The following is a 144,179-nucleotide window of genomic DNA, read 5'->3' as shown; positions in this document are numbered from 1 at the left end:
TCATTGAGACATATAAGATGTTGAATGGGATGGATAGGATAGAGGTGGAGAGACTCTTCCCACTCAGAAAGGACAGTAGGACTGGGGGGCACAGCCTCAAGATAAAGGGGGGGGGGCAGTTTAGAACGGAGTTGAGGAGGAACTTCTTCACTCAAAGGGTGGTGAATCTCTGGAATTCTATGCCCGTTGAGGTGGTGGAGGCTGCCTCGCTAAATATTTTTAAGATGCGGGTTGATGGGTTTTTGATAAGCGAGGGGATTAAGGGTTATGGGGAGAGGGCGGGAATGTGGAACTGAGCCACGACAGATCAGCCATGATCTTATTGAATGGCGGGGCAGGCTCGAAGGGCTAGATGGCCTACTTCTGCTCCTATTTCTTATGTCCTTATGTTCTTATGTTCAAATCATTTCATATGTGCTTGCCTTTTTTAATCTCCGCATTCCTCAGTTGGGCTGCAGTTACTTTGCTGATGTGTCATCTTCTCTCCCCAAGGTTTAATGCCAAAAATTGGACAAAAAGCCAAAATCTTGAGAGAGTAGCATGCTGCTTAATTGATATTCTTTAATATGCCATTTCTTTTGAAAAAGAAGCAATATCATTCCAACTTTACAAAATATTTTTCAATCTTGTTCAACTTGAATCTCGTTCACAAAAATAAATGGGTTAGTTGTGGAAGGCAAGTTGTTTTAAAATTGAACATCTCAATATGATGCTATTGTTTATTATGTCTCAGATTATTAATTTCATAAAGTAAAATATTGCAGAAAATACAGCAGGACAGTAAAAAAACCTTTTATCTGAATACACAATGGAATATATGGACTGAAACGCCTATTCCTACTTCTATTTCTTATGAATTGGCTAGACACAAAGATACTGTGCCAACATAAACTAGGTGCTACACGCAGATTAAGGCACCAACCGTCCTTTCCTTGAAATATATCAACCATTTTCATGTGTTGGCACAAGTGATACCTTGGATGTGCAGCCAATCTCTGGCTGGAAAACCTCATGTTGGATTTGCCGATAAACAGCTCTGAGCTCTATGCTGGCGCTGTCATTCTTTAGGATTTATTATTGTGGTTACATTTAAAAAGGTACTTGGGTATTTTGTACAGATCTGTCAAAGCAAATCAATGGGATATGCTATCAAATGTCAGTACTTGAGCTGACAAGGAGGAATAGACTGAACAAGTGATTGAGTTAGCCACTTTGGATTATAATAGTAACGTCATTCTCCATCAAATTAATCTTTGAGAAAGGAAAAGAAAGAAAGATCATATTACTCAGAAAGACTGCAGTTTACAGGCTCCCAACAGAGAGTCATTAGTCTTTTAACCCTGCTGGAAATTCAGTACTGGTCAAACTCAACCTTCCTGGACAGTGCTGAATTCTAACTATTATTAAATAATCATTTCTTTAGCTTTTATTAATCTTCTCACACTCTGTTTATTTTCTCCTATCCACCAGCCACTGTAAACCTGTTCCTGTTCAATTATGTTGCTCACAGTCATAATGATTGTGAACTTATTGAGTGCAGACTGCCTTCTGAGTGTTGCTTTTGTTTGTTAATTATTAATGACCGTTCCTTCCTCTGTTAAAATGAAATGGTTAATGATTAAATAGTGTGTATTTCAATTGCAAAATAGCATGAACCTAATATGGTTTGGTTTTAATAAAACACAAAATCTTCAGCCCCGCAGCTCAAATTCCATCAGTGTTTTGAAAGTCTGTGTAAGGAAAAGAGTTAAGCTGCTCAGTTCTTCAAAGAACTATATACAAGTATCAGATTTCGTTTCAAATTTCTGGCTATTTATGGTACAATAATATGAGGTTGTTGAAAGCTATGGGAGGAGTTGAGTGCTGGTACAGCCAACTGGCAGAAAGCAAATGAAGCTGTTTAAAACAAAGGCACTGTGTATGCTCACAGAGCCCCTGCTGTTAGGCACTCTGTTCACTCCCCTGGGGTTGAACTAACTCATGGCAGTGCCTTTGTCATGTGTTTCCTATCATCCATATAAGCAAACCAAATAATTTTTGCTCAGTTATTTTATTCCCAATTTATGCAGCAGCCATATACCAGGCCTCAGTTTGCTCCCTGCCTCAGCAACATTAGCTCACCCACCTGGGGAAAAGCTGGTAGCTTCCAAACTGGAGGAGAGGATAGATAACCACAATTTCTCTTGTCCATCTCCAAAAAGTCAATCCCAGAGCAACAAGAGCAGGCTACCACCCAATCTCATACTTACAAGCAAAGATCAAGTTCATTATTCAGCCAGATTCACTGACCTTTCCATAAAGTAAACCAACAATTTAGATTTATAAAGTAAACCAACAATTTATAAAGGATTTATAAAGGAACTTTACCATCGCAAAACATCCAAAGAGCTTCACAGAAGCATTATGAAACAAAACATGGCATTGAACCACATAAGAAGTAATTCGGGAAATGACTAAAATCTTGGTTAAGAAGGAAAGTAAGGTAGAGCATCCAAGAGCTGTAGGGAGGGAATTCCAGAGGTTAGGTTCCTAACAACTGGAAGTACAGTCACCAATGATAGAATTAGTTAAAGCGGAAATATTCCAGATAACAGAATTAGAGGAACGCAGGTATTTTATAGGGTTGTATTGCTGGAAGGGATGACAGAGACAGGGAAGGGTGAGACCATAGAGGGACTTAAAAGTAAGAATTAGAGTTTTAAAATCAAAATGTTGCTGAACTAGCTGCCAGTGTGCACAAGGATGATAGGTGAACAGAACTTGCTGCGAGTTAGTTTACAAGAGGCAAGGCTTTGAATGGCCTCACATTTACAGGAAGTAGAATGTGGAGGCCAGGCTCAAGTCTAACTTTATAAATACAGATGATCTGGAGGTTTGACAATTCATCTAAATCTCACTCTGATCTCATTTAGAGGGGTGATAGTTGCTTTGGGAAGGCTTTGTTGGCTTGAAATTAAAGTTGTAGTATTTTCTGTTTCCAGCATTGAATTGTCACCATCTAATTTGTTCAAATGTATAGTGGGAGGTTTGCCTTGAGGGATGAGGAAGAGACTCCTTTTGCTCCCCTGATCATGCTTTCCTGCATTTGTGTAAGGTATAACCTTGATTAATCATCATCTCTCTGAACAATGACGCCCTTTCTTTTAAGGTCCCTGATCCAAACCTTGTTACCTTTCTGTAAGTGGGGCAGGTTTCTAGAATGGTAGCTCCAGTTATAGGTGGAAGCTTCCCTCCATCTGTAGGGCTGCTCATGATCTTAAACCTTCCTAACCATCAACCCTGAGGTTAATTTCTTTGACAGCATTGGGAGTTGTTATAACCGATTCCCCAGGACAGGTCCCCCAAATTTGTTATCCCTGATAGATCCCTCAATTTGTTAAATTCCAGATGGGATACCCCCAAATTGTTAGGCCCCCAGGTGAGCGGGGGTGAACTGGCTCCCTTTCTTAATTCAACACCTTTGGTTGATTGCAACAAGATTACAAAAGAGGATCCCTATTCATACCTTTTCCCAGGCAAAAGAGGGTCCCTATTCATACCTTTTCCCAGGCAAAACATATTTATGTTTTAAAAGGAGCAACTTGAACCAAGCTTTTTGAGTTAAAGAAAGAATGAGTTTATTAGCTCCTAAATGCAAGAATGTACTAAAAACACAAGCACATTCATTAGGAATGAGAAGGGAGTCCAAAAACAAGTAAAAGAAAGATTTACAAATCAGTCTTTGACTTTTCCACGAGGAGTAGATAATGGGAAATTGTTGCCATTTGAGATTAATAATTCCAGTAGCGCTGATTTCAGCAGATGAATAGATGGTTTTGTGATTCCAGGATCCTGCAGTTTAGCCGAAAAGTTGTCCTGCTTCCTTTTCAGCTGTTGTAACTTGTCTTGCTTCAGCGATCGGTGAAAGAGCAAGACTGGTATTTTTATCGGTGAGAGCAGCAGGGGTGACTGTATCTGTATGTTTTGTTTCTGTATCACACACTTTGACACATCCCACACTAATCCACACTCACCATATTTTCCAGTTAGCTTTTATCCCCATCTCTTGTGTATTCCTGGAAATCAAAAATTCACAAACCAATGTAGGACATTATTTCTATAATATCATTCCTGCTGAGATGGTTTTCAGTTTCCATTATCACCACAGGAGATGTCAGCTTACATTGGAATGGCTTTTTTTTCAAATGTCTATCAGAGAGAGTATGAACATTCTATTGTCTCTCTCTTAATATCACCTACACTAGAATAATTCACGCAGTGACTGAATTTACATTCAGAGAATTTACATCCACAGCCACCTTTGGCTTGTATGCCAATTTTTAAAAACAGATGTCTTATTTAAAAGTTCAATATGTCCATACGGAATTCGAGATTTTCTCCATCATTGTGACAGAATTGAGTGCAAAGTGTTCTGTCCATCAGGAGCTCTGATGGGACCAATCTACATTGCAGTAGAGCAGATCTCTGTGCTAAAAGCACCATTGGGAAGTATTAGTTTTATTTCCAAAGGGATTTAATACTGTGGATGTCTCTTTCTGCCTCACTGTTTGATTATGGATATCTTCGGGAACTGGTAAAGTGTGGAAAGTCACTACTGATGGAAAACTGAGTGAAACATGTATTTGTGAATTGCCAGCCATTACCAGACACAAGCTGAGTTTGGAATGCCATGTCTCACAACACTTACTTCAAGAACCTAACACTCAGTTGTGTGGCTGTTATGTGTTATTGCTTCACTTCGATCCATCAGGAGAAATAATCAACCACAATGAGGAAGGACTTGCCATTAAACATGAATAAATCCATTCCCAATCATTCCCACAGTCTGGTAGGGAACTGTATAGGAATTAGAAGCTCCCTCTGGATGATGCGCACATCTTGTAGTTTGAGATCATTTCTTCAATTGCCCTTGACATTTTTAGCTGCCACTCTGCAGACTAGGCCAGCTCCCTGCACTTTGTAATTCTCAAGTTGACTTGATAGATGTGTTGGAGCATCTCTGGGTGAAGGGAGACAGGAATGGCTCTGTGTTACATACCAGCAGATCATCTATTATGGTGAAGATTTTCTGATATTCAAAACAAATTTTCATGACATTGCCACCTGGTCTCTGCTGTGGTCACCACAGTGACACAAGTGTTTATGATCCATTTCAATAATGACTTTTGGGTCAATAATAGAGAATTTCTCACAAGTCCACTTGACTGTGAGGGCTTTTCAATAACAGCATTGTGTGTCTGTGTCTGAAAGTCCACTAGATGAATAATACACTGGTCAGTGAGACCCATTCAGTTGGTCCTGGAACTAAACTGTCCCTAGACCTGTGAATGAGGTAACTGCTGCTATAGTATTGGGCAGGAATGAGTCATATCAGGTGAGAACAGCATTTTGATTTGATTTTGATTTGATTTGATATATTGTTGTCATATATATTAGTAAACATTGAAAAGTATTGTTTCTTGCGCACCAAACAGACAAAGCATACCATACATAGAGAAGGAAAGAAGAGAATGCAGAATGCCATGTTACAGTCATAGTTAGGGTGCTGAGAAAGACACTTAATACAAGGTAAGCCCATTCAAAAGTCTAATGGCAGCAGCCACTTTTGTGTCTTTTTCCCAATGGAAGAAGGTGAAAGAGAGAATGTCCAGGGTGCATGGGGTCCTGAATTATGCTGGCTGCTTTACCAAGGCAGGAGAAAGTGTGGACAGAATCAGTGGGTGCAAGGCTGGTTTGAGAGATGGACTGGCCTTCATTCACAACCGGCTGTAGTTTTTTGAGGTCTTGGACAGAGCAGGAGCCATACCAAGCTGTGATACAACCAGAAACAATGCTTTTTATGGTGCATCTGTAAACGTTGATGAGAGTCGTAGCAGACATACCAAATTTTCTTAGTCTTCTGAGAAAGTGGAGAAAGGATTTGGTGGGCTTTCTTAACAATGGTGTCGGCATGGAGGGACCAGGACAAGTTGTTAACGATCTGGACACTTTGAAGCACTCAATTATTTCTACTTTGCCCCTTTGATGTAGACAGGGGCAGATCCTCCACTACGCTTCCTGAAGTCAATGACTATCTCTTTCATTTTGTTGCCATTGAGGAAGAGATTATTGTCATCACACCAGTTCACCAGATTCTCTATCTTTTTCCTGTACTCTGTCTCGCCATTGTGTGAGATCCAACCCACTACAGTGATATCATCAGCAAATTTGAAAATCAGATTGGAGGGGAATTTGGCCACGTAGTCATAGATGTGTAAGGAGTACAGTAAGTACAATGCACTAAAACCTGGTGTTGTCAGACTTTTTGCTTTGTGGGGCACCAGTGTTGAGGATGATCGTGGAGGAGGTGTTGTTACCTATCCTTACTGATTGTGGTCTGTGGGTTAGGAAGTTCAGTATCCAGTCGCAGAGGGAGGAGCCGAGACATAGGCCATGGGATTTGAAGATGCATTTCATAGGAATGATAGTGTTGAAGGCTAAGCCTGTAGTTGGTAAATAGGAGCTTGACATAGGTGAATTTGTTATTTAGGTTTTCCAGGGTTTCCTTGATGTGACTGAATGCTTGCTCTTCATGTGCATTCCAGCACCATGCCTGGCTCTTTTTGAGAAGATGCTGCAGGGGCTCTGTTAGTTGTGCCATGTTAAGCCGAAAGTTCACCGAGTGGAATTCACTATGCTGAAGGATCTTTGGTGGTCTGGAATCGAAGATGAGGTTGGGAATTCACTACTTATCTTCACTTTGTATAGGTCTGCCATGCTGCCTTTGCTGCTTGCAATATGTCCTAAGAACCAAATAGAGTCTAGAGAACTCACATTTCTCATTCAGCCTCAGCTCTGCTTACTGCAAGTGTTCTAAGACAGCGGTGAGCTCCTGTTGTGTTCCTCGACTACGACGCTATGGGCCACTAGGGTGACAGGTGACACCCTCCCGGCCTTCTAAGATGGCTGACACTGTGCATTGAAAAATATTGAGCGCCAAGGTAATGCCAAAGAGCAAGCAGTTGAAACAGAATTTGCCAAATGTGGTAATAAATGTAGAATGTATTCTGGACTTCTCATCTGGTGGAATTTACCAGAAGCAACTGTTAGCATCAAACTTCAAAAACATTGTGCTCTTGTATAGTTTGGTCAAGTTGTTGTCCACCAAGAACATTGGGTCGATGTTCTTCACCATTGCCTTGTTGAGTTGCATCAGTTCAATACAAATGTGAATGTACTCATTTGGCTTTGGAACAAGGATCAAAACTGAATACCATTCTATTAGCATTCTTCAGGGGAGATGACTATCTCCTTTGTTTTGCTGATTTTGAGGGAGAGATTATTGTCATCACGCCAGTTCACCAGCTTCTCTAACTCTTTCCTGTACTCAGTCTCATCACTGTTTGAAATCCAACCCACTATGGTGGTATCTACAGCAAACTTGAAAATCAAGTTGGAGGGGAATTTGGCCGTAGTTTGCTAATATGTATGTTGTTTTATTCTGGCCATAAACTGAACTCAGTCTACCTTTAAAGGCCAGCTTTGAAATGTTGGCTTTGTGGGTCTTTGCCTTAATCAAACAGCTCTGAGGCAGTTATAAAAATACTGCACTATGAAATGTAGTATTTAGCACTTACTTGGTAATGTGGCACGGCCTTAGAAAGTGCAATTCAATTAAAATTACTTGTTATAAAACTTTGCGTGTTGATCTGGTTTCCTGTCTGATTCAGAAAATCAGATTGGAAAATTCTTCGCCTCCCCAGCAGAGGTCCTTAGAAACAAAAGCCATGGTTGTACAGAATGTTTGAAAAGAAATGGAGCAGCTCTCTGCTTCTCTGTTCTGTTGTTTTCAATCCCACAGGCTACAAAGGCAAGAAATATTTACAAACAGCTCATGATTACACAAATGAAAAAACAGAAAAATCAATTATGCAGCATAATAAAGTAGGTGCTTAAGGAAGTAAGGTCAGAGATTAGAAGAAACGTCTTTATGCAAAGAGATGTTAAAAGCATAGAATGTTACCACAGGGTAGAAGCTAAGGGCTAAAGATTGAGTTCGGCCTGTTAGTGGGTGCAGAGGTCAAACCCACTAGGAGAGTTGAGGCTGCAGCTCTCAAACTTTGTGCTGCCTGCTCATCTCAGTGGTTGTGGTGGGCAGCCCAGTGCTGAACACCAGGCTCTACACCAAGATGGCAACCCTGGTGGGATCTACATGGCTAGTATGACCTACAGCCAGCCAGCACTTCTTAAAAGCAACACGTCCCTATTAAAGGGAAGGTGCATTCATGCCAAAGCAGCTGGCCGCTCTGTGTCAATTCTTAGAGAGAGGGCCGCAAATGGAGTAATAATCACGAGAGAGGGTTCCCAGATTTCTCATACAGGACTGGAGGCTTTAGCCCAGGGCATTGTAAAACCCGTCCTCACTGGTCTAAAGGTTCTTGTCATTACTTTAATATCAATGGCACACAACAACTTGGATACCGTTTCACTAAACATGATACATACAATGTGATAAATCTCTAAGCAATAGTACATAGTTATAGTGACACCCATTGCTTTAGAATCCTGTCAGCCAGGGTCCAAATCAGGTGGCCAGTCATCCGAGCAATCTTCAGGTGCAACTTCAGAATGGCTGATCACGCCATTCTACCAACAGCAGCAATGTCCTTGAGGTATATTTCCCTCTACACCCTCCTAACCCTGGCCCTTGGTATGTAAGGCACCATCTTGAATTGGGTTGTCTGATTAGGTGACTAATCCCATGCTGGCCATCCAGAACCACCCCCACATGGCCATATTCAGTCTCAGCAAGGTCAGGGGTGGGGGACGGGTAGATGCGGGTTGGTGTCTCCAGGCATATGGGTATTATTACTGTATCTTGGGGCAGGAAGAAGGTCATTCACACATTCCTCTGTGGCCATTGACTAGTTCAGTTTCTATAGACAAAGGGTGGGATTTCCCAGCCCTTCCCACCAGCAGGATCTTCCAATCCCACCAAAGGTGGACCCCATGGTGAGTTCCTCAGCAGCAGGACAGGCGAGCCAGGCAAAATGTCTTTGAACATCTGTGGGACTGGATGATCCCGCTAGCAGCCTATGGCAAGCCACCTCCCCCACCAGGAAACATACCATGGCAATTCCATCCAAAATGTCTGTGGCAAACCATGACTTCAGGGTCCTGCCTATCTGCGTGTCTGTTTTAGTTAAAACTATTCCAGCAGTAATGTCTTCAGTCAGAATTCGCCCCTTGCAACTCCATTCTCTTAATCATCGTGCGACAAACTCTCAAACTCACAGGATTCCATCACAAACAGCTTACATTCATTCACATGAAAGAAATAAAAGCAAATGTGATTAGAAGTGATTAATACAAGGATAAATAATGCATCAGCTTACAAGGTCAAGAGGTGATCTTTCCATAGGGAACCAGGAGTTAAAGTTAAAGTTTATTTACTTGTCACAAGTAAGGTTTACATTAATGCTGCAATGAACTTACTGTAAAATTCCCTCAAGGTAAACCCTCTGAGGTGATTGGGAGCAGATAGCCATGGAGAGTCTGTCCCTGGCTGCTCTCAGCCATGATGTGGAGATGCCGGCATTGGGCTGGGATAAACACAGTAAGAAGTCTCATAGCACCAGGTTAAAGTCCAACAGATTGATTTGACAGCAAACACCACGCACAGCTTCCACATACTTGCTGTTATACTTGCAGGATTATCACCCAAACACATTACAACACAATCACTGAAATGTTATTTCTCTCTCGCAGGACAAAGCTCCACATAACTGCAAGAATAAGCAGAGAAGCAGATAGACAGGAACGCCCGATTCTCCTGAGCCTTTGGAGGACAGACGGCAGAGTCTTACAGACCCATCGTGGTTGGGTAGGCCGGTAAAATGTGGCCAGAAGTTTAACACTTCATTTACTTGGGCAGAAATGGAAGATTCTGCTGGCAGGAGGGGCTGGAAAATTCCCCTATAATGGCCACGAATCTCTCATTGCGACGCACAGCTTTTCTGTTGGGTCGGGGTGGAGACACGCATCTGCGGCCTTGTTCCAGGATTTACACAGGTCCTGATTGAATCTCCCACCCTTCCAGGAGTACTTCATTCCGGCAGGGTTCAGACTAGCTCCCCATATTTGGGGAACTAGTGGAGACCCCATTGGATTGAAGGGGGGTCAATCGGAGCCCACTGAGGGTTGGACGATGGGTGGTGGTGCCCCTGGGCATGGACACCCTGGCAGTGCCAGACTGTGCCCCCTAGCACTGCCCAAGAGGCAAAGTGCCCCTGTCCAATGGGTACCTTGGCACTGCCCAGTGGACATTGGGCAGTGCCAAGGGGGTGAGGCCTATTGTGGGCAAGGCTTACAGACGATTGGTGGGTGGGGGGGCGGGGTCCTGCTGCCACTTTGCAGACAGGATCAGTCTGGGATGGAGGGAGGGCAGCAATAGGGGTGGGAGCGAGGGGGGTCTGCCAGGTTGAGGGGGGTTGGGAGGATCGCCACTGCTGGGGGGTGAGGCCTGGACATCAGGATGCCCTGGGACAGTGGGGAGGGTAGAATCAAGGCTGGAAATTGTTGTGGGGGCCGTGGATGGACCGTGTGAGTTGCTGGAGGGGCAGCATTGCAGAGGTCCCGAGCAGGCCAGCAATTGAGCAAACAGGACGTTGCAAAGAGCATGCAAAGAGCTCCAGACTGTCAGACTCCAGCGTGAATAGGCCCACCCTCTGGATTTTTAATGAGATTCCCAACTGGGACCTCTTCAGAGCATGGAGATTCAGGTGAGAAGCTGAACTGACAGAACAGTTGGGATTTAGAACAGTTTTCCCACCAATCCAGCACTTTTGGGAGAACTGTGGCCAACATTCCACACTATAGTTCTGACAGCCAATGTAGCCATTGCATCTAGCATCACCAAGATCATCAAGATGATAGTATGCTCCTGCACCTCCTTAAATCTCAACTCACCTTCACCCACTTTCTGTTATGAATACAAGTTACAGATTGCATGGCTGTGGACCTGCCTAAACCCTGCTTCCCTCATTCCCAACCTTCCCCTTCTGCACTTTTGTTTACAGATACCCAAATACTGGAACCAGGCCAGGCATTGCAGTCTCTTTGTGAAGAGCACAGGTACAGCAGATGTCTGATGAAGCAACATTGCCCCTTGACTTGATATTTGCAACCACCAACTCAGATATTGGGTTTAGCACATATTGAGTCACTGAGCACGAATGGGCTACACGCAAGTTAGCAGTGAGGGATAGCATGTGGGCCACCACAGTGGAGGCACAAGCAATTATGAGCAAGTTCTGCTGCACAGAACACGGAGGAGAATTTCAATGGGCTGGAATATAGGTGAACACTACTACAATGAACACAGGGATTCTGGGTCTGTTGCCATGTCTGCCAGAGAACCTGTCATCATTGACAAGGAGCAAGGAGGAGTCCATCTCCAACTTGGCACAGAGCATTATGGATGGAGATACCAGTGTTCACAAGGTATGCAGGCTCTCACAGAGTCCAGCCGCAGTTCAGCAATCCAAGCTCCAGCAGGTTACTAGGAATGCTGAAGAGCTACTTTGAGGGAGTGACTCCATGAAGTACAAACCCATCATCTCTGACAGCTAAGTTCCTTTTCCTGGAGCATAGGGTCTCTGACACCTCACTGATACAGGAAGGTGAACCTGCTCCAGCCTTGAAGGCTCCACTGGCATAGACATTGAAGAGCACAGTGACATTCACAACCCACTGGCTATGACTTCTTGATCCTGTGTTTGTTTTACCTTTGTGGAGCTGCAGCTCCAATTGCAGAAGGTGGCACAACTCATTGGTGAATTCCACAGCAAATGTAGCCCTCTCACTCACCAGTTCTGGCTGAAGTGGAGGCAGCAGTATTGCTACCTGAAGAATTTAGACTCCTTTCTCCCTCTGCAAACAGCTTGTTCTTTCTGCCGCCTGTGCTCCATTTCTCTGTTGTACTGGAACCCAAGAGGAACCACTTCTACATATTTCATAAACGAAAACAGGTCTTCGGCTGACAGGCTTTTAAACTCCCCTGATTTCCAGGGCAAAGTCCAACATCACTTCTTTCTGAATCCCAAATCTATTCCAAACTCTTCCAGTAACACTGTACACAGGGGGTCCGTAGATTGAGTACTGAGACAGACAGGCACAAAAAATTTTAATTGCTAGCACCATCCCTCTCCTGGGTCTTTCGCTCAGAGACAGAATCAGGTCAGAAGGGCTATCCATCTACAGCAGTGGTTAGATAATTGAGATAAACCCAATTGTCAGAGACTGACTGGTAAGACCAGCTACCTGAGGTAACCTTCCAAACGTAGACTGGAAGGACCAGCACTCCAGGAAAGCCATGACACCCTCTCTGTCCCAGGTGCTGCTGCAAGGAAAGATCCAGCTGAATCCTTCCCCCAACACCATAAGCACACCCCACCCTACTAATCGGTGGCTTGGCTGATGTGGACATTTTGTAATTAAAAACTTTTAATAGTTGCAGAGAGGGAGGCATTCTCTCTCTCTCTCTGACCTGACCAGTAGGTATCTTCTCCTTCTATGCTGGAGAGCCTCTGATTGACGCTCTAGTTTCAAGAGCTGTCCTGCCTTCTGGACACAGTCAATTTGAGGAAAATCACTGCCTGGTGACTGCTTCCCATACATTAATCATATACCCCATTTGACTCTGAAATTGGGATCCCAACACAAAAGGGAAAATCGTGCCCAGTATTTCTACTCACTTTGCAGCAATTCTATCAAGATCCCTTTAAATAGATCCATTGGGTGACATAGCTTGTGCAGATGATGTGGTTGGATGTGGTCCAACTGGCAATTCACAAACTTCAGGGGCGAAATTCACCAATATTGTTCATTCCTGCCCTGCTCAGTAGCGAAAACAGAGAATTGGTGCTCAGCCAAAACTCCATTCACAGCAGCGGCACTGGAGAATCCCAGCCACAGATGAGATTGAAGGTTGCTGACACAGAGTTATGCAATACCAGCATCCAGGGGCACCACAGAGCTGAAATCTGCACCTCAAGAATTTTGTACATTTTAAAGTAAATTAGATAAATATTTGAAACAGAGAAAGACACGGAGCTGTGGGCAAGAGCAAAGGTATAATATTAGTTTAACATTTTTTTGGCAAGGAACTAACATTGACAATGGGCTGAACGGACTCCATTGGTGCCTTAAATTATATGTTTTCTGGTGGACAGTGTGTTCTGTCATGGATGACTGATAATGGGGTTCTTGTAATTCCCATCCGAGGCACCATGATGGAACCAAAGTGAAGTAAGAGAAAATACGATGCTGAGAAAGGGAAACCTTCATTTGTTGTGAGTTTGTTGTTACAATCTCAGGCTGGATCCCCCAAACTTTGGTATGAATGCAGACTTGGCCCCCAAATTTTGGTACAATCCCAGACCAGACATCCAAATTTTCATACCATCCTGGATAAATTTTGTTACAATCTGGTTAACGACCAGTAACCTTGTTTTTATTAAAGTAGATGAAATTTGAAATCCCAGTTACTCACTATGAGAACAAAATCACAAGATTCCATGATTTTAAACAGAATGAATTTTACTATACGAAAATCAATAATGCAAATAATTATTCCTCTCTCTTATACTCTAACATACAGAATTAACGAGGTAAACATTAATAAACAAGCAGACTGTGGTTGACACACCACAAGCTGCACATTAAATGGAAAACACCAAAAAGATAGGTTCACAAATTTCTCAGAAACCCACCCAGACCACAGTGAATCAAAGAATTCTTTAAAAACTCTGGGGTTGATCTTACTGGCTCGTCACACCAGTCAATCAGTATGGTGAGCTAATAAGATCATGAGAGAGGCAAAAAATCGGACTAATTTAAATATCTTAAGTTTATTTAAATATTATTAGTGAGCCCAGGACACAATTGTTCAGGCTTACTTGCTCAATAGCCTCGTTGGTGCAGGTCCTCACCAGTGAGGATTATGTGTGGTCTCCAGCAACAGGGAGCAGACATGATGGCTTTGCCAAGGGGACCGGAGGCCATTGAAGTCCCTCGAGCTGTCGGGAGCAGGGGCAGGCAGTGCCCCTGGCACCATGACGCTGCCCACAAGGCACAGGGCAGTACCAAAGGATGGGGCCTAAAGGGAGGGACATAGCCTAAGGGGAGGGGCATGGCATGAAGGAGGTAGGGCCTGAATGGGAGACAGGGCGAGGGGAGATGCATACTTTGTATCGGGTATTGCCAGGGTGGTGACTGGCCAGGGTGGGTGAACAGAGGAGGCAACCAGCTGGGTAGGGGGAACAGAGCAGCAATTGGCCAGTGGGGATTTTGGTTGGGGGCGACAATCAAGGGGACGATCAGGAGGGTGAGGATGGGATATCCAGGAGTGCTGAAGGAGTGACAGATTTCCAGTGCACTATGTACACTTGTACATAATGCACTGGGAGATCAGGACACATATGCAATAGTTCCCTTAGGAGTCTTCAGCCGGCTTCCCAGTGGGAACAGACTCCATCCACTCCCCCTACTGGCAAGAATCGCATTTGGGATTTTTTCTTCCCAAGTGATGTAAGATAGCATATGGAAGCTTGTCCAGAAAATGGATGCAATTCTCTCCCATTATCATGCTTAATCGGCATTTAGATTTTTTTTGGTAAGATCATTCCCCCCCTCTGCCTTCTTCATGTGGGATTTCAGCTCCTCTTCCTCAAAGAGCCAGTCTGGATCCCCAGCCAACAGCAGCCCTATGCTTCCCAAGTTCCACGGGTATAACCTTAACTATTCCAAATTTCTCTCAGATCCGCTCATGGATCCAGCTTTCTTGGTCTCATTTTATAATCGCCTACCTCGATTGTGCCCCCCATATGTTGGTCAAGCTACACTCCAGCATCTAAACACAGAAATGGTCCCAGCTTCTTAGCCACTTTGCTGCCAGCAACTCCTTCTGTGCTTCACTGAGCCACAGCTCTTAGAAACATAGAGCTACCATTGACTCTTGTGAATTCTCTCAGCCCCAGCTTCCTCAGCAGCACAGCCAACAGCAGCACATTAGCTGCATGGGGACAATTCCCCCTTTGTTCTCTCCCCACTCATTGACCATTGAACTGACCTGTCCTGTTAATATTTCCCGATGCAGTTCCTCTGCGCATCCCTCTCTGAGACTGGATCAGAGGGTTCAACCCTTCCTGTAACATTAAATGTTACAATTTTCAATTAATGGAGGCTCCTTCTCCGCAAATGCAAAATGATCATGGTTCCACACCTAAAGAATACAGAGAGAAATAGATTTCATTCATTGGGAAAGGCAAACGTCATCAGAGTGAAGGCTTCTTTACAATGCTAGTGCTTTACAATAAGTTCTTATCGTCATAAACTTCTTTAAAAAAAAAGCTCATTACACTTCATTTATATAAGTACACCTATGGTATTTACAGAGTTAAGGATTCTCTGGAAACTGGAGTTGTGACCCCTCCAGCAGTGATGACAGAGCCATTGAGGCTGCTATTGCTGCCAGCAGCTCTCTTTAGCCATAATGTAGCCAGAAATTGCTACATGAATCTGCTGAGAGGCCGCCACAGTTTAACTGGTAATTTCCCCAATCAGCAGGAAACCATGTTGATGCTGATAAAATCCCGGGGCCAGAATCTAGTCTCCACAGTGGTGGGCTTTTCACGGTGGATGCACAAGCCATTCAAACGTTTATTAACTTCTGGTCCTACTGGAATGATCATGATCAAAATGAATGCGGAGCAGGCTCAAAGGGCCAAATGGCCTACTCCTGCTTCTAGTTTCTATGTTCCTATGAGCCAGTAAGACCACACCCATAGTGAAAGAGAAGATATTTGAGACAGTGTGTGGGCTAACTATTGATAAAGAGAAGGTATTAGAAATATTGGCTGTTAAATCACTAGGATCAGGTGAGATGAATTTGAGATTAATGGGGCAGGAAGGTTGGGAATTGTGGAGGCATTGGCCATAATTTTCCAATCCTCCTTATATGTGCCAGAGAACTGGAGAATTGTTCAAAAAAGCGTGTAAGGATAAACTTAGCAACTACAGGCAATCAATTTTATCTCAGGGGTGGGAAAGGTTTTAGAAATGATAATTTGGTACAAATTTAACAGTGACTTGGACAATTGTGGATTAATTGAGGAAGGACAACATGGTTTTGTTAAAGGCAAATCTTGTTTAATTTGCTTGATGATGAGATAACAGACAGGGTTGATGAAAGGTTGATGTGGAGTGGATGACTTCCAAAGGCATTTGATAAAGTGCCACATAATAGGCTTGTTAGCAAAGACAATGTCCATGCAATAGAACGGATACTGCTGTCATGAATACAAAGTTGGCTGATTGACAAGAAACCAGCAGTAGAGGTGAACAGTTGTTTCTCATACTGGAGAAAAGTATATAGTGGGGTTCTCCTAGGCTTCAGTACCAGGACCACTGCTTTTCTAGAGCTATGTTAATGGGTTTGGGTTTACAATGCACAATTTCAATATTTGCTGGTGATATCAAACTTTTAAGTTTTGTAAACTGTAAAGAGGAAAGTGATAAACTTCAAGAGACACAGGCTGATGGAATCGATGGACACATGGCAGATGAAATTTAATGCAAAAAAATGTGGTGATACATTTTGGAAAGAAGAATTAGGAGAGGCAATATCAAATACAGTTATACCCCATTTAGTATTCCTTATGTGTTCCTAAAAAACAGCATGTTAAATAGAAATGTGCAAACTGAAAACCACTTTCCCATTAGAAAGCATGCAATGGAAGTGGGTTACATTCCTGACCTGTAATTTTTAGATTTAAAAAAATTATTTTCATATATCCATTTATTGTGTCCAAAACTAGACAGTGAACAGTATTCCAATTGAGGCTAATCAAGGTCTTTCAGAAGGATAAACAACTTCCCAATCAATGAAGGCTTCCATTTGAATACTTTACCTAAGATCCTTTAGGCTCTTCTGACAAGACAGTGGATGTAGCAAGGATGTGGTGTATGCAGAGTAATAAATAGACCAGAAAAAATTGTCGTTATCTGTGTGAGAGGGCTGGATAAGATTCTTCCTGTATGTTTTCTTTGATTTCTATTTGCTTTGGCCTGCTTTCACAGCCGAGATCAGCCAATCACCTAATGGAGGAAGCTGCAGAAATCCCTCACCATGAAGCATGCAGGGCCTTCAAAATCCTACGGCACTGCCTAATTCTAAAACTGTTAAGCAATTTAATATTGACAGAAATCATCAGCACTTAAATAAGGTAAGGTTCAATTTGTTCTTCATCTGACAAGAAGGTCAACTATCTTGCATCACTTTAAAGTGATGAAGTAGCCCCAGAAGTAAACTATGTGATGCACAATCTTGTCATGAAAAAAAATCTTTCAACCAACACACACATACCATTATTCATACAGGTGAGCAGAAATATGGACACGTGAATGGAAAGACAAAAACCAGTGAATAGAGACAGCTTATAAGTGATTGCATTGAGGCCCCAGCACCCATATAAAAATAATGATAAAGATAGATAGGATGGATAGTTCAGACAGACAGATGGACATGGTTAGATTAGCAATGGTGTATTCAGACATCTGTTTCAGATTGAGATAGTCGTCATTCAGACACAGCTCAGCAGCAAATTCCTTCAGTCCTCACTAAAAAAATATTTTAGTAACTTTCTCTTGAGCACAAATTCCTGGCAGAGCTCTTTGGTCAGAATGACTGGAAGCAGAATTGAAATAAACTTCCATCAAATTAAGTTAAACTAAGTGCACTTTCCATTTCAATATCTCCTGGTTGTAATGGAATTAAATCACTGCTTTTGCTTTGGAAACTTATTAATATGGATGTCATTGATTTCATCACATTATCAATTGAGTAGACAGTTTTATTCTTCAGTGAGGCTCATTGAGTTACTATGCCATGATAGCACTGTGAATCTGTAGTCCCACATCCTAGCTTCATACTTCATGTGTTAACCAGATGTTTGTTCTTGATTTTTTTTCTTAACTAAAAATAAGCATGGGCTTATTAACAGCAAATATTCTGGTGCTTTTTGAAGGTTATTTTAGGCAACTAAATAATTTCAATGCACACAACCTTGGGTTAAAACTGAGTAAGTAGACTATGTGACAGGTAAGGCCCAGATTCAATATCTGACCTGTGCTGAGCTTGTTGATCTCGGCCAAGGTGAGAGTGAGGGCAGTACCCTTAATTCATGTATCTCTGTGTGAAAGGAAAATCCATCCAGTTTTCCAGCACCAATGACTGGTCCAAAGTGGAACACTATTTTTTAACCTCAACAGAAGTGAACGGAGTCTGAAACAACCCGCCCTTTCAGGTTCCCATTTCCCTCCAAATAAAAATCTGGTGAATGTCCTGTTGGTCTGGAAATCGCTGGCAGCCTACAAATGAAGCCTTGAGCTCCAGTGATTCAAATGTTGTTATTGATGTGCTGGGAGAGCGATAGCAGAGGAACAAGGCATCTGTCAGCACGTGTGGGGATCCATGAAGAATGGATCTTCCATAAGTGGCTTTTTAACTCTTTTTGAACGCGTGAGCGCATGACCAACCCGAAATTGTGTCAAATTGCACAGCTGATAACATGTCAGGGGCGCATTCCTTGTCATCGCATTCATGCACATAACAGTTCGCTAAGGTGTGCGAGAGTTGTAAGCGCGCCTCATAAAAATAAGCAGGCAATTAAACCCATTAAGGAGCCAATTCTCCGCGATTTTAAGTGACTTTTCCATTTTTGCGGCTGGCGGACAAGCTATTTAGTCAGGCAGCCTTCATTCACATTTTCACTATAAGCTCCGTCCAGGGCAGCATAAAATGCCTCCGGTTAAATAATATCAAGGAAAATGATGGAGGGATGAGGTGCTATGTGGTCTCCCTGAGTCAGATGCTTGAATTTGCAGTATTGACAGTTTGCAACATCTTTATTTCTAAGGCACCTCCGCTCCAGAGAGAGCTCCAAGCAGCTCCGAAGAAGGCCTGCCACCTCCTCCCCCAGCCCAGCAGCACTGCGCCTTTCTCAGTCTCTCTGCCAATTTATGGCCAGCTAATGTGAATCACAGTCAGAAACACCGATCCACTTCCAGGCCTGCCCGACAACTGCAAGACTCAGAGCAATAATTTAAAAGTGAAGTTTATTTATTAATCACAAATAAGGCTTACATTAACACTGCAATGAAGTTACTGTGAAATTCCTCTAGTCACTATAGTCCAGCACCTGTTCAGGTACACAGAGGGAGAATTTAGCATGGCCAGTGCATCTAACCAGCACATCTTTCAGACTGTGGAAATCAGACATGGGGAGAACATGCAAACTCCACACAGACAATAACTCTAAGCCAGGAATTGAACCCGAATCTCAAGAGTTGTGAAGCAGCAGTGCTAACCATTGTGGTGCTGTGCTTTTCCAGCTTGTTAGGCTTAGTGGGTGAGATGCATGAGTCAATGTCAATGTTTAAAAAGACATTGCAAACATGGAATTTGCCGCATTTGTGATTTTTGAGCAGGATAGAATGGAGTGCACTTTTCAAAGGCTGCAGCTTAGTTAAGTGAAGCCGCCCTGGATGTAATGCCAACGGCTCAAAGAACAGGAGGAAGGATTCTGCAATAACAACATTTTTAAGCATTGAGGCCAATTTCTGGGTCTGGAGCTTGTTCTGATCAGCAATACAGAAGAAAGAAGGACTTTTGGGGGGCAGCTAATTAAGCTGCCTTCACATTTCTCATCTCATTAAGGATGGCAGCCAGCACAGGGCCATGAGATAGCCAATGGGAGAACTGCAGGAATGTCTAAAAGCAGCTTCTTTAGAGAGTTAAACATTGGCGGGGAGGGAGGGAGGCAAAGGAGGGGGAGGACGGTGGGAAGGGGAGAGGGAGGGATAAGGACAGAGAGGGGCGGGGAAGGGAGGGAAGGGAGGGGGAGGGGATGGGGAGGCTGGGGAGGGTGAAAGGGGGGAGACAGGAGGTGGAGGATGGGGGAGGAGGGAAGAGGGAGGAGGGAAGATGGAAGGGGAAGGGGAAAGGGAAGGGGAGGGGAGGGGGAAGGGAGAGAGGGGAGGGCCAGGGAGGGAAGGGCAGGGGAGGGAGAGGACGTGGGGCAGGGGAGGGGGAAGGGGGAGGAGGGAAGGGGAGGGAGAGGGAGCAGGGGACGAGGGGGACTGGGCGGGGACGGTGGGGGGGGCAAGGGGGAAGGGGGCAGTGGGGCAAAGGGGAAGGGGACGGGGGTGGCAAGGGGGAGGGGGTGGGAGGGTCATCCTTAGAATGGAAGCATTCGTGAAAAGCTCCAAAATCAGTCAACAACAAGTCCCAGAGTTGTGAGGGAGCTCAGCGTGGAGAGTGCCCCCCCCCTCACAAGAATGCCCATGGACACAAGCGGATCTCTTTGAGCTTGTGGCTCACTGCAACTGATATTTCTGATGGTCCTTAAACCTCACTCAAAGTGATCAGAAGCATTGTCAGGTTCCCAAAACAATGGTGAGGCTTGGAAAATTCCATTTATATCAGAAAATGACCTCTGGGTGTGGTCTTAATTCTGGTGGTTGCCTACCTGTGTCTCACAAGCAGGTTGCAGATTTCAGTGGCAGTCCCTTGGAAGCCTGTTTGGAGGCTGGAGCATTCCAAAAGAGCTTTCCATCTCTTTCCCATCCTCCTTGCCTTCCCACTTGCTTCTTTGGGACTGGCACAATTCTCTCAACTGTTTCCTATTCACTAGGTGGGGAGGGACTGCCCACAAGCAAAGGAGGCAAACAAGGAGGTCCTCAGCAAGAGTGTGCTGCATTCTCTTGGATTCATTGCCAAAATACTCAGCAGGACAGGAGAGGTGAAGTCGACAGTCAGTTATATCCTGGTGTACCTACCACACCAACCCCAGTCCAGGTCTCAGGACACTCCAAGCTCTGCTCAGCTGGATGGTAATGCTGTACGTTGGTGGTTGTCAATGGACAGGTTACTTCCACATCAGCAGCAGAGAATGCACACAGTATTGGCTGGCGTTCTGGCCACACTGTAAGTATTTCCAGAGAAATTGTAGGTGGGTGCTGCAACATGAATGGCATGTTCTCACAGGCCTGTATAATCATGTCTTCATCCATGAAAACAGTGACCACTTGTTGAAGCATCAAATGTATCAATCAAAAGAGGACTTGCAGGCCCTCACCAATGGCTTACACAGTGTTAATGCCAACTTAAATAGTCTAGGCTTGGCTCTTCATTGTTCCACTGATCTGAAGCAAAGTGCTGTCCAGCTCATTGCCAGCCAGGAAGTAGACATGGATCATGAGAAGAATGTTAGTGAAAGGGGATATGGAAATGAGAACTCAGTGTGCTTCAACTTTCCACCCATCCTCCCCTAGTCCAGATCCCACATGCTGCTTCTTGTCTCAGTGGCCAAGTATGTGCATACAGATAATCTGTTTTGGTGGGATCCCTCAGAACTAGAGTAAGGGTATGAGCAGCTTGCCCCTCCCTCTGCTACAACTATAGGGGCTGCACCATGTTGGAGTGCTACAAAGAGGAGGAGCAAAGAATGTAGTTGCATAACATAATGCACATGGATGCATTGCGCAATGCCATATTTTCCATTAGAACTACATAAATATTATTTATATTGACTGCTTTCCTCATCCATTCTTGGTTGCTGCCTGGCAAAGGGCATGCTCACATGTGCTGAATGTTAAGGCAAGAATTTTTGCTGAACAATAGGAGGCTGTAAAGGGATGTTTGATTGCTTGCAGGATTGCATTGTGTTGTATTATGAATCTCACAGTAATAATGGTACTGGGAATTCCCACTGGTACTGATGCCTTGGCTTCCTTTTGCTTTACAGCATCATCAGGAGAGGTTTCATGATCAGTACTTTTATCCTCCTGCATGTCTAAGCCTCTCTGCTGTACAACATGCAGCACACCATGGCCATACTGAACGTCCTGGCTGGTACATACTCCAGATCTGTCAAGGCAGCTGGAGTGAAACTTTAGCATGCTAATTGATTGCTTAATGATATATTTGGTTGTGAGTTGACGTTCATTATAATGATCCTGGGCTTCATTGATTGTGTTCCTCATAGGCACAACCAGCCCAATTTAAATAGATGTCCCTTTCTCCAAGTATCCAGCCAGTAAACCTGATTCAACGTACAAACACAGCAGAGATTGTGGATGTATCATTTGTGAGTAGGGATATAAGACACAGCACATTCAGTAACAAACAGAACTGCTACATGTACTGTCAAAACATGGGTTCTTTTGAATCTCTCTTCACTCCTTTTGGAGCATATGTGTGTCTGGTAGCCTTAAGTGAACAAAATGCACAATGCAATTTTCCATATATGACAGCGGACTGCTGCAGGATGAAAGTATCCTGGAAATCTAGTGCAACCTTGCTTTAATTTTTTTATGTAATTGCACACTGAGAACAAGTTGATGAAGTGGAAGCACAATGTCCTTTATAGAAGGAAACCTACTAATTTTACCTAGTCTGGCCTACGTGTGACTCCAGACCCACAGCAATTTGGTTGACTCTTCAATTTTTCTGTTCCTACTGGTCTGATGTTTATAGAATCACTGTAGTGCAGAAAGTACCATTTGACCCATAAAGTCTGCACCAACTCTTTCTCAAAGTATTTTGCCCAAGCCCTTTCCACCATACATTAACCATGGCTCATCCATCGAGACAATACATCTTGGGACAATGATGGGCAATTTAGAGTGGCAATCCACCTAACCTGCACATCATAAGAATGTGGGAGGAAAGCAGTGTGGCTGGAGGATATCCATGCAGAAATGGAGAGAATGCAAACTTCACACAGACAGAGACTCAATCCAGCAATTGAAACCAGATGCCCAGCACTATGAGGGAGCAGCGCTAAACAATGGCCATTGTGCTGCCCTGTTGATGTTCCTGTTCCTGCTGGCGCTGACGTTGCTGCTGGTGCTGATGTACCTGCTGGTGGTGATGTTGCTGCTGGTGCTGATGTTGCTGCTGGTGGTGATGTTGCTGCTGGTGCTGATGTTGCTGCTGGTGCTGATGTTGCTGCTGGTGCTGACGTTGCTGCTGGTGCTGATGTTGCTGCTGGTGGTGACGTTGCTGCTGGTGCTGATGTTCCTGCTGGTGCTGATGATGCTGCTGGTGCTGATGCTCCTGCTGGTGCTGATGTTGCTGCTGGTGCTGACGTTGCTGCTGGTGCTGATGTTGCTGCTGGTGCTGACGTTGCTGCTGGTGGTGACGTTGCTGCTGGTGCTGACGTTGCTGCTGGTGCTGACGTTGCTGCTTGTGCTGATGTTGCTGCTGGTGCTGATGTTGCTGCTTGTGCTGATGTTGCTGCTGGTGCTGATGTTGCTGCTGGTGGTGATGTTGCTGCTGGTGCTGATGTTGCTGCTGGTGCTGACATTGCTGCTGGTGCTGATGTTCCTACTGGTGCTGATGTTGCTGCTGGTGCTGATGTTGCTGCTGGTGCTGATGTTGCTACTGATGCTGATGTTGCTGCTGGTGCTGACGTTGCTGCTGGTGCTGATGTTCCTGCTGGTGCTGATGTTGCTGCTGGTGCTGATGTTCCTGCTGGTGCTGATGTTGCTACTGATGCTGATATTGCTGCTGGTGCTGATGTTGCTGCTCGTGCTCATGTTGCTACTGATGCTGACGTTGCTGCTGGTGCTGATGTTCCTGCTGGTGGTGATGTTGCTGCTGGTGCTGATGTTGCTGCTGGTGCTGACGTTGCTGCTGGTGCTGACATTGCTGCTGGTGCTGATGTTCCTGCTGGTGCTGACGTTGCTGCTGGTGCTGATGTTGCTGCTGGTGCTGATGATCCTGCTGGTGCTGATGATCCTGCTGGTGCTGACATTGCTGCTGGTGCTGATGTTGCTGCTGGTGCTGATGTTGCTGCTGGTGCTGACGTTGCTGCTGGTGCTGATGTTCCTGCTGGTGGTGACGTTGCTGCTGGTGCTGATGTTGCTGCTGGTGCTGATGTTGCTGCTTGTGCTGATGTTGCTGCTGGTGCTGACGTTGCTGCTGGTGCTGATGTTGTTGCTTGTGCTGATGTTGCTGCTGGTGCTGATGTTGCTGCTGGTGCTGATGTTGCTGCTGGTGCTGACGTTGCTGCTTGTGCTGACGTTGCTGCTGGTGCTGATGTTGCTGCTTGTGCTGATGTTGCTGCTGGTGCTGACGTTGCTGCTTGTGCTGATGTTGCTGCTGGTGCTGATGTTCCTGCTGGTGCTGATGTTGCTGCTGGTGCTGATGTTGCTGCTGGTGCTGACGTTGCTGCTGGTGCTGATGTTCCTGCTGGTGGTGACGTTGCTGCTGGTGCTGATGTTGCTGCTGGTGCTGATGTTGCTGCTTGCGCTGATGTTGCTGCTGGTGCTGACGTTGCTGATGTTGCTGCTTGTGCTGATGTTGCTGCTTGTGCTGATGTTGCTGCTGGTGCTGACGTTGCTGCTGGTGCTGACGTTGCTGCTGGTGCTGATGTTGCTGCTTGTGCTGATGTTGCTGCTGGTGCTGACGTTGCTGCTGGTGCTGATGTTCCTGCTGGTGGTGATGTTGCTGCTGGTGCTGATGTTGCTGCTGGTGCTGATGTTCCTACTGGTGCTGATGTTCCTGCTGGTGCTGATGTTGCTGCTGGTGCTGATGTTGCTGCTGGTGCTGACGTTGCAGCTGGTGCTGACGTTGCAGCTGGTGCTGATGTTCCTGCTGGTGCTGATGTTGCTGCTGGTGCTCATGTTCCTGCTGGTGCTGATGTTGCTACTGATGCTGATATTGCTGCTGATGCTGACGTTGCTGCTGGTGCTGATGTTCCTGCTGGTGGTGATGTTGCTGCTGGTGCTGATGTTGCTGCTGGTGCTGATGTTGCTGCTGGTGGTGACGTTGCTGCTGGTGCTGACGTTGCTGCTGGTGCTGATGTTGCTGCTGGTGCTGACGTTGCAGCTGGTGCTGACGTTGCTGCTGGTGCTGACGTTGCTGCTGGTGCTGACGTTGCTGCTGGTGCTGACATTGCTGCTGGTGCTGATGTTGCTGCTGGTGCTGACGTTGCTGCTGGTGCTGATGTTGCTGCTGGTGCTGACGTTGCTGCTGGTGCTGATGTTCCTGCTGGTGGTGACGTTGCTGCTTGTGCTGATGTTGCTGCTGGTGCTGACGTTGCTGCTGGTGCTGATGTTGATGCTGGTGCTGATGTTCCTGCTGGTGCTGATGTTGCTGCTGGTGCTGATGTTGCTGCTGGTGCTGACGTTGCAGCTGGTGCTGACGTTGCTGCTGGTGCTGACGTTGCTGCTGGTGCTGACATTGCTGCTGGTGCTGATGTTGCTGCTGGTGCTGACGTTGCTGCTGGTGCTGATGTTGCTGCTGGTGCTGACGTTGCTGCTGGTGCTGATGTTGCTGCTGGTGCTGACGTTGCAGCTGGTGCTGACGTTGCTGCTGGTGCTGACGTTGCTGCTGGTGCTGACATTGCTGCTGGTGCTGATGTTGCTGCTGGTGCTGACGTTGCTGCTGGTGCTGATGTTGCTGCTGGTGCTGACGTTGCTGCTGGTGCTGATGTTCCTGCTGGTGGTGACGTTGCTGCTTGTGCTGATGTTGCTGCTGGTGCTGACGTTGCTGCTGGTGCTGATGTTGATGCTGGTGCTGATGTTCCTGCTGGTGCTGATGTTGCTGCTGGTGCTGATGTTGCTGCTGGTGCTGATGTTGCTACTGATGCTGATGTTCCTGCTGGTGCTGATGATCCTGCTGGTGCCGATGGTGCTACTGGTGCTGATGATCCTGCTGGTGCTGATGTTCCTGCTGGTGCCGATGGTGCTACTGGTGCTGATGATCCTGCTGGTGCTGATGTTCCTGCTGGTGCCGATGGTGCTACTGGTGCTGATGTCACTGCTGGTGTTGATGTTGCTACTGGTGCTGACGTTGCTGCTGGTGCTGACGTTGCTGCTGGTGCTGATGTTGCTGCTGGTGCTGATGTTGCTGCTGGTGCTGATGTTTCTGCTGGTGCTGATGTTAGTGCTGGTGCTGATGTTCCTACTGGTGCTGATGTTAGTGCTGCTGCTGATGTTCCTGCTGGCGCTGATGTTGCTACTGATGCTGATGTTGCTGCTGGTGCTGATGTTGCTGCTGGTGCTGATGATCCTGCTGGTGATGATGCTCCTGCTGGTGCTGATGATCCTGCTGGTGATGATGCTCCTGCTGGTGCTGGTGTTGCTGCTGGTGCTTATGTTCCTGCTGGTGTGATGCTGCTGATGCTGATGTTGCTGCTGTTGGATTTGCCTTGGTGGAATATTTACTAGGGTGGTTGGGCAGGGTTTAAACTAAAATGGCCGTGGGATGGGAAGCTATGCAATGAATCAGAGGAGTGGGCATCAAAGACAAAATCCAAAGATAGAGTGGGCAATAATAAAAGGCGTAGCCAGAGAAACAAAGGGCCAGATACAAACAGGGCGTCAGTGCCAAATAGACAGAACAATAGACAGACTCATCTTCAAAAGATGAGTCTGAAGTCTTTGTGTCTTAATGCATGGAGCATTTGCAATGAAGTGGATTAATTAGTTGTGCCAATAGATGTAAACGGGTATAATTTAGTCAGGATTACGGAGAAATGGCTGCGAGGTGACCAGGGAACTGAACATCCAAGGCTATTCAGTATTTAGGGAGGACAGATAAAAAGATAAGGTGATGGAATTGCATTGCTGGTTAGAGAGGCAATTAACACCATTCTGAGGAAGCATATTAGCTCCAGCACTCTGGAATCTACATGGGTAGAGCTAAGAAGCACCAAGGGCAAAAAACATTTGGCCCCCAAACTGTGGCGGTGATGCTATTAATGACTTTCAACAGGAAATTAGAGCTGCATGTGATAAAGGAATATCTGTAATTACAGTATACTTAAGGAAACGGTCTAAGAAATACTGAATGCATTGGTGGTCATCTTCCAAAATTCTATAGACTCTGAAACAGTTCCTACAGTTTAGAGGGAAACTAATATAACCCCACTATTTAAAAAGGAAGGTGGAGAGAAAACAGAATTATGAACCAGTAAGTCTGACATCAAGAATGGGGAAAATGATAGAATCCATTATCAACGAATTTGTAGCAAAACACTTAGAAAATAGTCACATGATTGGACAGAGTCAGCATGAATTTACGAAAGGGAAATCATGCTTGACAGATCTACTGGAATTCTTTGAGGGTGTAACTAGTAGAGTTGATGAGGGGGAGACGGTGAATGTGGTTTATTTGGACATTCAGAAGGCTTTCGGCAAAGTCCCACATAAGAGATTAGTGTGTAAAATTAAAGCACATGGGATTGCGGTAGTGTATTAAGATGGATAGAAAACTGGCTGGCAGACAGAAAACAGAGAGTAGGAGTTAACGGGTCTTCTTCCAAATGGCAAGTTGTGACTAGTGGGTACTACAGTGATCAGTGCTGAGCCCCAGATCACCACATAGGTTAAGGTGAGGGAACTAAATGTAATATCTCCAGATTTGCAGATGACACAAAACTGGATGAGAGTGTGAATTGTGAGAAGGATGCAATGTGATTTGGACAAGTGAATGGGCAAATGATCGGCAGAAGTATAATTTGGATATAGGTGAGGCTATCCACTTTGGTAGGAAAAACAGGAAGGCAGATTACTATCAGAATGGCCATAAATTAGGAGAGGAGAATATGCAACGAGAGCTTGGTGTCCATATACACCAGTCACTGAAGGTAAGTATGCAAGTGCAGCAGGCAGTAAAAAAGGCAAATGGTATGTTGGCCTTCCTAGCAAGGAGATTTAAGTACATGAGCAGGGAAGTCTTGCTTGGTGAGGCCACACCTGGAATATTATGTGTAGTTTTTGTCTCCTTATCTGAGGAAAGATATTCTTGCTCTCGAGGGAATGCACAGAAGCTTTACCAAACTGATTCCTGGGATGGCAGGACTGATGTATGAGGAGGGATTGAGTCGGTTACCATTGCATTTGTTGGAGTTCAGGAGATCTCATAGATCCTAGATCTCATAGATTCTAATGTAAGATTCTAACAGAACTAGATAGGGCAGGTAGGGGTGTCCAGAACCAGGGGTCACAGTCTGAGGATACAGAGTAGACCATTTAGGACAGAGATGGGGAGAAATTCCTTCACCCAGAGAGTAGTTAGCCTATGGAATTTGCTACTACAGAAGTTGAGGCCAAAACCTTGAATGTTTTCAAGAAGTGGTTAGATATACATTTAGGGTGAATGGGAATCAAAGGATATGGGGAGAAGCCTATTGAATTGGATGATTAGTCGTGATCGTAAAGAACAGCTGAGCAGCTTCAAAGGGCCAAATAGCCTCCTATTTTGCGTGTTTGTATGCTATTCCTGCTGGTGCTGATGTTGCTGCTCCTGTTTCTGCTGGTTCTGCTGGTATTGATGTTGCTGGTTCTGCTGGTATTGACATTGCTGATTCTGGTTCTGCTGGTTTTGATGTTGCTGTTGCTGGTTCTGCTGGTATTGATGTTGCTGGTTCTGCTGGCATTAATGCTGCTGCTGGTTCTGCTGGTATTGGTGCTGATGTTGCTGGTTCTGCTGGCATTGATGCTGTTGTGGCTGGTTCTGGTATTGATGTTGCTGTTGCTGGTTCTGGTATTGATGTTGCTATTGCTAGTTCTGGTATTGATGCTGCTGTTGCTGGTTTTGTTGGTAATGATGTTGCTATTGCTGGTTCTGCTGGTATTGATGCTGATGTTGCAGTTTCTGCTGGTATTGATATTGCTGTTTCTAGTTCTGCTGGTATTGATGCTGTTGTTGCTGGTTCTGGTATTGATGTTGCTATTGCTAGTTCTGGTATTGATGCTGCTGTTGCTGGTTTTGTTGGTATTGATGTTGCTCCTGCTGATTCTGCTGGTATTGATGCTGATGTTGCAGTTTCTGCTGGTATTGATATTGCTGTTTCTAGTTCTGCTGGTATTGATGCTGTTGTTGCTGGTTCTGGTATTGATGTTGCTATTGCTAGTTCTGGTATTGATGCTGCTGTTGCTGGTTTTGTTGGTAATGATGTTGCTATTGCTGGTTCTGCTGGTATTGATGCTGATGTTGCTGATTCTGCTTGTATTGGTGTTGCTGTTGCTGGTTCTGCTGGTATTGATGCTGTTGTTGCTGGTTCTGCTGGTATTGATGCTGCTGTTGCTGGTTCTGCTGGTATTGATGTTGCTGGTTCTGCTGGTACTGATGTTGGTTCTGCTGGTATTGATGTTGCTGTTGATGTTTCTGCTGGTATTGACATTGCTGTTGCTGGTTCTGTTGGTATTGCTGTTGCTCCTGCTGGTTCTGCTGGTATTGATGTTGCTGTTGCTGGTTCTGCTGGTATTGACGCTGCTGTTGCTGGTTCTGGTGTTGATGCTGCTGATGCTGTTTCTGCTGGTATTGATGTTGCTTTGCTGGTTCTGCTGGTATTGATGCTGCTGTTGCTGTTTCTGCTGGTATTGATGTTGCTGTGCTGGTTCTGCTGGTATTGATGCTGCTATTGCTGTTTCTGCTGGTATTGATGTTGCAATTGCTGATTCTGCTGGTATTGATGTTGCTCCTGCTGGTTCTGCTGGTACTGACACTGCTGTTGCTGGTTCTGGTGTTGATGCTGCTGTTGCTGGTTCTGGTGTTGATGCTGCTGTTGCTGTTTCTGCTGGTATTGATGTTGCTCTTGCTGGTTTTGCTGGTATTGATGTTCCTCCTGCTAGTTTTGTTCTAAATAAAGATCAAGAGCCTTGGGACATTTCTGGGAATCAGTTGATTCCTATGGACCTTCCAACATATTTTACGGCTCACTTGTCTTACTTCTGAGCTTCTGGGGATTCTGTGGATGTTGTGCATGTTTATTGTTGTGCATGTTTATTGACATCTTCTTTTAATCCACAGGTGATTAAGTCTGCCTTGTTGTCCAACAAGGGGCATACACGTGGTGGGTTGTGCGAGGGCTGCTCTTGGATGTTGCTTCGAGAGTTGCCTAGTGCTTCACGTCGTTAGTGTACGCTTAAACTGGATCAGCTGACGGGCAACATGACAGCTCAGTGACTATCACTGTTTGCTGTGCAGATACATGGATTTGGGCCAGTGTCTGTGGGAGTTTGCGCATTCTCCCCGTGCTTGTGTGGGTTTTCTCCGGGTGCTCCGGTTTCCTCCCACACCCCAAAAACATGCTCTTAGGCTGATTGGTGTTAACAAATTGTCCCTAAATTAGTCTTCCCTCAATCTGGTTATGGTTCCTTTATTGTGGAGTCCAGTAGGCGTAGACAAAGATCATAGGTAGAAGAGGGCACTCACAATGTTAAAATGGTGGTGCGGGCTCGTTGGGTCGAAGGGCCTGTTTCCCGTGCTGTATTGTTCTTTGTTGTTCTTTGTTTTGCTGGTATTGATGCTGCTGTTGCTAGTTCTGGTGTTGATGCTGCTGTTGCTGGTTCTGTTGGTACTGATGTTACTGTTGCTGATTCTGCTGCTATTGATGTTGTGTTGCTGGTTCTGCTGGTATTGATGTTGTGTTGCTGGTTCTGCTGGTATTGGTGCTGCTGTTGCTGATTCTGCTGCTATTGATGTTGTGTTGCTGGTTCTGCTGGTATTGACGCTGCTGGTATTGACTCTGCTGTTGCTGGTTCTGCTGGTATTGATGTTGTTGCTGGTTCTGCTGCTATTGATACTGTTCCTGCTGATTCTGCTGGTATTGTCGTCATTGTTTCTGGTTCTGCTGTTCATCTTGGTCCCAATCTAAGCTCAAAATTAGAACAGCGTAAGTAGCATTAATGCTGATCTGATTAAATGGCTAATAGAGTTACGAATATTCAGAGTTGTGAGAATAATTTCTCAGCACAAGTATTGCAAACAAAGTTGTTCACACAATGTGGCAAGAGGTCAGCTGGCATATTTATTGGCATATTTTCCTGTCATTTCTTTGTTCCCCATTGATTGCCACTCTGCCCATGCTTTAACTGGCAAGCTCAAGGAAGCCCATCCAACCACAATTAAATTGCAGAAACCAACGTAATATTGCTCCAGATGAGGATTTGAAATTGACAGCCTGTATCACCAGATAGTGTTTCTCAGACATAGTCTAACACGTTTCAGTGCCCACCTCTTCAATGCACTGTTCATTTCTACATTCAAACCACCAACTGCACAGAGGCCCTGCTAGCCCAACAATCTCTCTCAAACCCATGTGCTGTTGCAAATTTAAAAAAAAACTCCTTTGTACCTGTTTTTTGATGCAAATTGAATTTCAGTCTCAGTATGTTGGAAAAATCCTAATTGCCGTCCTGTGGTTTTTCTCCAATAGAGGGAGCAACAGTGAGAGCTCTTGGCCATAACAGACCTCATTAATGAGCGACCCAGTGCAGTTGCCAAGGAACAGGAGAATCGTTGTCAATATTTTTGATTATAACGTGAAGCCCAAGCTCCATTTTTCCCAAGTGAATTCTAACACTGTACCACTGAGCCACGTAAATAACTATAGTTATCACTCAGCTAAACTCAGCCCTTTTCAGTTCCATCCATTTCTCTGAGGTGTTTTTATTGATTTTTCTGAACATAAATAGATTTTGGGATCCCCCTTCCAGTTGATTCTGCCATTGTTTTGGTACTGAACTTAAAATATTTAATAAACATGAAAGAAACTGGTTTACAGATCAGCAGTAAAAGCTGATCTTGGTGATTCTTTGGCAACAGCGCGGCATTTCCATTTCTCACACCATTAGAATTATGAAACTGGTGCTGCTTTTTCATTCATGTTGAGTTGTGGGAAAATAAGAACAAAAGAACAAAGAACAAAAACAGCCCAGGAAACAGGACCTTCGGCCCAACGAGCCCGCGCTGCCATCTCAACACCACCAGTCCCCCCCGTCCACCCGCAACCCTTGTCTAATGTTTTATGGCATCCAGATTGAGGGAAACTGATTTAGGGACAATTTATTCCTGCCAATCAGCCTAACCGCACATCTGTGGGGTGTGGGGGGAAACCGGAGCACCCGGACAAAACCCACGCAAGTGCGGGGAGAATGCACAAACTCCCACAGACACCGGCCCAAAATCCACGTGTCTGCACAGCAATCAGTGATAGTCACTGAGCTGTCGTCTTGCCCAGTATCTGGTCCAGTTTAGGCACACACTAACGACACGAAGCACTTGGCCAATCTCGAACAACCAAGAGCAGCCCCAGTACGACCCATCGCGTGTATGCCCCTCGTTGGACACAAGGCAGACCCACTTAAAACCTGTGAATGAAAAGAGAAAAGAAAAACATTATTCTTGTACCATGTCCATTTGCCTTACCAGGGACGCCCCAATGCTAATGACCCTTATTTAAAACAATCTCCTATATCCACCCATCTCCAACCCACTCATGTGCCTGTCTAAGTTACTCTTAAACGACTCTCGTGTGTTTGCCTCCACCACCTTACTTGGCAGAGCATTCCATACCCCCACTACCCTCTGTGTGAAAAACCCCCCTCGAATATCTGTGTTGTACCTCTCCCCCCGCACCTTAAGTCCATGGCCCCTTGTCCTATGTGTCTCTATCATAGGAGATAGCTTACCTCTGTTTACTCTATCTATACCCTTCATAATCTTATATGCCTCTATTAGATCCCCCCTCAGTCGGCATCTTTCAAGGGAAAAGAGCCCTAATTTCTTCAATCTTTCCTCATACCCCAGACCTTCCATAACCAGGCAACATCCTGGTAAACCTTCTCTGCACTCTCTCCAGAGTCTCCACGGCCTTCCGGTAGTAAGGCGACCAGAACTGGACGCAGTACTCTAAATGCGGCCTAACCAACGTTCTGTACAACTGCAACATTAGACTCCAGCTCTTATATTCTATACCCCTTCCTATAAAGGCTAACATACCATAGGCTTTCTTCACCACACTCTCCACCTGCACTGCCACCTTCAAAGACTTGTGCACTTGCACCCCCAGGTCTCGCTGCGATTCTATACTCCTTACAGGCTTACCCTTTAGCATATAACTCCCCCCTACATTATTCCGGCCAAAATGCATCACCTCACGTTTATCCGGATTAAACTCCATTTGCCGTGTATCTGCCCAATCAACCAGCCTATCAATATCCCGCTGTATTGCCAGACACTGCTCCTCACTGCCTGCCAATCCAGCCATCTTGGCGTCATCAGCAAATTTGCTGATCACACCACCTACTCCCTCTTCCAAATCATTTGTGTACACTACAAAGAGAAGAGATCCCAGTACTGAGCCCTGCGGCACACCACTAGTGACTGTCCTCCAGCTAGAAAAGGACCCCTCCACTACTACTCTCTGACTCCTCTTTGCAAGCCAGTTCTCTACCCATCTAGATACCTGACCACATATCCCATGAGCTTTAATCTTCTGTACCAACCTACCATGAGGGACTTTGTCAAACGCCTTACTGAAATCCATATAGACGACATCAACGGCTCGTCCTTCATCGACCTCCTCAAAGAATTCTACCAGATTCGTAAGGCAAGACTTCCCCTTTACAAAGCCATGCTGCGTATCCTTAATCAGATCGCAACGCTCTAAGTGCTCATACATCCTATCCCTAAGAATCCTCTCCATCAACTTGCCTACCACTGACGTTAAACTCACCGGCCTATAGTTACCCGGGCTATCCTTCCTACCCTTTTTAAACAACGGTACCACGTTCGCTATCCTCCAGTCCTCTGGGACCTCACCTGTGTCCAAAGAAGAGACAAAGATTCGCGTCAGAGGCCCAGCAATCTCATCCTTCGCCTCCCTAAGCAGCCTAGGATAAATGCAATCGGGCCCCGGAGATTTATCGGTTTTAATGCCAGCTAAAAGCCCTAACACTTCTTCCCTTATAATCGATAGATCTTTCAACTGGTCTACTGCTCCCTCGATGACCGTACCAGACAGCAAGCCCCTCTCCTTCATGAATACCGATGCAAAGTATTCATTCAGGATCTCCCCCATTCCCTCTGCCTCTAAGCACACTTCCCCACGTCTGTCCCTGAGAGGACCGATTTTACCCCTAGCCACCCTTTTGTTCTTAAGATAGGAGTAAAACACCTTTGGATTCTCCTTAACCCTACCTGCCAAAGCCATCTCATGCCCCCTCTTTGCTCTCCTAACTCCCCGTTTGAGGTCCCTCCTACTCTCTCTGTATTCCTCCAACGCTCTCTCCGTTCCCAGCTGCTTAGACCTGACATACGCCTCTCATTTCTTCCTAACCAGGTCTTCTATATCTCTATGTATGTTAGGAACCTGGTTAAACTTGCTTTGGAGGTAGACCTTGGTAAAGGGTAGTTCACTTATTCACTGATTTCCAGAAAAGCCTAAGTAAGAGACTCTTGATGCTAAGAATGTTCTTTTAATTAAGCCTAAAATCCCTTTATTTCACACATAGAGTCATAGAATCATAACAGTGCAGAAGGAGGCCCTTCAGCCCATCGAGTCTACGCCAACCACAATCCACCTAAGCCCTATAATAACATTTTGTTGCAGGCAAAAATTCAAAGTAATTACATTGTGACAAAGAAGGTCTGGTAAATTGAAAACAGGCAGGAAAGCGATTGCATTTTGATTTGGCACTTTGGTTAGTTAATCAGTGCTGATAAATGAAGGAAGCAAGGCAGGCTGTGGAAGTTGGAAGCCAGTTTGAGTCAAAGACGAAGGACGTATTGTTTTTGCAACTGCAGTACAATAAGAGACGTACATAGTAATTAAAATAGGATTGTGTTTGGATAAAAAGCTCAGGCCTATAAAATAAATATGCTAATCTTTGGCCAAGTGAGAATCAATTACATCACATGATGCTCTGATTCTGAATCTATGAACGGATTAGTTTTATTTAAATGATGTTAAACCTCAATACTTATCTTTGTGTGAGTTAGTCATGTGGGCTGATAAACTTCAGCTTTGAGCAGAGGGCAAAGGCAACTTTAGAGTATGTGGGATCACAATGGATTGCTACATTCGTTTGGGAGTTCCCCAGATGGAAATATAAACTTAATTCTGCTCTCATTGATACCTGAACAGCTTTTAATAAATGAAAGTTGAAAACTGCTCTGGCTGGGAAAGTTAGGTATTTTAATTTCAATACAAACAAATACATGAAGACCAATCAGTAGTTAAATAACTATGGAGACTTTGAATCAATTTAGCTCTTTGGTAAGTTGCAGGTACATGGTGCCCCTTGACTCCTGAATGACTATATTAATAATTAAGTGTTATTTCAAGAAGGCTTTCAACTATCTGGATTAGGGGAACTCGCAAGACAGTCTCTTGCTCATTTGTCATTTGTAACATCACAGTGTTCTAAACACACTGCTTTAGTGTTCCATAAAATATTGGTCTGTTGTAGTTAATGTAAACTGGACATTGCAAAAATAAAATAATGATTAAAGCATACGGTAGTTCAGAAAAGATCAGTATGCTGGCACTTGTGCTTTGGGAAAAGTTGTACTTTCTTATCACATATTGCCCCTTTAATTGCAAAATGAAACTGAAGAGTAGTCTGAAAATAGTGCAATTAGACTTCTTAGCCAGCACTTTATTTCTGAGAAATGCCCATTTGATTTGAGGATGCTATGGGGATGAAAGTTAAAAAGTTAAGAGTGAATAAACAGCAAAATGGAAGATCAAATTACAGCTAGCCATTAGAACATTCAGATCAGAACAGATCCCAGTGAATAAACACGAAGACTCTGAGAAAAGAGCCAAAGTGATATTTGTGAATGCTTTATAGTTTGAAAGGACAGAGAGCTGAATACAGGGACAGCAAGGATTGTGGAATAGACAAGACCAACACTGTAGCTGTTTCAGTTTTGCAAGAGCCACCTAGACTGTTTAAAGAGATCAGAGAAGGGGGTCCCTGGGGATTCTGGACCATCAAGATTGTCGTAAGTCTAACTGGGGAGCTGCTGCAGAGATGTGCTGTTTGGGTGGTAACTGTATGGGAAAACCTCAGATAGGGTCAGAGACTCATAGAGTTTTACAAGCATGGAAGGAGGTTCTTCAACACATCATATCTGTGGTGGCTATCAAGCACCTATCTATCCTAATCCTATTTTTAAGCCTTGGTGTGTAACTTGTATTTCAAGTTTCATCTAAATGCTTCTTAAATGTTGTGAGGGTTCCTGTCTCTACCACCTTTTTAGACCGAGAGTACCAGATTACCACCACCCTCTGGGTGAAAATCTTTTTTCTCAAATCCCCTCTAAATCTCCAGCCCCTTACCTAAAATCCACGTTCCTGGTTATTGACCTGTCTTCTAAGGGAAAAAGTGTTCCTTTCTATTTATGTCCCTCATAACTGTGTACACCAATCAGGTCCCCCCTCAGCCTTCTTTGCTCTATGTAAAACAACCCCAACCCAGCCTGCCTCTCTTCATAGCTGAAACACACTAACCCAGACAACATGGCGGTGAATCTTCTCTGCACCCTTTCTACTGCAATCACATCCTTCATATGGTGACCAGAACTGCACACAATACTCTAGCTCTGGCTTAACAACGCCATTATAACCTCCCTGCTCTTATATTCTATGTCTTGGTTAATAAAGGCAAGTATCCCACATGCCTTCTTAACCATCCTATCTACCTGTTCTGCTGCTTTCTCGGATCTTTGGACATGCACCCCAATATCCCTCTTGTCCTCTGCTTCCTAGCATGCTTCCAATCAATGTGTATTCCCTTCCCATCACCTCACACTTTTCAGGGTTAAGTTCCATTTGCCACTATTCTGCCCATCTGACCAGCCTGTCGATATCGTCCAAAGTTTTCTTCCTCGCTATTTACCACACTATCAATTTTCATGCCATCTATGAACTTACTGATCATACCCCCCATCTTCATGTCTAGATCATTAATGTACACTACAAACAACAAGGGACCCTGCACTGATCTGTGGTCCATCCCTGAACACAGGTTTCCAATCACAAAAGCAACTTCTAGTCATTACCCTCTGCCTCATGATGTTAAGCCAATTTTGGATCCAATTTGCCAAATTGCCCTGGCTCCATATGCTCTTACCTTCTTGATCAGTCTCTCATGCAGGACCTTGTCAAAAGCCTTATTGGAATCCTATGCAGTCTATATCAATGACACTGCCCTCGCCTACACACGTAGTAATCTCCTTGCAAAATTCAATCAAATTTGTTAGGCATAATCTTCCCCTGACAAAGCCATGCTGACAATCCATGATTATTCTTTGCCTCTTCAAGTGGTGATTAATTCTGTTCCTCAGAATTTTTTCCAATAATTTTCCTACTATTGATGTTAGACTCACTGGCCTGTAATTATTTTTTCCTACTTCCCTTCTTCAATAATAGTACCACATTAACTGTCCTCCAGTCCTTTGGCATCTCTCCTGTAGCCAGACAGGATTTGAAAATTAGTGTTAGAACACTATAGTCTCCAATGTTCACATAACAGCCTATGATACATCCTATCTGGGCCTGAGGATTTATCCACTTTTAATCCTGCTAAAACAGCTAACAACTCCTCCCTTTCAAATGCTAATCCATTCAATTATATTGCAGTCCTACTCCCTGTTTTTTATGCCTACATCATCTTTCTCAGAGTGAACGCAGATGCAAAATATTAATTTAATACCTCATCTACAGCTTTCGGCTCCACAGACAGATTGCCATTGCCCTTGATATACTTATAAAACACTTTGGGATTTTCATTTATTTTGTCCGCCAGTGTTTTTTCATGCCCACCTTTCACTCTCCCAATTTCTTTTTAAAGTAAAGTTTATTTATTAGACATAAGTAAGGTGTACATTAATACTGCAATTAAGTTATTGTGAAATTCCCTAGTCACCACAGTCCAGCGCCTGTTCGGAGCAATGCACCTAACCAGCACGTCTTTCAGACTGTGGGAGGAAACCAGAGCACTCAGAGGAAACGCATGCAGACATGGGGAGAACATGTAAACCACACACACACAGTGACGTGAGCCAGGAATCAAGCCTGGGCCCCTGACACTGTGAGGCAGCAGTGCTAACCACTGTGGTACAGTGCCTGGAGTACCCCCTGTACTTTCTATACTCCTCTAGGACATCTACTACTTTGAACCCCCTGTATTTGCCATAAGCCTCCCTTTCTTTGCCTTATACAGCTGCTAGTAAATGTGACCTGAAGGCAAAATCCATTCAGTGGCAGTGAGAAATCTTATGTACTGGATGTCAAGTTGGAAAGATATGAGATCACACATGGTTTCAATTTTGTGCAAGAAATTATATGAGTGCATGTAATTACATGAGACATTTCTTTATTGCATAGAGTATTTAAAGTGGAATTTACCTTTTTCATTTAAAGAATCATGTGCCTGCTAATGCTTGAATTTATTGATTTTATTTGGTTTGTCAAATTAAAGTTTTAGAAAGTGCAATCCTGACAATCTTCTTTCCATTGGCATTCTTTTCTTTGCTTTTAGGTTCATTTTTAACAAATTATTCATCTCTAGGAGGATAATAATATTAGTAAAAAGGAATTATGTTTTCTCAGGAAGGATAGGTTTGAAGCAAAATTTTTACATTAGGAGTTTGTCCCTATCTGAAACACAGATTGAGAGAAAACAAATACAAAATGCATTGGAACATCCATTTTCTCATATAGGTTAGAAAGGAAGATGAAGGCAGATATCACATTGCACGCCTGAAGAACAGTTAAAAGGAGGGAAACCAAGGGATTTTTATCTTATTATCATTTAATTTGTACTTTGATCTAAAGCAGTAGCACTGGTTTTCTCCAGGACTGAAACCTAAGATATCCCAAGAGTCTCGCAACCTGGGAAAAGCCATAATGACTTTCCATTGAGTATGCTGCTTCTCTCTGCTGGGCTCTCAGACTTATGTATGAAAGCCAAAAACTGTCATTGTTTTAGTCAGTACTGAAGCTAAGCTTCACCTTCTATATTACAGGCTCCAAATGTCACAACTTCAAATTGCGAGACTGTCACAGAGATATCCATTGGAGGTGCTGCCATAATGATACTTTCCCTGTAATTTAACTTTATTACAAGGTTACAGGGTGTGACAAAAATAATGTTGCATCAGAGATTAAATTTAAAATTCTCCTTTTCTTTAAATTGGGCTTTGTTTTTTTCTTTTTTTAGTTCTCCCAGGTGATTACGTGACTGGTTCATGGGACCCTAAGGGAGAAGGGGAGCAGGAGTGGATGGCAGCAATTAAGAATGCTGATGTGTACAAAGAACAAAGAACAAAAACAGCCTGGGAAACAGGCCCTTCGGCCCAACGAGCCCGCACCGCCATTTTAACATTACCAGTCCCCCCTCCACCCATGACCCTTATCTATTGTTTTTATGGCAATCCACATTGAGGGAAACTAATTTAGGGACAATTTATTACTTCCAATCAGCCTAAGAGCACATCTTTGGGGTGTGGGAGGAAACCGGAGCACCCGGAGAAAACCCACGCAAGCATGGGGAGAATGCGCAAACTCCCACAGACACTGGCCCAAATCCATGTGTCTGCACAGCAAACAGGGATAGTCACTGAGCTGTTATGTTGCCCAACATCTGGTCCAGTTTAAGCACACACAAACTAATGTGTAGAAATCCCTTCACATCAAAACAGGAGATAGGCTCAATTAGCCTATTCATTTTCATTTGCTTTTCAATTTTTTACATTTGTGTATTTATTCCTTTGTCTTTCCCTTTGTACTCTTTTTTTCCTATTCTCATTGTATTTGATTTTAGCTAATGTTTTCCCAACTGATATACTCTATTCATCTATTCTGACCTTGCTTTTACTTTTTAAACTTAAAATGTTGAACTTATTTTCATGCTTCTCCTTGATTGCACTATCCATTTTGGAAGTGGCAGTAACTCAATTTATCAAAAATTGGCTTTATATGATCAGGCAGGTGTTTTGAATTTGCTCTCGAGATAAGGACGATGCTAGCAAGACAGTATTTCTTATTCACTATTGGTCAGCCTGGGAACACTGTAGGACATGTCGGTTACACCCGGAGAGATGGTAGTTTCCCTTTCCTTTCCACCAACATCTCTACTTTCTCAGAATATGAAGGAAATTTGGCATGTCAGCTACAACTCTCACCAACTTTTACAGATGCACCATAGAAAGCATTCTTTCTGGTTTTATCACAGCTTAGTATGGCTCTTGCTCTGCCCAAGACTGCAATAAATTAAAGAATTTAGTGAATGTAGCCCAATCCATCGTGCAAGCTAGCCTCCCATCCATTGACTCTGTCAGCACTTCCCACTGCCCTGGCAAAGCAGCTAGCATTATTAAGGGCCCCATGCACTCTTTTCCACCTTCTTCCATCGAGAAAAAGATATAAAAGTCTGAGGTCACATACCAAGCAACTCAAGAACAGCTTCTTCCCTGCTGCGGTCAGACTTTTTAATGGACCTAGCTCGCACTAAGTTGACCTTTCTCTACACCCTAGCTATGACTGTAATACTACATTCTATACTCTCTCATTTCCTTCTCAATGAATGGTATGCTTTGCCTCAATAGCACTCAAAACAATACTTTTCACTATATGCTAATACATATGACAATAATAAATCAAATCAAATCTGAAGAACATTAATAATTGAATTATATGATTTTATAACAATCTAACAGCTTTCATGAACATTTTAACTGATGTATGTTTGCAAATTACTAGATGTAATTAATTCAATTTTGTAACTCATTATGAAAGGGTTTGAGCTCATTCACTATATTGATTTTGCACAATGACCGATGTACATCTATTGACATATACTTTGCTGTGTGATATTAGCTTACATATTAGAGAATTTATAATTGCTGAATTTTAAAACTTTTTGTAAATTTTGGAGGTGGTGCTGGCTTTCTTATCTACAAGATGATTCCTTAGCTACACTGATACTTTTCAGACAATGTAGCATAATCATCTGTTTAGCTAATAAAACATGTCATTAATAAATTAAACTATGGTTGAAGTTAATTCCAACAGTAAGTTATTGACGATGAAAAGCAAAATATATATTTTTTGGTTCATTTATAACTGAGCAGTTATTTATGCTTGTGAGGGCATGTGAATTTGAGACCCGCAATGTTTTGGGAAAAACATAAACAATATTTTTGAATGTGGTGCAGGAATTTGTTCCGGGAATGATCGAAGCGTTAGATATGAATCCTTCCTCCAGCTAATCAGCTTGATTGAAATTTTCGAGTGATATCCACTTCTAAAGAGGATATCAGAATGTGCTGAGCATTAATAATGTGCTTATACAAGGACACTGGTAAACAAATATGTGTATGTCTCTGCATGTACACAGCTGTCCCTGCACAGCACTTAACTTCTAAAAATAGACTTCATTTTGCTTGCCTTGGTGCTGAATTAGAGAATTGTTTAACCCCAGTAATACAAAGCCTGTTTTGACAAACAGGACCATTAGCTGCTAATTAGCAATTGTGCAAATTCATACAGTTATGGGTACAGAAAACATCAGGTATGTGAAAGGTGACAGTAGATTAAGTCATTTGTAGACAGAAAAATGACTTTACTTATTTTCTTTTGTTCTCAGAATGTGGATGCTAACAAGTCCATAATTTATTGCCCATCGTCTGTCCTACAGACAATCTGGATCTGTGTTGTATTTAATCAGCATTTCATTGTGGAGGTGAATTCAAGTTTTATTCAAGGCCAGGACTCAAGGTATAGTGCAGCATACTGTGTCTCAGTTGGTACAATCTGGGATCAAGCCCCCGTAGTGCAATCTGATTCATGTGCATGAGAAGTATGATGAGGCAACAATGAAGAAGAGCTCTTGACATTTCTACATGGATGAGACTCTAAAGGATGTTACCTCAGGCAATGTTTTGTTAAATTTCTAGATGAGGCAATTGGAAGCTGGGAAAATCTTCAACCCAGCAGTTCATGTGTGAGCCAATGAAATCCACAAGTCTGGGCAAGTATATTATTTAATGCTCGCTTGACCAATGGTGGCCAGTCCAGTCTCGAGTCACTGTCTGCGTGGAGTTTGCATGTTTTTCTCATGTCTGCAGGGGGCTCCCCAAAGTGCTTCAGTTTCCTTCCACAGTCCAAAGTTGTGTAGATTAAATGGATCGGCCATGTTAAATTGCCCCTTAGTGTCAGGGGGATTTGCATGGTAAATATATAGGATTACAGGGATAGGGCCTGGGTAAAATTGTTGTCAGTGCAGGCCCAATGCACCAAATGGCTTCCTTCTGCACTGAAGGTTCTATGATAAGTGGCGAGCTATCAGTACTAAACCTACAGTTCATAGGGACTTCAGTATTTGACAGGGAGGAATATCTAATGGGCCTTTGGGTAGGTTAGTGGATGGAAGATGAAACTTCTCTGAATTCTATGATATGCTCCTAATAGAGTTACTGTTCCTTTCTATTTCCTTAACTCTCAGCAGATTAATTCATTTAATCCATTTTATCCCGCACCTCTGATGTCATCCTACTTTCTAATACTTTAAATGAATCTTTGATGGCAGTAACCTCTCTCTCCGCTTCTTTGTTTTGTATTTTCCTCTCTCTTTAACAGTATTCAGTTGAACATTCTGTGATCTACATGCGAGTCTTGTTTCAGAAATCCGAACCATTTATTTCTCCGTTATCTCTCCACCACAAATTTATCTCCCTTATCATTCTATTCAAATGCAAACACAAATACATAACAGCAATAGCAATCCTGACATAATTTCCTTTTAACAATTAACGTTGTTTAATCTAAAGTCAGTTTGCTGGACTTTAACTTGATTCCTTCCAATGCCATTGGTTCCATCATGACTCACAACTATGCTATGCATGAGGTGGCAGACACCAGTTATTTTCAAACCCATGGTTTGAACATGATTCAACATGAGCATTATTAATAAATACTATCCCTCTGATGTCACACTTCCAATTAATTCAAATTTCATTTCTATAAAACAATAATTAGAATCCTGGAGCTTGAGAAATCTTTTTTTTAAATCCTTCAACAAATTAAAGAACAGAAACTGATCGAAATTGCTCAAAATAGATGTTCAAAATCTTTTCGCCCCTCACTTTACATGCTCCATAAATTCACATGCTAGGGTTCAAAATGAGGTTTCAAATATTACAAAAACATGTTTCTTTATAGCATAATGAACTTACCTATAAAATTATCTTTTAACAACCTGCATGACATCTTTAATTAGAGGCATTAGCTTCATTCCAAAGGCCAAAGTTATTACCTTCAGCTAAAAGATATTGTAAACCACATCTCCACTTCCCAAGATGCTATAATCTTATCATGTATGGATACGTGCGTCAGTAGAATGCTGATTCAAATAATTTCAAAAGCAGCTGGAGCTTGAATTTTTGATTTTTTTTTGAGATAGGTCTTGATAGGTTGTTTTTGCCTTTGATTTTCATGAAAGCAGTAATGTATTTCTTTACTGTTTCCTCTTACTCCTAAGTGAATTTCCTCTCAGAATATCTAACCTTTTTGGTGCAACAAATTCTAATTTGTTGCACTACTACATTATTTTTTGTTTCTACTAAGATCATGAGAGGCTATTGTTAGAGGAATATTTGCAGATTTCTTTGTGTGGTACTTGATTAGTTATCAACCTGCAGGGGGTCAATTGGACACTATGTTCCCAAACAATCCAGTAGGCTTGCTTGTAAATTCACCAGGAGTTCTATGAAAAACGTGGAAACTGGGTTGGTACAGGGTTCACTGAGGCCCTGCTTCACTGTAAATCCCTACATCAGAGATTGTATGGCCAGGTGAAAGGAACTCACAAGTAAGGTGTTTTCTTGACATAAGGCTAGGTAGTTGGCTCTCCATGAAGAAGCAGGCATATTGGCCAACTGGTTGGCAATATAAAATTTGCCTGAGGGTCCAGAATTCATCCTGGACAAAATGAGGCAGCCAGCACTGTGAATGAATTAGCCCCCAATGTAATGTGTTCATTCAAATGTCTTCATAGCTGTGCTATTGGCAAACAAAGAGCACTGGCCAGGGCTATTTCTTTTGACCTTCTCCCCAACCTGGTAAAGACAAGAAATGTGCCCATTGCATCTGCAGGCTGTTTTCAATTCCATTTGAATGAAGAAGTTGTTAATTAATTCCACATTCTTCATTTGCATTTATTGTTTGCAAGTATTCATACTTTTCATTCTTTCTCAGGATGTGGGTGATGCTGGTCAGATAATATTTATTGCACAACCATTAAAAGCCAGACAATATTGTGTGGGACTGGAGTAACCTGTTGGCCCACACTGGGTAAGACTTGCAAGCTTTCTTCTCTAAAGGATATGGACACACAAACACAAGAAATAGAAGTAGGCGTAGGCCACCAGGCCCTTCAAGTCTGCCTTCCCATTTAATATGATCATGGCAGACCTATGCCAGCCTCAACTCCTTTGCTGTGCTGTTTTCCCTTAGCTCTCTATTCCTTGATCTCTCAAATATTTATCTACCTCCACTTTATATATTTCTAATGATCTAGCCTCCACCACCATTTAGGGCAGAGAATTCCTGAGATTCTCTGTGAGAAGAAATTTCTACACACCTCTGTTTTAAATGACCAGCCCTTTAGTCTGTAACTGTGTTCCCTTGTTCAAGACTCTCCCACTGGTGAAAACATTTCACCATTTACCATCAGGATTGTATATGTTTGATCAGATCACCCATCACACTCTAAACTCCAAGGGATACAGACCCAGACCATTTAGTCTCTCTTGATAGGACAACACTCTCATCCCAGGGATTAGCTAGGTGAATCTCCTTTGAATTGCCTCCAATGTTACTATAGGGGGTGCAATTTGCCCATCGAGGACATTTCGGCGGTCTGCGCTGGGCTAGACTTTTGGTGTCATCAGCTTCGTGCTGGAAGTAGGCACGGAGCTGTATTAGGTATGCAGGGGGAGATTTTAATGTAATTTGAATGCGATTAACAGGTCTGGGACTGAAGTCTCTGGGCCCATAAGCGTCCCTCCCCTCCCTGCCAACCAACATGTTTCATTCCAGAGGAGTTTAGAGTGGCTCCTCACTTTTGGGGAGCTCGTAGCCCAATTCCGCTGAAGTGAAGGGGAGGGGGTGCAATTGAGGCCCCCAGGAGGGTCAGATAGGGAAGTGCAGGGTGCACCTGGACATTGGCACCCTGACAGTGCCAGCCTTGGCCCTGGCACTGCCAAGGAGCAAGGTACCAATGCCCAGGGGTACCTTGGTACTGTCCATAAGCATGGGGCAGTGCCAAGGGGATGGGACAAATAGGAGCAGGGCCTAGAAACAAGGCCTGATGAGGGCTGGACCTATAGGGTGCTTGGTGGGAGTGGAGGGGTCCTGCTGCTATTCTACATAGGGATCAGTGGGAGAAGAAGGGAGATCAGCAATCAGGGCAGGCTGGGGGGGGATGTGTCAGCTGAGGGTGTGGGGTCCAGGCTTAAGCATGGGAGCGAGGGGAGGGGGAAATCAGGACCGATGGAGGGATTGGCCGTGCAGGGGGGTCAGGAGTGTGGGGGTGGGGTAACTGTCAGTTGGGTGGATGGAGATCAGAACAGGCTAGGAGGGGTGCGTCGGGGGCTGGGTCCAGGAATGGTCAGGGGGGCCTGCGAGCGGGCTGTGGTGCAGTGGAGGGCCAGCAACGTGGGGGGTCATGGGGCTGGCCAGTGACCGAGCGGGCCAAGAATCAGGAGGCCATCAGTGCAGGGCCACTGCACATGTGCCGATAGGGAGCATATGCGCAGTGGCCCACTCAGAGTGCAGATTTCAATCTCTCCAGTGGGAATAAGCCCCGCCCCTCTAACGTTAAATGATATCCACTGGTGGCCTCTGCAGTGCAGAGTATGGGAGATTCTTATCTGAACTCTCACTGAAAAAAATCAACGTGAATTACTTCAGTTTTCATGCGAATTTGAAATTTAGAAATTCTTTGCGAGCATTCTGACCTATACCTTTTTTAAGGTAAGGGATACAACTGCACGCAGTATTTTAAGTAAGGCTTCACCAACACCCTGTCCAACTGCAACAAAGCCTCCCTATTTTTAAACTCCAACCTCTTTGCAATAAAGGTCAAAATCCTGTTTGCCTTCATTACTACTCATTGGATCTGCTTGTGAACATTTTGTGATTCATGCACTAGAACACTTAGACCCATTTGCACTTCACTCACAGGCAGTCTCTATTCATTTAGATAAATTGCCTTTTGATCTTCTTACCAAAGTACATGACCTCGCACTTCCCCACACTAAACTCCATATGCCAGGTTTTCATCTATATCCCATTGCAGGATCACAATATCCTCGTCACAACCTGCCCTTCCACCAATCCTTGTATCATCAGCAAATTTGGAAACTTTACATTCTGTTCCTTCCTCCAGGTCATTAAATAGTGAACAGTTGCAGGCTACTATTCTGTGCCACCACTCCCTCATATACTGCTGACTTTTTTAAACTTTCCATTCTTGGAACCCTCCTGCTTAGGGCTCTTGTATGAGTTCTTGCTCACCTGATTGACTACCTGATGAAGGAGCAATGCTCTGAAAGCTCGTGATACCAAATAATCCTGTTGACTTTAACCTGGTATTGTGAGACTTCTTACTGAATTTATTAATGGTTGAAACATTAACCATTTCAAGAAGTCAGATAAAGGAATACACATTGTTTGGCCAAACCAAGGTGGAGAAGGGGGTGTCTTGTCACATGACAGGACATTGTCATCCTCCGCCACCCCAAGCTGCTCAAACCAGTAATACTGCTTTGTGGAGTTGGAAAGCTCAGTCTGTGAGACAGAATTAGTCAATACTAGCACATAGCTAAGAACCCAAGAACTAGGAGCAGGGGTAGGCAATTCACCCCTTGAGCCTGCTCCATCATTCAATACAATCATGGCTGATCTTGAATCAGCCTCAACTCTATTTCCTGCCCATTCACCATAAGCCTTAAAAGCAGTATTAATTAAAAATCTATCCATCTTCTCAAATTTGCTAAATGTCCCAGCATCCACCGTACCTTGGGGTAGTGAATTTTATAGATTTATGACCTTTTGAAAGAAGTAATTTCCCCTTGTCTCTCTTTTAAATCTGTTATTCCTTATCCTAAAACTATGACCTCTTGTTCTAGATTATCCACAAGAGGAGACATCCTCTACTTTGTCAATCCCCTTATCATCATAGATATGTCAATTAGATCTCCTCTCATTCTTCTAAACTCTAGAAAATGCAGCTTAAACTGTTCAATCTCTCTTTATAAAACAAGACCCTCATTTCTGGAATCAATCTAGTGAGCTTACTCTAAACTGTCTCCAATGCAACTATGCGCTTCCTCAAGTTAGGGGACCAAAACTGAACACAACACTTCCCTAAGGAAGACAACCGTATTAGTTTGAGGGCACAAGTATGGGCATAGTGTTTTAATCCTAAACAAAGATAATTGTAAGGGTCTGAAGGCAGAGCTGACTAAAATGAATTAGGAACTTAGGTTAAAAGGGAAGGCAGTATAGATTCAATGGCAAACTTTTATGGAGTTATTTAATAACTGTCAGCGAAGATTTATCCCAGCGAGAAAGAAAAATTCTAAGATGGATTCATCATCAATGACCAAATAAGTACATTAAGGATAATATCGAATTGAAAGAAATATTGAACAAATCATGACAATTAGTGGTAGGTCAGAAGATTGGACAGATGTTAAAGAACCAGCAAAGAATGATTAAAAAAAGGAGAAAGTAGAGTATGAGAAAAAGTTAGCTAGAAATATGAAAATAGATCATAAGAGTTTCTATAATATTTAAATAGTGTTGTGACCAGGCAAAAAGGAGCGAACTGGCACCCTTCTATTCAACCTCCACAGGTGTCACAACAAAGGTTTCTTTTTTATGAAGATATGCTTTTTCTGAATCTAAATGTATTTAACTATAAATGCAAGGTGATGCATTTTGGTAAATCATAGCAGGGCAGGACTTAATCAGTTAATGGTAGGGCATTGGGGAGAGTTACAGAACAGAGATCGAGGGGTACAGGTTCATAGCTCCTTGAAAATGGAGTCACAGGTGGACAGAGTAGTGAAAAAAGCATTTGGCATGTTTGGTTTCATTGGTGAGAACATTGAATACTGGAGTTGGGATGTCTTGTTGAAGTTCTACAAGACATTGGTAAGGTCACACTTGGAATACTGTGTGCAATTCTGGTCACCCTATTATAGGAAGGATATTATTAAATTAGAAATAGTGCAGAAAAGATTTATTAGGATGCTACTGGGATTTGATGGTTTGAGTTATAAGGAGAGGCTGGATAGACATTTTTCTCTGGAGCGTAGGAGGTTTAGGGGTGATCTTATAGAGGTCTATAAAATAATGAAGGGCACAAATCAGCTGGATAGTCAATATCTTTTCCCAAAGGTAGGGGAGTCTAAAGCTAGACGGCATAGGTTTAAGGTGAGAGGGGAGAGATACAGAATTGTCCAGAGGGGCATTTTTTTCATACAGAGGGTGGCAAGTATCTGCAATAAGCTGCCAGACATAGTAGTAGAGACAGGTACAATTTTGTCTTTTAAAAAGCATTTAGACAGTTACATAGGTAAGATGGGTATAGAGGGATATGGGCCAAACATGGGCAATTGGGACTAGCTTAGCAGTAAAAAAAAAAGGCAGCATGGACAAGGTGGGTTGAAGAGCTTGTTTCCGTGCTGTAAACCTCTATGACTCTATGCAGTGAGCAAGGAGGAGCCAAAAAAACAATGTTTTCCTCAGTCCAAGGAGAAAATATATTAATCACTAAACCTGAGAGAAAAAAATAATAAAGCTGTGTTGTCACACTAAGTAGCTGAAATAATAAAAAAAAGTCTTTAAAATATTTTAATTGTCCCTGAGGCATATATTTTAAATGTTATAGCCAATTTAGCTAGTTTCTTGGATACATTCAGATCAGATGTTGAAATTATTACAAGCTCTCAATTCACTGGCAGATTTATAATAAAGTTAACTTCCGAGACTGTTAATACACTTGTTCCAAACGGGAGAGAGGGAAAAATCACAACTTTTTGGACTGTTTCCACTGCAGAAAGCTTCCTTGACACTAACTGTGTCACTTGTAATCTCTCTGCAATAGTTGCAGGCTGGCTTGTTATACTTCACCCATTGTATATATTTCCAAGAAGTTTAGGATGGGTCTGTTTGTGACAGCCATTGTTGCAGATTCAGCACTTTGTATTTTTAATGCATCTTTCTCAGTCAGTGATGAGTTTCAACTTTAAAAACTTACCAAGAATACTTAAAAATCAAGAGGTGTAAAAAGGGGGAGGAAGCTAAAAAATTACCATCACCAGGGAAAAGGCACTGGGGCCTATTATTAGATCGAAAAGCTGACATGTTCCTAGCATCTGATGGCCTGAATTCAAGGGTCATGAAAGAAGAGGGTGAAGAGACAGTAGAGGTATTGATTATAATTTTGCAAAACTCTTAGGATTATAGCAAATTGGAATATGGCAAATGTAGCAGCTTTACTCAAGAAATGATGGGAGACAGAAAGCAGGAAACTGTAAGTCAGTTAGCCTAACATTTGTCACAGGGTAATTTCTAGAATCCATTATTAAGGAGATTACAGCAGGATACTTCGAAATCATAATGAGATCAAGCAGAGTCCACACGGTTTTGTGAAAGGGAAATTGTGTTTAAATCATTAGAGTTCTTTTGGGAAGTAACTAGCAAGGTGATGAAGGAGACATATAAATGTGGCATACTTGAATTGCTAGAAGACATTGCTGAAGTTTATTTATTTATTTATTAGTCATAAGTAAGGCTTACATTAACACTGCAATGAAGTTACTATGAAAATCCCCTAGTTGCCGCACTCCAGCACCTGTTCGGGTCAATGCATCTAACCAGCACGTCTTTTGGACCGTGGGAGGAAACTGTAGTACCCGGAGGAAACCCACACAAACATGCAAGAATGTGCAAACTACACACAGTGACCCAAGCCGAGAATTGAACCCTGATCCCTAGCCACTGTGCCGTCCACAAGGTGCCATATCAAAGGATGCAACACAAAATAAGAGTTCATGGTATAGCAGGTAATATCAGCATGGATAAGGAATTGGTCAGTTAACAGGAAGCAAGGAGTTGGGATAAATGGGTCTTTTTAGGTTGGCAAGCTATAACTGGTGGAGTGCCATTGGGATCAGTGCAGAGGCCTCAACTATTTACAATCTATATTAATGACTTTGATGAAGGGAGCAAATGTATGGTAGCTAAATTTGTTGATGACACCAAGATAGGTTGGAAGGTAAATTAGCAAGAGGTAAAGAGTCTTCAGAGATTATGGGCAAAAATTTGGGAGATCTAGCATGATGTGGGAAAATAGGAACTTGAATAGAAAAGCAGTATGCTACTTTAAAGGAGAGATTGCAAAATTCAAATGGTATAGAGAAACCTGGGGGTCCTGAATCACAATAAATTATTGTGCAGGTACAGCAAGACATTAGAAAAGCAAATGGAACATTGCCATTTATTGAAAGGGGAATGGAATACAACAGTATGGAAGTGTTACTGCAGCTGTACAGGGTTTGGGGGAGATCACATTTGGCTTAGTATAATGTTTTGAATTTATTTGAAAGAGGATATAACTATTACTGTCTCGACCCATTCCTGGAACAAAGGGCTTTTCTTGTTAAGAAAGGTGAAGCAAGTTGGGCCTATACCCAGTGGAGTTTAGGACAATGAGAGGTGATCTTACTAAAACACGCACATATCTGTGGGAACTTGATAGAGTTATTACCAGGATGTTGTTTTCTCTTGTGGGCAAAATTAGAACAAGGGACAGAGTTTAAAAATAAGGGGCCTCCCTTTTAAGACAGATGAGGAGCAATATTTTCTCTTGAGACTTGTTAGTCTGTGGAATTCTCTTCCCCACAAAGTAGTGTAGTCTGGGTCACTGAATTTATTCAAGACTGAGTTAGATTTTTGATAGACGGGGGGGGCGGGGGGGGAAGGATCATAGTAGGGTAGACAGGAAAGTGGAGTTGAGACAACATTCAGACCAGCTATGATCTTATCCAACGATGCAGCTGGTTCAAAGGGCTGAATGGACTACTCTTTGCTCTTAAATCCCAGGTTCCAACAAACAATGCTGGAATGGGGAATCGTGAAGTCATGTACAAAAGACAATTTCCATGGCAATCCTTCACACATTACCTCTGTTACAGTCTTATGCCCATATCACAGGCTACAGGTGTTATCTGGGTTTGTCCTTTGGACAAATTACATCACTGCACCATTTTCTGGTCTTGCAAGATAACATAATAATTGTAACCCTGTTGCATTTTTCATTTGAATAACCAACTAATATAAACTGCTGCTCACGAAAGAGGCATGTTGCACCATCATTGCACCAGGCACTGCTCATGAACTGATATGTTATCAGGGTAGCATGATTCTATAGCCTCCGCCTATAATATAAAGTTATTGCTCTCTATCTTCACAATCCCAATATAATGTTTTCAACTGTAATCTAGTTCCAGGAACAGCTTGGGACAAATCTCTCTCAGCCTGATAAACAATTAAGACTTTAATTTGTCATAGTTTACAAAGTTGGATTCCATTTAATGAAAAAGATAGACAATAAAGAGTTTGGCTAGCTTTCTTTGCCTCAGCAAAGGTGTCTCTTTCAAAGTAAAGTTGCAAGGTATTAAGCTTGTTTTGGGGTGATTGGCAACATTGGAAAGATTGAATTTATTTCCCATTTTGAATTACGTCTCAAAGGGAAGAAAAGAGTACATAGGAACATAGGAATTAGTAGGCAATTCAGCTCTTCGAGCTGTGATACAAAGCTAGATGGGATTACAAGCTGCAAAAAGATAGAGGCAACAAGGTGGCAAATGGGAGTATAATGCGGGCAAGTGTGAGGTTATTCTTAGTAAGAATGAAAAGCAGCTTATAAACGTAAATGTTCAGAGGGTCTCGGGTATATACATACAAGGAACACAAAGTTAGTATGCAGAAGGAAGGCAAAAAGATATGATGGCTTTGATTATATTCTAATCGCTGGACAATAAAGAAGTCTTATTACAGACGTAGAGGCTTTGGTGAGACCATGTCTAGAATAGTGTGCGCCGCTTTGGCCTTAAAGAAGGATATACCTAACTTGGAGAAAGTAAAAGGTTCACTAGATTAGTCTTTAGTATGAGTACAATCCTATTACGAGTACAGAATAAATTGGGTCAATACTCTGGAGTTTAGAAAGATGAGAGGTAGACGCATTGAAATATCCTGAAGGGGCTCAACATGGTGAACTCATGTTTGCAAGGTCTTCACAACTAAGCTTTTGGCCCAATAAATTCTCAAGCATGTGTCTTTTACCTTTTGCAAGTTATCACGATAACTGCTTCCACTCAATTAAGTCTATGATCCCTCATTACTGACTTACTGGCCAGAGAAAAGTTTCTCCCTATGTGCTCTATTAAAACATGTCAATATTTTGAGAACCTCAATTAGGCCTCCCCTTTGATTTTTCTTCCAATGCAGAAAATCTGAGTTTCTCTAATCTCTCTTCACTTAACTGTAATCCCTTATGCCAGTATCACAATAAACCTCCTCTCCATTCGCTCCAGGGCCTTGAAAGTGAGATGCTGAGGATTGTACACAATAATCCAGATGAGACCTTTTCTTTCATTTATAGATTTAAATATGACTTATTTGTTTTTATATTCAACACCTGTATTTACAAAAGTGCCCAAGTATTCCATGAGCTCTTTTATCACCTTACCTTGTGCTGGAACCTTCAAAAATCTTTAGACATTTCCAATTCCTTCGGCTATTGCAGCCACACTCAAAATAGTACTATTTAGATTATACTACCACTCCATGCTGCGCCTCCGGAAGTGCATGACTTTACACTTACCGACATTAAATTGTATTTGTCATTTGTCTTTCCATTTCACCAGTCTGTATATCCTCCTGAAGTTTGATATTATCCTCCACGTCACTTAGTATCTTGCTAAGTTTTGCATTATCAGCACACACTGAAATTGTGCTCTTAGACCCAAATCCATAATACTAAATCCTGGCAGCCTCCACAGCATATTTCTGTAAGAAAAACATCAAACATCTCTCCTCTCTGCCTCTCATCCTCTCATCCCATAGCCGATTACATAACAAGTTACAGCCAAGTCATTGATACATACCTACCATATTACCTTCAGTGACCCACTTATTTCAAAGAATTCAGTATGCCCTTCACAAACCATGCTGGCTACCCCTTTTAATGCTTCTTCAGGTGAGAATTAATTTAGTCCTTGACAATATTCTCTAGTATTTCTGCCACCATTATTGTTAGACTGAGTGGCTTGGAAGTACCAGGTTAATTCCTTTCCGTTTTTTATGAACAGACGTGTCCAGCGATCCTCCAAGTCCTGTGACCCTCCCTCCCATATCCAAAGATTGAACAACTATCATCGGAGCTTCAGGCATGTTTATTAGGGCTTCCCTCTACAACTCAAGATGCACCTTATTTGGACTGAATGATTTACTAACTTAGACAAATATCACCCTTCCTTTTTTTGTTCTACTCCCTCCTCCTCGTCTGCAACACAGATCAGGGAATTAATTTATAACGGGAGCTCAGCTGTATATTCTAGAATTTGTTGGGAGGAGAGAGGAAAAAGAGAACAGCTTGGATAATAAAGTTCAATAATTACCACATATATTAATATTGGTAGCTACTAAATCAAACTGATGCCACAAAACCAGACAAAAAAATTATATTTTTTTATTAGATGAATTAAATGTTACATCAAGTAAAAATCCAATTATGCACCCTCAGCCAATATATAATCTAGAGACATTCGAAGTAAAGCAGTGGAAAATAAAATAAACAAGGCCTCTTTTTATTTGAAAATGAAATATTATTGACTATAAAACACCCTCACATCAAGCAAAAAAAAAACTGATCCAAATAAGGCAGAGCAAACTCTTGAGAATTCTTATCCAAGCTAAGCAGCAAGTGTTGTGTAAGTAATACAAGAAAACCAAGTATAGTAAAATTGCATTTTTAGAAGATTTCTTATTTTGGTAATTTAGGTACTTCATTTCCAGACCGGATGTGTCCATGTGCATGTGTATTTTTTTCAGGTAGCTTCTGTTTGACAAAAAAAAAATTAGAATCCCAAAGAATTCCAATCATTCAGACGCAATCGTGGAAACAGCATGCCAACATTGCAACACACCAAAAGTCTAGATTTGAAATAGTAAAATTCTAATCCTTCTCAGGTAATTCACAGGGGACAAAGGTGCCATTTTTCTATGCATGAGTGAAACTTGAGCAGATGTGAACATTTTTATCCATCTTTTAAGATATCTCTGAATAACTCATTTCAAATGAATTATATCCAACAGTAGTTGATATATGAATCCAAGTGTTAAATGTAATGTATCTGCTCTTGCAAAACCTGACAACTTTTCTCCCTGTAGGGCTAGATTTAAAAACTACATTCCAAGTTTGATACTTCCACCAGCACTTATTCTAGCTGCATGGCAGGATAATGTACTGGTGTTTTTTTTAAGGTGGAATGGAATGGAAGGAAACAAAGGTCAAGCAATATTAAATGTTAGAATTATCAAGAAAAATTTCTCTTAAAAACCACTATAACCTCTCATTTTAGTTTTATGAACTTGATACCTTTAAATGGTGGGAATTGGATATGAATATCTCAAAGTTGAGTACTTCATATTGTCAAAGCTAAGACTTCAGTTATTTACTATACTGTTTCTCCCCTTTTGCCCATAATGCATCACTTTAGTTAGTATTGCAAGCTTCTTCATACATCAGTCAATATTACTTCATGCTCAAACAGAAACTAAGTTCATCTTTACTCCTCCATGGTACGCACTTCAATCAGCTTGAACAAATCCAAATACCAGAGCAGCTTTTAATAATTTAGGAAGAGGGGGAAGGAAAGAAAGATAAAATTATCCATGGTAATGCAGTGGCAAAGTGAGCACTAATTAATACTGAGTAACTTGACTGTTGTTTGTCAGTGTAAAAAATTTCACCGCCATTTCCACTGAAAATGTCTAATCATAAAAAGTAACTCATCATTACAGCTGTGTAGATAATGGGAGCTGTCGCATCTGAATGTGATTGGAGTGTAGTGATGAGTTAAATGAAATAAATTGGGTAGATTTATTTGTTCAAAACATGTAAGTCAAATGGAAACCTTGGTGTTTAGATTCCTCACTATTGCTCTGGTCAGAAAAAGGAGCAATTTTACACCATAGTCCTCTAATAATAAAGGAAACCATAAAAATACCTGCCCATTTCTGTAATTTAGATTTGCTGGAATATCCACAAAATAAACTGAAAATATGCTTTAAAACTGATGATTTCCAATTCTAACTGAACCTGAAAACAAACTGCATCAGTCCAGTTACATCACTTTACACCAACCATTTACAAAGTAACCAACAAATGTAGTGACAAGTCCTACTACCCCCAACCCATGCACAGAACATCACAACAATAAAAATAAAATTGCTCATATATGCATGAATATGTCAATAGAACATATGTATACATATACAGGCACATAATTCCTTACAGATTGAACTGGGTGCACAATCAGTAGAAATTTGCACACGCCTGCTTCAAGTTGATTTCACCGGTCACTGCTATCTATTAGCATAGCATACGGCAGAATAGAAAATAAAATTACCAGGCCTCAGAGCACACTTAGTGGGCAAGCCATCACATGGAAGGCTTTTTTGCATTGCTTCTTATACTAGCATCTTTCTACTACCTGAAGTGATGTCTACCAATTTGTGCAATGTAAGTTAACAGTGTGTGGTACTCTTGCGAATGCTTTCTGTACAAAAGTCTTTTATAATATAAATTTTCTAATTAACTGAAAGTTAGAAATCTTATTTACAAGGACCTTTTTGTTACAAGCAGCAGATCCTGCTCAGAAATATTAATTCCTTCAAATTCTTTTTCCACGTTATATCTTTTCATAGAAATAAATACGGTATTCAGTAAAAGTAGAACTTTGCTTCAGATTCAGCAATTATGTAAATTACATACTAGCTTATAATTTATAATTTACATATTTTAATTGGGATTTTACAACTAGTTGGACGATTGCATGGGTAACCCTTCATGTGCTGACTTAAAGCACAGTGGCTTTGTCCTTTACTATCAGTGTTACTTCCTTTGACCACCCATGATCACCGTGGAAAAACATCATTCTGATGCAGCTGTAGTCCTGTATTCCCGATGAAGCTCAATCTAGTTATTCATCCTTCCAGTTGGTTCCTGTTCATCTGATTACCATTAGTTTTTAGGCATAGTTGGACATTACAGCATCATCCAAAACAAGTGAGAAAATCGATCACTAGTAGCGAAACACACAATTTTGGATTGATTGACCCAAATTACAACTGTGGTATGAATTATCAGAACAGGTCTTTCAATTATTCTATCTCCAATTCCATTGATCAAAGTTTCAATCTAATCTGAGATCAGTTTCATAGCAAATCATTATCTGTGCATCCGCCACCAACACCATGACGAAACTCCTGAAGGTTTGAGACTCCATGAAAGTGGACAAATGCACCAGCCACAACTAGAACATGGAATAACTGATGAGAATGGAACTGTGGAAACAAAAGCAGAATCAAAAGTTAAGATCCAACAACATAAACAAAGTATCAATGTTCGACTAACCTGCACACCAATTTTAAATTGGTAGCTTTTCTACTAAAAGTTAGTTTCTGAGCATCTTAATAGGTAGAGTATCAGAATTTTTATGTAAACCTCACGTTATACAAATTAAGATATCTGTGGTTACTGCTATATTTATCAAAATTGAATCAAGGTGAAAAACACCTATTTTGCCTCTTTAGTGAGATCATAAATTGCGATTAATACAGAATGACCTGGAGCTCTGTGTAAGGAAGAGATGTTATTTAAAAATGTCAGAAACAAGAAGATGGTGTGGGACTCAAGATTTTATTGTTGAAAAGTTTTAAAATGTTTTCTATAATTTTACAGTTTTCTTGCTCTACATGCCTGCCCACTATATTTTAGCAGCAAGTTCTCCAGTATTACAAGAATTTATAAAATCAGAAATTGAGCATGAGGCAAAGTGCAATCACAAATTACTCACCCAAATATCACACTTTCCAGGAAAGAAACGTTCAGGAATACGGGCAGCATATAAGGCAGCTCCTGTGATATACAATGCTGCCATCAGGAATAACCAGCCAATCTGACCAATTGTAGCAGCCCTGAAAAATCCTTCAGATATCATAAAGTGCAGGGTAGGCACAACTCCACTCAACCCCAATCCTACAAATACTCCTAGAGGTAAACAGAAGACAGACAAGGAGTCAGTGTTTAAATATAAAAATATCAAATTAGAACAGCTTAACTGCAAGCCGCTCACTTCCTATTACTTAATCAAGTACTATCAATATCACGTGCCGGTAAACTAGTCCAGTAGGTAACTTGAATCAAGTATTTTATTTGTCAACATGAAAACATAGAATGTATTCTGGGGATACAACAGTGATAATTTTGAAGTAAGAAACCAGAGATCAATCCCAGTTTTGGATGAATAGTTGTGTTTCCCAGAGGGCAAGTTCCAATATGTTATTACAGCCACCATTCCACATTTATAACTTGTTTGTTCCTACTGGCCTATCCAGCTGTCTCACCCATAAAGTGCATTAAATAATTTATCTTCAAAAGAATCTCTTCTTCTCAAACCAGAGTACTAACCAGCTGCCTCAACCACAAAGTGTTCTAAATACATGATCTTCAAACGAATCTCTTCCCTTCCAAACAAGAGCACTTTTCAAAAAAAAATTACATTAATCACATTGAAGCAAATGAGAGTTATAGCCTTAGAAATATGTCATGATGGCGCACAATATAGGCGTGCAACAATAGAAACAAGAACTAAAATATGTTGATTTCATTTTGATTTGAGAAATCATTTTGAAAATGAAGCAGTGAAATCGATTTGAACTCAACCCTAAGATAAAGGCAAATTACTGCAGGTGCTGGAACCTGAAACAAAAAAAAAAGAAAATCTCAGCAAGTTTGACAACTCTGACAGAGTGTAATTCAGACTTGAAACATTAGCTTTCTTCTCCCCAGAGTCGGGCCTGCTGAGATTTTCCAGCATATTCTGTGTTTGTGTTGAACTCAACCCTATTGCTTTGACAATATCCCCAGTAATAGTTTTTTATTGATCTATTTCGATGTTTGGTGGTAGAATAGAAAAATGAGGGATGATAGGTATGTGCTTGAGTTGGAAGGAAGTGTTTATTAATGTCCAACATGGGGCTACAACTAATCACTTCATTTAATTAATGATTTAAAGCGTAATAGACAGCCAAATATCTAAGTTTGCCAATAACTGAAAAAGATTAGTAATGTATTAAGTAGTTTAGGCAGGATAGATTGAGTGGGCGAAATTGTGGCAGATGAATTTCATTCCTAGTAAATGAGGTCATCCATTTTGGATCAAAACGTGTATGTGTGTGTGAGAGAGAGTGAGAGAAATATATTATTTAAACAGAGTAAAGCTCAGAACATTGAAGATCCAGGATCCTGTATACAGATCTCCAAAATGTAGTAATCAGCCATAAAAAGTTAAAATAGCTAATGAATAGCCTTAATAAGTAGAGGAGTAAAATATAGATGGGAAGGTGTTTTGCTATAGCTATGCAAAGTTTTGGTTAGAAACACCGAAAATACACTACATAGTTCTGGGAACCACACCTTAGAAAGAAAATAGCCTTGAAAGAAAGGCAACAAAGATTCACCAAAATGCTACCAGGGCTTCAAGAGTTAAATGAGGACAGATTACATCAATTGGCTTGTATTCCCTGGATTATGGGTGGTTATGTGTTGAGTTGATTGAGGTGCTTCGGATTTTGAAAGGATTTCATAGGGTAAAGAAAGAGTAGGGAGACTAGGAAAAAGATATAACCTTAAAATCAGAGTCAAGCCATTCAAGAGAGATATAAGAACGTAAGAAATAGGAGCAGGAGTAGGCCATCTACCCCTTCGAGCCTGCCCCGCCATTCAACAAGATCATGGCTGATCTGAAGCGGCTCAGTTCCACCTTCCCGCTTTCTCCCCATAACCCTTAAACCCCTTGCCTACCAAAAACCTATCTACCCGCGTCTTAAATATATTTAGCGAGGTAGCCTCCACCACTTCAACAGGCAAAGAATTCCAGAGATTCACCACCCTTTGAGTGAAGAAGTTCCTCCTCAACTCTGACCTAAACTGCCCCCCCCTCCCCCCCACCTTATCTTGAGGCTGTGCCCTCTAGTCCTGCTGTCCTTTCTGAGCGGGAAGAACCTCTCCACCTCTACCCTATCCATCCCTTTCATCATCTTATACGTCTCAATAAGATCCCCCCTCATCCTTCTAAACTCTGACGAGTACAAGCCCAGTCTATTCAGCCTCTCCTCATAGCTCAATCCCCTCAATTCCGGTATCAGCCTAGTGAACCTCCTCCGCACTCCCTCCTTGCGCAAGTGCGGCGACCAAAACTGCACACAGTACTCCAGCTGCGGCCTCACCAGTGCCCTGTACAGTTGCAGCAAGACCTCCCTGCTTTTATATTCAATCCCCCTCGCTATGAAGGCCAGCATCCCATTTGCCTTCCTGACCACCTGCAGACTTCAGGTAGTCAAAACATGGAAAATTCTCCTGCAAGAATTTGTATATCCTAGTTCAACTATATTAAAGAGAGATCAATGGATATGTTTTCCAGCCAAGGGTCCTAAAGGATATGGAGTCAAGTCAATGGAAGGAGTTAAGATACAGATCAGCCACAGTCTCAGTGAATGTTGGAACAGGTTTGAAGTGGTGAATTGGCTGCTCCTGTTCCTATAAATGGAAGTTTGTATTGGGTTACAATTTGAAGTGAATTCTACCACTGGTATCTCTAGATATTAGAGATAATCTGATCAAACTCAACTTTTAAGGTATTTGATTTAATTCCATTATAAAATATATAACTTCATTATCTGGTCTAATAACTAGAATTGGATTATAGCTTATAAGAGGGATGTCTAATTGATCAAATGTTTGTGAATTACAAATGGCCTAGATATGCTAGGAATGGAGATTCCTCAAAGGATTTAGTTTGTCTTCCACAGATAGCGGCATATCTGGTGCCAAATGAAAATAAGCTTCATTGGGTTTGCATCATATTTTATCCTACTCAAAACAGGCTTGCAATGAGGTTTGCACTATGATGGCACAGAATCTTCCACAACTATCAAATGACTATAAAAGTTACAAAATAAATGTTATAAAACATGCAATAGGTCCTGCAGTGAGAATCCATCCTGCAATGTAAGTAGGCTCAGCACCACAATATTAGTAGTCTCAACATATTAAAAACCACCTTCTGTCTATCGTGACTCTGTAAGATAAAGGGAATCTTCACTGGGCAGTGTCCAAGTTAACTCATTTGAAAACTGACACTTTGTTAAGAGTCAGGTTAGGGTATGAAAAGAATTTCTCTTCTACTACAAATGTTAAGAACTCAATATAGGATGAGGATAGTATCCAAACATCATGATAGGGAGGTTTAGCTTCACGCCCCAACATAATAATATATCAGGTTCATGGCAATGTCACTGTGGCGACTACCAAATTGATACTTAACACCCTAGTTACAAAAGCTAGATGCCACAAATCTGAAATAAAAACAGAAAATGCCAGAAATATTCAGCCGTTCTGGCAGCATTCACGTAGAGGCAAACAGCAATAATATTTCAAATCAATGAACTTTTAATAACAAGTTAAAAATGTGACAGATGTTATGCAAGTACACAAAAAGTGGTGAAGGGCAGATGGAGAATAACAGGGACTGTCTCTGATAGAGGGAGGCAGGTGAGATTCAATGACAAAAAGGATGATGGCGCAATGGTAAATAAAAAATATAAAGATGATTAATGGGAATAGCAGAATCATCATGAACATAAGCTTTTCAGATAGGTACTTTAAGCCTTGTGGACTCAATGTTCAACAATTATAATTTATAACCTTTGCTCCCAATCTTGTGGAAGGCAGCTGTTGATGATTCTACTTCCTAATCGTCACCAACAGGTATCACCCAAAAGATTGGGGACAGAAGTTATGATCTGAAATTGTTGAACTCCATCGATTCTGGAAGGCTTAAAATGCCTAACTTAAAAAGTAGAGATGTTGTGCCATGAGCATATGCAGAATATCACTGGAATAGTATAGGAGACCAAGTACAAAGAGATTGACAAAGAGAATAACAACTAACTGGAGGCTGAGACCAATGCTTGCAGGCAGATCCATGCATTCTGGAAAGCGGTCATTTAATGTGTTTGGTCTCCCCAGTGCGGAGGGCACAGTGTACAGTAAACACTGTTTAAGTAGGAAGATATACAACCAACTTACTTTGCCTAAGAGGAGTGTTTGGGGCTCTTACCAGAAGGAAACATGGCAGCTTTTTTCATTGCCAGTGCATAGAAAACTGCAGCAGGATGTCACAGAGGGTACAGATCGTTTGGAATGCTGGAGTATGGGTGCAAATATTTTGTATTACTCTGAAAAGCACAACTGAAATCAGGATCAACTCTATTTCACCAGAAAGGATTACTTTCTGTGAATAGTCATTTGTCTTCTTCAGAGCAGTCCATTTTCACAAGGGAAGACATGATGGGACATGGTACTTCATTGGGAATCCAAAAATCATTGTTACATTGCAATGAGAAACGATAAAGCATAGTATGGAACAAGGTTGACAGAAACCATCAAGATTCTTTTTTATTCTATGTGCAAGTATACAACTTTTTTCCCCCCCAAATGCTTCATTTCTAGTTTCTAAATCTTTCCAGATGGATGGGGAAAGTGTAAATCTGAAATGTGAGAATTTTACTCCTTCCCTGTGGGGTGGTCTAAGCAGCCAGAGAGGAAAACGAAGTGCCAGTGACAGCTGGTCATGCTTACTAAGAGAAGCACTGCTATCTCAAGGCAACCAGCTAAACAGCATTTATTGAAGTAATATTGTGAAGCTGGCAGCAAAGTAGTTTAGTTTACACTACAGCTATTTACTGTGAGTGAGGCAGTTGTTTGTGATAGTGACACGTATTAACATTTGTAAAACTTGAGCATAACTGCATGTTGCACAGTGAAATGTGTCACAGAAGTTCAAGGTTCAGCCGAGTGCTTACATGATCTCCATCCTCTATTTCAGTATAAAATATGCAAAAACACAGATTACTGTACAAGATGAGATGTTAATGTCACAAACATTAATTGTCCTAGAGAAGATGGTTGTTAACCACCTTCTTGAATACCACTTAGTAGCATGCTAGGCCAGTTCAGAAGGCAGTTAAGAATCACCCACAATGCTATGGGTTTGGAGTCACCTATAGGCCAGGCAAGGGTAGCAGAATTCCTTTACTGAAAGACATTAGTGAACCAGATAAAGTTCCACTGTCACCATTACACACTAAAGTTCTATTCTCGATTTTATTTAATTAATTTAAATTCTTCAGCCATGGTGGGATTTAAACTTATACCTCTGGATCATTAGTCCAGGCACATAATCAACAAGTTACCATACCCTCAGAATGACCTAACTGTGGTGGTTTAAAAATTAAGGGTCTTTGATATTTAAACTTGTTTATGTATTTCAAGATTACAACATGCATTAACGAGCATGTTTGATCAATCTAAAATACTTGAAGAAACTAGGCAACAAAACTAAACACGTGCTTCAAAAGGCCCACCAAAAAAACTTGCATTATCATGAGTTTTCTATTGATAATATTACAAAAGATTCTAGTAATCAGCAAACTATTATAATAAGTTGAAATTCTGATCAACTTACCAGCTCGTACACCTCTGTACTGTGGTGTTGCAAAATAGTCCCACTGGGAAACTATAATTGCTGCGATGCCAAGTACACAGACAACAAGCAAGTAAATGAAACATGGCTGGGGGTTACAGTAGAAGGAGTAATACAACCATGGAACAAAACTGCCCATTATTAGAAGTGCAATACCAGAATAGTCCAATCTGAGGAAACAAGAAATTAGATTAATTGTAGCAATACAAAACTCTCACACATATGATAAACTTACATGTAAATGAAAACCAAACAAAAAAAGTTAACCCAAGAGAAAAAGAAATCCAGATTGAACCATAGCATCTTGCAGCAAATACTTCCAAATCATCTAATTTCTAATATTAATCATTCTATTTGCACAGCAGGAAAGAAAATCAAATTTCTGACTGACATTTTAACTTGCTCATCTAATGTTAGCACATCTGATCAGTACCAGCTATTGAAACATAGGCAAGTAGGAAAAGATGTGTACCATTTTTCACAAAAAGAGCAATGACACCCACATTCTTTCATTCCAAACTCTTTCTTCCCTCCCAGCACAAAATTTTATATTACCAAAAAATGATGATCTTTCCAAATGAAAACAAATGTTGAAAGGCATGGAATATCATTATCAACTTGCAGCAAACAATCTGAAATAAGAAGGGTTGCTGACAAACTTTCCAAGTATCTAATCGTCAGTGAAAAATAATTTAAAAATGTCCAAAGTTAATAATTGCTCACATGGAAAAGGAAATTCACAATGATCCAGTTTTCAATATATTCTTTTGAGGGAACAGGTTATCTCCTTTTACCTTGCCTTACATATGTCCTCAATGTTTACCACACACTTTTGCATCCAAGGTACAGAGTGGCAGACCATTTGTCATCAACCACCAAAGAGGAGACAGTAGCCCAGGGAATATTGCCCATCCAGCTTTCCTCTTCCTGCGTGGAGGTTCTCGGCTACTGCCATGCTTCCCTGTTAGTCTACTTAACAGATAGTTAAACCAGTAATTGTTGCTGGTTGCCAAAATTCTGTAGTTGAGAACAATTGAAAACAAAGACTGCACAAGGTATTTCTAGATTCAGTGAGGTTAAATAGGACCCAAAATGAATTTGTCTAGATTTATTTGTAATAGAAGCCACTGTTTCTAACTGATTTACAATTTGTTCCCTGGTTCTTCACTGAGGTCTGTTATTATATTACATATCCCTCATTCCCATACCGTGCAAGTCATAGAATCCCTACAGTGCAGAAGAGGCTGTTCAGCCCTTCAAGTCTGCATTGACTACAATTCCACCCAGGCCTCATTCCCATATCCCCACATATTTATCCTGCTAATCGCCCCTGACGCTATGGTCAATTTAGCATGGCCAATCAACACAACCTGCACATCTTTGGAGCGTGGGAGGAAACCAGAGTTGCCAGAGGAATCCCATACAGATACATAAGAACATAAGAAATAGGAGCAGGAGTAGGCCATCTAGCCCTTCGAGCCTGCCCCGCCATTCAATAAGATCATGGCTGATCTGAAGTGGCTCAGTTCCACTTTCCCGCCTTCTCCCCATAACCCTTAATCCCCTTGCCTATCAAAAACCTATCTACCCGCGTCTTAAATATATTTAGCGAGGCAGCCTCCACCACTTCAACGGGCAGAGAATTCCAGAGATTCACCACCCTTTGAGTGAAGAAGTTCCTCCTCAACTCCGTTCTAAACTGTCCCCCCCCTTATCTTGAGGCTGTGCCCTCTAGTCCTACTGTCCCTTCTGAGCGGGAAGAGCCTCTCCACCTCTATCCGATCCATCCCATTCATCATCTTATACGTCTCAATGAGATCTGCCCACATCCTTCTAAACTCTAACGAGTACAAGCCTAGTTTATTCAGCCTCTCCTCATAGCTCAACCCCCTCAGCTCCGGTATCAGCCTAGTGAACCTCCTCTGCACTCCCTCCAAGGCCAAAATATCCTTGCGCAAGTGCAGCAACCAAAACTGCACACAGTACTCCAGCTGCAGCCTCACCAGTGCCCTGTACAGTTGCAGCAAGACCTCCCTACTTTTATATTCAATCCCCCTCGCTATGAAGGCCAGCATCCCATTCGCCTTCCTGACCACTTGCTGCACCTGTAGGCTGGGTTTTTGCGTCTCATGCACAAGGACCCCGAGGTCCCTCTGCACCGTAGCATGCTGCAGTTTTTCCCCATGTAAGTAGTAGTCCTTCCTACCAATATTCCTAGCAAAGTGGACAACTGCACACTTGCCAACATTAAATTCCATTTGCCAGTTCCTGGCCCATTCGCCCAGCCTATCTAGATCCCTCTGCAGACTTTCCACGCCCTCCGCACAATTTGCCGTTCCACCAATCTTGGTGTCATCAGCAAATTTCGACACCTTACACTTGGCTCCCTCCTCCAGATCATCTGTATAAATGGTAAATAGCTAAGGCCCCAGCACCGATCCCTGGGGCACTCCACTAGTCACCAACCGCCAATCCGAATAGCACCCATTGACCCCTACTCTCTGCCTCCTATTTGACAGCCAATCCCCTATCCACGCTAACACCCTACCCCCAACTCCATGCCCCCTAATCTTCTGTAACAACCTCTTGTGCGGCACCTTATCAAACGCCTTCTGAAAATCAAGAAGGACCACATCCACTGGTTCTCCTCTATCCACCGCACTAGACACATCCTCATAGAATTCCAATAAATTCGTCAGACACGACTTCCCCTTAACGAAACCGTGCTGCGTCTGCTCTATCAAACAATTCTCCTCAAGATACCTCGCTACTTTCTCCTTGATTACGGATTCAAGCATCTTACCCACAACAGACGTTAAACTAACCGGCCTATAATTCCCTGCCTTTTGCCTGATACCCTTCTTAAACAACGGCGTAACATTAGCCGTTTTCCAATCTTCCGGCACTTCCCCGGAATCCAGCGAGGTTTGGAAAATAATCACCAAGGCGATTATGTGGGGTGGGGTGGGGTGAGAGGGAGGGAGGGAGCTAGAGAGGCATTGAGGTTCACAGAGGGAGCTCCAGGCCAAATGAAGGCATGGCCAATAGTGGGGTCATTCGAATCAGGGATGTGCAAGAAGCCAGGACAAAGATCAGAGAGGTTTGTGGATCTGGAGGTAAATCAGGTTCTTTCATGCACAAAGAATTGTGGTAATCTCTAATTCTTTGCCCCAAAAGGCAGCTGGTACAGGGATACAATTGAAATGTCCTAGATTCTTATTAGATGAGGGTATCAAGGAATGTGGAGCTAAATTGGGTAAATGGGATTACGGCATAGTACAGCCACAATCTAAATGAATTGTGGAGCAGGTTCAAGGGGCTGAATGGCCTAATACCATTCCTATCTTCAAACAGAGAGAATGTAAGAACTCCACACAGACAGTGACCCAAGGCCGGAATTGAACCTGGGTCCCTGGCGCTGGAAGGCAGCAGTACTAAAACCAGGGTGCTGCCCTCAGTCATCTTCACCATCCCAAACTGAGTTGTCCATTAGTTAAAAAGCAAGAATGGAAGTTAGTTTACAATCCTATTCAATTCAATATGTAACAGAAAATTCATTCTCTTGACTGTCCTCCAAAATGAATGAGAAACTAAGAGAGATACTAGACAAAAACTATTTATTTGTGTCATGCATGTATGAAAGATCAAAGCATGTAAACTGGATATATAGAAGACAGAAGTACTTTAAAGTTACCAACAGACTTCACTTAGTTCACTATGCATAAAAATTGCAATGAAACCGTAGGAATTTATAGCAGAGGAGGCAGCAATTTGGCTTGAGATTGTTCCAGCTTTTTGCTCAGTGGTCCAAAACTAATACACTTGTTTTTCTCCCCATAGAGAGCATTAGTTAAACATCTACGTCTAACAAAATACAATCATACCTGCCTCAGCTACTCAATGGACTATGGCGCCAGGATTAAATTGATACAAAAGGAGAAAAATAAAAATCAACAGCATTTAGCTAGCCAAAAATTGAAATTAGAAGGAATCAATTCAGTTTTTTTCCCCAATACGGCTGTCAAAATTTCTATCTACAATTCACCATATTTTTAAGGAGGAGCAATTGCTTATGAAGCTTTCAAACTGCAAGTCAGCACATACCAAAAGCATCAATCACCCCACTGTCAAAATTTGATTAAAAACAGCAAGCTGTTATAGAAGGTGTAGGGACAGTTCAATTGTTTTAATCCTACCATTGCTCAACTACCATTGATGCAGCTATTTTCATCAATATTCTGCAGTTGTTAGATTAAGTCAGTTTTGACTGCTGGTAGCTACAGAAGGAACTGGCTTTAGATTATCATCTAGATGATGCTCATTCTGGGTAAAAGTAGTTACTGTAAAACACTGTCAAAAATAGTAGGCACTAAAGTTAAAACAAATTCTGATGGCTTACTAAATGACCATTCACATTTTATGACAAACGAGTCAAGATAGTCAGCTCGTTTTCCATCAATGAAAACAAAAAATTACACAGGTTGCAGCACTACATATTAACTCCTACCTCACCTAACTTCAACATTAAAAAAAAAGGACAAACTTTAGTGAAGCTTGTCTTACTGATGCATTAATACAGGAAATAATAGTACTTGGCAAGACAATGGTCAAGGTTGCGGCTTCTAGTCAGTAAAGCCAAGTGTTTACAGGTTTCTGCAGAATAGGCCACAGAATAGCAAACACTGACAAAAACCTTTTCTGATATTGAGCATGGTCTACAGGTCAACTCATTATTTTAACACAAATTAAGCAGAGCAGCTGAAGCAGTAGCAAACTTCAGAAAAAGGATTAAGTTCGTAAAAGTTTAGTTACCACTCATTACGCAAGCACACCCAATAAGGGGTGTTTGTGCTGCGTGCAACATTTAAAAGTCAGTACATTAATTGTTCAGAGTTAAGATTGAAGAGCTGGTCTCGAGGGTATTGGCTATGAGAAAAGGTTAACCAAATTATGATTGTTTTTAAGACAGAGGCTGAGGGGAGACCTGATAGAGGTCCACAAAATTATGACCAGCATAGACAGGATGGATAGTAACGAGGTTTTTTCCAAAGGTGTACGTGTCAATTACAAGGGGCAGAGGTTCAAGGCGAGAGGGGGAAAGATTTTTGTGGAGAGTGGTGGGTGCCTGCAAGAAAAGTTTTCCCTCTTTCACCTTGTCAGAGGTGGTGGTGGAAGCAAGCACATTAGCAATATTTAAGCGATATCTGGATGGGTTCATGAATAGGGAGGGAATAGAGGGATAAGGACTGAGTATGGTTTTTTTTAAAGTTTCATTAGGGCATCATGACTGGCATGGTCTTAGGGGGCCAAAGGGTCTATTCCTATGCTGTACATTCTTCTTTGTACATTGAAAGATCCTGTAGTTGATTACCAAGAGTTATAACTCAGAGGGCATTGTTCATGAACATTTAGTTTCTAATGCTAGGTTTGATTAAATGCAAACTGTAAGATGACAAAGTCTTCATTCCCCAAACATTTTTGTTTTGGTGTGGTACAGGGGAAGAAATAAGGGAAAACTACAGCTCAGTGTGCAACTTTTGTTCCATCAATCATAGCCAAACGTGCCACTTTCAATTCAAGATACGTTTACAAAAAAATGATCCTTACCTGTTTAAATTAATCAGAATAAACATCCCTCAATTGTACAGTTTAAAAATGCAACTTCAAATTATGAATCCCAGGTTATTGGTTTATTGGCTTGCAAATGGTTACTTACTTGGAAAATACACGTGAAACATTTTCTGAATGGCAGTAGAATGTATGAAACAACCAAGAAAAACACAGGCAGAGTATAGCTCCCAGGAAGAACGCCCCAAATACTACTTTCTCCTGCACTGGAGCCACAAAGGATATGTTCGGCCTAAACATGTAGAAAATGCCAAGACCCAGGAAGAAAAGACAACCTGAGAAAGAAAAGATCGATTTGTGTAACAAATGAATTGAATCAAAAACACTCAGAAATAAACAGTGAGTGGCATCATGCATCAATGAACACTTCATAACAAAATTTAGTTGATTGGTACAGTTAACACTTGTTTTGGAATCAAATCTAATGTTTTATTGGAGCTAACAACTTGGTTACTGAAAATAAGAGACAAGTGTCATGGATTTTTTATAAGCATACCAGAAAAATAAATGGGGTAACTAGAATATCTCAAATTATAGTCAGAATTTTACAGCACAGAAAGAGGGCCTTCAGCTCATCATGTCTGTTCTGGCCATCAAGCACCAATCCATTCTAACCCTATTTTTCAGCATTTGGTCTGTAGCTTTGTATGCTGTGGTGATTCAAGTGCACATCTAAATGTTATGAGAGCTCCTACCTCTAACACCCTTTCAAGCAGTAAGCTCAAGATTGCCATCACTCTCTTGTGGGGGGGTGGAATCCTAAATATATAGCTTCTGTCCAACTGAAAATTGATCTGTATCAACATCTGGTGAGTGGTGGTAATGGGAGCTGATTTGCTTTGTTACCCCACTTCTCAATTTTCCCCTCCAACTGTGCACAACAGTGAGTTTGACCTCAAGCCTGATGACATACCTAAATTCACTAAGGCAAAAGCACTGGAAAGTGAAATGGTTCATAGAATCAATTACCTCAAAACAGTATCAGGGTATAGTCTTGTGAGCGAAGTCTTTCATTTTTCCTCTCTTGTTCAATCAAGTTTCAGTTAATTGTATTATTAGCTCACAGTTCAATTAATGAATGAGCTTCAAAGGGTTCATCTAGTTCATTGAAAATTAAAAATAACTTGATCTCCTTCTACACCCTGTTCAGATTGGAGGTGATAGTGGGAACAGCAAGAAAGATAAAATAGTTCCCAGGACATTGCTGGTTCTCTCCTAGCAGGCAATTCAGTGATAACATTGGACACACTGACAAATGCTTGTATGGATGTCATGGGAATAACTGGAATGGATAACATTATTTCAATCTGTGTCCTATCATTGATTTGTGTAAATTCATTCACTGCAGAATATATATCTTTGAATTGAATCTTCTCCTCCAGTGCATTGCACAGAACTAAAAATTCCCCCTCAGTTTCCTCTAGAGTGGCTTTCAAGTCTAGAAAGAATATCCATCTCTATAGAGGCACTTCCTCATGTTGTTGCACTCGTACCAGTTGAGTGGCTCACTATGGGGAAGGCAGCATCCAACATTCCTCTATAAAATCTGAAATGCCTCCTGTATAAGAATAAGTCATTAACCCCAAAACAGACAAAATTCAACAAACTATGACAAAAAACATTCATTATATTATGCATCAGTGGTTAGTGCTGAGCCATCTGCTTTGCTGTATACTGTACCTATGAGATGTGTCCAAATGTTCAAGGTTTCCGTATGGATCCTAAATATACTTCTTAAACAGGCACGAAAAGATGGCATTGGTGGCCTGTGGCCATGCAGGAGGTAGTCATTGTCCTTCAGCCAATCAGGAAGCACATCATGGGGGATGACACGCCATCGACCCTCCCATACCTGCAACAGGAATAGTTATATTGAACAATGCCAATAGTACATTTCCCACCTAATTCCCCCCAGTTCTAAATTGGAGATTGACAGTGTAATTTTTAACTGAACTGGTAGAGCAGGTAGTCCACCTGTTGTGGAATTTGAGATTTTAGCTCCAATAAAATCAACAGGTATGAAAATCAGATAGGTATTCCCTTCACTAGGCTGCTATCCAGGTGGTAAATTTGAATATTACCTCCATCAAAAAGCAATGCTTTCTCATCAATTGTTCGTTCAATCTAAAAATCAGTATTAAAAGTTTTAACTGAATCACTAGAGTCAATGAACTTTCAAAAGGTGAAAATTCTATTTTTATTTCAAAAATATATTTCATTCATAAAAACATCTCAATTAAACCATTGCAGACATACATGTCTAAAAATTGCAAACAGTGCAGAAAAAAACATATTTACAGTCATTAACAAAATTACAGTCATTACATTTCAAAACTTAAAAACTACATACATGCCTCAAATTTTATTGTGTGCCATTATTTCTCAGATTGGTACACAGTTACGCAGGCCAAGGGTATTCTGCAGTTCCCAGGCCCTCGGTCTGCCTCCATTAAAAGGCTTTATAGCATGGCCTTTCCCCATTGTGCCTTTGCAGCGGCTGCCCCAATCTTCAGCGCGTCCCTCAGCACGTAGTCCTGGACCTTGGAATGTGTCAGTCTGCAACATTCAGTCGAGGACAGTTCTTTCAACTGGAAGATCAGCAAGTCACTTCAGACCTTCTTTGCAAAGGCATATTCCACAAGGAGGTGTGCGGCCATCTCATCAGCCCCGCAGCCGCTTCGAGGGCAGCGTGTGGTGATGTTGAGACTTCGAGCGTGCATAAAGGATCTGACGGGGAGTGCCCTTCTCACCACCAGCCAAGCCAGATCTTGATGCTTGTTTGTAAGTTGCGACGATGAGGCATTCTGCCAGATGACACTGACAGTCTGCTCAGGGAACCATCTGACAGGATCCACCATCTCTTTTTCTCTCAGGGTCTCCAGGAAGTTACGTGTTGACCACTGCTAAATCGCCATGTGGTCAAAGGTGTGTTTGCTGAAAAATTTCTCCACGAAGGACAGGTACTGTGTTATGGTCCAACTACTTGGAGTGTTCCACGGCAGTGTGGCCAACCCAAAATTCTACTGTATATTTTAAACAAACCATGCAAACATACAGTAACTGATAAGAAAGAAAATCTTACATATTGAAGAAACGCCTATCACATTACTGTCAACTAAATAAACAGCATTTTCTGTACAAATCAGATAAATGTGCAAAAATAAAAGTGCAGTATATGTATGCAAAACATAGTTATAGCCAAACATCTCAGTAGCTGCTTTGAAGAAACTGGAGAGCTCATTCTTAAATGGTGAAATATGTGTATTTGCACATACTAGCTGAAGACATTAAGAATAAAAATGTTCAGATTCTTCCCAATGCTGAAGTTCTGGTTTCCTGCCATTATTATTTCTATATATTACAGAAAGTGAACTTTATCTGATAGTCAGTGAGAGAATGTAGATGTACCTGACTGGAATATAGGACAACGGTTTGAGATAGTAGAAGGAATTGACTGAGCTCTGGGTAGATAAGTCACAGGACCCTGACTGCATACATCTTAGGCAGTTGACAGGAGATAAAGAGGATTGAAAAATCTTTTCTAAATATGTAAATTATGTTATTTTGACTGGAGAGAGACAATGTACCAAACTTGCTTAAGAAAGGAGAGAATGAACAGAACTTAGAGACTAGTCAGTCGATCAGTTTTGACTAATCTCAATCAAAATTTGCTAAAATTAGTGAGCATTTTGAAATGTAGGAGTAAACCAATCTCAAGCTGCTAAAGGCAGGGGACTGTGAAAAGCCATAAGATCATGGACATTAGTGTCAGCAGAGTTTAATCTCAGGAATCTAAAATTAAATTCCACTAGATAAAGTTGTATTTAGGACTTTGGTGAGACCATACCAGGAGTACTGCATGTAGGTTAAAGGTGGTGGTAGCAAAGGTTCACTAGATTAGTTCCTATGACGAGATTTTGAGTAAATTGGGACAATACTCTCTAGGGATTAAAGAGATGAGAGTTGATTTTATTGAAACATACAAGATTCTGAAGGGATTTGATAGGAAAGACAGTTTGTTTACCACAGCTGGGAAATTTAGAACACAGGGGCACAATCTCAGGATAAGGGATCAATCATTTATGCTCCATTGAAGAGTAAACTAAGGGTGAGATAGATATATTCTTAATCATTCAGGGTATCAAGGAATATGCAAATTGGGTGGGAAAGTTATTAAAAGTTATTATTAAAAGTGAGTAAGCAGAGTGACTCTTGAAAGTTCAGTGCTGAGACGAACAATGCCTACATTAAGATAGATGAGCTGTAACTTCCATGGAGTAGCAGTTGCATTGCTATGCCATTTCTATTACTTGCAGTAAAATGCAGCTGCACCTTTCTTGCCCAACCATCGCCTTGAGAAAAGTGCAGTGAACGGTCAAAAGGAAAACACACCTACTCTTCTTTCCCAGCTGTCATAAAGCAGGTACATTTAAAGGTCTAGCCACTTTAAGAAGCAGGGGGAAGACAAGTGTGATCTATTGAATGGCAGAGTAGGCTTGAGGGGCTGAATGGCCTACCTCTGTTCCCATTTCTTATGATTTTACAGTAAGAACATGTGGATTAAGTTCTGTAAATTCCTAACTTGTTGCTCATTCATCGACTAAGTTTTTTTTGTAATTGCCTGCTTATTACCATTTTCAGTATCAACTTAACTACTTTGTAGAACTGTTCAGCACATCTTCATAATTTGTTGCCTATGTACTCAGTAAAGTTCAGCTTACATTAAATATTTTAGTTTTCAATTTCACTAAAAGCACATCATACTTTTGGATATTACTTTCTCTAGGACTATTTCAGGTTATTTGTGTTCTCTTTTGCCAATGTAAATTAGCACTTCTCAGAACAAATACAACTTTTTACTTCCTGAATGAGAAACTGGAGTTATTTTCTGCCATATATAATCGGCAGACTATACAAGCAGTTTAAGGTCTCAGCTTAGGGCCATTTACTTCTGACCTTATCCCAAGTGTTCTAGTTGATTAAACGGACCGGTTTAGCTCAGCTGGTTTGTGATGCAGAGCAATGCCAAGGTTCAATTCCTGTACAGACTGAGGTTATTCATGAAGGTCCCACCTTCCCAACATTGCCTCTCACCTGAGGCATGTTGCTCCTCAGGTTAAAATCACCACTAGTCAGCTCTTCCACACAAAAGGGAGAGCAGCCTATGGTTTGCTGGGTCTATGGCAACCTCCATTTCAACTGAATAAGAAATACATAGTGGGTTCCTAACATCTGCTTTGTGTCAGTCCTCTCTCAAATATATTGATAGATACAAGCCTCAAACTGCTTTTAAAATAAATGGCATTTGAATAAATTAAATATTAATACTACTCTGAAGAAAAATTCTTATGCATTCTCTTCATTTCTCTTCAGGACAGATTATGGTATTACTAATTACACAATCTTCTAGGAATTGTACCTATAATATGGCAATCCAAATTAAAGTAACTTCCACACCTAATTTTTACTCCAATAGAAGGACATCTTTGGTCAGCACTACTTGTACTTGGTTACATGATTATGACATAGTTGAGCAATTCCAAATAAAATTGATCAATAAGTCCACCTCATTTAAGTTTAAAAACTCCTTTCCTTTATTCACTTCCATGAGGTTATTTGGGAAGAGAATACTACAAGTAATAAACCTTGAGCGAGGTATGAAGTATTTAATCCTGGGCTTGTAACAGACTTCAGTTCTTTCCCAGAACTGTAACAGTGTTGCATCTATCTATTGGTCATGCCAAGCATTCAAAGACATAAGCACAGCACTTAAATCAGAAAATCAGCATATGAAGGCTTAGTTACAAGACTGCTTACACAAAAGTGGAGGAACAAATTCAGTTGGTAGTTCTTTTAACTTTAGGCATATTACTTTCCAGAAATTTAAATTAACTCGTTCATTGCAATATGTACTCCTACAAGACTCGTTAAACCAATAACAAACTATTTTACTTTGGAAGCAGTGATTTTAAGTGTAGAGAAATCAAATGTAACTAAACTCATTTTTCTGTAACTGTTGAGTGAATTTCAGAGTGTTGCAGGACAAGGCAGAAATTGACACCACTACCACTAAACTGGCTGCAAGCCTAAAGACAAGTAATTTATGTTTCACTTGACTTACTGTTGGCCTATAAAAATTATTCATCATATACCTTTTAAATACGCTGCATTTTTTTAATGGAAAGAAACAACTGGATACAAGTTAATTTCTAAACAGAGATAACTATTGGATTATAGGAACAGTTTACACAGATTACCACATCATTGGATATTAAAGTATGCAATCAGATTCTAATTATCACACTGAATAGTCATTGTGACTATTCATAAGAGAAGCTTGTTCATGGAAATGCAGATGCAGAAAACTCAATTGGTGATGCAATTTAATGTGATCTGTTGTAAACACTGAGTAATAACAAATCTGAGCAGGAGGCTATTTGGCTTTTAGTTCCACTCAGTCATTCAATGGGATCATAACTGATCTGATCTTGGTCTCAATTTCACTTTCCTTCCTGTTCCCCAGAACCCTCAACTCCCCTCACTTCAGAAATCTGTCTATCTTCATCTTAAATATATTCAATACCTCAGCATTCGGAGCTCCCTGAGGTACAAAATTGCAAAGATTTAAGACCCAGTGACAGAAGAAGTTCCTCATCTTAATATTAAATGTGTATCCCTGACAAGAGCATCATCATCATCAATCCTGTCCACTCCTCTTATAATTGTACATATTTCTTTAAGGTCACCTCTCATTCCTCTAAACATAAACATATATGGATCCAACATGCTCAATCTTTCCTCAATTTTTTTTCCTTTCATGGATATGGGCATCACTGGCTAGGTTAGCACTTATTGCCTGTCCCCAAATCCTCTTTAAAAAGTGGTGAGCTGTCTTCTTGAATCGCTGTAGTACATGTGGTGCAGGTACACCCACAGCCCTGTTGGAGAACTCCAGGATTTTGACCCAACGACAATGAAGGAATGAAGATATATTTCTAAGTCAGGACTGTGTGGGGCATAGAGGGCAACTTGCAGGTGGTGGCATTTCTATGCATCCACTGCCTTTGTCTAAGCTGTAGAGGTCATAGGTTTAGAAGGTAATGTCAAAGAAGCCTTGATGAGTTACTGCAGGGCATCTTGTACACTGAATACATTGCTGCATTGGTGGTAGAGAGGGTGAATGTGGAAGGTGGGTGGGTGGGGTGCCAACCAATTGGTTAAGCTGCACTCAGCCAGACAAGTACAGAGTAATCCATCACACTCTTGACTTGTGCCTTGTAGATGAAGGACAGCCTCTGGGAGTCAAGAGATTAGTTAGTCATTGCAGAATTCCTAGCCTCTGAACTGCTCTTGTAGCCACAGTATTTATATGGCTCACCCAGTTCGATTCATGGTCAATGGTAACCCCCAGGAGGATGTTGATAGCGCAGGTTCAGCAATGGCAATGCCACTCAACGAAATGGGGAGATGATCATTACCTGGCAAGACTGTTACTTGCCATTTATCATCCTAAGCCTGAATGCTGTCTAGATCTTGCTGCATACGAACACAAACTGCTTTAGTATCTGAATCTTTGAAAATGGTACTGAATCATAAAATCAGTAGTGGGGATGTTCACTGATGATTGCACAGATTGTGGGATCATTGATGAAGCAGATAAAGATGGGTGGTACAAGGACCCTACTCCAAGAAACTCCTGCAGTAATGTAATGGACTGAGTTGATTGAGCTCCAACAGCCACAACAATCTTCCTTTGTGCTAGGTTTGACTCCGACCAGTGGAGAGTTTTCCCCCTTTTACCAATTAACTCTAGTTTTGCATGGTACTCCTTCACACCATATTTGGTCAAATGCTGCCTTAACATCAAGAGCAGGCACTCTCATCTTATCTCTGGAATTCAGCATCTTTCAGTTAAGGCTGTAATGAAGTCAGGAGCTGATTGGCCATGGAGGAATCCAAACTGAACCTCAATCAGTGATAACCTGGTCAGTAAGTGTCACTTGGTTGAAAGTTGACTGATTGTGTAGTAATTGGCAGGACATACCTGGACATTTTTCCACATTGCTATCTAATTTAACTTAAAGCCTCATCTACAGCACCAGTTATGATTCATAAATTTTCTGGTCCCAATTGGTCTTCAGTTCAACTGAAGGCCGTCCAAAAAGAATAGTTCCCTTTTTCCATAGTACAGGTGTCACAGGCCCATGACTTAAACCCATTTCTCCCAGAGCAATATTTGAGCCACACATTCAACTCTGATCTTACTGACCCTGTAACAATTTGCTCATGATAGTAATTCAGAGATTATCTTGGAGATTCTGTTTTTTTCTAAATTTAGCCAGTCCTTAGTTGCTCATAATCCCTCATCAGAACCTATTTCTTATGTACTGATGACATTGGGACACAACTGGATTTTGCCGTCCTACTTCAAATTCCTTTCCAACTCGAAGATATCCTTCACATTGGTACCAGACTGGCAACTTCTTTTATGAGTCATGCTCTTAGCTCAGTATCTATCCTTGAGCACAACTATATTCCTTCTCCCAAATTGATTAGCCACTTGCCCCAATGTGATATGGTCAGTTTATTCATTCATCTCACAGTGCCTGCTCTTATCTACAAGTTACAAGAACTTTAGGATGGTAGAACTGTCACATGAGGAGAGACAAAGTAAGTTAGGATTATATTCATTGGCGTTTAGAAGAGTACGAGGGGATCTCATAGAAACTTATAAAATTCTAAACAGGGTTAGACAGGGTAAATTCAGAAATGAATGTTTCTGATGGTGGGAGTCCAAAACTAGGGCGGTCATATTTGAGGATAAAGGATAAATCTTTTAGGACTGTTTTCCTCACTACAGTGTGGTGAATTTGTAGAATTCACTACCACAAAAAGTAATTGAAGCCAAAACGTTGTGTGATTTCAAAAAAGAATTAAATACAGCTATTGGGGCTAAAAGGTTCAAGAGATATTGGGCAGGAGGGTGGAGAAAAGAGGTGGAATCAGGATACTGAATTTGATGATCAACCATGATCATAATAAGTGGTGGAGCTGGTTTGAAGGACCTAATGGCCTACTCCTATGTTCTATGTGGCTATGCACCTATCCCAGATAATTTTCCTTTGGTACAGTTGGAACAAAATGCAGCCATGTGAATTTAGGATCAAATGATTGTGCAGCACCATTTTGGCAAGCATTCCGGAAGAGAAGGTGAGCTGAAAGGGTTTGAGACAGGCTGAGCTTTTTCCTTAGCTTGACTGGATCCAATTCATGAAAACTTTGACTGGCTGGTGTACTTACCAAAGAGTTGAACAGCTGTCAAGAACCCAGCCAAATTTGCAGGAACAGAAGATGAAACAACCAAATGTACACATCAAAAAAATCTCTTCCTTTTATGTTGTTTGTACCTCAGCAGGCACAGAACCGAAAATGTCAAGGAAGCCCCTGTCCTTACCAACCAATTAGAATGAAGTTCACACCATGAGATACTATTGACCCACAGCTACCTGGTCAACTTCCCCTTTCGACCAGATCTGGATTAAAGACCATTTGTACTGTTACCTCCATCACTTCCTCCCCTTTCCAATTCTCAACTACTGTCAGGCTTGCATATACAGATCAATACTCTTATCTTGTTTAGCTTCTTACCCATATTCCATCAACTTCTTCCAAGTTTATTTAGTTCATATTAAACAACTCCTACTCCCTCAAATCCTTCTCCTTTCAATTTCCATCCCTGGCTCCTATGCTAAACTAATGTAGTTAATAAATTAACTCTTCAGGGGCTTTTGGTCATTCCTTCAAAACAATTTTCACTATCAAGCTCTTAACTTCTCTCTAGCAACTGCCCATTCATAACTCTATTCCTTCTCTGAAGTCTTCAAACAGATTAGTGCTTCCCATCTCTCTGCTCATATCCCCTGAAACTTTGGTTTTGGTGTAATGAAGATCACTATTGGGCTGGACAGATTTAAAACAAAAGACAACATGACCTGACGAACTACATTCCCCTGTTCTTCTCCACTTTTTTAGTGTTCGATATGTTTCATAATCCCATCCTCCTCCCAAAGGTCTCCTTAGCTGTCTAGCTCCATGGGGCTATCCATGCACCATTCCCTTGTTCCTTATCTGAGCTATCACATCTCCAGCAATTACTGCTCTTCTAACCCTGCAAATATCACCTCTGGGATCCTGCATAGATCTACTCAAATCTTTATGCTTTCTTTGGTAACATTATTCACATGCATGGACTAGACAACCAATGTTCTAATGATACCTAATTATATCTCTCCAACAATTTTCTCAACCTTTTGACTGACCTGGACTGCTTGTCCAAAACAAAGTCATAGACAAGTTTACATGGCTGTAAACTGGGAGAGGGGGGTGTGCTGCAGGGCCTGGTGTCCTTGTGCACCAGTCACTGAAAGTAAGCATGCAGGTGGTAAAGGCAGCAAATGGCATGTTGGCCTTCATTGCAAGAGGTTTTGAGTACAAGAGCAGGGATGTATTGTTGCAATTATACAGGGCCTTGGTGAGGCCACACCTAGAGTATTGTGTACAGTTTTGGTCTCCTTTTCTGAGAAGGGATATTTTTGCTCTCGAAGGAGTGCAGCAAAGGTTTACCAGGCTGATTCTGGGGACGGTGGGAATGATGTATGAAGAGAGATTGACTAGGTTAGGTTTGCTTTCACTGGAGTTCAGATGAATGAGGGGAGGATCTCGGAGGCGTACAAAATTCTAACAGGACTAGACAGGGTAGATGCAGGGAGAATATTCTTAATGGTGGGAGAGTCCAGAATCAGGGGTCACAATCTGAGGATTCAGGATTTAGGACAGAAGCGTGGAAACATTTCTTCACCTAAAGAGTGGCAAGACTGTAGAATTCATTATCACAGGAAATAGTTGATGCCAAAACATTGAGTGTATTCAAGAGGTGGCTGGACATAGCACCTGGGGCAAATGGGATCAAAGGTTATGGGGAAAAAGTAGGATTAGGCTATTGAGTTGGATGGATGATCAGAGCAGGCTTGAAGGGCCGAATGGCTTCCTCTTCTATCTGTCATCTGCAACATTATTTCTTCTTAAAACTTCTAGAGTAACATGTCAGAATAGAATTAGATACATAAATATTTTACTCTATTGCACATCAAAATTAGTGTCAAAAGTACAGAATATAAAGTAACAGAAATATTTTTTGATAATACCAATGACAGGTAAATTTAGGATAGGCAAAAAAAGTTTAATTAGAACAGCCAACACAAACATTTCCTAACAGTAGTAACAAAAAAACTTGGTAATTATTTCAGAATGACAGAATAGACATGCCTTTAGATTGACTTACCTTGTGAACAAACTCTTCCATCTTTTCCATGGCATGATGGGCTTGCAGCAGTGGAGCAATGCTCATGAACCCCTCTTCTTCAACAGTTTCACTTTCTTCAGATTCCATGGTATTCTGAAAGGTAACAGCATACTTTCAAAAATTGCACCAAAACCCTAGTTTCCAGTTAGCTGTTAGCAATAGTTTGTTAATCTGTACTTATGTATAGTTTAGCCTATTATGTGAACTTCCCCAATCCTTCAAAATCTCTTCACTATTCCTCAAACAAATAACAAAGGCTCCTGTTTGCAGTCAGAACTTCTACTTCAACTGCTTTTAACCAAGACCACTTTTCCTAACCATGGACTCAAGGCAAGACGTTTACATAATGTATAATCAAACATACATGACACTACTTAAAAAGTGAAAGGATCAAATAACATTAGTTATTAACAGTAACTCTGCAAATACTTTTAAATCTACAGATTTAAAATAATTACCACATTTGGTTTTGTGAACAATTAATATCAGAGTTCTCAATTTTCTGCCAGGCCAAAACAACACAGAACGCTGCCTGGCTAGGACATTTTGCTTGGAATGCTGTTTGCACAATGCACCGTTTTGCATGGAATACCCCACTGCACCCTCTGTTGGAGGTGTGCATCTTGGTCAAATCATTCAGCTCCAAATTTAAGAAAGACCAATTTGCAAATACTCTGAACCAAGGATAGTTTTCCAGCAAAGCACATAGTTGGACCAAGTGCTTTTATTTGGAATAAGCTTCATCAGATCACCTAACAGAGAGCAATGTGAACATTGCCAAGTGTTAGTCAGATGTTGGACACAATTTCCAAATCAGAGAATCAAACACGCAACAGAAATATCTTTTGAGGTTAACTAAACTGCATTATAATGAACTGATGCATCCTCAAATAATCAGAATTGAATTTCATCAATAATGCTAATGAGTCACTGTAGCAAATAAATTATCTATCCAGCCCCAATTCCAGTGTCTCTGTAATATCATCTGACACACGCACAAAATACTGTGCAATGTAGTGAAATTGTACACAATTAATTCAGCTGGGATGCACAAGGCAGAACCAAAAGCAGTTTGCAGGTTTGCTGCTTTAAATTTTCCTTCTGATCTTAGGTAATTGTGAAATTAGCCACAGAAATTAAAATACACTTGAGAAACTAGATGTTATCCATTCTTGAACCATTCACATCCTCCACACAGCCAAAGTATTGGTAGAGAATGCAACATCAGAAAGCTATTGAGCATAACTCACCATCAAGGTATGTGACTGACAGAAGTATCACAATCATGCACAATCCTACAATGACTTGGCATGCACACTCTGACACACTCCCTCCAAATATTAGCACCAAGTGTCAGCGCCAAACATTCTCACGAAAAATACAATATTGCATCACATGCAAAATAAATCTCAATGTAAAGTTGTCATTTTTTCCCCCCAAGGGACTAGGTTTGCACCAACAATTTGGTGAATCTGTGCCTAATATTAGACTGTTGTTTTTTCTTCAAAACCATGCTGGGGAAGGTTGACTTCTCCAACTCTACTTGTGGTTATAAAACCACCAGAGTATTTCAGTGCCTTTTTCTTCAACAGCTCAAGAGGTCAAAACATGACAACAGTATCCAGATTCATGACTGTTTGACAATCAAGATGCCTGACAATATTTCATCCTATCATCTTCAAATTACAAATGAATGCTCAATGTTCCTTCCTTTTCAATAAGGAATAGTCAAGGATGGAGAAGGGGCAAGTGGTTGACAGAAACTGATGGAGATGTTCCTGTAAATAGACAACCTCCCATATTTCAGTTTGTCTCAATTGCTAGTACACTTTCCCGTGTCTCTGGAGACAGATTCAATTGAGACACTTAAAAGAAAATTGTCTGACACAAAGATGGGCGGTGACAAGATCAGCTGCTCTTCCAGACAGCAAATAAGGACATAATGGGCCAAAAGGCCCCCCCCTGTTGTTAGTAACCAAGATATAGGGTGGGATTTTCTGGTCGTGTTCACCCCAAAACCAGAAAATCAAGTCTGAAAGGTACAGACAATGTGAGTGGAGACAGCGTTAGCACAGGTTGCAAGTCCAGCCTGGACTTGCAAAATCTCACTTACTGTCGTGTCTGGAGATAATACACATCTCTTCAATCTGTGCTTAACGCTCTCTCCACTCACACTGTCTGTACCTTTCAGACTTGATTACCTGTAAAGACTCACATTCCAATCATTATTTTGTAAATTGAGTTTGTGTCTTTATATGCCCTGTTTGTGAATAGAATTCCCACTCACCTTAGCAGCGCTCTGAAAGCTAGTGGCTTTTGCTACCAAATAAACCTGCTAGACTTTAACCTGGTGTTGAGACTTCTTACTGTGTTGAGGGAATGCAGCTTAGTTACAACTGCAGTCTTTTATATGAGATGTTAAACTGAATCCCACCTGCCTACTTAAGTAGAACTGGATGATCCACAGCACAAATTATTGAGCAACATTCCGAGATACACAGCACTATATATCCTTACATTAAATTTCAGCTGCGATCGAGTATAACGGGAATGTGAATTTGTCTACTTTGGCAGGAAAAATAAAAAAAAATTATCTAAATGCTGAGGGATTGCAGAGCTCTGAGATGCAAAGGGATCAGGGTGTCTGAATGCATGAGTTGCAAAAGGCAGGTGCAGCAATTAGGAAAGTAACTGAATATCATTTATTTTGAGGTGCACTGAATAGGACAGTAGGGAGGTTATGCTTCAGTTAAACAGAGCTCTCATGAGACCACATCTGGGGTACTGTGTATAGTATCGGTCACCTTATTTAAAGGAGGGTGTAAAATGTGTTGGAAACAGTTCATGGAAGATTTACCAGACTAATACTTGGAACGGGCAGGTTGTCTTGTGACGAAAAGTCGACAGGCTAGGCATGTATCAGCTGGATTTTAAAAAAGAGGCAACTTGATTGAATAGGTACAAGATCCTGAAGGGTCTTGAAAGGTTGCAAATGGAAAGGATGTTTCCTCTTGCAGGAGAATCTAGAACTAGGGGTGACTGTTTAGAAATAAGAGGGTCGCCATTTTAAAAACAGACAAAGTAACTTTTTTCTCTCAGAGGATCATAAGTCTTTGGAGCTCTCTTCCTGAAAAGGCAGTCTGAAGATTTTTTGGAAAAACTCAGCAACTCTTGATAGGGAGGTGGTAGTTTCTTTCCCCTGCTCTATTCTGGCAATTAAAAGTTATGAGGAAAAAGAAGGCTGAGGGAGCAGAATATTTTTAAGGCACCCTTGCTTGGTAAGCAAGAGGTGAAGAGGTGATAGGTTATCAGAGGTAGGCCAGGTGAGGTTATCAGATCAGCCATGCTTTTATTAAATGGCATAGCAGGCTCAAGGAGCCAAATGCTCTGCTTCTTGCTCATCTTGTTTTGTATAAGTATCATGTATACTGTACAATCTGTGTGGTATTTGCTGCTTCTTCCAATTCCAGTGCCCCATTCATGCCACTCTAGTTTGGTCTACAATTTCAATTATTTTGTATTTAATTTCTGGATATAGATTGTGTGCGCTAATTAATTAGTTTCTAATTAAGGGTCAGCATCGTAGCACAGTGGTCAGCATTGCTGCTTCACAGCACCAGAGACCTGGGTTCGATTCCTGGCCTGGGTCACTGTCTGTGAAGTCTGTACGTTTTCCCCGTGTTTGCGTGGGTTTCCTCCAGGTGCTCCGGTTTCCTCTCACATTCTGAAAGATGTGCTGGTTAGATGCATTGACCCAAACAGGCACCAGAGTGTGGTGACCATGGGAATTTCACAGTAACTTCATTGCAGTGTTAATTACTTGTGACTAATAAATAAACTTTAAGAAAAATAAATGTGGTTTCTGTATAGCATTGAGACACTCCATTCAATTTTGCCCCTACTTTTTAAACAAACTCCTTGAAAAAATACTTCTGATAATCTTTCAGCCAGTTTTGTATCCATTCCCAATATTCACCCTAGATCCCCATAACTTTAAAAAATGTATGGGGAAATTTCTCAAAGCCTTTTGGAAACTGAGGTACATCGCATCAATGAGCTTCCCGCAAACCACGATGCATATATTCATTTCTGATATTCAATTCCATCACTTCGCATGAAATATCTATAGTTCCTGCCCCCGCACCCCCAAACTTTCATTTTGTTATTTTAAATATGGGAAACTCATTAGCCAATTTACAATCCACTGGTACCATCCAAGATTCCACCAAATCCCTCAAAAAATCCCTTTCCAGTATCAGAACTTTGAGATAAATACCATCAATCCATAAGGATTTGTTGATTGAGGCCATTTAGCCTAAAATTTGCATATTGCTAATGGTGAATTCACTTCTTACACTAAGGATATCTTTGGAGAAGGCATGTTATTCACAAACAATCGGAGGCAGTCACTACTTTATGCTCAGCTTCAGTTTCAAGCCCATTTTTACCTTTCACAGTTTTCATCACTTCCTCTAACTGTTGTTGTAGTGCTGAATAATTTAATAATATTTATCCCCTAGATGAGAGCAATTTAGGATAATATTTATGTTCAAATCAGTTTAGTTTAATTGATACAGCTTTGCCCCATACAATAACATGAAAATACTGAATGCACTAATCTTCATTTGTTCCAAGAAACTCAATGTGGCAAGCAATTAAGGCAACTGACAGGTTAACCTAGGAGACTGAAATAAAAATAAATATTGCGTAACTACACAGATGAGACTCCAGCTGGAGTACTGTGCACAGTTTTGGTCTCCTTACCTAGGACAGTATATACTCGTCATGGAGATAGTGCAGTGAAGACTCATTAGATTGATTCTTGCTTGTAGGGGTTGCGAGAGATGATTCTCAGTCGCTCTATGATGAGACTGAAAATTTTCTATACGAGGACACAAAACTCACTGAACATGTAAAAATTTCTCAAGTTTTCATAAAAATTCTGCTTTTCTATTCAACCTACAAAAGATAAATACTATATTTCCCCACATTATACTTCACCATACAACTCATTGTCCATTCGCTTTACCTGTCTATATCCCTTTGCAACTCCTTTGTTCTCCTCACAACCTGTTGGCCAATGAACTTTGCATCATCAGCAAACCTGTATTACATTACTCAGTCCCTTAATCTAATCATTAATCTAGATTAATAGCAGAAGCCTCAGCACTGATGTCTGCAGCACCTCACAGAATGAGTAGTGCAAACGGTGTAATTTGAAAACTGAAAAGGTGCCAAAACACACTTATGATTGCCATTTCAGGATTTTCTGTACTACTCCTGCAAATGATTTTGGGGGAAAGAGTTACTTTGGGGTCTTTTTTAAAATAATGTATTTCACAGATTTAAGAAAAAAAAAGGTACTTTCACCATGTGCTAGCTTTCTTAGATCTAAGAAAAAATAGTTTTGAACAATGACAGCAGACTGGTCAGCACTGTTGCCTCACAGTGCCAGGGATCCAAGTTCAATGCCAGCCTTGGGTGATTGTGTGGGTTTTTCCCCCCGGGTGTTCTGGTTTCCTCCCAGTGTCCAAAGATGTTCAGGTTAGGTTGACTGGCCATGCTAAATTGCCACTTAGAGTTCCAAAATGGATTAGCCATGGAAAACACGTGGGTTAGAGAGATAGGTCCTGGGTAAGATACTCTGTCAGTGAGAGAGTCGGTACAGACTTAATGGTCCAAATGGCTTCCTTCAGCACTGTAAGGATTCTATATGTTACCTTTTGATCTTGCTTTGAATGAACTGGGATTAAGAATAACCAGCACCTGAGTTTTTGTGAAGAGGATGCTATTAAAAAAGAGTTGTATTTTGGACTGCAGAGAGTCAGGTAAGAAATTACCTGTTAAAAACCTGTTTAAATAAGTTTAAAGCACTTTTGTAGTAAGAACTTACCTTGTAGAACTGTTTAAATCATTTAAAAGCATTTTTGCGGGCTTTTTGTATTTACCGCTTTAAGAATTCTAAGGGAGTGCATAGCAGGGATTTGTGGGTGAGCAGGCTTTAAAACAGCACCAGGTTTAAAAGGAGGCCTGGTGTAGACAGCGGGCAGCGTCGGAGCGGACAGCGGAGTGAGAGGGAAGCAGAGTGAGCTATTAGGGCTTAGGATCAAAGGGCTGGGGAGAAAAAGGGCCAGGTAAGTTCATGTGGAAATTTTCAATACTACTACAGTGAATAATGGAGGGGCATGTGATGTGCTGTTCCTGTATGATGTGGGAGCTGGTGGACCCCAGGGTCCTTCCCAGTGACCATGTCTGCAGTAAGTGCAGGTTGCTGGAGGAGCTCCAGCTCAAGGTAGATGAGCTGGCCTCTGAGCTTCAGACACTGAGGCTCATCAGGGGAAGAGAGGGTGCCATTGTCAATGGAGTGCAAGAGACATTCACCCCCCCCTAGACTGGCTAACTCTAAGGGTCAGGAACAAGAGGGGGCTGCTGACCGGAGGAAGGAGGGTGGGGACCGGAGGAAGGAGGGTGGGGACCGGATGCCTCAGCCTCTCAACCTGCATAACAGGTTTGAGGTTCTTGCTTCCAGTGTGGACGAGAACGAAGGAGGTGAGGTTGGTGAGCAAACTGCACACAGTATAGTGATGCAGACGCAGGATATAGGCAAAGAGAAGGTGATAAGGAACGTAGTCGTAATTGGGGATAGTGGGGTTAAGGGTATTGACACTGTCCTTTGTCACAATGACAAAGTGCACAGAAGGGTGTGTTGTCTGCCTGGTGCTTGGGTCCAGGATGTCACATCTGGGCTGCAGAGGAACCTGGAGTGGGAGGGTGAGAATCCGGTCGTTGTAGTACATGTGGGTGCCAATGACATAGGCAAAATGCAAACTGAGGATCTGGGGAGGGAGTATGAAAAGCTGGGAATGGAATTAAAAAGTAGAACCGACAAGGTGGTTATCTCTGGACTACTGCCTGACCCGAGTGCAGACGGGCGTAAGGTTGATAAGATTAAGGAAGTGAATGGGTGGCTCAGGGATTGGTGTGGGAGGAATGGGTTTGAATTTATGGGGCAATGGCAACAGTATTGGGGTAGGTGGGACCTGTTCAGGTGGGATGGGGTTGGTCTGAATCGTGCTGGGACCAGAGTCCCGGCGAATCGTGTAAATAGGACTGTAGGTAGGGCTTTAAACTAATTAGGAGGAGGTGTGTGTGCGAGGGTAGGTGACATTACGGGGTCTAAAGTTAAGGAGAGGGTACAGGTAAGGGAGGAGGCCGAAGATGTCCCAATAATAAAGGGAGTAGGGGGGCGTGAGTATGGTTGGTGGCATTCTGGCAAATAGGGTCCAGGTGAAGGCTGGGATGAAGGCACTTCATCTAAATGCACAAAGCATTCGGAATAAAGTGGATGAGCTGGTGGCGCAGATCAGCACAAATGGATATGATCTGGTGGCCATTACAGAGACGTGGCTGCAAGGTGACAGGGACTGGGAGCTGAATGTCCAGGGGTATCAAGTGTTTAGGAAGGATAGACGGGAGGAAAAAGGGGGCGGGGGGGGTGCGTAGCTCTGCTGATTAAGGATAGCATCAGGGTGGTAGCAAGGGATGATATAGGAACCAAAGAGCAGAACATGGAATCGTTGTGGGTGGAGATTAGGAACAGCAAAGGGAGGAAGACGCTGGTGGGTGTCATCTATAGGCCCCCAAATAATGATCTGGAGGTGGGGCGGGCTGTTAATGCACAAATAAGTGCGGCGTGCAGGAATGGAACGGTGATAATTATGGGGGATTTCAATCTACGTATTGGTTGGTCGACCCATGATGGACGCAGTGGACTCAAGGAGGAGTTCTTGGAATGCTGCCGGGATAGTTTCCTTGAACAGTGTGTGTTGGAGCCGACGAGGGAGCGAGCTATCTTGGATCTGGTGTTATGTAATGAGGCGGGTAGAATTAGGGACCTTGTGGTGAAGGATCCTCTTGGGGAGAGTGATCATTGTATGGTGGAGTTTCTGGTGCAGATGGAGGAGGAGAAAGTGGGTTCCCGGACACGCGTCCTTTGTTTGAACAGAGGGGAGTACGGATGGATGAGAGAAGAATTGGCGAATGTTGACTGGGGGAGCGCGTTGGAAGGTAGGTCTGCTGAGGAGCAGTGGAGGATCTTTAAGGAGATCTTTCTTGGTGCTCAGCAGAAATTTATTCCGATGGTTAAAAAGGACCGTAGGAGGTGAGGTAATAAGCCGTGGATAACGAAGGAGGTGAAGGAAAGTGTTAAATTAAAAGCGAAGGCGTTTAGAGTAGCTAAGAGTAGTGGGCGAGAAGAGGATTGGGAGAGGTTTAAATGTCAAAGATTGACAAAGAAGTTGATAAAGAAGGGTAGGATAAACTATGAAGCTGGGCTAGCACTTATTTATAAAAACTCTTGCTATCCTTTTTATATTATATAAAAAGAAAGAGGCTGGCTAGGGTGAACGTTGGACCCTTAGAGGATGAGAGGGGGGACTTAGTGGTAGGGGATGGGGAAATGGCTGAGGCCTTGAATAACTTTTTTGCTTCAGTCTTCACGGAGGAGGACGTGAATAATTTGCCGGGTGTTAGCGATGGAAAGATGGTAGGAGTGGAGGGTCTCAATGACATTATCGTTACTAGAGAGGCGGTGCTCGACAGACAGGAGGGACTGATTGTGGACAAGTCCCCAGGACCAGATGGAATGCATCCAAGGGTTCTGAAAGAAATGGCGGAGGTGATAGTGGATGCCTTGGTGGTTATTTTCCAAATGTCACTGGATTCCGGGGAAGTGCCGGAAGATTGGAAAACGGCTAATGTTACGTCATTGTTTAAGGAGGGTGGCAGGCAAAAGGCAGGGAATTATAGGCCGGTTAGTTTAACGTCTGTTGTAGGTAAAATGTTAGAATCCGTCATCAAGGAGGAAATAGCGAGGCATCTTGAGAAGAATTGTTTGATAGAGCAGATGCAGCACGGTTTCGTTAAGGGGAAGTCGTGTCTGACGAATTTATTGGAGTTCTATGAGGATGTGTCTAGGGCGGTGGATAGAGGAGAGCCGGTGGATGTGGTCTTTCTTGATTTTCAGAAGACGTTTGACAAGGTACCTCAAGAGGTTATTGCAGAAGGTAAGGGGGCATGGAGTTGGGGGTAGGGTGTTAGCGTGGGTAGAGGCTGTCAAATAGGAGGCAGAGAGTGGGGGTTAATGGGTGCTATTCGGATTGGCGGTTGGTGACTAGTGGAGTGCCCCAGGGGTCGGTGCTGGGGCCTCAGCTATTTACCATTTATATAGATGATCTGGAGGAGGGAACCGAGTGTATTTGCTGATGACACCAAGATTGGTGGAACGGCAAATTGCGTGGAGGGTGTGGAGAGTCTGCAGAAGGATCTAGATAGGCTGGGCGAATGGGCCAGGAAATGGCAAATGGAATTTAATGTTGGCAAGTGCGAGGTGGTCCACTTTGGTAGGAATAATGGTAGGAAGGACTATTACTTACGTGGCGAAAAACTGCAGCAGGCGACGGTGCAGAGGGACCTCGGGGTCCTTGTGCATGAGTCGCAAAAACCCAGCCTGCAGGTGCAGCAGGTGGTCAGGAAGGCAAATGGGATGCTGGCCTTCATAGCGAGGGGGATTGAATATAAAAGTAGGGAGGTCTTGCTGCAGCTGTATAGGGCACTGGTGAGGCCGCAGCTGGAGTACTGTGTGCAGTTTTGGTCGCCGCACTTACGCAAGGATATTTTGGCCTTGGAGGGAGTGCGGAGGAGGTTTACTAGGCTGATGCCAGAGTTGAGGGGGTTGAGCTATGAGGAGAGGCTGAATAAACTAGGCTTGTACTCGTTAGAGTTTAGAAGAATGAGGGGAGATCTCATTGAGACATATAAGATGATGAATGGGATGGATAGGATAGAGGTGGAGAGACTCTTCCCGCTCAGAAAGGGCAGTAGGACCAGGGGGCACAGCCTCAAGATAAAGGGGGGGCGGTTTAGAACTGAGTTGAGGAGGAACTTCTTCACTCAAAGGTGGTGAATCTCTGGAATTCTCTGCCCGATGAAGTGGTGGAGGCTGCCTCGCTAAATATTTTTAAGACGCAGGTTGATGGGTTTTTGATAAGCAAGGGGATTAAGGGTTATGGGGAGAGGGCGGGAATGTGGAACTGAGCCACGACAGATCAGCCATGATCTTATTGGATGGCAGGGCAGGCTCGAAGGGCTAGATGGCCTACTCCTGCTCCTATTTCTTATGTTCTTATGTTCTTATGAAATGAAGTGGGTTAGTGCGTTCATTATTTCTATTTTATCACATGGAAAAAAATGGAATTCAATTGATCAGATTATAAAAATAGTTCTGTGTGGTTCCACACTGATCAGTGTTGAAGTCTCAGCCATTTATAATCAGTATTAATGACTTAGATAAAGGAACAGAGTAATGTATTCAAGTTTGCTGACAATATGAAGCTAGCTGAGCCAATAAGGTTTGAGGAGAACACAAGGAAGCAACAAAAGGATATAGACAGGTAGGTAATGAGATGCAAGGTGAGGTATAATGTGGGCAAATGAGGTTTTTGCTTTGGTTGGCAAAATAAAAATTGTAATATTTTAAATGCATTGGATAAATATGTGAGGTAAAGCAGATTAATGATTCAAATCACGTCATTTCCCTACCCCTTCCTTATTAACAACAAGTTCAATAACCAGGGTGTATATGTAATTGGTAGAAGAAAGTAGCTTTTTCACAGTGGTAGGAGTCTAGAACTCACTGCCTAATAAAAATGGTGGAAGCAAAAACACCCACTGCATAAGAGATGAAGATGCACTTGACGTGCCATATTCTACAGCGATATGGACCAAGAGGTGAAAGGTGGGATTAGGCTCAGTGTGCATAATGGTCTGAATGGCTTCCCACTGTGCTGTAAATCCTTTTACGTTTCCAACATAAGACCATAAAATATAAAAGCAGAAATAGGCCATCTGACCCAATGGATCTACTTCACCATTCAATCACGGGGAGGCGATGGCCTAGTGGTATTATCATTAGACTATTAATCTAAAAATGCAGCTAATTTTCTGGGAATCCAGGTATGAATCTCTCCATGGCAGATGGTAGAATTTGAATTCAATAAAAATGTCTGGAATTAATGATCTACTAAATGACAATGAAACCATTGTTGGTTGTCGTAAAAATCCATCTAGTTCACTAATGCCCTTTAGGGAAAGAAATCTGCTGTCCTTACCTCGTCTAGCCTACATGTGACTTCAGAACCCCAAAATGTGGTTGACTCTCAACTGCCCTAAGGTAACAAGAAATGGGCAATAAATGCTGACCAGCCAGTTATGCTCATGTCCCACAAATGAATTTTAAAAATGTCTGATAAGTTTCTCAAAACCATTCTCCCACTTTTCCCCCGTAACCTTTGACCCCTTTACCAATCAAGTACTGACTATCTTCATCTTAAATACACTCAACGACCTTGGCCTCCACAGCCTTCAGCAGCAAGGAGTTCCTTAGATTCACCACCTTGTGGCTGAAGAAATTCCTCATGTTGGTTCTAAACATGACTGATCTTCTATCTCAACCCATTATCCCAGACTATCCCCATATTTTAGTATCCAAAATCTATCAACTTTTATCTCAACAACTGAGCATTTTCAGCTCCCTGAGAATCCCAATGATTTAGAATTCTCCAAGTCTCTTTATGTCAGTCTTAAATGGCTAATGCCTTATTCTGAGGCTGTGATCCCCTCATTTTTGACTCCTCAGGTAAAGTCCTTGCATCTGCCCTGTCAAGTGCCTTAAAAATGATACATGTTTTATGAGATACCTCCGACTTCTAAATTCTAGGGAATGTAGGTCCAGTCCACTCAAATTCACCACACTAGGACAATTTACTCACAGAAATTAGACTGGTGAACCCTCATTGCAACGTGTTCAAGAAACAAAAGATTTGTCGTTTGAGGCTACCTCATGATAATTATGATCAAGCCGTAAATACTATGCTCAAAGAAGTGGAAATAGCATGCAAAAGATAACAATGTTGAAATGAAGGTTAAAAAGCAGCAACTTCAGAGGCCAGGAATACTACGATGAGTAACTTACCTCCTGACTCTCCTGAGCCTATCCAATATCTGCAAGGCACAAGGCAGGAGCGTGATGGAATACTCCCCACTTGCCTGGATGGGTACAGATCCAACAACACAAGAAGGTTGACACCATCCAGGACAAAGCAGCCAACTTGATTAGCACCACAACTATAAACATTCAATCCCTCTACCACCGATGCTCAGTAGCAGGATGTACTATCTACAAGATGCACTGCAGCAATTCACCAAAGATCCTTAGACAGCACCTTCCAAACCCATGACCACTTCCATCGAGAAGGACACGCGCAGCAGATAAATGGGAATACCACCACCTGCAAGTTCCCCTGCAAGCCACTCGCCATCCTGACTTTGAAGCATTTCGCCGTTTCTTTGTAGTTGCTGGGTCAAAATCCTGGAATTCCCTCTCCAACGGCACTGTGGGTCAACCCAAAGAACAAGGATTGCAGCGATTCAAGAAGGCAGCTCATCACTACCTTCTCAAGGGAAACTAGGGGACGGGCAATAAATGTTGGTCAACCAGCGATGCTCATGTTCCACGAATGAATGAAAAAAACTGACATAGCAGCCCTCTTCACAATTCGAGGCCCCTTCACTTGGAACTTCTGAGCTTGTTTATACCAAAATTGATATATATGATTGTACTAGTCTCCCCAATTGATCAGTTATCTATCAAACCTGGATATTTTATGCCTTTACCATAAATGTAACTGAAGGGCCTGCTCCACACACATTAGAGGACCAGCTCATTAAGGACTTTTTTTTAAATATAAAATGCTCCTTCACCAACACAGTTATTAAATCAGCCCTCAAAACACTATACATATTTTGCTGTCTCTGTCACACTAAGTAGCACAGAAGAATATGGGGCAGGAGAAACAATAATAATGTTCAGCAAGACTTTATTCAAAGCAAAGGAGGTGTATTTCATAATTTATGGCATGTACACCATTTTTCAATGAGTCAGTCAGATGAAATATAACTCTAGGCCACAGTATTTCAGAAAAGCTACTTGTGGATACTGTATCGTCGATCACATTAATTTTGCTGTGGACAGGAGAGTTGCTATTTTGAAAATACCTTCAAGACCCAAATTTATTTAGTGACGGAAACTAGACTATTAATTATTACAAAACTGGACCCTTCCAGAAATAAGTTTGAATTGCAGCAACTTATTTCTGCTGTCTGTCATATAATTAGTTTTAGAATTAACTAACACATTATGGCTTCATTTCAAATGTTTGAGAGTTCAGTTACAAAATTTCTCTTGATTTTGAAGGAGATCATTTGTTGTGAAGTGAAAATGGATGGCAGGGAGTCCTTTACAAGCAGGTATTGGAAGTAATTATTTGATCTCGGAACAGCAAAAATCACAGAACTCAGAACAACGTTAACGTATCCTTAACAAGGCAAATAGTCAGGGAATTTACTCTTAACTGGATACCAACATATTATCCATTTTGTAAAACTTCTGAATGTCAGGAACCAACCAGGTTAATATAAAAGCAAAACCACTGCTGGTGCTGAAAAAGTAAGAAGAAAAAAATGCTGGAAACACTCAGCAGGTCTGACAACATTTTTAGGAAGAGAAACTTAGTTAACATTTCCAAGTCAAGACCGTTTGTCCAAGTTATCACTACTGTGTGGCAAATCTGGCAGCCATTTTGGACACAACTTTTTGCCGTTTATGAGGTCATGCTAAGTGACTAATTAATCTATTTTTGATGGGGCTGGTTGGGGAGACTGAACATTGGCAAAGATAGCAGAAGAATTTATTGATCTTCTTCAAGTATGACAGACAGAAGTGGCTTTAGTTAAAAGACTAACCTATGAGACAGCAGGAACCATGAGCACTGCACTAGAGTATTACTTAGATCATAGAATCTTATGACACAAAAGGGAGCAATTTGGCCTGTTGTGCTTGTGCCAGCTCTCCAATTTATTCCCATAACCCAGCATTTTCCCCATAATCTCCAAATTAGTGCAGGTTGCCTTCTGTGTTTCATGCACTGCAGCAGCGGCTGTGCCTCAGGGGTGCTTTGCTGGCTTGTGCAGCACTTTGTGAGGTCCAAAGACTGAGGAGGACTATGTTAATGCAAATCTGTCCTTTTCACCTTGCTGGTATGTAATAATGTAATCTATTATCCCTGAAACCCATTACATAGAATCATAGGAACCCTACAGTGCAGGAGGTGGCCATTCAGCCCACCTATCCCCATAACCCCACATATTTACGCTGCTAATCCCTCTAATTTACACATCCCAGGACACAAAGGGGCAATTTAGCATGGCCAATACACCTAACCCAAATATCTTTGGACTGTGGGAGGAAACCTGAGTACCCAGGGGAAACTCATGCAGACGTGGAGAGAACGTGCAAATTCTATAGAGACAGTTACCCAAGCTGGAAATCAAACCCAGATCCCTGGAGCTGTGAGATAGCAGTGCTAATTACTGTGCAGCCCATGTAGACACTGGAAAAACTGGGGTCTGACAGCCAGCAGCAGATAAGCAGAAATTTCCTGCAATTAAATATTAAGAAGGCCATTGCCTTCAGCTCACACTTTGCTTTGTGGCTACCAACTCCATGCATCTCCCTAGCAACCACCTGAGACTAAACCGATCATATTTGGCCTGGAGATGAGTTTCTAACCATGTATATTTCCAAATGCCTATTTCCACTTTTGCAACATTAGCTGCTTCATTCGTGCTCTAGGCTTGATTATCCAAATGCATTTCTGGATGGCTTTACATACTCAACCCTTCATAATGTTGCTGCCATCCAAATCTCTACTGCCTAAATCCAAATTCATGCCAAGTTCCAGTCACCAATCCCACTGCACTCACTGACCTACATTAGCTTCTAGTCAAGCAACACTTAAAATTTTAATAATTTCCATCCTCATCTTCAAATCCTTTTATAGTCTCATCCCTCACTGTTTCTGTAATCTCCTCCAGCCACATTTATCAGAGCTTAGCTAATTCTGGCCTCTTTAACAACTCAGGTTTTAATTGTGTCACAATAGGAGACTATACCTGCAAACATCAAGGCATTAAGCTCTGGAATTCCCTCCCCAAAACTCTTTTTCTTCCTTTACAATACGTCTTAAAATTTGCTGAAGTTTTTGGCCAGATCCCTAATATAATCTTATGACTCTAATCTTGCTGTATAACACTCCTGTGAATTGCTTTGGAAATTTCATTGCATTGAGGGAAGAAATATGAACATAGGTTGGTGTACAGTTCACATGCATTAGATTCCTTCTCAAATTTCTGACATTAGCTTCTTCCTGTTGAATATTTTCACCGCTGATTTTTCCATTACATCTTTAAACTGGGTTAGATCATGGTCATCATTACCCAGATGTTCTCCCACTGAAGCTTATTTAATTTGCTCCACTTCATTCTTAGACCTAGCATGGTTTACTTCCTTATTGAGCTAGAAACAAATAGCTAAAAGAAGTTCTTCCATACACATTTTAGGAAATTGTAACCTTCCTTTCTCATTACTGTGTTTTTCCTAGTTTATATTATGCACTTGCAGTCCCCTACCTCAACTGGTTTACAAGTTTTATATTTCTTTTAACTTATCTACAGATTCTGTTGTCCATCTCTTTATGGCTACTTCAGTCTATAATAAATGCCGTTAAACCTGGTAAATGTAGCAACTCTTCTATTTCATAATTCTAACCGAATAGACTTGAGCTTTGAAGTGTCCAGTAAATGATCCCTCTGGGCAGATCTCAAGACAAATGCTGAGATTAGATAAAGTTCTCAACTGTCTGTTGATGAACTCAATTTTAAAAACCATATTAATATAAACCCATGCACTACACTGAACCTCTTTAATCCCTTATGAAAGCAAGCGTTTGGATTCATAGCCCCACTTCAGAGTTTACAACCATTTGCAGCTAACAAATTGTGAACTGACAGGCACACCAAGTGTCATACAGCACTAATCCTGTAAATGATAATCCCTAGGCATATGTTATCAGATGTGGAGATGCCAGCGTTAACTGGGGTGGGCATAGTAAGTCTCACAACACCAGGTTTATCTGGAATGACAAGCTTTTGGAGCGCTGCTCCTTCATCAGGTGAATGGACTTATGCAAAGAAGGAGCAGCATTCAGAAAGCTCATGATTCCAAATAAACTTGTTAGACTTCAAATTGGTGTTGTGAGACTTCTTACTATGGCAACAGAGAGTGAAATAACCAGCATTATTTTTTAAATAATATTTGAAGGGTAGGACATTTAAATGCCTTGACAGTTCATGCACTTTTTATTCACATCCATGTCTACTTTTAACAATCCCAAAGGGACACCAGACCTCTCTCAAAGGTATCCCAGGACCATATTTAAAAGTATACATCTCCAAAAGGATACTCTACCACCCCAAAGAACTCCGGCAACTTTAGGCTTTATCTTATCAGATCCAAAGTAGGCAAGTCCTGTTTTGGATATCCCACAAGCCAATATCAAATCTGATTGAGGCAGCTGCTCTTTAATATATGCAGTTGCCCCTGTAAATGACAGACGTGCACATTAGAACCCACCTCCATTCCCACTCCCGTAAAAATGGCAGAGGCCCGATTCAGAACTTCTGAATCTAGTCCCCATCAATATTTCCATCTATTGAAAATTTTGATTAAACACTTTATAAAGTATCTTGATTCTTCAGCATCTTATCATTAAGTTCCCCTTACTAATACTGCCCTGTTGAAAGATGAAATTTACTTAAAAATTTATTGTAGTGCAAGTATATACACAATGCTGGTGTGCACAATTATCAAAACATTTTATAGAAATGGAAAAATACAAAACTAAAATAGAGCTCCCTCTACTAGAAACTGTTTAAAGTATTTTGACTGCAAATCTGAAAAGACAATATTTAGTTTCACACCAGTCCTTTTTTGTTGGGTTGGGGGAGTGGGAAGAGAAAAAGGAGACTAGGACAAGGAATGAAATATAATTAGGGAAGACGGAAATGAATGCAAGCTACAGTCAGTCAATGGTCAATATTCTAGAACTAGTGCACTTTGGGGGAAAAAAAAAGCAGCATTTTCTCTAAAATAGCAAGATTTTAAAAGGTATGAAATCTGTAGTGCAAGACCACATTCTCCTCCCCTCTACATACCTTGAGTATTACACGGACAACCTGATAATATTTTCTCAAATCACTTGTGTATTTTGGTAAAACACAAACCGAAATGCACAGGCAGCTTTGGGCCTTCAAAGATAATTCCACAATTTTTCAAGCTGTAGTTTCCAAAGAAAAACTTCATGGTGGGCACATAACAATTTCTAAAGGTAATCACAGGATTGTAATCATATTTCCAATGGAGAAATAACATTCAATTCTTGATTTGTGTGTGCTATGACACATTTGCATTTGTGACCTCTTGGCAATTTGATGTATTAATGCACAATTGTTCACTGTTGCCAAAGCAGCTCTGCAATGTAAATAGGGTGAACAGAACAATATTATGGAAACATTTTCAAAATATTAAACAATCATTGTCATTCCAAGGTGTGAATTGTCATCTTTAAGCTTATGACATAAAACAATGTAGTTGAAAATTTCAGAACAATCTTTTCATGAAAAATGCACTATAACCACCCAGTACTTTGTTAGCAGCAATTCCAACTATTCAAATAAACTTTTTCTTTTAGTGCAGCAATTCTTCATCCAAAATTATAGGAAGAGATTCTGTTTTACAAAAGATGATTACATCAAAAACATAGAAATAATCCAAAAGCAAAATAAGACATAGGCTCATCAATAAACTAACCTGCGAATTTCGACAATAATTTCTTCTACTGTTAGGAACTCCCGGCTCTTCAAAATATCATTGGAGCAAAGTTGTTTCTTTCATAATATAAGGCGGCAAACCAACGAATCAAATGAGGAGCCAAAGCTATCAGAGGCAGCCTTGGGGAACTCAGTATTTAGATGTATGGGATTAAAATCCAGGAAAGGGAAGATGCAACAAATATAAACCCAAATTTATTGCAGAAACTTTTCTACTTATATTCACAGCTTTTCTCTCATCACCACTGTGGCCTCAACCAGCAACTGGGCCTATTCAAACAATTCTTTATATTTGTTACCACTTCATTCTCCCCTATACTTCCAACCTCATTTTCTTCTGCATCCACCCCAGGGGGAAAAAACTCTCTCTCAAATCACTTACAATTGCATATTCAAAGTCCCAAATGTCTATCCTTGGACCTTCATTCTCCATAATACCATTTAAAATATTCATTTGCTTAACATTCAAGATTATTTTCAGTGTTCCTGCTCACAAAACGTTTCATTCAGTCTCGGCGAGGCTTTTGCAAATTCAAAGGATGCAGACTTAGGCAAGCTTTAAAGAGGAAGCTGGGACAGATTGCATCATGGAATAAGCAAGCGGATTAACAGTCAACATAACACAGTCACTATGTGATCTCTTAGACTGGTTGAATCATCTAAGGAAGATATTTCTAAGGATCCACCTACAGAGAGTCACAGAGCATTCATTACAGCCCAAGGTCCATCTAATGCAGGTTGGTAAATGGGCAAGTCTTCCCACTCGCATCGGGTCATCTATTTGACTCCACAGTTCATCATATCCATTCAGGTGGGGTCCAATGCCATATTTGACCAAGATCTTAGGCCATGAGCTTGCAACGGAGAGCAATAGCTCTGCTAACTGGTCACGGACATTAGGCACAAGGCAAGTTTCTTATTCTGGTTATGTAAAGTTTACCTTGGAAGTTAAGATTTTAAACCAGTTCATGTCTAAGTAATGTTTTGCACAAAAACAGAATGTTTGTATAAAAAGAACATTAACATAAATTTAAACTGTTTTATAACACTTCAAAGTTACAAAACCAGCATGTTCTGTTGAAAAATTTGTTTTTACGGAAACCATCAACAGTGAGCAACGCTCCATTTTTCCCATTGCAATGATGGCATTACAGCAGAGATCAATCCTTTATTCATCTGATTTCCATTCATGCATTTCTAATTATGATCACCTGACCAACTGTCTAGTTATTAGCCCAGCATTTGAAGGTTAACTACAACATCTCAACAATACATCTACACGAATTGAAGAGTGGCCCTGGCACTTTTACTCCTCCGGACGCTCTACTATTCACTGTTTTGTCATCAACAAACTTTGAAATTATACCCAAGTCCAAATCATTAACACATCGAAAAGGGCAGTGCTCCTAATAGCACACCAGAGGAAAATCACTGTTTACCTTTCTGCAGTCTGAAAAACAACATTTCACCATCACTTTTTATTTTCCATCCATTAACCAATTTTATGTCCTCTTTGCTACTGTCCCTTTACTTCACAATGGACTTGTTAGAAAAACTGAACCTTATGTGGCAATTTATCAAGTCAATTCCTACAGTATCAAATATATTACCATCAACACTCTCCATTATCTCAAAGAATTTAATCAAGTTAATCAAATGCGATTTGAAGATCATGGCAACATACTCTGCAATATCTACTTACTTTCCTCAGCAACACATTTGACTATCCTTTTGCTATTTATAGGTTTGAGATACTTTTGCGATTCCACTCACTTTATCCTGTTTATCCCCTATATTCATCATGGTTCTCTATTGTAATGTCAACCAATATACATGTTAAATTTCCTTCTTAGTTTCATTTTAATCTCTATTTTCAGACATCTGGGCAGTTCTAGTTTTGGATGCCCTTCCCTTCCATATTGTAGGATTGCGTCTATTTTATATCCAAACTATTGTTTCTTTGAAGACTTCCCATTGTTCGATTCCAATCCACTTGGGTCAGACCAGTTTTCAAATCATTGAAATTAGGACTCTTCCAGTTAAATATTTTTACACTTCATTTAATCATAGGTGCCCTACAATGCAGAAAGAGACCATTCGGCCCATCGAGTCTGCATCAATAACCCCACCCAGACCCTATCCCTGTAACCCCATGTATGTACCCTGCTAATCCCTCTGATACTAAAGGACAATTTATCATGGCCAATCAGGCTAACTCGCATATCTGTGGACTGAGGTGGGAAAACTAGAGCACCCAGAGGAAACCCAAGCAGTCACCTGAGGCTGGAATTGAACACGGGTCTCTGGTGCTCTGAGGCAGCAGTGCTAATCGTGCTGCCCCTTGATTGTTGCTTGTACTTTTCCCATAAGAATTTTAAACTTGATGTTACAATCACTGTTCCCCAAGTGCAGTCCCACTGACATTTCCTCTACTTCATTCCCCAGAATGAGTTTCATCACTACTTCCTTCCCGGTTGAGCTGAAAACATACCAATTAATATCAAAGTAAATCACTCATCACAGGCATTATATATTAGAAATGATTTAAAAGTAGAATGATTAACCTTACAATTGGGTTTCAAGGCACCAGTGCGTTCCTTTAACTTTGACCTTTCAATTTTCCACTGAAATGAACAAAATCACCCTAATTTTCCATTAAACTTTCAAAATAAGGAACCAAAATACAGTCATGACAATTTTAAATGAAATCAAAACTATAATTTACTCAGAAATTGGAGTAATTTTGCAAATGTATTTGTAAAATAAATTTGTTTTAACAAATCAAAGCACAAGGCAATTTCTGTTCCAACTAATGTAGGCAGATGTTTGTAATCATACCTACTGAGCCGAAACAAAGCCCACTGCCAAATAACTTGCCCACAGAAAGTTTCTCTTTGAAAATAAGCAAACCATACTATATTAAAGCACATATTTCTATTGTTTATTCTTCAAAAGTTATAATTTCTCTGTTGAATGAAACATTTCATTTTGAGTAAATAGATTCATTACAGACTCAATTTTTCAACATCTCGCAAGACGTCACAAAATAGAAACATCTTTGGTTTGATGGACTGTAAAATCAGAAAGTTAATATGACCTCAAAAGACTAGATTTCTTTCCTCTCCAAAGTCAACTATACTGTCATCTTCTAAATCCATGCCTGTTATTCTCACTACTTGGTTTCAACCTCTCCAATCAGGCTTCACCCTTGCCACATCACTGGAGTTGATTTCCCGAGTGGATGGGAATGTGAGAGCTGTCCTGTGTGAATAACGATCTGGATATTTTAAATAATTACGCTAAAGTTAGAAGTGCTTTAGTTCTACCTCATTCAGAGTAACCATCAGTGAAAAACTGGTAGAATCATCTGAAGTTAACAGTTTTAAATCACTTTGTTGGATGGTTCTCAGTTCTCAACGCAATTGTCTGGGGGAAGTTATCAATTCTGGACAATTGCCAAGCAAACCCTTAACTGGAAATGTCCAAGAGGGATTCTGTGGTGCATCTTTGAGGTACCTGGCTGGGGAGCCAGGTAGTCACAGATCATATGTTCCTCATATCTGGTGTACTGTGAAACAGGCTTGTGTGTGTATGTATGTGACTAATTTCACGAAACTGAAGATAGACTGCAAGCATCAAAAGGGAGTACGCATTAAAGTATGCGCGTTAAAGCGGAGGTGAGCAAAGCTAAGACAAGATGCCAACGAACAGCAGAAACATAATTTTACGCTGGAAGATATGAATTGAATTTCAGCAATCACATTTCAAAAGGGAAATCTACAACTGGCAAAGATCATCAACAAGCAAAGCAGTATTAAGTTTAATTTTCCCCAAAAGTAATAGGCATAAAAATATGAAAGATTTTTGTATTCTGGGATAAGGACTTCTAAAGAAATTTAAAAACAATAAATTTTAGCATTGGCATGATACCCTGAAGAATGTGTTGCACTTCTTTCACAGCTTTCTTCAAGCAGATTGAGGCCCAGCCACCCTCAGGGAGAAAAACTCTCATCTTCAAGGTTTTGATACCAGTCGTGGATTTCCATTATCGAATGAGAGCGTGAAGCCCTTTGGCTTACTTCCTCTGTAGCAGCAATGGATGTCTTGTGATAATCTTACTGGGATCTGTGCAGATTGAAAATCTGTAGGAACTAAAAAGGCTGTTTAGCTCTGAATTTAGCCAAGCAGAAAACTTCAGGGTAATGTTTGTAGAACTACTTTTAATTATGTACCTGTAATCTTGTGTGTTCAAGTATTTTTTGTTAATAAATGTCTCAGTTGCAACATTTGAGTTTGTGATGATCCTTAGACAGTGAATTTTGTTTCTGAAGAGTATAGTGATCTATATTTTATGTTCAAATAAGTACTAGGAAAGTGGCTTTTATTTTGCATGTATTACTGAAGATATGAAACATCTAAATCACACAAATGGTGTATTCACATTCAGAGCTATAGAATCCCTACAGAGCAGAAGAGGCCATTCAGTCCATCGAGTCTGCACCAACTTGTCCCACCCACACCCTCCCTTCCACCTTATCCTTGTAACTCCAGTTACCAATGTTTATCCACCTAACTTACACATCTTCGGACCATTGGAGGAAACCAGAGCACCCATAGGAAACCCACACAGACACAGAGAACGTGCAAACTTCAAAAGTAGTTTTGCAATTCTCGCTCCTGACTTTAGAGCACACATGTCCTTGTGATGAAATGTAAACTGCAAATCACTGTTATAGCTTGTCCAAGTTTTCCTTTAGGATTTAAGTAGTCCAGCAATTACCACCTGCCATATCATAATACTTTCAGGGGAGAGAAACATGCCTTCCCTATTTGGCTTGACCGATACATGACGAGTCTTAAATAATATGACTGAATCTTAATAATTCTCTGAAATGGATTATTAAGCAACACCGTTATAACAAACTACTTTCAGAATAACGAGGGATGGACAATAAATACCAACTTTATCGATGACTTCCTTCATCCTGAGAATGAACTAAAACATGTGGGAAATGAAACTAAAAAGCTTTGTGTAAAGGTTTTAGCTAGCATGTAATTCTTGGAATTGAATTCAATGAAATTACTTAATCACTCTGATTTGATCACTGGAAGTTGCCTGCCAAAACACTACCTTTTTTATTTAAAAAAAAATAGAGTATAATTTAAAGTTATTATGGGTTTATGCAATCGACATGTCAGATGCAATCTTGGCATTAACCCTTGCAACTCTGAACTCTCAGACAGTCCGTTTTTGATAATTCAGCATTTGCACTAATGCTGAAACTTCCCTTAGTGTTATGTCCATATTGCTCACGTCAGTAAGTTTTATTAGCATTGAGCATTTAAACTTTTTTTTTACATTTGTCACTCTCCCTCATTCTCTTCTTGCCTCTAATTTTATTTTTTGCTGATGTCACTAATTCTGATCATTTAATAGCTCTGGTTGTTAGCCGTAAATAGGAGTTCAAAGATTGGTTTAGTGCTTGGAAGGAACCAGAGTGAGAGAACAGAGCATTTTTGGTGTGTGTGCATGTTGTAGGGGAATCAGGTTTAAAATTTTAAAATGTTCCAAGTCTATTGGGCTATTGAATGTTTATATATCAACTTGGTAAATCAGTTTGTTTACTGACTTTAAATTAAACTGCATGCATTAAGGACTGCAGCACCAAAAGTAAATTGTGAAGCTTTTCCTTCACTTTTTTTACTGTGTTTATATTTAAGATAATTGTACTCAAGTTTTTTTTTCAAATCATTAACCAGGATCAAAATAACAGCAGAATTATGCTGCAGCCATATTTCACTGATCACTTCTGTGCTTGAAACGAATCTTTATCTAAAGCTTGTCATAGTTGGTAATGACAGTTCCTGCTAACGCCCTATTTGTCAGTGTTGACTTGTTTCCTTTGTATCACGAGTTTCTTTTCCCATTTCAGTATGATGACCTTACCTAATAGTTTACTTTCAGTTGTGTCATTAAGCCTGTGATGACCTTTATACATAGTGAACTTTGTTTCTTAAAGTAGTGATGCAATCTACATATAATGTTCAAAAAAGCACCAGTAACATGGATTTCATTTTGTATGTATTATTGAGGATATGAAACATCTAACTACACAAATCGTGTCTTCATATTTAGAAGCATAAAATCCCTACAGTGCAGAAGAGGCCATTCGGCCCATCAAGTCTGCACCAACTCTCCAAAGGAGCATCCCACCCAGGCCCTCCTCTCCACCCTATCCCCGTAATCCTGCATAGTTACTGTGGCTAATTCATCTAACATTTGCATCTTTGAACTGTGGGAGGAAACAAGCACCCAGAGGAAACCCACACAGTCACTGAGAACATGCAAACTCCACACTGTCACCCAAGGCTGGAATCAAACCTGGGTCCCTAGCGCTGTGAGGCAGCAGTGCTAACCACTGCCCTGGTACAAAATGAAGATGATTCATTTTGTACAAATTTCTAATCAAAGTTATGTTGAGCATTTTTTTTGTTTTACGAAATGGGGTAGGCTTGTTCTTCTTTGGAAGTTTGTGCAATCCTTTGTGTACCAAAGGGCACAGCCAGGATCTTGGCTAATGTCTCATTCATCAGTGCAGTAGTGTGGAAGCAGTGTGCTGTCACGAGCTGTCTTTTGGATCTAGGATGCACATATTTCCTAACCCAATCTTTTTTTAATTCATCATCCTCGAGATGTGCATGTTACCAGCTAGCAGGGCATTTATTGCCCTGCCCAGCCCAGCCCAGCCCTAATTTCCCTTGAGTTGAGAGTATAATGGCTGGCCACTGCATTAAGCTGTTGAAGTTTGAGATGCAAAGGCAATCGCAAAGTACTATTACATAGTGAGTCCCAGGATTTTAACCCAGCAATGCAGGACAAACCATATATTTTCAAGTCAGGATGATGTGTGACTTGGAGGAGATCTTACAGTTAATGGTTCCCATGTGTCATCTTCATAGGTGGTAGAGGTCCTAGATTTGGAAGATGCTGTTGTGCTTCTTGTAGGAGGTACACATTGCAATCATTGGTATGCTGGCGATGCAAGAACTAAATGTCAAAGGGCTGCCAATCAAGCAGGCTGCTGGATAGTGTAGTTAGGGGTATAGACACTGTCCTTTGTCACAATGATAAAGAATACAGAAGGGTGTGTTGTCTGCCTGCTGCTCAGGTCCAGGATGTCTCATCTGGGCTGCAGAAGAACCTGGAGTGGGAGGGTGAGAATCCAGTCGTTGTGGTACATGTGGGTGCCAACGACATAGGCAAAATGGGAACTAAGGATCTGCGGAGGGAGTATGCAAAGCTGGGAATCAAATTAAAAAGCAGAACCGACAAGGAGGTTATCTCTGGATTACTACCTGAGCCACATGCAGATGGGCGTAGGATAAATAGGATTAAAGAGATGAATGGATGGCTCAGGGATTGGTGTGGGAGGAATGGGTTTGAATTTATGGGGCACTAGCACCAGTATTGGGGCAGATGGGAGATGTTCAGATGGTATGGTCTTCGTCTGAACCGTGCTGGGACCAGAGTCCTGGCGAATCATATAACTAGGACTGTAGCTAGGGCTTTAAACTAATTAGGGGTGGGGAGGGTGCAGGGGTGGGAGAAATTACAATATCTAAAGTAAAAGAGAGGGCACAGGCGCGGGAAAATGTTGAGGATGTCCCAACAATAAAAGGGAGTAGGGGGCATGAGAAAGGTTGGTAGCATTCCTTCAAATAAGGTCCGGATAAAGGCTGGTATAAAGACACTTTACCTGAATGCACGAAGCACTCGGAACAAAGTGAATGAGCGGGTGGCGCAGATCAGCACAAATGGATATGATCTGGTGGCCATTACAGAAACGTGGTTGCAGGGCGACAGGGACTGGGAGCAGAACATCATAGAATCATAGAAATCCTACAGTGCAGAAAGAGGCCCTTCGGCCCATCGAGTCTGCACCGACCACAATCCCACCGAGGCCCTACCCCCATATCCCTACATATTTTACCCACTAATCCCTCTAACCTAAGCATCTTCTCCAGGGGTATCAAGTGTTTAGGAAGGATAGACGGGAGGAAAAAGGGGGTAGGGTAGCTCTATTGATTAAGGATAATATCAGGGCGGTAGTAAGGGAAGATATAGGCTCCAAAGAGCAAAACGTGGAATCGTTGTGGGTGGACGTAAGGAACAGCAAGGGGAGGAAGATGCTGGTGGGTGTGGTCTATAGGCCCCCAAATAATAACTTACAGGTGGGGCGGGCTACAAACAAGCAAATAAATTATGCGTGCAGAAATGGAACGGCGATAATTATGGGGAATTTTAATCTGCATATTGATTGGTTGACCCAAGTTGGACACGGTGGGCTTGAGGAAGAGTTCTTGGAATGCTGCCGGGATAGCTTCCTTGAACAGTGCGTGACAGAACCCACGAGGGAGCGAGCTAGCTTAGATCTGGTGTTGTGTAACGAGGCAGGTAGAATTAGGGATCTTATTGTGAGGGATCCTCTTGGGACGAGTGATCATAATATGGTTGAGTTTTTGATGCAGATGGAGGATGAGAAAGTAAGGTCCCGAACCTGTGTCCTCTGTTTGGACAGAGGGGAGTACGGTAGGATGAGAGAGGAATTGGCAAATGTAGATTGGGGGCGCAGATTGGTTGGTAGGACAGCTGAGGAACAGTGGGGGATCTTTAAGGAGATCTTTTTCGGTGCTCAGCAGAAATATATTCCAATGGTAAAGAAGGAACGTAGGAGAAGGGATAACCAGCCGTGGTTATCGAAGGAGATAAAGGAGAGTATTAAATTAAAAGCTGATGCGTTCAGAGTGGCTAAAAGTAGTGGGCGATTAGAAGATTGGGAAAGGTTTAAAAATCAACAAAGAATGACTAAGAAGTTGATAAAGAAAGGAAGGATAGACTATGAAGCTAAACTAGCACTAAATATAAAAAAGGATAGTAAGAGATTTTACAAATATATAAAGAAGAGGAGGCTGGCTAGAGTGAATGTTGGACCCTTAGAGGATGAGAGGGGGGATTTAGTGGTGGGAGATGATGAAATGGCTGAGGCCTTAAATAAGTTTTTTGCCTCGGTCTTCACGGTGGAGGACACGAATAGTTTGCCGGATATTAAAGATAGAAGGATGGTAGGAGTTGAGGGCCTGAATGCGATTACTGTCACTAGAGAGGTAGTGCTTGATAGACTAACGGGACTGATGGTGGACAAGTCCCCAGCACCGGATGGAATGCATCCCAGAGTTCTGAAGGAAATGGCTGAGGTGATAGTGGATGCCTTAGTGATTATTTATCAAAAGTCACTGGATTCCGAGGAAGTGCCGGAAGATTGGAAAACGGCTAATGTTGCACCGCTGTTTAAAAAAGGTAGCAGACAAAAGGCAGGGAATTATAGGCCAGTTAGTTTAACGTCTATAGTTGGAAAAATGCTTGAATCCGTCATCAAAGAAGAAATAGCGAGGCACCTAGAAAGGAATGGTCTGATAGATCAGACGCAGCACGGATTCGTTAAGGGAAGTCGTGTTTGACAAATTTATTGGATTTCTATGAGGATGTGACTAGTGCGGTAGACAGAGGGGAACTGGTGGATGTGGTGTTTCTAGATTTTCAAGAGGCGTTTGATAAGGTGCCTCACAAAAGGTTGCTTCAGAAGGTTAGGGTGCACGGAGTTGGGGGTAAGGTGTTAGCGTGGATAGAGGATTGGCTGTCTAATAGGAGGCAGAGAGTTGGTATCAATGGGTGCTATTCTGATTGGTGGTTGGTGACTAGTGGAGTGCCGCAGGGATCGGCGCTGGGGCCTCAGCTATTTACCATTTATATAGATGATCTGGAGGAGGGGGCTGAATGTAGGGTGACGAAATTTGCTGATGATACAAAGATGAGTGGAAAAGCAAATTGCGCGGAGGGTGTGGAAAGTCTGCAGAGGGATCTGGATAGGCTGAGCGAGTGGGCGAGGACCTGGCAGATGGAGTATAATGTTAGCAAGTGTGAGGTTATCCATTTTGGCAGAAACAATAGTAGGAGAGATTACTATTTAAAGAGCGAAAAGCTGCAGCATGCTACAGTGCAGAGAGACCTGGGGGTCCTTGTGCATGAGTCGCAAAAACCCAGTCTGCAGGTGATCAAGGCGGCGAATGGTATGCTGGCCTTTACAGCGAGGGGGATAGAATATAAAAGTAGGGAGGTCTTGCTGCAACTGTACAGGGTACTGGTGAGGCCGCAGCTGGAGTACTGTGTGTAGTTCTGGTCGTTGCACTTGCGCAAGGACATTTTGGCCTTGGAGAGAGTACAGAGAAGGTTCACTAGGCTGATACCGGAGATGAGGGGGTTGGGCTATGAACAGAGACTAAATAGACTGGGTCTGTACTCCTTGGAGTTTAGAAGGATGAGGGGGGATCTTATAGAGACGTACAAGATAATGAAAGGGATGGATAGGGTAGAGGTAGAGAGATTCTTCCAGCTTAGAAAGGATAGCAGGACTAGAGGGCACAGCCTCAAGATAAGGGCGGGGGTGGGGGCGGTGGTGTGCAGTTTAGATCGGAGTTGAGGAGGAACTTCTTCATTCAAAAGGGTGGTGAATCTCTGGAATTCTCTGCCCGTTGAAGTGGTGGAGGCTACCTCGCTAAATATATTTAAGTCACAGGTAGATAGGTTTTTCACAGACAAGGGAATTAAGGGTTATGGGGAGAGAGCGGGAAAGTGGAACTGATCCACTTCAGATCAGCCATGATCTTATTGAATGGCAGGGCAGGCTCGAAGGGCTAGATGGCCTACTCCTGCTCCTATTTCTTATGTTCTTATCTTCTTAACAAGCTACAGGAGTTATTGGAGCTGCAGTCATACAGGCCAGCAGAGAATATTCCAACATGTGGAATGTAAAAGCTCATGATTTAGGTGGTAACATATTAGCACAGACAGAAGATTTGCTGGCTGACAAAACAACAGAGTATTCAAAAATGGGTCTTTTTTTGACTGGCAGAATGTGGAGCTCCGCATGTGTCTGTGCTGAAGCTTCAACTTTTTACAATTCATATCAGTGACTTAGATAAAGGAAGTGAAGGCATGATAGCTAAATTTGCAGATGATATAAAAGGCAAGTAGGAAAGAGGACAGCACGGTGATTAACAATGCTGCCTCACAGCGCCAGGGACCCAGGTTCGATTCCGGCCTTAGGGAAATGTGTGGAGTTTGCCCATTCGTCTCTTCTCTGCATGGGTTTCCTCCGGGTACTCCAGTTTCCTCCTACAGTCTAAAGATGTGCAGTTAAGTACATCGGACGCTAAGGAGCAATTCAGCATGACCAAAAACATCCAGGTTAGGTGGAATAGCTATGGTAAAATGCAGAGTGTTACGGGGATAGGACGCAGGGAAGGGCCTGGATGCAATACTCTTTTGGAGAGTCAGTGCAGTCTCAAATGGGCCAAATGGTCTTTTTCTGCACTGTAGGGATTCTATGGACATATGGGGATTGCAGGCATAGGTTGTGAGTGTACAAAAATCTGGTAGTTGGAGTACAAGGTGGGAAACTGTGAAGTTGTTCACTTTGGTAGGAAGAATTAAAAAAAAGAGTTTTTCACATGACCATAGAAATCTGAGATGCAGGGAGATCGAAGTGTTCTAATGCATGAGTCACAAAAATTTAGTCTACAGGTATAGCAAGTAATTAAGATAATGAAATTCTATCCTTTATCACAAGAGGAACTGAACGTAAGAATGTTATGCATCAGGTATGAAGGACATTGGTGAGACCACATCTTCAATACTGCATGCAGTTTAATTTCCTTATTTAAGAAAAGATGCAAATGCATTGCATGATGATTGTAGTGCAATTGATAAACACTTATGGGGAATGTTTAAATATTCAGCTTTACGATACTGGCTGTCTGTGTGTCTGGGAAGAATGCAGCCCTGATGATTTTGGGAGAGCAGGATAATTACTCATTTCAACCTTGTAAGTGTTTAAGCAGAACTAATGGACTTTTGTTTACTTAAGTCCCCCTGGCATTTCTGATTAGCATGGTCATGTGTTGAGGTTGATGTGCAGAGGAAAAAGCTTTTGCAGAAACCAGATAGTTGCAGCTAAAGCCTGATTGAAGTTAGAAGGATTTTGCAGGCTTCTGAAACCCATCTTTCTCTGAAAGCCCCAAGACTATTAACACATGTTAAAGCAAGTATGCCTGGCTTTGCTAACTATTTATTTGTAAGTGGATTTGATTAATGCATGAATGGGGCTTATTTGAAATGGGAACAGTCATAAGCTAGAAAATAAACTTACTTCCTTTTATTTTTAAATACTATTCAATTGTCATACTTTGGATCAATCAAGCAGACTTTTTCTGGGCTGCCTTCAACGTCAGTATATATTTTCTTAGATTTCCAGTGTAGTCCAACTGGTGCCTTGTGAAGTTTTAGCAAAACTTTACAATTTCTATATTTCATTACCTTTGAAATAAAGGCCATATTCTATTTGCCTTCCTTATTACCTGCTAAACTTGCATGTTAGCTTTTTGCAATTTATGCACAAGGAATCTAGTCTTCCTCCATTTAAATAATATTCAGCTCATTTGTTCATCCTACCAAAGTGCATAACTTCACATTTTCTGACATCATATTCAATCTAGCAAGTTTTTGCCCATTCGCTCAACCTTTTTGTGTCATTCTCACCACTTGCCTTCCCACCTATTGTTGTGTCATCCTCAAGCTTGGCAATAGTACATTCACTTCCCTCATCTAAGTCATTAATATATATCGTAAATAACTGCGGCTCCAGATTCCTGTGGCACTCCACTAGTTAGTTTGCCATCCTGAAAGTGTCCCGCATTCCAACTCTTCTGTTAGTTAGCCAATTTTCCATCCATGTTAATAAACTACCTGCACACTCTCAGCTCATCTTAAGGAGCCTTTTGTGTAGTATCTTTATCAAACACTTTTTGGAAATCCACATATATTACTTGTTACTGCCTTAAAGAATTCTAGTGAAGCATGACTTCCCCTTCACGAAACCATGCTGACTCTGCTTGATTGTATTATGTATTTATAAGTACTCTGCTTTTATCTTTTATAATGGATTCAACATTTTCTCAGATACAAGTCTCAAATTAACTGGCTTATAATTACACATCTTTTGACACTCTTTAAAAATAAGGGTGCTACACGGCAGTTTTTCAAACCCCTAGGACTTTTCCAAAATTTAAGGATTCTTGGAAGATCACTATCATTGAACCTCCGGCCACTGTACCTACTTTATTTGACATCCTAGGATATAACCTTAACAGGGCTAGGGGGCTTATCGACCTTTAGCATCCCAAGAACTTCTTCTCTAGCAATAGAAATTGTAATTTTAATTCCTTCCCCCCACCCCCTTTTTACTTCTTGATTATTTTGGATTTAAGTATTTAACTCCTCTGCCATTTCCTGGTGTCCCATTTTTATTTCCCCAGCCCTATTCTCCAAGGGGTTTGTGTTCACTGTGGTCTCTCTTCCTTTTTACATATTTAAAGAAGTTCTCATGGTCTTTTTTCATGTTACTTGCTAGTTTGCTGTCATAGTTTCTCATCTCCCCCTTTTTTGTCACCCTTTGTTTTTTTTTAAAAACTTTCTCAATCCTCTGGTTTGCCCACTAATCTTTGCCACATTGTATGTTTGTTGTTTCAGTTTAATACTATCTGTAACTTTCTTGGTTAAGCATGGAAGGATTTTTCCCCTTCCTAGATTCCTTCTTCCTCACTGCGACAAATCTTTGTTGTGAGTCACAAGCTACTTTCATAAGTATCTGCCACCGCTGGTCAACCGGCCTTTTTTGCTAAACTCCTTTCTCTGTCCATTCCAGCCAACTCTGCCCTCATTCCTTTGTAATTACCCTTATTTAAGTTAGTGTTGTTTGTTAACCATTTTAACTTACAGCAATTTGATTATTAAGCTTTAAAATTGTGAACATATACAGTAACTATTATGTAGGTCCACTTCTTGCAAGGATGTCACAATGTTCACAAATTTCAGATTTCAACCATTATCCTTGAACAGGCAATTCAGTCTCAATTGTGTCACAGAAAGAGTATAACTAAATAAACTACAGTTGAACAGACATTACTGACTTAGGTACATTATGCAAAGCAACACTTCACATTTAGGTTCTTTAGGCTTAGGTTTAGAGCTCAAAATAGGAACTGATTTTTTTTAAAAAATCCAACACTAAAAATAGTGATGAAGGTGCAAATACCGAACAAGTTATTTGTATATCTCGTGCTATTTGATAAAAGAAGCACAATTGAGCAGCCTGGGAATTAACAGTGTACATCATACATTGTTAGCCGCTTGACCTCCAAAGACATATTCTCTCTCTGCTAGCCTCCAATTTTTACTTTTTGTTTTTTTTTTAAATAGTGTCAGAGTCATATAGAATCACAGCTTATCGAGTCTGCACCGACACATGGAAGGTCCTAACCTGTCCACCTAATCCCACTTGCCAGCACTTGGCCCATAGCCTTAAATGTTATGGCATGCCAAGTACTCATCCAGGTACTTTTTAAAGAACGTGAAACATCTCAACTCCACTACCATCCCCATCTCGCCCCCACCTCCAGACCTCTGGATAAAAATGTTTTTCCTCAAATCCTCCCTAAACCTCCACCCCTCACTTTTAACTCATGTCCCCTCGAAATGTCAACTAAGGGGAACAGCAGCTCCCTATTCACCTTGTCCTTGCCTCTCCATCTTATCATTGAATCCCTAGCACGTAGTAAGAGGCCATTCAGCCTATCGAGACTGCACCAACGACAATCCCACCCAGGCCTTATTCCCATAACTCCACATATTTACTCTGCTAATTCCCTGACACCAGGGTCAATTTAGCATGGCCAATCAACCTTACTGGTCCATCTTTAGACTGTGGGACGAAACCGAAGCACCCAGAGGAAACCCATGCAGACATGGGGAGAATATGCAAACTCCATACAGACAGTGACTCGAGACCAGAATTGAACCTGGGTTCCTGGCACCATAAGGCAACAGTGCTAACCACTGTGCCATCTCAATCAGGTTGCCCCTCAGTCTTCTCTGCTCCAGAGAAAACAATCCAAGCCTATCCAACCTTTCTTTACAACTTAAATTTTCTATCCCAGGCAACATCCTGATGAACCTCCTCTGCACTCCTTTCAGTGTGATCATATCTTTCCTATAATAGAGCAAAGAACATTACAGCACAGGAACAGGCCTTTCGGACTTCCAAGCCTACACCAACCACGATGCCCGACTTAACTAAAACCCCTGATCCTTCTGGGGACCATTTCCCTTTATTCCCATTCTATTCACGTATTTGTTAAGCCCTTTAAAAGTCACTACCGTATGCGCTTCCACTACCTCCCCCCAGCAACGAGTTCCAAGCACCCACCACCCTTTGTAAAAAAATCTGATTTGCACATCTCCTTTAAATCTTGCCCTTCACATCTTAAAGCTGTGCCCCCGAGGGACTCTTCCACTCTGGGAAAAAGCTTCTGACTATACACTCTGTCCATGCCTCTCAATCCTGTAGACTTCTATCAGGTCTCCCCTCAACTTCTGTCGTTCCAGTGAGAACAAACCAAGTTTCTCCAACCTCTCCTCATAGCTAATGCCCTCCATACCAGTCAACATCCTGATAAATCTTTTCTGTACCCTCGCTAAAGCCTCCGCATCCTTCTGGTAGTGTGGCAACCAGAATTGAACACTATATTCCAAGTGCAGCCTAACTAAGGTTCTATAAAGCTGCAACATGACTTGCCAAATTTTTAAACTCAATGCCCCGGCCGATAAATGCCGTACGCCTTCTTGACTACTTTCTCCAACTGCACTGCCACTTTCAGTGACCTGTGTACCTATACACCCAGATCCCTTTGCCTATCAATACTCAAGGGTTCTGCCAGTTACTGTAGATTTCCTATCTGTATTAGACCTCACAAAATGCATTACCTCACATTTGTCTGGATTAAACTCCACCTGCCGTCTCTCCACCCAAGTATCCAACCGATCTATATCCTGCTGTATCCTCTGATGGTCCTCAATCGTTATCTGTAAATCCATCAACCTTCGTGTCGTCCGCAAATTTACTTATCAAACCAGTTACATTTTCCTCCAAATCATTTATATATATTACAAACAGCAAAGATCCCAGCACTGATCCTTGAGGAACACCACTTGTCACAGGCCGCCATTCAGAAACGCACCCTTCCACTGCTAACCTCTGTCTTTTTTGACTGAGCTAGTTTTGTATCCACCTTGCCAGCTCACCTCTGATCCTATGCAACTTCACCTTCTGCACTAGTCTGCCACAAAGGACCTTGTCAAAGGCCTTATTGAAGTCCACATAGACAACATCCACTGCCCTACCCTCATCAATCATCTTCGTCACTTCCTCAAAAAACTCAATCAAGTTCATGAGACACGACCTCCCCTTCACACTAATACTCCACTTATTTCTAAGTGGGAATAAATCTCTCACTAATACATCCAATAATTTCTAAACGGGAATGAATCCTGTTTCGAAGAATCTTCTCCAATAATTTCCCTACCATTAATGTAAGGCTCACTGGCCTGAATTACCTAGATTATTCTTGCTATCCTCCAATCTCTGGGACCTCCCTGTAGCCAGTGAGAATACAAAGATTTCTCTCAAGACCCTAATTTCTTCCCTTGCCTCTCTCAGTATTCTGGGGTATATCCCATCAGGCCCTAAGGACCTGCCTACCTTAAATGTTTCTCAAGAACCCCAATTCCACCTCCTTTTTGATCTCAACATGATAAACTATCTACACATCCTTCCCCAGACTCCTCATCCACCAAGTCCTAATGTGAGGAACAGAACTGCAAAAAGTACTCTAGCTGTGGCCTCAAAGTTCTGTACAACTCCAACATGACCTCTCTGCTTTTGTAATCTATACCCTGATTGATAAAAGCAAATGTACCGTACACCCTTTTTACTAACCTCCGAACCTATCTTTCCGCCTTCAGGGATCTATGGACAAACATACCAAGGTCTCAACAATAGGGGGCCCAGCATGGATCTCGGTGGTACAGCACTGGTCATTGGCCTCCAGTCGCTGAAACAGGTGTCTGTCATCAGCCTCTATCTCCTACCAATAAGCCAATTATGAATCCACCTTATCAGATCACCCTGCACCCTGTGTGCATTTGCCTTCTTAGTAAGTCTTCCATGTGAGGCTTTATCAAAGACTTTGCTGAAATCCACGTAAATACATTAGTCACATCTATACACTTGGGTTACACGCTCAAAAAATTCAATCAAATTTGGTAGGCATGACCTCCCTCTGACAAAACCATGCTGACTATCCCTGATTAAATCTGGTCTCTCTACATGAGACAGATTCTGTCCTGTAGTTTCCCAACACAGACGAGAGACTCACTGGTCTGTAGCTCCCTGGCTTGTCTCTACAACCTTTTTTAAATAGTGGGACCACATTAGCTGTTCTCTAGTCCTCTGGCACCTCCCCAGTGGCCAAAGAGGAATTAAAAATTTGGGTCAGAGCTCCTGCAATTTCCTCCCTCGCCTCCCACAAAAGCCTGGGACACAATTCATCCAGACCCAGAGATTTGTCCATTTTTAAGCTCAATAATACCATGTCACTCCCAATGACAATTTACTCTAGAACTTCACAGTCTTTCTCCCCAAGTTCCATAACCACCTCCTTATTTTCATGGGTGAAGACAAGAAATATTTTTTTAAACACCCAATCAATGTCCTCCGCCTCCACCCACAATTTCCCCTTTTATCCTTAATGGGCCCTACTCTTTCCCTGATTATCCTCTTCCCGTTGATACACTTAGAATTTTTAGTATTTCCCCTATTTTTACCAACTAGAGTTTTCACATATCCCCTCTTTGGTCTCCTATTTGATTTCTTAAATTCCATTGTGCACTTTCTGTACTCCACTAATGCTTCCACAGACTTACTCCCCTTACACTTGTGAAAAGCCTCTTTGTCTATAGTCACCTATGGTTCTCTGGGTTTGTTACACCTATTACCCTAGAAAGAACATGTTGGGCCTGTACTGTCCCCATTTTATCTTTGAACACCCTCCCCCACTGCTCTTCTGTAGATTTCCCCACAAGTAACTCTTTCCAGTCTATCTTGGCAGATCCTGCCTTATTTTGTTAAAATCTATTTTTCCCCCAATCCAAAACGTTTTTCTGCAATTTGTCTATTTCTCTGTCCACAACAAAATATGAATTGAACCAGGTCGTGATCGCTATCACCAAAATGCTCCCCCACCAACACATCAACCACCTGTCTGGCTTCATTCCCCAGAATTAGGTCCAGCACTGTGCGACCCCTTGTTGGTTCCTCTGCATTCTGACCCAAAAGATTTTCCTGTGTATGTTAGAACTCTACTCCATTTAAGCCCTTAACATGATGGCTATCCCAATTAAATATTGGGAAAGTTGAAATCACCTAATGTAATTACTCTTTTTTTTAAACCCCTCTGCAAATTTCCCACATATTTGCCTTTCAATTTCCTGCTGACTATCTGGGGGTCTATAATAAACACCTAGCAACATAACTGACCCTTTTTTTATTCCTATGCTATACGCACAAAGCTTCATTTGAAGCCCCCTCCAAGATTCCATCTATCCTTACCACAGTAACTGCCTCTAACTAATAATGCCATGTCTTCTCCTCTTTTACCCCCTCCTCTGTCTTCTTGAAGATTCTATATCTTGGGATGTTGAGCTGCCAATTCTGCTCCTCACTCAACCATGTCTCTGTGATGGTTATTATATCATAATTACGTGTCAATCCTCACCCTTAACTCATCCATTTTACCATTAATACCACTGGCATTAAACTAGAGGCTCTCCAGCCTGGTCTTACTCCCTTGCAATTTTCTGTCGCTGTATTTTCTCTGATGATTGCTTTTGTGTGTTTTACTATGTCCCCTATTCTGCCAACAGTCTGAGTCCCCTCCCCCTGCCAAACTAATTTAAACTCTTTCCGACAGCAGTAGCAAACCCATCAGCAAGGATGTTAGTTTCACTGGTTCAAATTTAGTCAGTCTCACCTTCCCCAAACATAGTCGCAGAAATCCAGGAATCTAAAACCCTCCCTCCTGCACCAACTCTTAAGCTATGCGTTTATCTGTGCTATTCTCATATTTCTGTAACCACTAGCTCATGGCACTGGGAGTAATCCAGAGATTACAACCCAAGGTCCTGCTCCTTAGCCTACTGCCCAACTGCCTGAATTCTTGAGGCAAGGTCTCACCCCTCTTTCTACCTATGTCATTGGTACCAACTTGTACCATGACTTCTGCCTTATCACTATCCACCTTCAAGATGCCCTGCAGCCAGTGACATCCTGGACCCTGGCACAGGAAGGCTACACATCATTCTGGAGTCTTTCACGACCACAGAAGTGCCTATCTATGGAGTCCCCTATGACTATTGCTCTTCTGTGCTTTAACTCTCCCTGCTGAACAACCAAGCCAGCCGTAGTGCCACTACACTGGGCGCTGCTGTTGTTTTCCCCCAATAGGCCATCCACCTCAACAATATCCAAAGCAGTATATCTGTTTGATTGGGGGGCAGCCATGGGATTCCTGAGCTGACTGCCTGACCTTTTTAGTGGTCACCCATCTACCTGCCTGCATCTTGAGTGTGACCATGGCTCTGTAATTCCTGTATATGACACTTTCCACTATCTACATGCTCCTAAGTGCATCCAACCAAACCATGCAGTCTGTGAAGAGCTGCCTATATCCCAGGATATAGAATCTTGCTACAGATGTAGCCATCCGGAACACTTGAAGTATCACTGACCTCCCACTTAAAAGGTTCTTCAGCCCATCAAGTCTACATCAATAATAGCTACCACTAAAGTCACATTAATTCCATTATCCAGTCCTTATCCCATATCCTTGAACATTATGATACTTGGAGTGCTCATCCAAATACTTTTTTAAAAAGTTGTAAGGATTCCAGCCTCCACAACATCCCCTCTGAATCTCCTGCCTCTCACCCTAAAATTACGGGCCCTCATGAACAGCTGCTTCCTATTCATTCTGTCCTTAATCCTGTACACCTCAATTATGCCTTCCCCCCTCCCCCTCACTTTCTCTACTCCAGAAAAAACAATCCCAAATCTATCCTTACAGCTCAAATGCTCCATTCCAGGCAACATCATGGTGAACCTCTTCTGTATCACCTCTAGTGCAATCACAGGCTTCCTATAGTGAATTGATCAGAACTGCACAGTATTCCAACTGTGGCCTAATCAACATTCTGTACAGCTTCAACATAACAACTTGCTCTTATACTCTATGCCATGACTGATGAAAGCAAGTCTCCCATATGCCTTTTTAACTCCCCTATTCACCTATTCTGCCACCTTCAGGAGATTTTGAATGAATGCGCATACATTTAAATTTTTCTCATTGCCCTCAAGCTTCAAAAACATTCTATTCTGCCTCCCCACTATGTTAAATTAAAGACTGATCATACATTGTCCCATTCATCATTTCGAAAGGACCTTAGTGCAATGCAGTTGTTACAAGGTAAATGCTCACTTTACTGATTTGGCTGCAGGTTTTTCCTGCTGTCAATGGAAACAATGTCTTATCTGGATGCTGATTTCAGCATGTCTATGGCCAAAATAAATTTGGAGGTTCAACTGCAAACATCAACAAAGCATGGGGTCCAAGACATTGCTCATGGCTCTCATCTTACTAAGTATTTATAGTACCAATCCTTGATCTTGTCACCAGCTTTCCAAAGTTGGCCCTTCTTTTTGGCATCAGGTCTTGTATGATTTAGGAAAATACTTCATTCCGAAACTCAATCTTATTGCCGTGTACAGCGAGACCATTAAAATTTTGAATATCTTTATCTCAACAGGGTTCTGCAGCCAATGTCAAACTCATGTAAGTTTATTTATTAGTGTCACAAGCAAGTTTATATTAACACTGCAATTAAGTTACTGTGAAAATCCCCTAGTCACCACACTCTGACACCTGTTCGGGTACGTGGAGGGAAAATTTAGAATAGTCAATGTACCTAATCATCTTTAAAATGGTGGGAGCTGACATGGGGAGAACATGCAGACTCTGCACAGACAGTGGCCCAAGCCAGGAACTGAACCCGGGTCCCTGGCACTGTGAGGCAGAAGAGTTGACCAATGTGCCACCCACACTATCACAAACAACTTTCGTACATGCTACTGTCATAAATTCACATGCTTTCTTGCTACTACCAAACTCATCACCATTCTTGAGACAATCAGAACAGAGGTGTCAATGTCAAATTTGTACATCTCAAACATTATTAAAAATAGATCATTTAGTCATTATACCATTGCTGTTTGTGGGTGCTTACCGTGCACAAAAATGGATTCCACGTTTCCTATGTTACAATAATGAGACTCTTCAAAGAGTACTTAATTACCTGTAAATCATTTGGAATACCATTTCCCACCTTCTGTCAGTCCAACTACACTTAATTCCTGCCCTGTTTTCTGTTTTGTAGTCAGCTTCCTATTCCCTCACTCCAAATCTTAGTTGATTCCACTACCTAGTATTTTATCAAAAGCCTTTTAAACAACTAAATATATTACATCGCTTACATCTAACCCTTTTTATGTTGTTATTCTTCATGTTTTCACATGACTTTTCAAAACAAAAATGGGTCACAAATTGTAAGCGTTCAAAAATGAACTTCAACAGTAACGGATCCCACAAACATAGGTCCCGGTGACCCTTGCAACAATTTCTCCTTGAAGCCACCTACAGCATTTTGAATAACACAAGCTGAAGCCCAGACATTCATTAACTCGAAAGAGGAAGTGACCCTCAGCTACTTCTATTTACCCGCAGCAGGCAGCTCCAGAGCAGCGCTGACAGAATTGGAAGCAAAATATTTTTTCCAATTACTCAACACAGGATATTGCAATCCCTAAACCATTGGTGAACAAGTAAACTGTCATATTAGTTTGTTTTATTTGAAATTCACTGCAATGTTATTTAATGGGTCAAACATAATTTAAAATGCTCATTACCAACAAAACATTAAAATATTACCAATTTACATTTTATACTTACATCCAGCAAGTCAGATTCATGTTTCACAACTGGGTTCACTTCATTTAACTCTGAACTTGGAGTGATTTCTTGAAATGACATCAGGTCTCTTACTCCTTCCCTCCGATTCCTCAAGCCTGAGCTTAGATTCTCGTCTAACCGTTGGCCTTCCAGTTTGTCAACAATGTAAAGTTGTTCTTTAAAAATAACCGGTGTACTTTTTTGTTCAGAATGTGGTTAATTTCAAATCCTGTTGAGAAGAGTAGATACATTAATTTTCTATTTTGCATTCTTATAAGCTAATACTGTCCTTGTATTGAGAAAATACTGATTTTAATATGAACTTTTCAACCATTCTCCATTAATGTAATGAAAGGATTCGAACGATTGAGCAAGCTTGATTCGTTGTCTGATAAAGTCTCTCTTCTCAAAATCCCCTCTCTCAAAAAGCACTGTTTTTTGCTGCAGTATAGCTCTACTGGTGCAAGCAGCCCTCTGGTACTTCGCTATATTTTAGGTGTAAATCTAAATACAGAAGGTCAACAGATTAGTGCAAAACTGGGAGGCATCACAGATTATTTCACCACTTTTTAAGAGGGGTCACTCAATAGAAATAAGGAATAAGTACTCTGCTTATTTTCCTTCTGCCTAATCGCAAGAGCAGTTAAGTAAGTAGCATCCCATACAAGATTAGGTTTCTCACCATAGACTGGAAATCAAACCTAGGACCTATAATCAACATGTCTTTCCATTATATTGGAGAAAAAAGAGAAAAGGACAAAATAAAAACAACCTATTGAAGAACCAATCACAAACTTCCTACTGCTGTTTAAGCAATGGATTGCCCACCTTTATTTTTGGAGCAACGATAAAAATTAAACCTCAAGTTATCTGTTAAAATACCAGAATACCATTTTTGAAATTTCTCTGTAAATCAATGCCTCTGTGTTACACACACCCTTACTCTTCTCAAAGCAACAAATATTTTGATTCACAGCACAACACTATAAAGGAATTAACAGCAGTATTAAAAAATCTTATATTTGCACATCACCTATCCATTACGAATCCTAACATCCACATTTAGAATAGAAACTGTTTCCACAAACATCTGCAATAATGATTTATATGTAAACAGTTTCAATGGGAATCCCTTTCAACGGTTTCCCACCACCAATGGCACCATGTTGCATGGCTTCACCCATTTTGTTTTGCCTTCATTTCAATTTCACTATCAGTTTTATTAAAAATGTAAATAACCTTTTCAATGTTTATTCCATTCTACTCAACTAGAACAATTCTTTCATACTGTTGTACATCTGACCTTTCTCCTGCCCCCCTTTCCACCAATAACAATCCCACTTAAGCCTTGTCTGACCATGCTCAGTGTTCTTTTTAAGAAAGAGTTTAGTTCCAGCCTCGGGGCCAACTTCTTACCAGCTGGCTCTTTAAGGCCTCAAGCTCCATTCTGTTCCTTCTCACTGAATCCCACATTCAGTGCGGGCTATTTCATGAAAAAAAATTCAACATTGTCCAAGCCTGCTTCTCTGGGGAAATAGAAATTCAGCCCTGATACCCACTTTAAAAAAGATACAACATTCTGAGAGTCAATGATGATGTTGCTATTTGTATCTGTGGAAAGCACGCATGGTCTATGTTCATACAAATAATAAAATAAACTTTAAATCTAATCCAGTCATGAACTACTTTCCACTCTTCCTTACTCCAACTGGAAGAGAAAATTTAAAATATTGTCCAGCTGTTTACACACTGGCCAGCTAAACTAGAGAATATTTTACCTTCCCCATATATTGCTTCCACTTCAAATGCAGCATTATTCAACCCGGGAGATAAAATTGTAGCCTTACTCCAAGATGTGTTATTTGATGTAAATAAAGGCTTAAAATTCCAGTCTTATTCCCTCCCCTGGAAACTGAGCTTATTAAATTCAACTATTTTCTGTTCCAAACTTCACTAAACATCCATAAACCCACTGCTAAATATTGCCCTGCTGAAAAAAAATTAACCTTACTGCTTAAAACAGTTCAACTGACATGGGCAACACAGTGGAAAATTCACATACAAGTTTAAGAAACACAGAAGCACTGAAAATGTCTAAAAATGATTAGGACATCATTAGGCCTTTAATGTGATTAAAGTACTCTTTCCAAAGTATAGATTAATAAACTTTAGTAAAATAAGGCAACGAAGCTGAATGCTTAGATAAATCTTATCATATTTTCAGTACAAGCTTCTCAAAAGAAATTAAGTTTACTGCCTCTCAAGTTATGAAACATCAGGAACTTCAATTCCTGAATTTTGTACACATGTGCATTTGGGAGCAAGCTACCATGCCTTGTTCTGCATCTTTACAACCTTTAGACCCAGTCAGGCCCTTTGCACCTACTCACAAGGAGAAAGGAAGGTTTCAAAAAACCCAGGTCAGTGACCAAGTGTGGAGCACCATCAAAGTCGTGTCCAGGCAGGGTGCGTCCCAGGTAACAGAAACAGGTCCCAGTTAAGAAAGAAAGTAGTGAAACAGGCTCCAAGCAGCGCCTGGACTAAGGGAAACAGACTTTAAAAGTAAATTAGACTTGTGAGAAGTCCTGACAATTGAAGAGGGCTCAGAAGAAGACCTAAAGATTCAAGAAGGCAACCAAAGATAGGTGACTGTGCTGTAAACTAGTCAGGTAAAGGCTTTGAGGCACTTTGAGGCAGTAGTGTTCTGCTTGGCATGGCCAAAGATCTGCAGTTGTGTCGGTAATTTAGAAAGTGTAGACCCGGAATGTCAGGAGACAAGACTGAAGCCGTGCAAAGGCGGCCATTGCTGAAGCCGCACAGGTTGGAGTAACATTTGGAAAGAATTCCGAAGCGGAATCTTCAAATGTGAAGACTGGAAATGCTCGAGATTCAGCATGGCTGTTAATTTACATGTACCTACCTTGAATATTAAAGGGCACAAGGCAGATATTGTAAACTTTATATCTTTCTGACCTTGTATAGTAAAATTTACTTTCACTTGTTCAAAACCTGTTGCTTTCTTTGCTGAATTTCAAATTTTGTCCATTTTAAATAAAATATTATTGGTTCCTAACCACCTGAGGATCTGGCCTAGGATCATAACAGGTGCTTCAAGCCAGTTAAATTTTGTGGTCAACACTAATTGCTTCAGGGGATGTACAAGTATTGTGGTTACTTTACTCGATTAGTAATCTAGAGGCCTGGCCTCTAGATGGGTGTTCAATCTCACCATGGCAGGGAATTTTACATTGTTAATTAAATAAATCTGGAACAAAAACACTAATATCAGTAATGATGAATAACTAATGATTAGTCACTATTAGATTATTATTCACTTTAGAGAAAGTGAAGGGTGGTGAACTGGTGGAATTATCCGCTGCAAAACACTGTCCAGCCAAATCACTGAATGTATTTAAGAAAATAGATTAATTTTAAAGGCATCAAGCGGTATGGGCAGAAAGCAGGAGTGTGGTGTTGAGATAAAGAACCAGCCATGATCACACCATCAAGAGCTGGCTTATGAACCAAACGGCCTATTTTCTATGTTTCTAAGAACATAAGAACATAAGAAATAGGAGCAGGAGTAGGCCATCTGGCCCTTCGAGCCTGCCCCGCCATTCAATAAGATCATGGCTGATCTGTCGTGGCTCAGTTCCACTTTCCCGCCCTCTCCCCATAACCCTTAATCCCCTCTCTTATCAAAAACCCATCAACCCGCTTCTTAAAAATATTTAGCCACCACTTCTAATACGGTAGCAGTGGAAACCTGAAGAATCCCTGCATTTATGCAAGCCGCAGGTTCAGCTGACCCTATTAATAATCTCTGGAAAGATTTCATGCCAGGGTTACAGTGAAGCCATTGTGGAAGCAGGGCGAAAGATCTTCCTGGCTGACAGAAACCTGGTTCAACTGGTATAATGACAGTGGATTCAAGCTGCTGTCATCTGAGCTGCAACCTGCAAAAGGCAACCACATCAAGTACCTTGCTAAGCATAAACTACGGACTAATGTAAATCAAAGAAAAATCACAAACTAATCAAGGGGATCCCTTCAATCCAGGAAGGAATGCCCTACTCAATACAGTTAGTCATGTGTTACAGATGACACCAAATCATCAGCATGCTACTGTTAGAATCCAAAAGAAAAACATCAGCATTGAAACGTAAAATATGAGAACTCTGTTACGACCTGGAAAACTGATGAACGTCAAGCATGAAATGAGCCGTTTAAAAGTCAAATGAAACAAACTGGAAAAATGCAGGTAATTTTACATCAGATGCAATCACATTCATCTGTTCAGGAGGACAGAAGCACGAAAGGTGTAGGAATCTTCCCAGATAAAGTTTCAAAATCTGTGCTGGGTTACGGCGCTCTCTCAAACAGAATAACTTTACTTAAAAATCAAAACCCAATCTTGCCATCATCCAAGTCTAACATCAACATCTGATAGTGGAGAATTTTGAATAACTGGTTACAGCTATACATCAACGTAAAACAAATGAGCTCATTTTTGTAATGGATGACCTAAATGCAAAAGCGGGTTCTATCAGGAAAGGCAACATAGTTGGACTTCACCACTGGTATGATCACAATGAAAGAAGGAAAAAGTGGATCAATTGGTGTGCAGCAAATAATCAGGTTATTCTAAATGCCTGGTTGGAGGAAGAAGGAAAAATCCTGGCAACATATCCAGAAATCGTGTATGATGATAAACAACAAATTCCAATACATAGTTCAACAAGCAAAGACCTACCCAGAAGCCAACCACAAAAATGACCACGTACTTGTATTTGACAGCACCAAGATAAAGCCGAGGAAATTGTAAAAGAAACAGGGACAATAAAGACACTTGATTATGAACTACTCAAATACAGAGAGCTCATTTAAAGAAAATATTAAAGTGCCAGGTCAAAACCAATTTGAACAGCATAAAAAAAACACTCAAAATGGGGAATGTTCAAAGCTGTTCTCACACGAGAACACCATCCACCAGGTACACGGCACATCCTCTTGGAACTCAGCCAACGTTGTCTGCCTGATATGCTGCAGGAAAGGATGTCCCGAAGCATGGTACATTGGGGAGAAATGCAAACGCTACGACAACGGATGAATGAACACTGCTTGACAATCACTATGCAAGACTCTTCTCTTCCTGTTGGCAAACACTTCAGCGGTCATGGGCATTCGGCCTCTGATCTTTGTGTAAACGTTCTCCAAGGCGGCCTTCACGACACACGACTGCACAGAACTGCTGAACAGAGACTGATAGCCCTGTTCCGCACACAAGGACGGTTTCAACCGAGACCTTGGGTTCATGTCACATTATTTGTAACCCCCATGACTTGCAACATCTCACTTCTGTCCTGTCTCTTTAACCTATGCTCGATGCTACCTCCACTCACATTGTCTGCACTTTTAAGACTTGATTAGCTGTAAAAACTCACATTCCAAATCAGTATTCTGTAAACTGAATGTGAGTCTTTATATGCCCTGTTTGTGATCAGAACTCCTCACTCACCCGAAGGGGCAGAACCCTGAAAGCTAGTTGCATTTGCTACCAATTAACCCTGTTGGACTTTAACCTGGGGTTGTGAAACTCCTTAGAATGTTCAAAACACCAGTGGGAGAATCATCAAAAAGCACCATTCAATTAAAGAGAAAGAAACAAAAATGGATTAGAGGTGAAACATTGGACCTGATGGAGGACAGAAGGAAGGTAAAGTAAATAGATCAATGGAAATATCAGGAATTGGATTAAAGGATTAAAAAAAAGTGTTGAAAAGAAAGAAAAGTGATTGAACAAAATGTGAAAGAATTAAAATAACATGAAAACACAGACACAATGCATAAAGGAAATCACAGGAAAAGTTAGGCATACATCTTGCAGCTGCATCAAAGTCTGATCAATCACATTATTAAGATCCTTCTGTGAGTAGTAATGAATAGGGCCAGGAGAAAGATAAAGACAGAAATTTTACTCTCAATATGATTTTGTAGAATATAGAAAATGGGAAATGTTATTTTTATGGTACGCATGCTATTAAAAACAGCCATAGAGATTTTAAAAAGATGTACCCATATGATTACAGTAAGGCATTTGATAAGGTGAAACATGAAGAACTGATAACCATTTTGAGTCTCTTGATCTTGATGGCAAATATCTTAGAGTGACAAGAAATCTTTAGTAGGAACAAACTGTAGCCCCAAAAGATGTGAATGATTTAAGCAATTTTGTGAAGATTAAAAAAGGGTCAGACAGGGGAGCATTTTCTCCCCAGATTTATTCAATTTGTACACTAAAATATTCTCAGATTGAAAATCTTTCAAGGTTATGAGCTGGAAATTACACCTTTAATATAAGACAAACTACAGATAGTTTGAGAAAGTGAAAAGAAAGGACTGAGCATAAATTGTAAAAGAAAGTCCAAAAAGAAAATTGTCACAGAACTGTAAAAAACAGAAGTCCAAAAAATAAGATCTCAGTGAAGAATTAAAATGGTCCCAAGTAGACAAACTTTGTTACTCAGGTAGTAGGTTAACATCGGATCGAAGTGTGACCAAGAAATAAGACAAAGGACTAGAATGGCCAAAGATGCGTTTGAAAAAAATGAAAAAGATGATTAGCTCAGAATTAGCCATGAAAATAAAACAGAGTGGGATGCTACATCACACAAATGTTGACGTACAAAAGCAAATGCTGGACAATGTAAAGAAGAACTGAGACTTCAGAGTTGCCTTCATATCCAAGATATATTCAGTATTTGGCTAAGTCATACACTACCAATGAAGATGCCCTCCTCTTAAGGCATGGTACCTGAAGAGAGAGGGAAGAAAATCTGCCATCCACTCCTGGACTGATCTACTTGTGACTCAGACCATTGCAATGTGGGTGACTGTCCTCTAGCAAGCCACTCAGTTGTATTCAAGAAGGTGGCTCATCACTACCTTGGTCTGGCCTTACTGGTGCCATCTACATCTCATGAATGAAAAAAGATCATCCAAAAAGTATCAAACTCTGTAAGCATCAGTTCTTATGCTGTGATCAAATATATTCAGTGGCACAGTGGCAAGCACAGCGCCAGGAATTGGAGCCCGGCTTGGGTCACTGTCAGTGTAGAGTCTACACACTCTCCCCATGTCTGCATGAACTTCCACTGGGTGCTCTGGTTTCCTCTCAGAGCAAAGATGTGCAGGTTAGGTGAACTGGCCATGATAAATTTTCCTCAGTGTACCTGAACAGGCACCGGAATGTGACATGGGGATTTTCATAGTAACTTCATTGCGATGTTAATGTAAGCCTACTTGTGGCTAATAAACAAACTTTTTTTTAAAATTATGCAATATCCTACTTATGGATCTATATTGTAGCAGTTATTCTCCGAAAAGATTTACCATCTTGGCTATATTTCACTTAAGTATTTCTTAGCTTTGTATGTTCATTTAAACAATGCTTAAAATACAAAACTAAAAAATCCAAACCAAACATCCAATACATCTGGACCTTATTAAACTGATTCTGTTTCTATTGCAAGGATACATTTAGTTTTAACCATATTCACAACTAACTTAAAATAATAGCAAAATGTTGCAATTGCTAGAGATCCAAAGGAGAAACAGAAAATACTGGGAAAACTGAGCAGATCTGGCTGCATTTGTGGAGAGAGAAACAGTTAACATCGAGTCCAATGTGATTCTTTGAAATGTAAACCTGCTGAATTTCCCCAGTAACTTCTGTTTTAATCAACTCAGAAAACCGGTATATTTTAACTAGTGCTTGTCAGCTTGGTGCTTGATAGTAGCAGAATAGAAAACTAACCAACTGCTCCTAGTTCATGCCTTTCTTAAATCAAGATTCTCATCGAGATGTAGTCACAGCCACAAAAGGTGTTTGATACAGAAACTTCACTGCATTGAAAAAACATTTGGATGCGCTTGAGTTCTGTAACCTACAGGGCTGTGGATCAAGAGCTGAAAAATGGGATTCAACTAGATAGCTCTTTTTCAGCCAGCATGGATAAGTTGAATGACTTCCTGTGCCGTAAATCTTTGTTTTGCAAACAGCTCAAGTCAATTATCCATTTCATGTTCATTCATTATGAACGTAGCCACTGATCATTGCTCATTATGTCACAGAAACAGAAAATAAGTGCAGGAGGCCATTCAGCCCTTTAAGCCTGCTTTACCATTCATTAAGATCCTGGCTGATCATCCAACTGAATAGCCTGATCCCACTCCTCCTCTCCCCCCCCCCCCCATTATCCTTTGATCCTCTTTGCCCCAAGAGCTATATCTAATTATTCTAGAAAACATACAATGTTTTGGCCTCAACTACTTATAGTTCTAGTGAATTCCACAGGCTGACCACTTTCTGGGTGAAGAAATTTCCTCTCATCTCTGCCTAAATGTTTTACCCTGTATCCTCAGACTGTGGCCTCTGGTTCTCGGCACCCCCACCATCGGGAAAATCCTTTTTGCATCTACCGTCTAGTCCTGTTAGAATTTTATAGGTTAAATGGTGCTTAGTATTAGATTCAGCTTCTCAGAAAAAAAATTTAAACACATTACTCTTTTATGAGCCATAAAATGCATTCTTAAGTGCTTATGCACCAATTTATAAACTCTTTGGTTCTATGGGCATAATTAAAAGAATAACAACTTTTTGCATTGTATCTTTTAAGTAGTACATATTGGCAGCTAGGTGCAAACCTCAAATTTCTCAACCATAACATTAATTGGGAGGATTTACAGATTATCATCAGCAAATTTCTCACTTGGTCAGTTTACAGGCAACTTTTGATTCACGAAGAGTGTCTTATGGTGCAATAACTGTCACTGCCTCTGAACCAGAAGGTCCAGGTTTGAATCCCACCATAAACAGGTTGATTATCAACCTGCAAATCCTTCCAACACACACCAAAGACCGGCATTAACCGCAAGATCTATTGCTGGTCAGCCATGCGATGGAAAGAAAGTTGCAGCCTCTTACCATCACTAGCTGTAGCTCCAGACTACAACATGCATGCAGGTGTTTGTTGCCACAGCAACTCAGACTCCTTCAGTGACCTGTAACACATCAGCACACTTTGGATCCAGCAATGGTATTTTAGCAGCAAGTGTTCAATTTTGATAATAACTCCATCCATGGTTGATAAGCTGTTGACAGGTAATGACACAGCTAAGGTACAGCTAGTTCAGTGAAATTCTGGAAGGTTGCATGCTGAGGAAACTGTGCCTATACCAATCAGGAAGGCTGTAAAGTGGGGATTAGGGGAGGAGGAGGAGAATGTTATCCACATTTAAAGTGGTTGGGAATAAAATGGAGAATATTAGCCAGGTGGAAAAATTAAATTATTTTATTCCCCCCCAGCCACTCTTGTAGTTTTCCCATCATTGAGGGTTTGACTAATTGTCTTATTGTAGTCAGGTGTACCCCTCTCTGCTATTTTAAACAACTTCTGTGATCTTTCAGTCTTCTGGTACCATTCCTATATAGTAAGAAGTCTCACAACACCAGGTTAAAGTCCAACAGGTTTATTTGGTAGCAAACGCCACTAGCTTTTGAGCGCTGCTCCTTCATCAGGTGAGTGGGTCAGGTGACATCAGGTGAGGAGAACTTCCCACTCACCTGATAAAGGAGCAGTGTTCCGAAAGCTAGTGACGTTTGCTACCAAATAAACCTGTTGGACTTTAACCTGGTGTTGTGAGACTTCTTACTGTGTTTACTCCAGTCCAACACCGGCATCTCCACATCATGACTACCATTCCTATATTACAGGAGGATTACTCTCCACCTTAGCTTCCCTAATTAACCTAGGATGCATCCCATCCAAATAAGATGATTGTGACTAGACAATGGAAAGTACATGTTACAGATACAGCAGGATCAGGTCAAAGCTCTATAGTCTTGCCATATCCACGTTGAATGGTGGTGGATGATTAAACAACGAACAGGAGGAAAGACTCCAAACCTCAACAATAGAGACCAGCACCCAAGTCCAAAGACAAGGCTAAAGGATTTGCAATGATCTTCAGCCAGAACTACAAAATGGATGTCCATCTCTGCCTCTTTCTGGGATCCAAAGATTATAGACGCCAGTCTTCAGCCAATTTAATACATTTTACATGATAGTAAGAAATAGTAGATGCAACAAAGGCTATAGGCCCTGACATCAAGCCAACTGTGGTGCTGAAAACATATACTCCAGAACTAGCTGCACCTCTATCCACATTGTTCCCATGAAAGTACTAACGTCTACCTAACAGAGTGGAAAACTGCCCTGGTATGTCCTGTACACAGAGCAGAACAAATCCAAACTGGTCAACTATTGCCCATCTGTCTACTCTCAAATCAGCAGCAAAATTATGTAAGGTAATAATGTAAAATTATGATCAGTGTTAGCAAGCAATGCTTATCAATATCCTGCTCAGTTTGGATTTCACCAGCTCCAATCAGAACAAGAAGTTATCACAGCCCTGACTAAACATGATTTTTTAAAAAAAGCAGAATTCCAGAGGCGAGATGAAAGTCACTGCCTTTGACATCAGTGTCGCATTTTATCTGAATCATAAACTAAGAAGCCAGCGTAAAATTGAGAATCAGGGGAAACTCTCTAGTGACTCAAAGAAAAATAGCTGTGGCTGTTAAAGCTCAATTATCTTAGTCCCAGGACATTGCTGCAGGAATTCCTAAGGGCAATACCCTGGACAAAAACGTCACAGCTGCTTTATCATGACCTTCCCTTCATTGTACGATCAAAAGTGGGAATATTTGCTAATAGCTGCATAGTGTTCTATTCACAATATTTCAGATGAAATACCCATTCCCACATGCAGCAAGGCTTAGGCGCAGACCCATACTGAGGCTATCAAGTAACATTCATATCATAATTTCTAGGTTATGACCATCTCCAACAAATCTCTTAACACCTTCCCTTTGACATTCAAATCATCAAATCTCATACCATCAACAGTCAAAAGTCTATCATTGACCAGAAACTTAAATGGACCAGCCACAAAAATACTGAGGCTTCAAGACTAGGCCAGAGGCTGGGAACTCTCCAGCATCCTAATCATTTTGACCCCTCAAGGCCTTTGCACAAGCTACAAGACAGCAAGTTGAGATATTCTCCATTTGCCAGGTACTCTTCTTCCACCACTGATTCAGAATGGTGTGTGCAGCAAAATGAACTAGAGCAATTTGCCAGGACTTTGACAGCACCTCTCAAACCCTCGACCTCTACCACCTAGAAAGGAAAAGCAGCAGGCATATGCTATACCGGCACCCACAAGTGACACAAAATCATCTGGCTTGGAAACAGTGTTCCTTTACTGTCACTAAGTCAAAAACCTGGATCTCCCTACCGAACAGCAGGTGAGTGTCCCTAGACATCACAGATCAAGGTAGTTCAAGGCAGCTGCTCACCACTACCTTTGAGGGCAATTAGGAATAGGTAATAAATGTTGGACTTGGTGCCTCCCACAATAAATATTTTTAAATGAGAGCAAATCCTATATTGGCCCTGTCTGTATGCTTGATATTTGCAACACTTAACCATTCCAGTGTTATCCTGGCTGGCCTTCTTACTGTTTACCCCAGTCCATTGCTGGCATTGCCACAGCGTGGCCTCTCATCCACAGCTGTCAACGAACTTGAGCTCATCCAGGTACATCCCTGTTCCTTATGTTCTACCACGGGTGAATTCAAGCCTAAAATAGACAGATTTTTTGGTGTCTCAGAGAACCAAGAGATATGGGGATCTGGCAACGAAGTAGAGTTGAGGTAGATGATCAGTCATGACCACACAGAATGGCAGTGTAGGCTCAAGAAGCTGTCTTTTTTCATCCCGCTCCTATTTCTTATGTTCGTGAAACGCCACTGCATGGATCCTAACTCACAGCCAGCCCTCTTCACCCTTCAACCCTGTGTTTACCAGGCAACGTTGATACATAATAAGCCAACACAATTTTTAAACTTTCATCCTCAGGTAGAAATATCTCCATGGTCTCACCCCTCCCCGCCTGAACTCAGGGGAAAGCGCCATGCGTTCTACCAATGTCAGCAAGGCAATGGACACCATACGTCCTCCGAAAGCACTCACTCCAATCGTGCGCTTTTTATAACCTGCCTGAAAATAGATAAATCAGGTTACACATGGCAGAGTGCACTGAATTTACTCTACAGCGGGTGTGATCAAATTACACATTCTGTACAAACTATAGGGGGCCGCCCTGCAAAAGGATCACAAATCTGGTCTATCCTTATTTCGTTGCAGACACAAGCCCGGTGCCATCCTCCCTCTTTCTCCTCATTTCACGCTCTGATTTCTCATGCCCACCCCCCCCCCACCCCAAAGTGTCAGTTGGTTCTCTCGCTCGCGCTGCCCTGGTGCCTGTTGGTCCTCGCGCTCGCGCTGCCCTGGTGCCTGTTGGTCCTCGCGCTCGCGCTGCCCTGGTGCCTGTTGGTCCTCGCGCTCCCCTGGTGCCTGTTGGTCCTCGCGCTCGCGCTGCCCTGGTGCCTGTTGGTTCTCTCGCTCACGATCCAACCCGCTGTCAGTTGGTCCTCGCGCTGCCCTGGTGTCGGTTGGTCCTCGCGCTCGCGCTGTCCTGGTGTCGGTTGGTTCTCGCGCTCGCGATCCAACCCGGTGTCAGTTGGTCCTCGCGCTGCCCTGGTGTCGGTTGGTTCTCTCGCACCGCTTGACCTCGGTAACAATGAATTCCCTGTTTCGGGCAATTCTCGGTCCATCTGATTTAGTGGTCAATGCGGTTTTGCGCTGGTGAGTATTGTTTAACGGTATAGCCGGCAGTTTACATTACCTACCCGATGATGAGGCCTTTATTTCTCCGGTTATTCCACTCCCACCTCCGGGCGCTCACTGCTCCATATCCTCATCTCTCTCTTTGCTTTGACTCGGTTGCTCCACAGCGTCAGACATCGCCTGAGCAGTTCGTAGCCAATAAGAATGCGTCATTAGCGCCACGAGGTACATCACTTCCGCCAAGTGGCTAGAGGGACCGGAAGTGATCTGGGAGCGGAAGTGTTAGGTGTTTAGTAAACATCGTAATGGTTTTTGCTCGTCCACAGCGCAGCAGCTAGTAGGTTAGTTACTGTTGTTTCACGTGGCTGAAAAAAATCTATCTTTTTGTTTGCTTAAAGTGAAACGAAGAGGGAAATAACCGCAGTCCAGAAAAACAGTAAAAACTGCTCTCAGTAGTTTTAAAGAAGTTGGCAACTCATGAACAGCCTTTGATGGCAAGTAGTTGCAAGGGTTTTGTATTATAAATAAGAAAGACATTTATGTGGCACTTTTTATAACCACTGGACATCTCAACGTGTTCCACAGCCAATTAGATATTTTCTGAAGTATAGTCAGTGTAGGAAATGAGTTGGTCAATTTGTGCTCCCCAAGCTCCCACAAACAGCAATGTGATAATGACCAGAAAATCTGTTTGGTGATGTTGTTTAGGAGATAAATATGGGCCAGAATACCAGGAATAATATTCCTGTTCTTCATAATAGTGCCATGGAATAATTTACATTCATCCTAGCAAGCAGATGGGGCCTTGGTATAATGTTGCATGTGAAAGATAGCACTTCCGACAGAGCAATACTCTCAGTTCTGCATAATATATAGACTATCCCTCTGAATTCCCTAAAATGCTCCTTTGTTCTGGACCTGCATCTACTTTAGTTTCAGCTGTCTCTCGTCATGCCTTCTCCCAGTTCATCATATTCACAAAATTCAGTCTCTATTTGCGTAACTCCATTCCCACTGAACTGCTGACCAACCAACATCTCTTTCTGCTACTGATGCAGACCAACATAAAAAATGGTGCCAGCTCCTCAGGTACTGTTCCCTTTCAAAACAACTGGCATTATCTCCTTTTCCCAAGGACCCACTATCATGCTAACATAGAAATTTACTGGAGGAAATCATTCAGCCTACCTTGTCTGTTCTGGTCAAAAAAGAGGTATCCAGAAGAATCCTGTTTTTCTACGTAATAAACTGTAGCTCTGTTGTTTATACTATTTCCAATGCACAAACAAGTATTTTTAAATTCAGTGAGAGTTCTAGACTATACTTGCTATATAGTACTGTACTTCTAGATATACCATCCTCTTGGTAAAACCATTTCTGCTCAACTTTCCTCTAATCCTTATATCAGTTATTACCTCTGCTAATTGAAAGAGGTCCTTCAAATCCACTCCATCTAGCCTTCACGATTTTATCCACCTAAATTATATATTCCCCTCAATCTCCTCTGTTCCAAAAAAACCTATGTGTTCCATCGACAAGAACAATTGCAGAAACTCGCTAAGCATTATTCAACAACACCTTCCAAATCTACAACATCTACCACTGAGAAGGAAATGGCAATAACACCATCTGCAAGTTCCTGTCCCACGAAAGAATAGAAAAACATTTATGCTGTCCTCCAGCTCTAAACTTCCCAAACTGCAGAAGTAACTTTTCTTTATTTACCCTATCTGTTTGATACCTTCAGCCCTTAATTTTTAAATTCCCTAGTTTGTGCAATCTTTCCACATAGAATCCCTACAGTGTAGAAGCAGGCCATTCGGCCCATCAAGTCTGCAATGACCACAATCACTCAGGCCCTTTTTCTGTAACCCCTCATATTAACTCTGCTAATCCCCTGACACTAGGGTTAATTTAGCATGACCTATCAACCTAACACACACATCTTTAGACTGTGGGAGGAAACCAGAGCACCTGGAAGAAATCCACGTAGACATAGGGAGAATGTGCAAACTCCACACAGATAATGACCCAAGGCTGGAATTGAACCCAGTTCCCTGGCACTGTGAGGCAGCACTCTTGGAGTCCAGAGATCATCCTGATTAATCTATGCTGCACTCTTTCCCAGGTCACAATATCCTTCCTAAGACAAAAGTAAAATACTGCAGATGCTGAAATTGTAAAATAAGAACAAAAACTACTGAAAAACGTAGGTCAGACAACATCAGTGGAGAGAAACATTAATGTTTCAGGTCAATGACCTTTCATCTATTTGTGAAGCCTCCTCCAGTCATTTAAGTGTTCATCATCATTCATGGCTGCAGGTGGCAGCACTGCAGAGCTTTGATCTGTTGGTTGTAAAGATTTCTTGGTTCTTGGTTTTTCTACTGCATTCTTCTTCTGCTGTTTGACATGCAAGTAGTCCTGTGTCATAGCTTCATCTCATTGGCACTTGGTTGATCACTGGCTTGATGCTAATGACAAGGTGAGAGATTTGTCAGACCATACGGTTCCAGATAATGACTGAATTAAAGGAAAAAATGATGCCCACAATGTCTCATGGATACCCAGTTTTGAGCTGTTAGATCTGTTCTGAGATCCCATTTAGTATGGTGGCAGTGACACAACATCATGGATAATATCCTCAGTTTGAAGACAGGATTTCCACAAGAACTGTGATCACTTGTACAATACTGTCATGGTCTGTGTCAGATTGGTCTGTGAGGTGAAGTAGACCCTTCACACATTGTTTCCGTCACCAATATTGCAGGCTTAGTCTGGTAGAAGTGTCCTTCAGAATCCATTCATTTTGGTTAGTTAATGGTGCTACCAAGCCATTCTTGGTAATGTACATTAAAGTCTCTCTGCTCAGATAGAATTTCACATTGTCCCAAGCCCAGACTCACTCCCCAGGAATGGAACCCCACAGTTTGAGCCGCCTCACGGAAATGCCCTCAATGCCCTTCGCCACTGCATATATCCTATATATCCTACATGGGCTGCTGCTGCACATCTTCCACGATTGTACCCTCACCCATCGCCTGGACAACAGCCGCAACTCCAGATGGGAGAGGGTTGTGGTGCAAGATGACCCCTTTAATCACTTGGTGTGCCTTGTTGCTGTCCGGAAATGGAGGTCCCCGGTAGAGGTCCCTGTACAGAGGGATCTTCCTCCACCAAATCGGGAACCTGGGGTGGAGAGTAATGCATGGAGCAGTATCATACAACCAAGAATTGCACCAATTCATGGGCTCCCAAGAAACTTGCCCTTTTTGTGATCTTGTGAAGTCCGTGGACCATGTCCAAGTTGCTTGTTATAGGCTGCACTCCCTTTCAATTTATTTTTAAAATCTTTTATTGCTGTTCAGTTCACATTTCAGCCCCATGCTCCTGATTTAAGGGGATCTGGTGCAGAGGGTGGGACAGGGAAGATGGAGGACCTTCTCATGAACCTGAACCTTGGCCTAGCCAAACATGTGATTATCAGGTCCGGGCATGTTGGAGGTAAAATAATACCTCTGAGACTGTTAGTGAATCAAAATACAGTGGGTTTTATTTCAAAGCTGTGGTGTTCATTCAAGAGCTTTGGGAGAAACTAGTTCCTTACAATGGACTACCAAACTTCTCATAGAACACAAACACAAGTGGGCATTTATACATCATGAGCCTTAGTATCAATCACGACACAAGTTTCCCATTCCGGCCAGAACTCCGGGTCTTCCTTCCTTGGTCGTGATACAACCCCAGATTTAATCACAGTCCAGCTGGCAGCTGCAATCATGACACACGGTCATGATTCAAACCCCTTCTGCAGCAGTACCAGCATCCCTGTCCTTGAAGTTACATGTGCGATCGCAGATGTCACAGCAGGACTCTTCCTGTTAAAAGCCGGTATCATGATCTGCCATCAAAAGCCGTCAAAAGCCAGTATTGTAAACTAGCATCTGTGTAACGATGTCCAACTAACACAAATAGGTAAGAATTGCAAAGTTTACAAAATAACAGCAACATTAAACTATCTGTCTTTATAAAATGAGAGTTTAAGCATGTAACACATGAACAAATAACTTATATTACTGCCAGGAGCAGTATAAGCTTGAGAAGATCAGTCATGATGAAGGGTTATGTTTGTGACATATTCTAGGTACAAAATCCATTAACCCTTTCCCTACTTCAGGGCACCAAGCGACCAAGGTGGTCATCCAACCACACTCTCTGCCTTTCTACCATGGCTATATTCAGGGTCGGGTATCCCTGAAGAGGGACCGTATAGAATCTGGCACTAACTGCCTTCCGTGTTTGTTGGGCACCACAAGGACTGGGTTTATTATTGATCCCTTTAACCATATTTTAATTTACTGTTTTAAATTTCCTTTCTGCTTTGATTTTCTTTTGGGCAGTTCCCTTTTTTGGGGGCTGCCCTTCTTGTTTTGTCTCTTAGTTTGTATTAAGTCTAATTCAATTGATTTACTCAAAAGGATGTTCCAAAACTAGCTTTTAATTAATTTTAAATCCCACCAGCTGCCTATGCCTTTAAATCTCAGCTGAAAATTTTTAAGATAATCACTCACTCCATCGTTACCTTTTCACTTCTCCACCACTTCTCTGGAATTTCCATTGGCTTTGTGTTACCAGACTGTATGACTGACATCTTGTCCTAGATGAGCTACAGATTAATCTAGTGAAACATTGATAGGACTAAAACCATCATTTTTGACCACTGCCATGAATTTCACATATAACTCATTGACTCTATCCCCATCTCTGGCCACTGCCTTGGATTGAACTAGGCTGTTTGCAACATCAGCACCTTACTGTAAACAAGAAAGGTAACAAAAAGAGAAACTTGCTGATTAGAAGAAGAAGCTCATTGATATGCTCTCTTACATTTAATTTACATGTAATTGAACATGATTTAATCCTGCTTTGCCGATTTACTGAAACTCACGTCATTTTTGAGCCTTCAGTAACAACCTCAATGAAAAATGACAACTTATTTATGGCTTATTTCATTCACTGCATGCTCTAACTCCTATGAAATAAAATGTGGAGGTGGTATGGGTGCTGGTGCTGTTGACCAAAGAGCTGGGAGGATGACCATGGAGTTAGAAGGGCGCGGATGACAATAAGGGTGGGACACTGGGCAAAATTCAAGTCAAACAAAACTCATAACTTATCTCCTCGAGTCACAACATTATCATCTCTCTGTTAGCCAAGCAACAGACTTATAGTGCCTCTCAAAATCATTGAAACATCTCCTGATAGCCACTGGCCATAGTGGGGCACAGAAAAAGCAAGTGGAGACTTGCTGAGTCTCTCATGGGTTACCCTCATACAGGATAGTTGGTCACCCTGCCTTTGGATTCCAGGAGACTGAGTCACAATGCACTGGATTGATCCTGGAGACATTTTTTCTGTATGAAAACTTGTTGAGCTGACACGCTTAAGGGGACATTCTGCAGGAAATTCTGAACCCAGAAGTATTGGATCCATGATTTAAAGGGGCAGTGTAAAACTCTGGTGCAGAAGGAAGGTTCTTTAAAGTGACATCACTTAGGTCATTGCCTACAAAGAAAGGGAGAGGTAGTGGCACTATGGAAATTGTCCACTCTGTCCTGTTTCATCCCTGAGTGCTACAGTGGATGTGCTGGCTGGACTGTGACATCTGAGACATCAGTTAAATCCGATGATGCCATTGAGTGATATTGTAGGACAACAGGGTTTTTTTCCTGGACTTTGAAATGTCTTCTTGTGCTGGAGCAACAAAAATTCAGATGCTGTAGATTTATATAGTAAAGCTTTCTCAAAAAAGGTAAAGGCAAGATACTGTGAATGCTGGAATCTGAAACAAAAACAGAAAATGCTGGAAAATCTCAGTAGGACTGACAGCATCCGTGGAGAGAGAATAGAGCCAAAGTTTCAAGTCAGGATGGCCCATCACAGCTGTTAGGAAGGGAGTTCCAAGATTTTGTTCAAGTGACAGTGAAGGAATGGAGATGTAAATCCAAGTCAGGATGGTAAGTGACTTGACGGGGAATTTGCAGGTGTTTGTATTCCCATGCATCTACTGCCCTTGTCCTTCAATTTAGTAGAGGCTGTGGCCTTAGAAGGTGCTATCAAAAAAGTGTTAATGAATAACTACAGTGCATCTTGTACATAGCACATACTGCTACCACTTTAAATGAGTGGTGGAGGGAGTGAATGAATTTTTAAATTGGTAGGTAGGTTGCTGATCAAACAGGATGCTTTGTCCTAGAAGATGTAGAGCTTCTTGAGTGTTGTTCAAGTCACATTTATCCAGGCAAGTGCAGAGTATTCCATCACACACCTGATTTTTGCCTTATAGGTGTGGACAGGTTTTGGGAAGTCAGGAGATGAGTTACTCACCTCTTCTAAACTCCAGGTAGTATTGGCCTAAATTGCCCAATCTCTCTTTGTAAGACTTGTATTTAGAATCAATCGAGTGAACCTCCTCTGAACTGCCTCTAATGCCATTACATCCCTCCTCAAGTAAGAAGACCAAAACTGGACACATTATAATAGTATAATTGTGGTCTCACTAATGCTTTGTACAGTAATAGCAACACTTCACTACTTGTATATTCTGTTCCTTTAGCAATAAATGCCAAGATTTTATTTGCCCTCCTGTTGTATTACCTGTTGTACCTGCAAACTAGTTTTCTGTGATGCATGCAAGGACACCCAGATCCCTCTACATGAAGCACTCCAAAATTTCCCTCCATTTAGATAATAATTTACCTTTGTATTTTTCCTGCCAGAATGGGCAACCTCACTCTTATCCATGTTAAACTCCATCTACCAAATTTTGCTCCATTGATTTAACCTATCGATATCCATTTGTAAATTTCTTATTTCATGATCGCAACTTATTATCCTACCTATCTTAATGTCATCTGCAAATTGGCTATGGTACCTACTATCCCTGCATCCAAGTCATTAATATAGATAGGGTCCCAAGGACTGAACCCTGTGGCACCCCACTAATTACATCTTGCGAACCCAAAAAAGACTCATTTATCCTGACTCTGCTTTCTTTTGATTAGCCAATTCCCTATCCAAGCTAACAAATTACCCCTAATCCCATGTGAATTTACCTTGTCTATTAACCTTTTGTGTGGCACATTATCAAATGCGTTCTGGAAGTCCAGATAGACTACATCTACAGGATCACTATTATCCACCTTGCTTCTTACATCTTCGAAGAACTCAAGCAAATTAGTCAAGCATGATTTAGCTTTTGTAAAAGGCTAAATCATGGCTCTGAATCGTGGAACAGAATCCCTACAGTGCAAAAGGAGGTTATTCGGCCCATCGTGCCTGCACTGATAACGATCTGACCCAGGCCCTATCCCCGTAACCCACGTATTACCCTGCTAGTATCTCTGATACTAAGGGGAAATTTAGCATGGCCAATCAACCTAACCTGCACATCTTTGGACTGTGGGAGGAAATCAGAGCACCCGGAGGAAACCCATACAGACACAGGGAGAATATGCAAACTCCACACAAACAGTCACCCAAGTCCAGAATTGAACCCAGGTCCCTGGTGCTGTGAGGTAGCAGTGCTAACCATAGTGCCACCATGCTACCCTAATGGATTGCACTTTGACTTTCTAAATGTCCTGTTATTACCTCCTTTATAATAAATTCTAACAATTTCCCAGTGACAGATGTTAAACTAAGTGGCCCACAGTTTCCTGCATTTTGCCCCCCCCCTTTTTTTGAATAAGGGCATTATATTAGCATTTTTCCAATCCATTAGAACCATTCCTCAATCCAGGGAATTGTAGAATATTGTAACGAATGAATCCACTGTCTCCAACGTTACCTCTTTTAAGACCCTAGGATATAAGCCATCTGGCTCTGGGGACTTGTCTGCCTTCAATCCCAATAGTTTGCTCAGTGCTTCTTCTCTGTTAATGATGCTAGTTCCAAGTTCCTCTCTTTCTATAACCTCTGCATTTTCGGTTACTATTGAGGTGGTACTAATGTCCTTCACCATGAAAACTGAAGCAAAATATTGATTTAGCATCTCAGCCATTTCAGCGGTCCCCACTATTAACTCCCCAGCTTCATTTTCCAAGGGACCAACATTCACTTTAGTTACTCTCTTCCACTTTAGAAAATTATAGAAGCTTTTGCTGTCCATTTTTACATTTTGAGCTAGTTTTCTTTCATAATTTGCCTTTTTTATTTTTATTACCTTTTGAATGACCCTTTGTTGATCTTTAAAACTTCCCAATCTTCCAGTGTGTCTTTGCAATATGGTATGTCTTCATTTTGTTTTTATGTTATTCTTAACTTCCTTGCTTTGCCATGGAAGTCTTTCCCCCTGTTACTAACTTTCCCCATCTTACCCCGTCTTACCACCTTTCCTCCTCTCTGGAATATATGGCTGCCATGATGTGGATGTGCCGGCGTTGGACTGGGGTAAACACAGTAAAAAGTCTGACAACACCAGGTTTTAGTCCAACCAATTTATTTGATAGTAAACTCACAAGCTTTCGAGGTTTCCCTCTTCGTCAGGTGAATGGAGAGTTGCCTTGTCCGAGGCCAGAACTCTCCATTCACCTGACGAAGAGGGAAACATCGAAAGCTTGTGAGTTTACTATCAAATAAATCGGTTGGACTAAAACCTGGTGTTGTCAGACTTTTTAATACATGGCTGCTCCAGTTCAGTTTTTGGTCAATGGTAACATTCAGGATGTTAATAGTGGGGAATTCATCGATGGTAATGCCATTAAATGGGAAGATGGGTTAGATTGTCTCTTGTTGGCGATGGTCATTGCTAGGCACTTGTGTGGTCTGAATGGTACTTACCAGCTGAACGTTGTCCAAGTCTTGCTACATACTATATGGATACAAACTGTTCCATTTTCTGTGGAATTGCAAATAGTACAGAACATTGTGCAATAGTGTAATATAGGAATGAGATAGTGATGTGTAACATGTAAGTGACATCAGCAGTCATGTGTTAGAAACTCTGTTCGCACCAATCCAATTGGGATCCAAATTGGAGACTAACACAGATTTCCTGGGTTTGTTCCAGGAGTTGAAGTTTTGGGCCTAGGAGCCAAGTTGGGGATTCACTTAGATTTCCATGACTTGTACCAGGAGTCAGAGCTTTGGGCCTGTGAGTTTAAGACCTTTTTCTTTGCTCTGAAATGTGAATATTTATTCCGTTAATAAACCTTTATTCGTCCACTGACTGGAGTTTGAGCCTTATCTCAGTACACTACAAGAGGGAAACTTTCCCTGTATGGGTTAGACCACAAGACCAAACCAGGAAACATGGTAGCAACTGCGGTAACACCAATCTTTTAACAATTTGCAGTGTACAGGACGTTGATGAGGCTGCAAGTGAAGTATTGTGTTCAGTTTTGGTCACCATGCCATAGGAAAGATGTTATTAAACTGGAGAAGGTGCAGAAGAGATTTACAAGGATGTTCCCAGTTCTCAAGGGACTGAGTTATAGGAGAGATTAGATGGGCTAGGACTTTTTTCTTTGGAGCCTAGGAGACTGAGGGTCGATCTCATAGAGGTGTATAAGAGAGTCATAAATAGGGTGAATGCTCTCAGTCTTTCTCCCAGAATTGGGGAATTGAGAACTAGAGGGCATAGGTTTAAGTTAAGAGGGGAAAGAATTAATGGGAACCCGAGGAGCATTTTTTTTACATAGGGGGTGGTACGTATGTGCAATGAGCTGCCGGGGGAAGCGGTTGAGGCAGAGACATTGATAACAGTTAAAAGGCATTTGAACAGATACATAGATAGGAAAGGTTTTGAAGGATATAGGTCAAATGCAGGTAAATGGGATTAATTTAGATGAGCATTTTGATAGGTATGAACTAGTTTGGGCCGAAGGACCTGTCTCCATGCCGTAGAATTCTTATCTTTGTTCCACTTAATCCACCAATGTGACCCACTGACTGACCAAAATATTTGTCCAGGAGAACAAAATGCTTGATTCCAGACAAGATCACAGTGCCAGAATGTTGCTAGAGCTATTAGCTTGGGTGAAAGTAAGTTGACACCCACACTTCAATCTCAAAAAATCTTCTTTCCACTAATATCTTTTAGTGCAGAAACACAGGCCAAATCTTCAGAATCTTCGAAAGCTTCAAAGTTCTGTACAAAAATCTTGTCTGCATTTCATCTTGGAGATTTGCCAGAGGACTGGGAGATACGTGATGTGATTCTACTTTTCAAGAAGGGTGGTAGAGATGAAACAGGAACATAAGAAATAGGAGCAGGAGTAGGCCATCTAGCCCTTTGAGCCTGCCCCACTATTCAATAAGATCATGGCTGATCTGAAGTGGCTCAGTTCCACTTTCCTGCTTTCTCCCCATAACCCTTAATTCCCTTGTCTATCAGGAAATTACAGGCCACTGACTCTCACATCAATGGCAGGGAAACTATTGGAGAAAATCCTGAAGGAGAAAATTAATCTCCACTTGGAAAAGCATGAGTTAATTAGGGTAATCAACATGGCTTTGTCAGAGGGAGGTTACGCTTGACAAATTTGATAGAATTTTTCAAAAATGTGATCAAGTGTTTGGATGAAGGAAATGCAGTTGATTTAGTTTATATGAATTTTAGCAAAGCCTTTGACAAGATCCCACATGGGAGACTGCATGAGAAGATTGAAGCATGTGGACGCAGGGAAACTAGGTGAGATAGATCCAAAACTGGCTTAGCAATAGGACACAAAGGATGGTGTTAGAACATAAGAACTAGGAGCAGGAGTAGGTCCTCTGGCCCCTCAAGCCTGCTCCGCCATTCAACAAGATCATGGCTGATCTTTTTGTGGACTCAGCTCCACTTATCCATCTGCTCACCATAATCCTTAATTCCTTTACAGTTCAAAAATCTACCTATCTTTGTCTTAAAAACATTCAACAAGGTAGCCTCAGCTGCTTCGCTGGGCAAGGAAGTCCATAGATTCACAAACCTTGGGATGAAGAAGTTCCTCCTCAACTCAGTCCTAAATATGCTCCCCATTATTTTGACGCTATGCTCCCTAATTCTGGTTTCACTCACCAGTGGAAACAACTCCCTGCTTTTATCTTATCTATTCCCTTCATAATTTTGTATGTTTCTATAAGATTCCCCCCTTATTATTCTAAAGTCCAATTATTATAACTGTACACAGTATTCCAGATGTGGCCTCATGAGCACCTTATACAGCTGCCACATAACCTCCCTGTTTTTAAACTCCATCCCTCTAACAATGAAGGACAAAATTCAATTTGCCTTTTTAATTACATGCTGCACCTGCAAACCAAGATTTTGCAATTCATGCACAAGGACATCTAGATCCCACTGCACAGCCGCATGCTGCATTTTTTTACCGTTTAAATAATAGTCCATTTTGCTGTTATTCCTACCAAATTGGATGACCTCACATTTACTAACATTGTACTCCATCTGCCAGACCCTTGCCCACTCACTTAAACTGTCTATATCCCTCTGCAGACTTTGTGACCTCTGTACACTTTTCTCTGCCTCTCATCTAATGTCATCTGTGAACTTTGACATGCTACATTTGGTTCCCAACTCCAAATCGTTTATGTAAATTGTAAACATTTTCAGTCCCTACACTGACCCCAGAGGCACACCACTAGTCACTGATCACCAACTAGAGGAACACACATTTAGCCCCATTCTTTGTTTTCT

The 144,179-nt window shown here is 41.5% G+C and overlaps 1 protein-coding gene across 1 annotated transcript; it reads right to left on the bottom strand.

Moving 5' to 3' along the window:
* Positions 1-53,664: 53,664 nt before the first annotated feature.
* Positions 53,665-132,668, bottom strand: LOC145344091 (adiponectin receptor protein 2-like). Its single transcript, XM_080190915.1, has 8 exons — positions 132,544-132,668; positions 119,727-119,955; positions 79,791-79,904; positions 70,130-70,301; positions 68,538-68,724; positions 62,804-62,991; positions 57,071-57,264; positions 53,665-56,558 (listed from the first exon to the last, which is right to left on the bottom strand). The coding sequence occupies exons 2-8, from the start codon at positions 119,805-119,807 to the stop codon at positions 56,430-56,432; spliced, it is 1,065 nt and encodes a 354-aa protein (XP_080047041.1). The 5' UTR covers positions 119,808-119,955; positions 132,544-132,668; the 3' UTR covers positions 53,665-56,429.
* Between the last annotated feature and the right edge of the window lie 11,511 nt (positions 132,669-144,179).

The sequence above is a fragment of the Carcharhinus amblyrhynchos genome, chromosome 6 (genome assembly GCF_965287045.1).
Source record: "Carcharhinus amblyrhynchos chromosome 6, sCarAmb.v2.hapA, whole genome shotgun sequence".
Classification (NCBI taxonomy): domain Eukaryota; kingdom Metazoa; phylum Chordata; class Chondrichthyes; order Carcharhiniformes; family Carcharhinidae; genus Carcharhinus; species Carcharhinus amblyrhynchos.
The sequence above is the reverse complement of the archived record's forward strand: the minus strand, read 5'-3'. Positions and strand labels throughout refer to the sequence as shown.

Coding starts and splice junctions, on each gene's coding strand:
- LOC145344091 (XM_080190915.1), bottom strand. CDS start 119,807: ATGTCATTTCAAGAAATCACTCCAAGTTCAGAGTTAAATGAAGTGAAC. Junction 79,905..119,726: donor ATGAATCTGACTTGCTGGAT/GTAAGTATAAAA, acceptor GTTACCTTTCAG/AATACCATGGAATCTGAAGA. Junction 57,265..62,803: donor GTACAGAGGTGTACGAGCTG/GTAAGTTGATCA, acceptor GTTTACCTCTAG/GAGTATTTGTAGGATTGGGG.